Source organism: Pinus tabuliformis, chromosome 4_2 (assembly GCF_031772625.1).
Source record: "Pinus tabuliformis cultivar Carrire ecotype Pingquan chromosome 4_2, CPIR1, whole genome shotgun sequence".
NCBI classification, from domain to species: domain Eukaryota; kingdom Viridiplantae; phylum Streptophyta; class Pinopsida; order Pinales; family Pinaceae; genus Pinus; species Pinus tabuliformis.
In genome coordinates this window covers 917,020,783-917,164,961 of record NC_142304.1, presented here as the reverse complement: position 1 = coordinate 917,164,961, position 144,179 = coordinate 917,020,783, and positions in this window count along the sequence as shown.

The following is a 144,179-nucleotide window of genomic DNA, read 5'->3' as shown; positions in this document are numbered from 1 at the left end:
GTCAATCTTTTGTCTCTTATTCCATGGTTCTCCAATGTTCAGTATGTTAGTTGCCAATGAAATGGTTTCTGGTGTTAATGTGAAAGCAACACCAGAAAGAGTGGCTTGATCACCATGCAAATGCAACACAAATAAGTGGGCCAACTCACGATGAAACTGAATATGAGAGACCTTCTCGCAAAATTCATAGCATGACTGATGCTGGAAACAAAAGAGGGCAAGAGGGCAGGCCTGCAACTCGGTAAGGGTGGTAGGTTCTTCTCTGATATTTCTGCCACCTCTATGAGGCCTCCTGGGTGCATGTCCCTCCGTGGGTGAGTCACTTTGGGTCTCCTCTTCATAATCATATGAAGGATCTGATGCCATAACTACTGGTGGACAAACTGCCTTGAAGAAATAGGTGTTGATATCTCAAACTGTCTTGGACTACCTTTGAAGATTGTTTGACCTCTGCTACCAAGGGAAAACAATGAAACAAGGGACTGTTAGGAGAGGGAAAAATAGTGGGAATTTTTGCGACTGTTGGGATAAATTTAGATAAGGAAAATATGGGATGTTTGGGAGGTTTTGTATATGGTTAGGGTTTGGTATTTTATAATAGGAAATTTGGGAAAGGGAACTTTCGATAGGGGATTAGTGACTTTAGGGGGTAGGGGAACTTAGGGAACCATGAAAACAGGGAAAATGGGGTAAGGGAATGATGGAGGGGAAGATGAACTTGGTAGCAAAAAAGTTGATCAAACCCTAGGCAGCAATTTTTGTTTGAGGAATTTGTAATGGTAGGGTTTGATCATTTGTTAAAACATTCACCACATCAACCATCATAACATTAGCACCAAACTTGGATAAACAGCAGAGGTTAAGCTCAACCTACTTGGAACAAGGTGAACTCGTGCGATTTTGGCGAATGGAGGTCGTCCTAGTGTTTTTAGGGCTTCTTGGCTGTATGCGCCGCGCAACACGCCCAATGCGCCGTGCCTCACCAATTCTCCACGCCCGTGCTTTTTAACAAAGGGTTTTGAGGCCCAGTGCGCCGCGCCTGGCCAATCCACCACGCCTCTTGCCCAGTGCGCCACGCCTCCTGCCTAGTGCGCCGCGTCGGCCGATTTGGAGCAAATTTCACCAAACACTCCCACAATCACTTTGATTTTGTTTTCTCTTGGCTCTTGGAGTGCAAATGAGTCTCAAACACTTGGAGGAATGGTTTATATATGGAGCCTTTGAATTTATTTTTGCCAAAACCCACTTTCATAATGTTTTGCCAATCACTTTATTTACAAACTCTGTTTTTTGGACTTTTCACTTCTTTTTAACTTTGCAATGAACCATATGACTTGAGCTTTGCTTGCTTTGTAGGTGTTGGAGCTTTTTAGGCTAAGGAAAGAAACCAAGGTGCAGATGAATGGATTTACAATGAGAAAAGAAAAAATTTCATGATTTTGTACAATAAATACTAAATACTCTGTTTTTTCCTCAAAACATAGTTTTGAGGAAAAACACATTTTCAAATGCTTGGTGATAAAATTTATTGATGTTGCAACCTCCTCATGGCTTGCTAGCAATTATTGGACATTTTAACACATTTCTTGACGAAACCCTAATGAAACCCTAGACCTAATTGACCATGAAACCCTAAAGACAACTTTTGCAATTTTCAAGATAAAAAAGACTGTATATGTTTTTTAAATGAACAAACATGAGCCAGCAGGTAGATAACATGAGGGAAACTGGAGGAACGCCACTACCATCAGATGATCTATGCACCTAATGGAATGCAAATGACTGGGCGGGACACCTAACATGAAATGCAACAAGAGGAGTTGATCTCTGACGGAGGGATGACAATACCGACTCTAACATTGGCTCCAATGGGGATGGTAGCTCCTTGGAGGTGCCAAGAACTACAGATCTCTGGGAAAGCAGGCAGTGCCTTTGTCCATTGGGCTATGGAGTCAATAATTTCGACACAACAAATCAAAACTCTTGACTGAAAGCCCACGGGGCTTTGGATTGACGGTGAATGGGTGCACTGTTAAGACACTCCTTGCGATAGGTCACTGGTTCAATTCCCCGTGGGTACTTAGTTTAGTCTTAACGTAGGAAAAAAAACTCTTGACTGAAAGACTCAATTTCAGCACTGAACGTGACTCAAATTGACCGAAAGACTTAACTCAAACAAACCAAGCCAAAACTGAAATCAAACTTCAGCTTTATAGCCTTCACCTCGGGCCCCAAGCTGAAGAATGAAGACATCACATTCTTGCAATGGAATTTAAAAAAACCGGTATGTACAATGATTATAGGACAACAGAAAACAATTTACACAATATACCGTTTGAGAAGCCGACCATTGACCGGCCCACCAGGATAGTCTTCGCCATTCATCTCTTCCAAAAGGAACACATTTTGGCCCCGATGTGCAGCAATCTTGTACGGTCCTTTCCACAGATTTTCAAATTTGTCGTGCTTACCCTTCTCTTCATTCCTTGCATCCCATTTCAACACTATGTCTCCAATTTCAAACCTGTCCACCTTTGCTTTCCGGTCATATATCCTCTTAATTCTTTCCTGCAGCTTGGAAGTATGTTGAAATACCTCTTCTCTTGTTTGTTGCAAATGTATCATTTGGTTGATTCTCCGCTGCAAACCATCATCCTCACTTCCAGCTTCTTGCAACAATTTGACCACTGGGACTGCCAAAGATGTCGGGAAGACTGTGTCCACACCATACACAAGCTCAAAAGGAGACATGCCAATGGATTTCTTTTGACTTACCCTATCTGCCCAAAGTGCATTGACCAGATTTTTGTGCCAACTCTTTTTGTTAATTTCTAGCAGCTTTTTGATGATATTGACAAGAGATTTGTTGGAGGATTCCACCAAACCATTACCTTGTGGGTAATAGGCTGTTGAATGCCCCAAAGTGATTTGATACTTATGACAAAAGTCGATCATTCTTTTCGATTTAAAGGCTGCTGCATTGTCAGTGATCAACTTATTTGGACATCCAAAACGAGACAAAATGTTGTTTTCAAGAAATGAAATAATTACTGAATCGGTGGCCTGCCTTGTTGGAATTGCCTCAATCCATTTGGTGAAATAATCCATCGCCATGAGGATCCACTTATGCTGCACTAAAGAAGAAGGATGAATCTCACCAATAAAATCCAAACCCCATTGCTGAAATGGAGTGCTCACTTCAATGGGCTTGAGTGGTAAAAGCTGCAACTTCCGCTTACCTTGAAAAATTTGACATTCGTGACAGCTGGCCACTGTTTTGTACACATCATCGAATATACTTGGCCAATAATACCCCGCTCTCAAAATTTTATTGGTTGTTGTTTTCCAGAAAAGATGGCCTCCGCAATCTCCTTTGTGAAAGTCTTCCATAACTTGTTTTGCCTCCCCTTCTACCAAGCAATTTAGTATGACACCACCAGGATATTTCCAATAAAGTGCACCATTCATGATACAAAATTTTTCAGCCTTCAACTTCAATGTCCTACTTTTGTTCTTGGCCATTCCAGGAGCTGATGACAAATTTTGAAGCACAAAAACAATGTCTGAATACCAAGGATAAAGGAGGAAAATTTATGATACCTGAGTGGGCAGATTTTCTTCGTCTTCCTCGGACATAGTAGAAATTAGATTAATGTCCAAATCATACATATTTGACTCAGCCATAAGCTTTTCCAGCCCCTGTCCTTTAATGAGCTTTGTCGGTTTGATTTCTACATCATATTCCAGCAAGGCAGCAATCCATTTGCCTATCCTTCCCTCAGGATCTGTTTGCACTAGGACATCTTTGACAGCAGCATTAGGAACATAAGCAAGGATGTGAGAGTGAAAAATATAAACCCGAAAATCTTTTAATTCTTTGACCAATGCAAGGGCCTATTTTTCAATAATATTATACTTCAATGCAGCACCCCTTATAGTTCTACTAAAGAATGAAATTGGTTTTTTGAGCTGGTCTCTTTTCTGCATCAAGACCGCTGCCATAATATGATCCAAGGCAAAGGAAAACAAAATAAAATCCTGAGTATAATCCAGGCTGATCAAAACCGGAGCTGAAGAAAGAGAAAGTTTCACCAGATTAAAAGACTTAACCGCTTCGTCGGTCCACCTTACTGCACTATCCTTTTTCAGCATGTTTGTGATCTCTCTTAAGTGTTTTGCAAGATTGGGTACAAAGCGACGTAAGAAATTGATCTTACCATTGAAAGATTGGATTTCTTTCTTACTTCATGGGAAATAAATCTTTTGAATGGCCTCCACCCATGCTGGATCAATTCGGATGCCCTCCTTTGAGATTATATGCCCGAGAAGTTTGCCTTCATCCATGGCAAACAAACTTTTCTTTGGATTTAGCGAGATGCCATACTTCCTACACCGCTGAAAAACAAATTTTAAATGATAGAGGTGCTCTTCGTCTGTATTAGAGAAAACTGTTAATTCATCAAGATAAACACCTAGAAAAACATCCTTTTCATTAGCAAATTCTATATCCATCACCCGCTGAAAGGTTGCACCAGCATTTTTCAATCCAAACGGCATCTTTGCATAATGAAAAGTTCCCCACGGAGTGGTGAACGTTGTCTTGTCACGATCATCCTCATGGACCAAAATTTGGTTATAACCCGAATAACCATTTAGTAGTGACATACGTGATGCTCCAACTACTCGCTAAAGTATGTGATCCATCTTGGGCAATGGATAATTGTCTTTCAAGGAAACTTTGTTCAGATTTCTAAAATCAATGCATAACCGAATCTCACTTGTCTTCTTACGGAAGGGAACTAAGTTTGAAATCCAATCTGAAAATCTGATAGGGACTATGATACCAGCTTTATACAGCCTATTCAACTCCTTTTCAATTGAGGGAAACAGCTTTGGATTTATTCTTCTTAGCTTTTGGTGAAAAGGCTTTTGATTTGGCTTGATTGGGATCACATGCTGAATTATGCTTGTGTCATAAGCTTTCAAATCTGAATAATCCCAAGTGAATACATCAGTAAAAGAGGATAACAAACTGATATACTTCGCTCTCACCTGTGGGGACAATGCTTTTGATAATTTGACCATCTTCGGATTTTCAGCTGATCCGATGTTCACATCTTCAACTCCTTTTTCAGTTGGCAGCAAGGTTGGTTTTTTAGCCACATCATCCTGATCGAAAAGCTCCTCTAAAGGTATTAAACCTTTTGGAATGATGTTATCTTTGAGCTGCAATACTTCCATCTGATTGACTTCCAAATTCTCATCACCATCATCATACTCCATGTCAATAGAAATGTCCTTGAATTTACCTTTATTTTGCAGAAATTCATCGATCTCATCATCATCTTGGAACACTTGCCAATACCTTTGATTGTTGGGCACAGTCGGGCGATGCTTTACATGAATCTCAAACTTGTTGTTTGAGTTCATAGGAATCTTCAAATTGCTTGTTGTTGTTGCAAGTGAGTCTGCAATGACATTTTGAGCACGGGGCACACAAGTGATAGTATAATCAGAAAATACCTTCAAGATATCCAACACCGCATTGCGGTAGGCCCGCATTCGAGGATTCTTAGCTTGATATTCACCTTTCACTTGCTTGATGACTAACTCGGAGTCGCCATACACTGAAATCCTCTTAGAATTTAATTTTCTAAGCACTTTCAAACCAGCAATCAACGCTTCATATTCAGCCTCATTGTTTTAATAGTCAAAAGCTAATTTATAAGAGCAGACCCTTACATTTCTTGGCACTTTGTTTGGGGCGAAAACCGGGTTGCGTATCGATATACCAATGCCAGCACCTTCTCTTCCAATAGCATCGTCAAATTCCATACTCCATAGGCCTGTTTCATCCTCTTCTAAATGCTGAAACTCTTTTTCTTTACCTTGTTGTCCATCATTATGTTGCTGCTGTCGGACTGTTGATTTTTCAGCGGTGCCATCAAGTCTTTGCCGCTCTTGTCTCAAGACTTCTCTAAAATTTTCAGTAATCTCAGGTATGTCTTCTACTTCCACTAGTTGACTATTTACATCATTAAAACTATCTGAATACAAAACAAATGACTCTAGATCAGTATGTACATAGTTGATCGGATGACTTACCGGTTTCTCCTTGCTAGTGATCATCTACTTCATTTTCTGCTCCCGGTATAGTTTCCTCATCTGACTGAACATGGGAATCTTTGCATTGTCCCTTTAATCTTTGCTCCCCAAGATCTAGAAAGAATCATGCCAAATCTAGGAGGTATGTCCGCCACCACCACATCCATTAAAACATTTTTAGCCGGAATCTGATCCAAACTGACCACCAAATCCTTTATAAGCCCGATGCACCTTAATCTACCGGAATCAAAAGAGTAAAGGTCATGGTATTTTGTAGTGATTTCCAATCCAAATTTCTCCATAATATCTTTCGCCATAAGATTATGAGAGGCTCCGGAATCAAACATAGCATTATGTAAAATAAAATCATGCACCCTGAGACTGATATAGAAAGGAGCAACATCGCTATCTTGGGACTGACCTTCCAACGCTGGCCCAAAGATCAATTCGGGACTGTCATCCTCCACATTTACCATGTCTGACGATGGATCTAAGCTCAAAATTTTAGACACCTGACTTTTATAATTGTTGTTCTTCATCAACTCGGTCAAAGGAATGGATATTTTCAACTTAGCACTTTCATTTTCTAAGTTAAAAATTGAAACCTCTTCTACCTCTTTTGCTGGAACATCCTTATTTTCCGTTTTCTCCTTTGACACATTGGGCTGACTTGGTCTTTCACTTGCTGATGTCGTTTTGTTGTTGCTAGGATCAGTTATCTCTTTTCCCTTTTTCTACACATTGGGAGGATCATTCTTTGACATTGCTGCCTCCTTCCTTTTCTGAATTGGATTTATAGGCACATCTCTATTTCGAAGTGAATATTGTCGCTGATGAGCTGACAAAGCATTCATGTATCCTCTTTGGTAATCATCGGACTCTTCCTCAAGTACCATCTCATTTGCCAAAATAAAATTTCCATCCCCTTGATGAGCCCCAAATTTTGGTAACAATTTGGGCTCATTTGGCCTACTTACCTTGCTCAACCCTTCATATTTTTATCACTTATGCATCATTTCTTAGTATATTCGTGTTATTTGTAGGAAGAAGGGCAGTCATTATGCCTACGTAGCTAATACATGATGATTTCAGGTTTTTTGGCATTAAATGGAGCAAAGACCATGCAAATGGAGACAAGGAGACAGCCAAGGTGGCATTGCGGGTTTATAGGGAGGTTGTCCACAGCCTTGAATGACCTCCCTCGTGATCTCCACCCCAACTCTGAGCTCCAATAGCTATGACCACCGAGCTAGAAGGCAGCCAACGAATTCTACAGGAACAGTAGTTCACTTTCAGTTGGACAGCCAAGCTCCACTAATTGAGGAGGCCAGCTTGGCCCTCATCATGTATAAATATTAAGGTTGTTGCCTTCGCTGAGACTCTTGAACTTTTGTTATAGATTTTGGATTACGAGCTGTAGCTCTGTTTTTGCTCTTTGTAAGCCAATTTTTGGCATGATGTTAGACTCATGATTATGATCTTTTAATAAAGGCAGGCAGATTTGGATTCAATCCTGAGTTCTTAAGAGGAGCTATAGCTCTCAGGTTAGGGCCCAACCTGAGAGCAATAGACCTCCTTTTCTTTGTATTGTTACTTGTCTTTCCTTTCAGCACTTTGTTTCTTTGTTTTGACATGCATTTGGAAAACACAGTCTGTTGATTTAATTTCTTTAATGTGATTGAGTAGGATTAGTTTATGGTTAAAGTGTTGTCAGTAGTTTAGATTAGAGTAGGAGGATTAGAATTCATTAGAGCTCCAAGAAAAGGTTGATAGTGCACTCACTGCCATCTCTGTTTAGAGATTGGGGGTGTAGACCGTACCAACCACCCAAAAAAACGCAGTCTTATATGTTCATGCAAGCTGCAACACAATCATTTCCATCATAGAACTGTCCATGCATTCTGATCTTGAGCAATACTTCTTCGTTCCAACACCATGCACGATTTCTCTCCACAATTTCCATTGTTGTTCGTTGGTTAAATAACACAGTTAGAATAGGTTGATGGAATTCTCGGTTTTGTGCAAGACATAGAGGATTTGTTCCATTTACACTGCGCAGCATTGTTCTATTATCTTCTTCTTCTTCTCAACCGTGCCTAAAGTCACCTACTCATCCTCTGTTCAGCTCGTTTGCCTTCCAACCCTTCTACTTCTCACGTACCTCCATCTTTTTGACTTTTCATTGCTTCCACCCTTCTATCCACCAACCAACTTTACCCACTCTTTCTCCATCTTATCTCTCTGTCCCTGAGCCATCACAAGCTCCCTTTTCATCCTACCTATCCACCCATACAGCTCCTCGACTCCTCCATCATCCAAAACTCCAACTGAAGAACATCCTGTAGAAGTTAGCAGACTTCCTGTAGAAATCCCGAGCTTCCTGTAGGATCCCCTGCAGACATCCTGTAGAAGCCTGCAAACTCGGTTGCCAAGCACCTGAACATTGTGGACTTCTGTGGGATGATGTTAGGAATCCCCTGGAACCTCTCCTAGCCCTCCTGACCTTTTCCAAGCCTTCCTTCCCTTCGAACTACCCCTGCACAATCAAAACCCAATAAGAAACAAAATAATAATAACTCCAACCACCTAAGCAAAAATATAAAAACAATGTTCTCTTCAATAGAAGTAGTTTAAATTCATGCATCTCATATCACTAGAAGTAATGGCATCATTTTTAGGAGTTACATTCCCATCGTTGCATTGTAAGGATTAAGCTAGTCAGATTAGGGTTTACTAGGGTTTCCATGTTTGGTTGGCTTTCAGTTCATTCTTGCAAAGTAGGTTAATTTCCTTTGAGATAGTCCTCGTTCATCATTTAGAAAGCTTCTTCTGAGAACATATAGAAGTTGGCTTGAGCCCTAGCGGACTTGTGCCAGCTGACCAAGTGACAGCTGCGACAAGAGCTAGTACTTGTGCATACAGCACCGTCGCTTCCAAGTTTGTTACGAACTACCGGGTTGATAAAATTAGAGAAGGAAGCCCAGGAGTTGTAGCATTATTGCTACAATACTGGAGCCCACCAACCCTTGTTCAGCTGGATTCTCGGAGTACTCCTCATCTTTAGTGATGTAAATTGGCATGTCATCGGGCATAAAGAAATGATTTTCTTCTCCAATCACATTCTCCTCCTCTTCTAATTTCGGACCAAGTACAACATTCTGCTGTAGAGGTGTCTACACATGTTGCTGCGCTGTTTGATCCTGGGCTTGCTGCTCTCTTTGTTTGATTCTGTATTGGGGCTGCTGCTGGCCACGAAAATTAGGATTTCTGATCTATGGTTCAGGCTTGTCAAGTTTTAGTCTATCTAACATCTGTTCCACCTTTCAAAGCACTTGATCTAATTAGGAAGATTCTTCTTTTATTGTCACTTTTTTTTCATCTCTTGCTCTAGCTCTCTTGGCCAGTAGGTTTGCTTCAACGCTAACCGCAATCTTCTACATGTCTTCTAAAGTAGCTGGATCCCTTTCTCTTAATTGGTAAGCCATATTAGTGTCAAAACCATCTGGAAACTTTATCAAGGCTAGCCCCATGGGTGGCTTTAGGTGATCAGGGATTGCATTATAAACTGAATTGAATCTAATGCAGTAATCTTGAACAGACTCACCCGCATTTCGTTTGATGTGCTTGTACTCAGAAAGAATCTGAAGGGGATTTTTCTTCACTTCCCAGCGGTTTAAGAATTGTCTCTGTAGATCGGCCAATGTAGTGATGCTTGCAGCTGACAAGGCCCTGAACCATTTCCTTACTTCACCTCCAAATGTTTGTACAAACAGTCTCATGGTTACATTTTTTGCATCAATCTCATGAAGATCGAAGAAATCAGTCATTCTGTCGACATGTTGCTGAGTTGTGATACCATGAGGAGTGCCGTCAAACAAATGAATTTTGCTTTGGTATTCAGCGGGCATATCATCCAAATTTTGAGGCAGTACAAGAGGTGCAAAACGAGCAGCCATTGCTCTTGGTGGATTTGCAATCGATCTTGGTGATGTTGGGGGAGTAGGTGGAGCTGATGTATGGGGAGTATGAGGAGGCGTATGTGGCGGTGAAGTAATCTTGGCTATTTGAGGAGTAGACGAAGTGGACGGAGGGGATACGACTGCATATTTTTTATCAGAGATAGTAGGCTGTGGGGGAAGGGTGGAATGAAAGGCGGTTCGGTGGGAATTCTTGAACTAGACGCAATTGCGGATGACCCAAGGGTTGCAGAAGCAGTCTCTAAAAAATCAGAGATATTAGAAGCCACAATGGAAGTCTGGAGCCGATTCAGGATATAATCATCAATGGATTTATTGGCCCTTTTGGTTTCAAGATTTCGAACAAACTCGGGATTTAAGATAGTTGAAACGACAGCACTTTCAGATTTGGTTTCAAACAAAGACAACTCAAACTGCTCATCAAATTCTTGATCCTCAAGATACTCAAAATCAACAGGACATGACTGAGCTTTGAACACGGGAATGACAGAACTTCCTTGGTGAACAATTCTTGGAATAAGATTGGGATTTTTGTAGACAGGAGGGGGATTAGGATCTGAATTTGCTCTTGTATGTCTTCTGGGAGCCAGTGTGTTACTATTTCAAGAAATCAAATGGACAATAACAACTTGTTCAGCCTATCAAATCCTAAACTTATCATCCAAAAGCTTAGAATTCTCAGATGTACTGGGGTGATCTACAAGTTAGATACTCTGTTTATAAGACTAGACTGGAGATTGACTGAAGTAGTGTTTATCTACTTGCGCTAATGCAAAGCAAAAGCGTTGCGAAGGCTACCTGGCTAATCTTCAGGCTCCGTCTGTAGTTTATAAAACGAAGAATACCAACAAAAAATTTAGTTTCCCCGGTATGGTCACCACTATGTTAGAGCCTAGATTTACCTTAGGCTGAAAGGTAGGATCCAGGGCCAACATCAAACCACGCTCAGCCTTGTAGCTAGCCTTACGAGGACAGGAGAGGGCTCTCTCCGGGTCAATCTCAGCAAAAGATAATCGATGGGGTTGAGATGACTGAAATAAAAACTAATTTTAGGCTAGGTATGAAGTACAAGGCTTTGATTTGATTTTTTGGGGGTTTTGTTGGAATCAAGGGGAAAGCAAATTTTGGGGTGCGGGGATTGAGGCTCAGTTCTGCAGAGATCTCGATGAGGCAAGGTAGGCAACTGTTTTGGCACTTAAATTTTAATGATATGGATGGAAAAGATAGGTGAGGTGTTGAAGAGGGCAAGGGCAATCAAGAATCCTCCTCAGACAGCTGAAAGCATCAAACAACTACAGCAAACCTCAAGTAGAGCATTGCACTTTCAATGAATTCTACTTACACTCTTGTTTGCTTAGTTCAGAAGAAATAAGATATATGATGACATACATAAACAAAATTCACAATTACAAAGATAAGCACTGTACCAATACAAATTTCCACATGAATACCAAACAGTGCTGCAAATCCTGGTCTCAATTCCTTAGCCAAAACACTGAAAGTGAATGTACAATGAAGCTCAAGGCTTTCACAAGAGTCCAACCATGCTAATGACTGAAAAACAACATAATATAGACAAACATAGCTCATCCTTGCCTCTAGGGGTCGAGCTCATGATTTTAGGAGCTGATCCAATTGATTCTAAACTGAGAACTACAAACTAGGCAAGATAACAGCATGCTTCTAAAAACAAGGAAACTGATCCATTCAGTTTGAAACAACCTGTACACTGATGAATCTACCTCTACAAATGAAAATCCAACATATTTACATCATAATCCATCAAATTTCATCAAAATTACATCATAAGTTTTCAATTAGGAAAGTGAAAAAGTAAAACTAGCAAAACTGGGCGAAAAACAGAGCAAAACTTGGTCAAACTGGCAATTTTTCCTCTATGCGTAGTGCCTGATTCTCTATGCGTTGCGCCTGTTTAGACCCACTTTTGGAGGCCTTCCCAATGTCCAAATGAGCTCTAGGTGTGCTTTCTGGAAAGGTCTACCTATCTACTTTCCAACCTAAGTAGAATTTTTCCATTTGGCCTCCATTTGCCACTCCAAAAGCCCATCCTCCCAACACTGCTTCATGTGTGTCAAAATAGGGGCAGTGAGGTCATTTTTTGAGTGTTTTTTGACCTTTTGAGGGCTCAAAACCTGCCCAAATTTCTTGGAAGTAGGTAGGCAAGCATAAATTTCCATGAAAAATCTAGAAATGCAAATTTTTTGTGATTTGGAACCCTCTATCAAAAGCGAGCGCCACGTGGCGTGGCGCATAGGGAGGAAAACTCTTTTTTTGTGCCAAAAATTTACAAAAATGCAATAAATTGCTCCAAATTTCTTGAAATTTGGGTTGAGTCTTCTTTATTAAGTGCTTTGATGGGCCAAGGGAGCCTCAGCCAAGATTTGAAGTCCTTCATCCTCTTTTTTCCTTTTTCATGCTCTCTTTAGCTTTGCTTTCAAATTCCTGATTCTTGCTTTGCACACCAAGTTCCGGGACAAATAATGATATGACAAGTTTCTGAGCATATTCTTCTCATTGATGGCCTTCTCCAGTTTCCTCTCCAAGTGGATGTTGGCTCTTTCAAGCCATGACTCCCTATCTGCATTGATCTCTTGCTCCAATGAAGTGAACTCAATCCTCCTCCTTCGGGCACTTTGGCGATTTTGCCAAATGTTCTATAACTCCATCACCACCTCCTGATCTTCAAGTTGCTTGTTCCTTTGCTCCAAATACTGTATAGTCCACTAGGCTCTATCCAAGTTGGTGGACAAGGGATCAATGTCCGCTTGCTGCTCCTTGATGATCTGTCTAAGATTTGCACTTTGTGGGCCCATGTCAGTATCATCACCCTCAATGAGGATGAAATCAGTCTCTCGCTCACCTAATGGTCCTTCCTCCTATAGAGGCCTCTTGCCTCAGTCCTGAACCTGCTGTGTTGATGGAGGAAACAAGGCTCCTTCCACCCCGGGTGGAGATAACACTCGCTTCACTGCTGCAAACAAATGTCTAGTGCCCCTCTGATATGTGATGAATACCGGCACACTAGCAGTCTCATGGCCCTCATATTGATGAGAAGGTTCGCCTATCTCATGCTTAACCTTTGATGGTCCCTGTGAAGCTCTAAAAAACTCACGTGAGATGAAGTCATCCCAAGTGATGCCCTGTAATCCAAGTTGATGAGCAGCCACAATCTTGGTGAGAGCAAAATGATAAACACTGTTAAGCTGCTGCTGAGGGGTCTTGTGCTGCACAAGGGTGGTCATCATTTCTATGTTTCGGCATATGAAATAAGGAATGTTCATCATCCGTATCGGAGTGAAATGCATCAACAGCCTGATGTGATAAGCATACAAATGGGAGAACTGACCCTCACAGGTGAAATACTTCATGATGAGTTTCATTAAAGGAGCATACTCATCCTTGAGAAACCGAAAAGGAAACACTCTCTTAAGCTTCCTCAGAAAACGAGGTTTGATATATGGTTCATAGTGTTGCCAGACAATCTTCTGTCTCTTATTCCATGGTTCTCCAATGTTTGGTATGCCGGTTGCCAATGAAATGGTTTCTGGTGTTAATGTGAAAGCAACACCAGCAAGAGTGGCTTGATCACCATGCAAATGCAACACAAATAAGTGGGCCAACTCACGATGAAACTGAATATAAGCGACCTTCTCGCAAAATTCATAGCATGACTGATGTTGGAAACAAAAGAGGGCAAGAGGGCAGGCCCGTAACTCGGTAAGGGTGTTAGGTTCTTCTCTTATATGTCTGCCACCTCTATGAGGCCTCCTGGGTGCATGTCCCTCAGTGGGTGAGTCACTTTGGGTCTCCTCTTCATAATCATATGAAGGATTTGATGCCATAACTACTGGAGTGGGCAAACTGCCTTGAAGAAATAGGTGTTGATATGTCAAACTGTCTTGGACTGCCATTGAAGATTGTTTGACCTCTGCTACCAAGGGAAAACAATTAAACAAGGGACTGTTAGGAGAGGTAAAAATAGTGGGAAGTTTTGGGACTGTTGGGATAAATTTAGATAAGGAAAATATGGGATGTTTGGGAGGTTTTGTATAAGGTTAGGGTTTGGGATTTTATAATAGGAAATTTGGGAAAGGGAACTTAGGATAGGGGATTAGTGAGTTTAGTGGGTAGGGAAACTTAGGGAACCATGAAAACAGGGAAAATGGAGTAAGGGAATGATGGAGGGGAAGATGAACTTGGTAGCAAAAAAGTTGATCAAACCCAAGGCAGAAATTTTTGTTTGAGGAATTTGTAATGGTAGGGTTTGATCATTTGTTAAAACATTCACCACATCAACCATCATAACATCAACACCAAACTTGGATAAACAGCAGAGGTTAAGCTCAACCTACTTGGAGCAAGGTGAATTCATGCGATTTTGGCGATTGGAGATCATCCTGGTGTTTTTCGGGCTTCCTGGCTGTATGCACCGCGCAGCACGCCCAATGCACCGCGCCTCACCAATGTGCCACACTCGTGCTGTTAAGAATGTTTTAACAAATGATCAAACCCTACCATTAAAAATTCCTCAAACAAAAATTTCTGCCTAGGGTTTGATCAACTTTTTTGCTACCAAGTTCATCTTCCCCTCCATCATTCCCTTACCCCATTTTCCCTGTTTTCATGGTTCCCTAAGTTCCCCTACCCCCTAAACTCACTAATCCCCTATCCCAAGTTCCCTTTCCCAAATTTCCTATTATAAAATCCCAAACCCTAACCTTATACAAAACCTCCCAAACATCCCATATTTTCCTTATCTAAATTTATCCCAACAGTCCCAAATATTCCCACTATTTTTACCTCTCCTAACAGTCCCTTGTTTCATTGTTTTCCCTTGGTAGCAGAGGTCAAACAATCTTCAATGGCAGTCCAAGACAGTTTGACATATCAACACCTATTTCTTCAAGGCAGTTTGCCCACCAGCAATTATGGCATCAAATCCTTCATATGATTATGAAGAGGAGACCCAAAGTGACTCACCCACGGAGGGACATGCACCCAGGAGGCCTCATAGAGGTGGCAGACATATCAGAGAAGAACCTAACACCCTTACCGAGTTGCAGGCCTGCCCTCTTGCCCTCTTTTGTTTCCAGCATCAGTCATGCTATGAATTTTGCGAGAAGGTCGCTTATATTCCATTTCATCGTGAGTTGGCCCACTTATTTGTGTTGCATTTGCATGGTGGTCAAGCCACTCTTGCTGGTGTTGCTTTCACATTAACACCAGAAACCATTTCATTGGCAACCGGCATACCAAACATTGGAGAACCATGGAATAAGAGACAGAAGATTGTCTGGCAACACTATGAACCATATATCAAACCTCGTTTTCTGAGGAAGATTAAGAGAGTGTTTCCTTTTCGGTTTCTCAAGGATGAGTATGCTCCTTTAATGAAACTCATCATGAAGTATTTCATCTGTGAGGGTCGGTTCTCCCATTTGTATGCTTATCACATCAGGCTGTTGATGCATTTCACTCCGATACGGATGATGAAAATTCCTTATTTCATATGCCGAAACGTAGAAAGGATGACCACCCTTGTGCAGCACAAGACCCCTCAGCAGCAGCTTAACAGTGTTTATCATTTTGCTCTCACCAAGATTGTGGTTGTTCATCAACTTGGATTACAGGGCATCACTTGGGATGAATTCATCTCACGTGAGTTTTTTAGAGCTTCACAGGGACCATCAGAGGTTAAGCATGAGACAGGCGGACCTTCTCATCAATATGAGGGCCATGAGACTGCTAGTGTGCCGGTATTCATCACATATCAGAGGGGCACTAGACATTTGTTTGCAGCAGTGAAGCGAGTGTTATCTCCACCCGGGGTGGAAGGAGCCTCGTTTCCTCCATCAACACAGCAGGTTCAGGACTGAGGCAAAAGGCCTCTATAGGAGGAAGGACCATCAGGTGAGCGAGAGACTGATTTCATCCTCATTGAGGGTGATGATACTGACATGGGCCCACAAAGTGCAAATCTTAGACAGATCATCAAGGAGCAGAAAGCGGACATTGATGCCTTGTCCACCAACTTGGATAGAGCCTAGTGGACTATACATTATTTGGAGCAAAGGAACAAGCAGCTTGAAGATCAGCAGGTGGTGATGGATTTATAGAACATTTGGCAAAATCGCCAAAGTGCCCGAAGGAGGAGGATTGAGTTCACTTCATTGGAGCAAGAGATCAATGCAGATAGGGAGTCATGGCTTGAAAGAGCCAACATCCACTTGGAGAGGAAACTGGAGAAGGCCATCAATGAGAAGAATATGCTCAGAAACTTGTCATATCATTATTTGTCCCGGAACTTGGTGTGCAAAGCAAGAATCAGGAATTTGAAAGCAAAGCTAAAGAGAGCATGAAAAAGGAAAAAAGAGGATGAAGGACTTCAAATCTTGGCTGAGGCTCGGCCCATCAAAGCACTTAATAGAGAATACTCAGCCCAAATTTCAAGAAATTTGGAGCAATTTATTGCATTTTTGTAAATTTTTGGCACAAAAAAAGAGAGTTTTCCTCCCTATGCGCCGCGCCATGTGGCGCTCGCTCTTGCTAGAGGGCTCCAAATCACAAAAACTTTGCATTTCTAGATTTTTCATGGAAATTTATGCTTGCCTACCTATGTCCAAGAAATTTGGGCAGGTTTTGAGCCCTCAAAAGGTCAAAAAACACTCAAAAAATGACCTCACTGCCCCTATTTTGACACACAGGAAGCAGTGTTGGGAGAATGGGATTTTGGAGTGGCAAATTGAGGCTGAATTGATGAATTCTACTTAGGTTGGAAAGTAGATATGTAGAGCTTTCCAGCAAGCACACCTAGAGCTCATTTGGACACTGGGAAGGCCTCCAAAAGTGGGTCTAAACAGGAACTACGCATAGAGAATCAGGCACTACGCATAGAGGAAAAATTGCCAGTTTGACCAAGTTTTGCTCTGTTTTTCGCCAGTTTCGCCTAGTTTGACTTTTTCACTTTCCTAATTGAAAATTTATGATGTAATTTGATGAAATTTGATGGATTATGATGTAAATATGTTGGATTTTAATTTATAGAGGTAGATTCATCAAAACATTTTTCACTATGATGTTGATCTACCTGTTGTTTCATTTGATTTTGCACCGAAGTGGCACTATCCTTTAAAAGTTGGAGAACTTGTTGTTGATGCTCGATGTGATCTTTCATTGCTTGAACCTTTTTCTTCTTGATATGTCCTTCTATCTTTAGATTTTGGGGAGTGGTAATTTCTTCCAATCCTTTACAAGATATGGTCGAATTCATTTCTTGATGCTCGATGTGATCTTTCACTTCTTGAATATTTTTCTTCTTGATATATCCTTCTGTCTCGCTAGTTTGAGGAGTGGTAATTCTGACCAGTGAATTACAAGATATGGTTGGATTCATTTCTTCTTTCTTGATGTGATATTTCACTTCTTGCACCTTTTTCTTCTTGATATTTCCTTCTATCTTGAGTGTTTGAGGAGTGGTCATTCTTGCCAATAGTTTACAAGATATGTTATGATTCATTTCTTCTTTCTCTGGGGTTGGGTCCTGGCATATATCCTCTTCTTTTGATGTTTCTTGATCCTTTTCTTCCTCCTCTTCATACTCTATGTAAAATAATTTCTTCTCAGCACACTTATGACCTTTAGTGCATTTGCTATCACAATTGTAACAAAGCCCTTTTTCTCTCTTTTCTTCAAATTGTTGTGGTGTAACCCTTGTAGGTTGTGGAAGGCTAGGAGGAACAACACACCCATCTTTATAGTTGTGAGGGGTAGACTTCCTTGTTGCCATAATTTTACTTTCAAATATGTCACAAAGCCCTTTTACTCTTTCCAATTGTTGTGGTGTTGCTCTAAAGAAGGTGTTGCTCTTTGTATCCTCATAATGTGCTATCATTTCCTCCGTGAGAATTGACCACGTAACAAGTTTTTTACGAGAACAAAGCCCTTTATACCATAAAAATTGATCTGGTTCTAAATATGAAGATGAAATACATACCTTTTGTAACAGTGGTACACCATGTAGATCAAAATATTGCTCCATATGAAGTATCCAATTTACCGGATCCTTGCCATCAAACTTCCTTATCTTGCTTTTTCTTGATTTTAGGACCTCGGACTTGAAACGACTATAACTCTGTACTTCTGGATATTTAAGTTATGAAATTGCTACCTGTAGTAGCCCTCTGTGTCCTCTTTCCAATGACACCAGTTTGATCCAAATTGGATTCTCCAAGGAAGAGTTATGCACAATCTCTAAAGATGACCGGATTATAGACCTTTCTAGAAGAGCGAAGTTGTATGAAGTGCCACGTCTACAATTTTTTATATTTGGTTCTGAAAATGATATACAAGAAACTACAGTTTGTCCTCTTTCTGTACCTTCTTACAAAATTTCAATCCAATGCTCAGAGAGAAATTTATGACTATTTTCCCCAGGTCACTTGTTTTGAATGTAATTCAGGAGTCTGCAAAAATACCAACTTCCTCAGATCATATCTCCGCAAATATTGTGCCAAAAGCTCTGAAATTTGGACCCAAGGTTCAGCGCGATTTTTTCTCAAATGGGTTTTTTTTTGTGACTTCTGAAACGTCACAGAAAAAAAAGTTATAGTGAAAATGCCACGATGACCTGTTTGGAGCAGTGAAACCCTAGAATCCAAAGCTCTGATACCAAATGTTATGAAACCAGCTCAAGAAAAAAATAGAAAAGATAGAAAAGATAGATCAATGCCTTATAATTTAGCCTCTTCAAGGGGGCAACCTCCTTTACATTACATAAAAGAACAATTCTTGTATGATACAAATGAAAAGACCTCCTTTCTATATATAAGAGTCTAAGGGGTCATAACATAACTAGAGCCGACATAACAATAATAATGTAAGGGCACAATAATAACAATAGTGGGCTTCTATGGGGCACATTAGTAAAAATATGGGCACTACATGGGTACATCAATATAATAAGTGGGTTGTACTAATAACAATAAGGGGTTACACTAGTAGTATAGAGGCCTAACACGTGCTTTTTAACAAAGGGTTCTGAGGCCCAGTGCGCTGCACCTCCTGCCCAGTGCGCCGCACCAGCCAATTTGGAGCAAATTTCACCAAACACTCCCACAATCACTTTGCTTTGTTTTCTCTTGGCTCTTGGAGTGCACATGAGTCTCAAACACTTGGAGGAATGGTTTATATATGGATCCTTTGAATCTATTTTTGCCAAAACCCACTTTCATAATGTTTTTCCAATCACTTTATTTACAAACTCTGTTTTTTGGACTTTTCACTTCTTTTTAACTTTGCAATGAACCATATGACCTGAGCTTTGCTTGCTTTGCAAGTGTTGGAGATTTTTAGGCTAAGGAAAGAAACCAAGGTGCATATGAATGGATTTACATTGAGAAAAGAAAAATTTTCATGATTTTGTACAATAAATACTAAATACTCTATTTTTTCCTCAAAATAGAGTTTTGAGGAAAAACGCATTTTCAAATGCTTGGTGAAAAGCACATTTTCAAATGCTTGGTGATAAAATTTATTGATGTTGCAACCTCCTCATGGCCTGCTGGAAATTATTGGACAAATTAACACATTTCTTGATGAAACCCTAATGAAACCCTAGACCTAATTGACCATGAAACCCTAAAGACAACTTTTGCAATTTTCAAGATAAAAAAGGTTGTATATGTTTTTTAAATGAACAAACATGAGCCAACAGGTAGATAACATGAGGGAAACTAGAGGAACGCCACTACCGTCAGATGATCTATGCGCCTAATGGAATGCAAATGACTGGGTGGGACACCTAACATGAAATGCAACAAGAGGAGTTGATCTCTGAGGGAGAGATGACAATGCCGACTCTAACAAGACTATCTGTAGGAGTATGAGACTCTTCTATGATGAAATTCTAAAAGATTTGGGCTTTCTTGGGTAGTTCTAGCTTTGTGTAGAGTTCAAGTAAAGCTTCAATGGAAAGTGGGGTCTCCTTTGGACTTGGCTGGATCTACAGCATTTGATTTATTGACTCTGCAGTAATAGTGAATAAAACCTGTTGGTCAAGGGAGACTATGGCTCTTTGACTGGGAACATAGCAAGCTTGGCAGAAGTGGATGATTTCTGGGAATAGGTGTACCTGTGGTAACAAGTACTTGGGAAAATTTTATTCCCAGAGGTGATTGTCATCATTTTGGTTCAGGAACTTCTCTTTACTCCATTAGTGGAGTTTCTGTAGGTTTTAACCCCGTACAGAAATTACCTGCATACGAATTCTAAATCACAAAAAATAAACAATGTGAGAGCATAACACATAAAACACATATACACAGAGATTTTCCCCTGGATCCCAAAACCGGGACTACCAGCTTGATTTTTCATTATATTCCTTTCAATGTTACAATACATATTTATACAATCCGAAGCATCCAATACCATGGACCGAAAACCATAGGTAGGTTCGCCCAACCTAATATAGGGTCCAAAAAAAAATTTCCCGGGGCGCTGCCCTGAACCCCGTAGAGGGGGGCTACCCGCCCCCCTCAAACCCCCCGGACAGGGGGGGCTGCCGCCCCCCCTGTGACCCCCCCACTGCGCAATCGGTGCAACAAAGGGGGGGCTCTGCCCCCCCTCTAACCCCCCGGTTCACTACGTAGGATAGTCATGGAAAGAATATAACACAACCCAACAGTTTCAATAGGTGGCTAGGGGAAACAATGTCTTTAATTTGAAATTCTTTGTCGGCTAATGGGAGGTGGTCAATATCTAGGTGAGGGGTTTGCAGGGGTCTTACATCCAGAGTGCATTGGGAAGCCATAATTTGGTTTATTCAACTGAATTACTTTTTCTATGGCTTTAGGAGTAAGGTCAGAAGCTCTGGAACAGTGGGGAGGGTAATTACAGTCTGTAGAAAAGGGGTTTGGATGCACAGTAGGTTTTTCTTCAATTTAGCAAGGTTTTTTAATTAATTTAATTAATTAACCTTTTAATAATTATTGTGCATAGCTCAAATTTACAGGGTTGTTTTGGTTCATTCAAGAATACCTGGAAAATGATGATTTTGTGCACAAATAGGGTTCAGTGGTAGCAGTAGAGGTTTCTGAGGCTTCAATTTTCTATTTGTTGCTTCAATTTTGTGTCTGCAATGTGTTCTGGTTGCAAAACGTGGTTAAAATGGTTGCACAAAGGTTCAAACTTTCAGAATTGGTTGACAGAGGTTTGCAGCGAAAATGAGTGAAAAGAGCAAAAGGGGGCTTTTTTCGGCCTTTTAACCAACAACGGTTACATTTTGGCATGAGATTTGGTAAATGAACAGTGGGCAGTTTTGCTTTTACATGGGGAGGCGGTTTTATGCCATATCTCACCGCTTTTGGGTGGAGGGTAGTATTTTTTGCGAGCACACGATATAACCTGGCGTTGCCACGTAGCGAAACAGTGCTTGGCCAAAACCGTGAATCTCGCGTGCTTTTGGACCTTTAACTGTCGGATGATGAAACTGCGCGATATGGATATGTGCCGTTGGATCTGGAGGTGGGAAATCGGAGGGCTATTGCGCAGTGAAGTTGCATGGACGGAGTTGGAATGTGGTTGGCGAGGCACCGGGTTTAATTACAATTGAAATGTGATTAATTAAAAAGTAATCACTGGATTTTAATATAAGCAATGGGTTAATAAAAGGTGGGGACCATGGGTTATATGATGGAGGTTTTAGCTATACACCAAGGTTTGGTGAATTAAATGGTGTCGGGGAATTATAACGTGAGGGAATTTAAATACATAAAGCGGGAGTTTAGGAAATAACTTAGGATAAAGGGGTTTAGTGGCTTTTTAAGGGGAAAGGGAAATCAATAAGGGGGGAATGTATTATTTGTGATGGGAATGGGTTTCACACTAGGGAAAGGGATTTTGGGAAGGGGGAATGATTTTTGAAGGGTAATGTCTAGGGAAATGTGTGAAACAAAAGCATGAAAGGTCAAAATGAGGGGAAAGGGTTTTTACAAGTAATGAATGGATAATGAGGGGAAATTAATAAACTAAGTATGTGGGGGGTCTAGTGAGATTAGGGGAAATTAGTAAATAAGCTTTAGTGAATGTCCTTTCTCTTTGACAATTCCTCCTGCACATGAGAAATAGGATTAAGCATGATGAACGTGCTTTTTAACTTAGCAACCTTGTGCACTTGCAAAACTTCTTCTACCTACCGTTTATTTACCCTAGCATTTCCTCTTCATTCATTGGGTGAATTTGAGCTTGCTGACCCTTTACTTCTTTTTCTTTGATAAACAAACTATCTAATTCTAACCTTATAACTTCCAATGGCTCAGATTAAACTGATGAGATCATTATTATTCTCTACCTAACTACAGATCTGCCAAGATTAAACAGTTTGGCTAGATCTTTATTCTCTATCTATCAACATGAAATTTAAAGCATGAATGAATCAAGATTAAACTAGTTAACCATCATGAAGGGGCATTTTTGACAAGTTGCACATAATATTATTTTGCAAAGTAAAGTAAAAGGAGTGGCATTTGAATTTGCACACTTTCATGATCTATTCTTATCTCTTTTTGGGGTTCATATTTTTTACTTTTTTGACCTTTTTCTTTCTTTTAGTCCTTTGATTATTCTTTTAGGACCTACCCTCTTTACATTTTTTTATTTTTAATATGGGAAAAAATTTTGCAGAAAGAAAAAGTATGTACAATATTACAAGACTAACCATAGCCAATTCAAAATTATGAATCCTATTATTATAGGAACCTAACATACACCATCAAATTTTCAAAAATTTTCTTTTTCAAATTTGGATTTTGAAATATTTTAGAAATCCAAAGTATATCATCAAATTTTCAAAAATTCTTTTTTCTTTATCCAAATTCTGAAATATGTCGAAAATGTTTAGTACACCATATGAGCTAAACTTTCTCCAAATAGTTCTCTGAGCATCATGGTTGGCTAAGACTTGGTTGCCATAGGAGCTGCAATAATGCTACAATAACCTTCCCCATAGGAGATGTCCAAAGTGGACTTTGGCCCTAGCTGCCAATTTTAACAGGTATTTTGTCAAGCCAAGAGGTAACTCCTCAAATGAGATTATGTATATTCATTTAGGTTGTTCCTATTTATATGCATGAGGGAGTGACTGTTGAGTTTCATCTCGCGATGACTCTCAATTTTCTCTTATTATTTATTTACACTATTTACAATTGTTCACCCAACCCCTATTATTAGGTGTCAACATTCCCCCCTTAATCTGAAGGGATGTTGGTGAGTCCAAGCATTATTCTGAATCTTTCAAGCTTTTCTCTTCCAAGTGCTTTGGTGAAGATGTCTACAATCTGCTCATTAGTGGAACAATGGTGAAGATGGATTGTTTTGGCCTCAACATGATGTTGAATCAGATGATATTTTGTATTGATGTGCTTCGTTCGACTATGGAACTTTGGGTTCTTGGCCAACTTTATTGCCGAGGTATTGTTAATCATGAGTGGAGTCAAATGTACTTGTTTTACCTGCAAATCTTCCAGAATCTTCCTGAGCCACATAATTTCTTTTGTTGCCTCAGTTGCTTCCACATTTTCTGCCTCTCTTATGGAATCTGCTGGAACTGACTGTTTGCGTGATCTCTAGGAGATAGCTCCTGATCTAAGACTCATAGAATAACCAGAAGTAGATACCCTAGTTTCTTTGTCCCCATCAAAGTTTGAATCAAAGTATCTAATCAAGCTGAAGTCGCCCACCTGTGTATACTTGAGTCCAAAGTCTTGAGTTCCCTTCAAGTACTTTAGAACTCTTTTTGCAGCAAACCAATGTCCCTCACAAGGCTTTTGCATAAACCTAGAGAGGATTCCAATACCAAATGAAATGTCTGGTCTGGTAGTAGTCAGGTAGTTGAGACTTCCCACAAGCTGTTTATACTTTGTTGCATCCTCAATTTCTTTTCCTTCAATGGATGTGAGTTTTAAGTTTTGTTCCATTGGAGTAGTCAGAGGATTGCATTTAGCGATGCCAAACCTGTTCAACAAATCTCCAATGTACTTCTTCTGAGAAAGGAATATGGACTTCGGATATTGAGTTACTTCAATACCAAGAAAGTAATGAACATAGCCCAAATCAGTCATTTCAAAACCTTTCCTCAATTCCTTCTTTATGGATGCAATGTAGCTCTCATTGTTCCCTATCATCAAAATATCATTTACATATACCACAAGATATATAGCTGCTTTGTCAACTTTCTTGACAAACAAAGTCGCATCATCAAGATCATAATGTTTGAAATTGAGTTTCAGAAGATGCGCAGTTAGTTCCATACCAGGCTCGTGGTGATTTTTTTAAGCAATACAATGATTCCACAAGTTTGCATACTTTATGTTCATGTCATTTCATAGAAAATCCTTCAAGCTGGGACACAAAAACATTCTCTTTTAGATCTCCATTCAAGAAATCAGATTTTACATCCATTTGATGGACTTTCCAACCGTTTTGAGCTGCTAGGGCAAAGAGTATCCGGATGATAACCCATTTTACTGTGGGGGCAAAATCCTCCTCTTAATCGACCCCTTCCTTCTATGAAAAACCTTTTGCCACAAGCTTAGCTTTGTGCTTGTCAAGTGAGCCATCAACTTTATACTTGTTCTTGTAGACCCGCTTGCAACCAATTGGTTTGGTTCCCAATGGAGGATCAACTAGCTTCCAAGTGCCATTCTTTATCAAGGCATCATACTCCTTTTGCATCGCTTCTTTCCATTCATCATGAGAAGCAGCTTCTTTGAAGGAAGTTGGTTCAAAATATGTAGACAAATTCAATTCACAATCATAAGAAACATCCATATCAATAGGTGAATCGAATTCATCTACATCACCTCCATTTTGTTGCGTTTAATTTCTAGTTCCTGTCTTTCCAACCTCATCAGGATGAACACTTTCAAGTGTCTTTGTTAGCCACTTTGGGGGACCTTTCTGAGATGATCTAGGTTGCTCAGTTGATTGAGTTGGGACTGAATCAAGATTGAGTCTCCCAATTCTGTCAATCACATCACTCAAAGTATCATCTGTTGTTGGAGTTTCATGTGGGGGAGAGAGTTCTTTAGAAGAAGATTCCACGGGTTTATCTAGTATAGGAATCCCCCCCTTCAAGATGTGGAATCTGATTATCAAATTCTTGAAATGATTTTGCATTTTCAAATCTATCCAAGCGATCAAGTTGTCACTCAACAACATTGTCATCTTTGGATGACTCAAGAAAGATTACATCTCTAGATACAACAAACTTTTTATTGACTTCATCATAGAGACAGTATGCTTTGGAGGTGTTTGAATACCCCAGGAAGATACACTTACGACTCCTTGCACCAAGTTTTTTTCTATGTACCTTTGGTATCAGGGCATAACATGTGGAACCAAAGACCCTGAGATGCTTTACCGAAGGAATGTGCCCATACCACATTTCATAAGGAGTCTTGTTTCTAATAGCATTAGATGGACATCTATTCTTTACATATATAGCACATAGAATTGTATCAGCCCAAAACATCAATTTTACATTCTTCAAAAACATCATGGAGTGCACCATATTTAAGATTGTCCTATTCATTCTTTTAGCTACTCCATTCTGTTGGGGATTATAAGGCACTGTTGTTTGATGTTTGATTCCATGTTGGCGAAGATAGTTTTCAAACTCATTTAAAGTGTATTATTTTCCATTAACAGTGTGAATAGAGCCAATATGAGATTGTGCATCATTTTCAATCCATATATGAAAGTTCTTAAATGTTTGAAAAGAATCAAATTTGTTCTTCAATAAATAAACCCAACACATTCTGGTGTAGTCATCAATAAATGTCATCATATATTTATTTCCATTTGCAGAAGGAACAGGCATTGGACCACATAAATCTAAATGAATGAGTTCAAGGTTTCTATGTGCTCTGGAATGTGAATCATGAAAATATTGTTTTCTATGCTTTCCTAGAATGCAAGCAGCACATTGCTTAAGTTTCCTAGGAATTGTAGGCAAACCAGTAACACCATTTTTCTTCAATAAGCGGAGGTTGTGATAGTTAAAGTATCCAAAACTAGCATACCATAATAAACTTGATAGAAATGTACCTTCTTCATAATGGGAATTGTATGAGAAATTTTGTGCACGAGTAAAGGTACCTTGCAGCTTGAGAAGCCTTTCTTCTTCTATCCCCATCTTTACAAGTGAGTGATCTGATGCTTTTCTCACCTCAACCTTGCCATCAAACATATGAATGGAGTGTCCTTGCTAGCAAGTGTGGACCATGGACAACAAGTTTCTCCTCAACTGTGGGAGATATAAAACATGATGTAGAAGAAAGTCTAGAAGACCAAGCAATTTAAGCCTCATTGTGCCAAGCCCTGATGGCTTGAGTTTTGATTTGTCTACAAAGTATACTGCTCCATCAAAATTGTCAGTAAATTCTTCAAAAAAATCTCTTCTAAAGGTCATGTGGCAAGTTTCTCCTAAATCAAGCAAACAATCATTTTTCCAAGAAGCAAGTGAAGCATTAAATAAGTATTCATTTAGTCCAATATTACAGTGTGACACAATATAGTGGGTGGATTTAGGTGCTTTACCTTTCTCTTTGTCATTAGTTTTACCTTTGGGTTGGTTTCTTTCCTGCTCAATTTTTTCCCAAGGCAACTTGCATGTGGATGCATCATGTGATCCATCTCTTTTGCAACGTATGCAATGAAAATATGACTTTTCACCTTGAGAGTGTCTTCCCCCCCTGTCTGAAATTTCTTCTTCCTCTTCCTCTTTGACCACCTCTTCCTCTTGAAGAATATTGAGCAAGATTCTTATCTCTATGTGCAAGACATAGTCTCTTTATAAGACTAAGGAGTTGTCTTCTTCCCAAAAGCTTTCTCTCTTTCAACAAATTTTTTCACAAGGGAGTCAAAGGTAATTTCTTTGAGGTTTCCATTTGCTTGCAATGACTCAAGATAATTTGAGTAAGTGGGGTAAAGTGCCTTGACAAAAGATATCAAAGGAATTTTTAGTTCAACATTGGTGACTTTGATATCATGCATAATAGATTTTACTTCTGATGCAAGAGCAAGAGGATCATCATTTTGTAATTCAAGGTTGAACAATTTAATCATGAGTTGAACAACTTCAAGTGCAGAGTGTGAGTCATAGAGTTCCTTTAGTTTTTGTAAGGCTTCGAAATCATTTGAAAATGATGAAATATGGAAACTCACCTCTTGATTTACTAATGTTGCAATCAAGGCATAAGCCTTGCTGTTCTTATTTTTCCAAGTGGCGAATTCCTTGTCTGAGGTAGGCTGTTTTGGTTCTTTGTCTCTGTCTCCAACACACACTCCTTTCCACAGCTCATTAAAAATGAGAGCGCGTTTGATTTTCCGTGACCATTTTGGATAGTTCTCCTTTCCAGTGAGAACCACTCCCACAATAGATATCAATGAATGCATTTAAAAAAAAAACTATGCATTGTAAAAAAAAATATACTTTTGCTGCCAATATATAAAATATTTTCACTTCTGGTGTTAAAGAAAAAAAATTGCACTGTAATAGCAATATTCTGAAGAAAAAAAAGTGCAATTCTGGTCAAGAATGTAGTTCTGGTAAAAAATGCAGTATGGAGGGAGCAGCAACAGTGTGGGAGGAAGAGGAGCAAAAGCTACCTCTATCAAGTTTTGTATCGATATTTGATTAGGTTTTAATAACATCTGTGGAATATAATGGCGAGCATGCCAGTGATTACTACTGAGACAATTGCATTGACTGAGAAAAATATGGATATGACACTAGATGAAGCAGCAAAGATGTCCAAAAAAAACTAGTCAAAAGACAAGGAAGCCTGGAATGAGCAGCGTACATGGAGAAGCTGCTAGAATTCAGCATTAGAAATCTGTTGTCCAAGGCTAGAGATAGCAACGTATACAATGAGTCGCATTAGAAATTCTACAAGAATGCTTCTATGGGCCAGATAGCACACCGGGACTAGTGGCGGCCTCATAAAACAGTGTGCTTCGAAGTATGGGAGCTGCAAGGGGAGGTACACCAAGCGTTATATCTATTATCACACAGAGGGCAGAGAACTGAAGAATATGGCAAACTGCAAAAAAATTTATGAAAAATGGCAGAAGGGAGTTACAATGGCAGACTGTAATGCCAAAAATGGAGCTGCCTCTCATACCATGTCAGGCCAAGAGGTAACTCCTCAAATGAGATTATGTATATTCATTTAGGTTGTTCATAGTTATATACATGAGGGAGTGACTATTGAGTTTCATCTCCCGATGACTCTCCATTTTCTCTTATTATTTATTTACATTATTTACAATTGTTCACCCAATCCTTGTGATTAGGTGTCAACTATTTACATGGTTGAAACAAGTTCAATATGCATAGATGTTTGGCCTATCTAACTTAATAATGGACATTTTTAGAAAAGCATTTGAAATTTTGGTTACAAATCATGTTAAGATTATGAATTAAAATCAGTTTTACAATGTTTTTCCGAGTTCTGGTGCAGCAATAAATCAGCTCTCAGATCTATTTTAGTAATATGTTTTATTTCTGCTTTCAGTTCCATTTGAGGAATCCACCGATAGTACATTTTGAATCAAGGTGTTTCATCCAAATAGTAATATTTCTTCATGTTTTTTGGAGCTTTGAATTGAAATTTCATACCTTGCTTCCTTGCTCTTTGTTTTATAATAACCAATATGCTTGTGAAATTTTACTTACTTTTTCATTTATTTATGTGCAAAAACAGATGGAGTTGTTTTATAATTGCTACTGGTGAAGAGAATTCTATCATTGGCGTGGTCAAGTTTTGAGAAGGTTGTACATTCGCTGAAATTCATGATGAAATTGTGGATGATGAAATTGTGGATGATGAAATCATTGGATACCCTTTTGATTTGATCCAGGATGGAACAAATTTAAATCCAAAGCAAGAGAAAAAAATGGAAAGTTTATACAACACTTGTAGGCATCAAGAGGAAACTAGGCACATTTAATGTGGAAGAAACGTGTTCAAAAGTAGTGGAAACAATACCAATCTTTGAAAACATTGAAGTGAATGTGGAGGGACCTATGCATAAACAACCAAGAGTTGAAAATATGTCTTTGTTAGTGGAACAAGCCATAGTTGTTGATCCTAGTGTATTGGCATCTTGGGAAAAAAAGTTAAAAGTTTAATGGAAGAGTTTATCAATGAGAAAATTACTCTCAAAGTATATTTAAAAAAGGGAGAATCTAAAATAAAGATCCATTGTGAAATTTGTGTCATTGATTATGGAACAGATGATATACCCTTGGCAGTGTGAACAACACGCAACTTCAAAAACAATAATATGAAAACAGGGTCCCATCAACAACAACTATCAATGCCAAGTGGTAGTGAAATTCCTTCATGTAACGAAGTACAACAGACAATGATGGTTGGAGATCAATTTCATATTGATCAAGCAATCAAACTTCTAGATGATTTCAACAAGACACAAGAGCCTAATTTGTTCAAGGTGGTGGAAGCAACACTTGTAGACTATAAGGACATGAAAAAGGTGAGAGTGGAATGTACACGGTGCAATAAATGGTTTTTCTTAGTGCCGACAAGTGGTAATATTGTCAGTTCTCTAAATGAACACATGAAATCAAAGAAGCACATTGCTACTACTACAAATGAGGGTTCACATGAGGAGATTGGGCTAAGGAGTGGCACGGTTGGGAGACCCAAGAAGCCTACCAATGATAAGTCCCAACAAAGTTTTAATAGGTTCTTGGTCCCATTATCACCATAAGTATTACATAGGGGTTCTACAAGCGCAGATCCTTCTACTTCAGGTGTTTTAATTAACAACTTAGACTAAACTTGAATATGAATTTGTATATTATTTTATTTATCTTACTTCAAATTTATTTGTTTGTTGTCATCTTATTACAGCTCAATTATCTCCCTTGTTACTACAATGTTGGGGGTATTGGTATCCTTATATTGATAGAAATGGGGAGAGATTGGAAACAAAGGTCCTAATGGATGATCAAAGGGGTGGAAAATTATGGGCCATAGAGAAGCATACCAAGATCATGTTATGTTATGAGGGTATTGAATGTCGTATTGAGGGCTTCTGAAACAAGGATCCCATTTGATTCATTAACGTGCAACTTTTGTAAGTTGGTTCCAGAATGTGATGACTTCAAGATGTGATTATATCGTGAATCAATGTGCAGCAATAAAAGAAGTGAACGAGATACATGAAAAGGTAGAAGACTCGGCTATTTGACTCAAAATGAACTGAAGAATGTTGCAAGGGTTACAAATGCTAACCATAGATCAAAAATGCGGTCTTTTTGGTGGGAGAGGACAAAGGTTGCTACACTCTCTATTAGAATGAGATCCCTAAAGGAAAAGTTGTTTGAATCGACAAAAAGGAAGGATGTCTTTAGGTTTTGCAAGGATGGGTGTGAGGCACATAAGCAAGGAAAATTACAAGATAAAGATGCAGTTTGGGAATTTGTCAAGGATAATTTTCATAACTTGATGCATGCAAAAGAAGGGAGAAGGTATAGTACATCCACAAAATCCCTTTATGAGATGATCAAGTTATGGGGAGGTCCTAGATTACATAGCTTTATTAGCTTGAATCTGGAAGGTACTTCAATATCTACGACTTTAAGGCAAGTTAGAAAGTCATTAGCATATATCCGAGGGGAGCACGAGGATATTTTTGAGGCAGTAGGAAAATTTTATGCTTCTTATAAAGCCAAGCATGGTATAGATGGCACAATTCCTATATCTCTCACTGAATATTAAACAGCTGTGGAAAAATATGTTAGGTGGGTAGAAAAAATCAATACACTGGTGGGGTTTTGTGGTACGAAAGAAAAACATCAATGCCAATCACATTTCTTGGTGAGGAAGTTGTAGGCTATGAGATTATAATAGATTCTTTTAAGAACAATGTTATTGGCCATTATGTGTGTGTTATTATTGCAAACACTTTACATGAAAATCTTCCTCGTTTGGTTGTGGTTGTTCATCCAACATCCAAGCATGGTATAGATGGCCCAATTCCTGTATTGCTCACTGAATATGAAACAGCTATGAAAAAATATGTTATGTGGGTAGAAAAAAGAAATACACTGGTGGGGTTTTGTGGTATGAAAGAAGAACATCAATGCCAATCACATTTCTTGGTGAGAGTTGGTGAGGGAGCTGTAGGCTATGAGATTATAATAGATTCTTTTAAGAACAATGTTATTGGCCATTATGCACATGTTATTATTGCAAACCCTTTACATGAAAAGCTTCCTCGTTTGGTTGTGGTTGTTCATCCAACATCCAATAGGTTCAATGCAAATTTTTTTTATCAACAATGGGAAAAGGTAGAATCTATGTGGAAGAAACACGTGGAAAATAATTTGGGACCTATTGTTATTCATTCCTCGGATGGGGATAGAAAAAGAAGACAACTTATGTTGAAGGATTATTCTTCAACATCAGTTCTTTGATATGAAATTCCTTGGGAATGGTGGAGTCTAACCGGGTTGTACAATGGTTGCAATGTAACAGGATTGCATGACCAATATTACATCCACAACAGAAAAAAGCTAGTGAATCCTTTGTTTAGCGATCAATGAGTATTGGTTTTAGGAAATGATTACATAAGTTTTGGTCATGTCATAATGGTTTATCACACTTTTAAAGTGGATGATCACAAGCTTAAGGGTGAATATATAGAGAGGATGGATCGAAAAAATTGGGAATCTGCACAACACATTGCCTCAAGGCATGTTTAGAGGTGTTTGAAACAGTTGAGAAGTACACCAAGTGGAAAGTTAGAGAGGACACTAGCTACATAGATTTATCTAATGATTGTTGCTGACTACATTGACATCTTTATGTCTCATAGTTTTAGCCTTTGGGAAAGGGTGTGAAATGCTTCACGAGTTCATCATTTCTTCACATTATGGTTATGTTGGGTATAGAAACAATCTCATACTAATGTCAACATAAATTTCATCAGCAGAGAAGCATATCAAGATGTGAAAATTTCTTGCCATTTTAGAATTTTGTTGATGAGATTGCTTTGACATCATTACTGTAAATTTCCATGTGTTCTGCACCTGACGGGGTTAGATGTATGTGAGAAATTCTTTAATAAAGTTGGTGGGATGGTTGGAGTGGACAGGGCCTATGATTTCACTGACTTGCTTCATGTTGTTGGAACCCTTAATAGAGTTGTTGAAGAAGAATCAAATCCCCAAGGTCTTCATTTTAATAAATCTCATAAGAATCAAGAAAGCATTTGGAATATATTGCACCAAGAAACAATACAAAACATTGACATATTGTCGCAATATGATTCAATATCCACAGATGCTAAAATTGTAGAAGCCCTTAATATTGGATTGAAGGATGCACAAGACATTTTATCAACTCTTGGAATGCAACCAAAAAATAACACTCAATCTTCTTGGTGGGTTAAACCATGGACATAGGATCAAAATTATCCAACATTCCAAATTATGGATGAAGTAGTTGATGCTTCTCCACCGAGTTGTTCCAACTCTATATTCCAATCTTCATCATCATTGGTACACAATGAAAGTGAAATTCAAATAATGGAAAGTGAGTGGAGACACTATTTAGATGAAATTTTAGATTCCATTTATGAAAATGGAAGCAAAACGATAAAGCTAGTGGTGGATCTTGATGGTAAGGATATGTTTAAAGCATGTTTGGTTAGTCAATTGAATGGAAATCTGACATTATCCAAAGATAGGTTGAGAAAAGTGAGAAATGAGGTCTACTTTAGGCAAGATGGGAAGGCTCCACAAAAGGGTGTTTCAATTGGATTTGGAATTGGATCAGATTGTGGGGTATTGTTTGAAAGCAACTCAATTCCCCCCACTGAACGTATTGCAAGAAAAGGTGTTCCTCGAAGTACAAAACAAGGTGTTTCTTGTGGAAATTGGTACATTGGAAGGGTTCAAAGAATAAGTAAGAAGGATGGTAATGGGGTGTTTGATTACCATAGTGACATTGACCTTTTGGATATATTAGAAGGCATTGAGCTTCAATTATGTTGGTATAGTAGAATAAAGGGGCAACACATGTATAAGTATGATTTGACAGATCATGCTTTTGTCCAACTTGAATATGTTATAGCAATCACATAGCAATCACAAACTTATCATACAATGCTAGGAATGATACATACAAATTAGGAGAATGTGATTACAAAGATTTTTCAGATTTTGTGAAAAAATTGAACAAGGTAGATTTTCAAAACATTATACTTTCTCTTTCCTTATGTATTTCCATACGTTGGATCATTTATAAATAATTATTGGTTGTATTTTTGTTGATTTGTTTGTATGAATCTGATGTTAATTTTGTAATTTCTGGTTTTAGGTCTAGTGAATAGTTCAAATGGTGAATGTTCACGATAACTCAACCTTTTTTTGCTACCTATTTTTTTGGTGTAAGTTTCTTTCACTAGTCATTCATCCTCTTGTAGTTGTGTTTCATTCAAATGTTAATTTGGTATTTCCTCCATAAAAACAATAGAATTACATACCTATATAACTATATGTACCCCTTACCTCAACACATATATACAATTTGGAGATAAGGGTACCCCTTACCTCAACACTTGTGTTGGATGCCTTCCACTGTGGTTCCTCTTAAGTTGGTCCATTTAATCATGAAAAACAAGAAGAGGTGGTTCCTTTTTCATGAATATGTTTTGTGGATAAGTATGTGGTTCTTCTCACTATGTTAATATTTTCCATGAATTTTATATTAATGGTTTGCTTGCTAGAAATGATATCAAGGATTTGATGGCATGAGCTTCAATCAGGATGGTTTCTGCTCACTCAAGTCAACAAATTTACACTAGAGCAACGTCTAGCACATGAAGTGCACTATATTTTGAATGTTTATGTGGTAGTTGGCTTTCCTATTTTTTAAATTGGACATATAAATTAGAGTTTGTAGTTCAAATGTGCCATCAGAGTCTTTTTGGAAGTATTTATGTTTTGGCCATGCGCATGGGGTCTACAATAGTTAAATTGCACTTGGTTATTATTGAAAATTGAGTCCTCAATCATATTTTTGGAATTTCCTTTCAATGCTTTCACTAAACGACATTAACATTAATTACTATCTGTAAAGGCTTTTGGACATGTGATGGTAGTTTGTTTTTAAATTGTTTGCAAATTTATTGAGGTATGTGCTTCGGGTAAATTGGAAGTGTGATGGCACTTTGTTTTCCCAGAATCTCCAAGATGACTGGTAAGCTTTTAAAATTCTTGAATTCTTGAAATAAATGATAGGAACTACATAAGCACTTTGAAAGGGTGTAGGAATTTACAGGGTAAGTTCCACAGAAAGAATACCAAAAGGACACCGCTCACAACCAGATCTCAAATCAATACACCAGTATTTTTGACGTGGTTAAAACCCTCAGAGTGCAAGGAGGGAAACAGTCCACGGCCTGTCCCAACGTGGGTACTACAGGCAATTTATTAATCAAAGAATGAAAATTTACATAAGCTTCTCTCATGCACGGATTACCCGAACAATGACCCTCCATGCGCTTTAAATAGAACTCATGGACCAATCGGGTGTCAAGCCACGGATCAAGTGTCGGTAATACCGAGGTGAGAGTGAACCGTCGGATCACTACATATCGTGACCGTCGGATTGTAAGTTACAAAATGTACAACGGTAAAGAAACACACTTTACCTAACTCTAACCTAACTCTATGCTAGACCAAGTTGAACTTAACTATATCCTATGTGTCGGAATATCCTAACATCCCCCCTTAAGAACAACTTGGGATAGGATTGAAGGATTTACAAATATGACACAATAGGAGAAGGAAGGAGGCACTAGATCTTTGCATAGCTGAATGGCACTTTGATTATCACACCAAAGTGTGGTTGGATGCTGCTGCTCAAAGCCAAACTCTGATAGGATCTGACGAAGCCACAAGGCTTCCTTACTAGCTTCCACGGCACCACGATACTCTGCTTCTGCTGACGAAAGAGAAATGGCAGCCTGTTTCTTACAAGCCCATGTAATAGGTCCTGAACCAAGAGTGAAGACATAACCGGCAGTAGACTTCCGATCATCAAGGTCACCAGCCCAATCAGAATCAGTGAAACCAACTAACAGAGGAGCTGCTTTGGCACTGTAATGAATCCCAAACTGTACTGTACCTCGAACATAACGAAGTATTCTTTTAGCTGCTTTCCAATGACTTTCACGGGGGTTTTGCATAAAACGAGCAACAAGGCCAACAGCAAAGGAAAGATCAGGACGAGTATGGGTTAAATACAAGAGTTTTCCGACAAGTTGACGGTATAAGGTAGCATCAACTTCAGGAGAAGTACAAGAGACTGAAAGTTTGACTCCAGACTGAAAGGGAGAAGGGGCTGGCTTACAGTCTTCCATGTGAAAATGACGAATAATATCACAAGCATACTTGGACTGGGAAAGGAAAATACCCTCTTGGGATTGCAAGACTTGAAGACCGAGAAAATAGTGTAAGTGTCCTAAGTCTGTCATTTCAAATTTCTTTTTAAGGCTGGACTTCACATGGTTTATAAGGTTGGGATCACTACCAGTAAGAATAAGATCATCAACATAAAGAACAAGGATGATAAGAGAGTTGCCCACTTTCTTGGTGTAGACAGTATTGTCAGAATGACACCTAGAAAAGCCAGATTCTAAAAGAAAGCTATCCATTTTGGCATACCAAGCCCGAGGAGCTTGCTTGAGGCCATAAAGGGATTTCTTAAGTCGACAAACGAGGCTGGAGTCTGTTTGTATGAAGCCAATGGGTTGTTCCATATAGATTTCTTCCTGCAAGTCCCCATGCAAGAAGGCAGATTTAACATCCATTTGATGGACTTCCCATTTTAAAGAGGCAGCAAGGGAAAGAACAAGGCGGATAGAGTTCATTTTGGCAACTGGAGAGAAGGTTTCAGTGTAGTCAATGCCTTCAACCTGTGAAAAGCCCTTAGCAACTAGACGAGCTTTATGTTTATCAACTTTCCCATCTGGTCCATACTTGGTTCTGTAAACCCATTTGCATCTAACAAGTTTGCGTCCCTTTGGTAGAGGAACAAGATCCCATGTATCATTTGTCATCAATGAATGATATTCTTCATTCATAGCTGCTTCCCAATGTGGATGGCCTGAAGCTTCTGCAAAAGTGTCAGGATCATGATTTACTGGAGCTTGAGCCAGTAAAGAAGAGGCTCTTTCAAACTGAGAACGTGTACGTCGCTGATCTGTAGGATCACCGGCAAGATCACCTGCTGCATCCCGAGTAGCACGGACCCATCTTGGAAGTTGAGGATCCTGAGAAGGTGGGGGAGGATTATCATCCTCGCTTTCATCATCAGAAGAAGAAATGTTTTCAAAGATAGAAGAGATAGGAAGAGGTGGCACATCCGCCGGACTAGGCTCGCAGGCCGATTTATTTTCATCAAATTTTACATCTCTTCTAATGATAACATTTTTGGACTTAAATGGAATAAGTCTATAACCTTTTACATCTTCAGAATATCCAACAAAAGTACATTTCTCACTCTTAGGTTCTAAAGCTTTATGCTTTTCATCTGGAATATGGGCCCATGCTTCACTTCCAAACACACGAAAGTGACTTACATCTGGTTTAATGGAACTCCAAGCTTCTTCTGGAGTGATATTCTCTAGAACCTTTGTAGGAGTGCGATTGATTATATAATTTTCACAATTAATTGCTTCGGCCCAAAAACTAAGACTGAGTCCTTTAGATTGCAGCATACAATTAGCCATTTCCTTTAAGGTGCGATTTTTCCTTTCAGCTACACCATTTTGTTGTGGAGTGTATGGAACAGTATGTTGCATTTGAATTCCATTTTCGGTGCAAAAGTTGATGAATGCGTTTTTAACATATTCTCCACCATTATCAGTTCTTAGCTTAAGAATTTGATGTCCAGATTGTTTTTCAACAAATGCTTTGAAGGCCAAAAAAGTGGTAAATACTTCGCTCTTGAGTTTTAAGAAGTATACCCAAGTGCGTCTGGAGAAATCATCAATGAAAGTTAAGAAGTACTTGCAGCCAGAGAATGAAGCAACAGGAAGAGGACCACATAAATCACTGTGCACAAGCTGTAAAGGGGCTGAGGCGTGCCAAGAGGCACGTTTGTCAAAACTGTCCCGATGATGTTTTCCGAGTACACATCCGGAACAAACACCATCTTTGCAAGATACCATAGGAAGACCTGTCACCATATTTTCTTTACATAGATGCTGAAGGGAGCGATAGTTTAAGTGACCAAACCGCTCATGCCAAAGTTTGCTCACTTCATCATTATGAGCAACAAATACTGAGGGAAGATGGGATGACCCAAAGTTGTGAAACTTATACAACCTTTTGGAATCATCAGCAAGACCAGTAGCTAGAATCTGTTTAGGATCTTTTAGATCCTTGATTACAACATCATGAGGTGAAAATTCAACAATTTTACCTTCACCTGAATGAGTTATCTGATAGACAGATAGAAGGTTGCAGGATAAGTTTGGAACACATAATACATCATTGAACTGACCATTGTCTAGATGAACAGTTCCAGTCCCTACAACATTAAGAGATCTATCATCACCAATATATATATTTTTGGTGTTACAATCATTTAAAGAAGAAAACATGGCTTGGTTTTTGGCCATGTGACAAGAGGCTCCAGAATCAATGAGCCACTCATGAGAATGAGAAGAAGAAGAAGATACATTTAATGCATAACCAGACTGAGATGATTGACGATGACATGTAGAAAGTGCCGTTCCGGAAGTTGAAGTTGAAGTAGGCTCCAGATGGATGTTATGTTTCTTCATTGCGGCTTCCAAGGCTTCCATCTTCTTAAAGCATTTAGATTCTAAGTGGCCATCTCGATTACAAAAGTTACAATGTCTATCAGTCTTCTTCCATTTGTTTTTATTGGTCTTATCATTTTGCTGAAATGATCTTTCATTTTGAGGCTGAGATAGTTTAGGACCATTCTTTTGAGGATATGACTTCTTAGGATTCTTTGAATTTGGGTGCTGCTGGGCGGCTAACGCTTTCGTGGAAGAGTTTCCAAGATTAAGAAGACCAAGGTGTAAGAGTTTTTCTTGTTCTCTTATTAAGGAATCACAAAAGGAGTCAAAGGAAGGGGCCTTGTAGTCTTGTCCTTGACAAATGAAAGCTTCCCTTGTAGAATGGAAAGTGGAAACAAATACAGAGTAGGCTGGTCCTAACTTAGTAAGGATGGAATAAATAAGGTTACCATCATCTTTCTTAACTTTAACACCTTCCAAGAGATATCTAAGGGTCTTGAATTTGGACAAGAAATCTTCAATGCAAGAAAAATTATTAGGATCCAAAGTAAGCAGCTCATTTTCAAGTTGATGGGATCTAATTTCATTTTTAATCCCAAAAACTTTAGCAAGTTTTTCTAATGCTTCATGAGGAGTCTCAAGTCCTGCAATGTGGAATCTAAGATCAGGAGAAATAGACATCCCTATCAAACCACGTGCTTGATCTTGTCTATTTTCCCATTTTGCCGCCTTGTCTTCATCTGTTGGTTTCTTCTCTTGGTTTGTGGCTATTCTGAAGAGACCTTTACTTCTAAGTAAATCTTCCATGTATTCTACCCATTGGAAGTAGTTAGTGCTGTCAAGAATGACTTGGCATGGACTTTCCATTTTTTAAAAAAAACTGAAGCTGAAGATGCTGAAAGTAAGTGTACCAACGGATAGATCTCGAAAAAATAGGCGGTTTTAAAAAAAACGGCTCTGAAAAAGGCTTCCGGATGAAGAAGTTATGGCTTTTTGAAAAAAAACTTGTTGACGTTGCCGGCAAAGTGCGCGAATGTGCGGGAATGAAAAAGTCCGCCCCCACAAAATGGAGACTTGAACCCAAGACCTCTACTCTCTAAAAATAGCTTTGAGCCAATTGATCTATACAAAAAATTTGAGAGAGAGAGAGAGAGAGAGAGAGAGAGAGAGAGGGGGGGGGGCTCGGTTTCCGTGCTTGCCTTGAGAAAGCTCTTTTTCCCTACAAAACACAAAACACAAAACCCAACACGAATATGCAAAGAAAAATGAACCTTGCGGCTCGAAGTTAGCTTTAGCCAAAAAACAAGAAATTTTAAAAAAAATCTCAAGGTTAGCTTTAGCCGAAAAACTAAATATTTTTCTCAATGTTTCTGATTTTCCGAGATCACACTAAGGTGCAAGGAAAAGAGCATACGCATGAGAAAAATTCTTCCTTTCTGTTTCTGATTTGCCCAGATCGCACAGAGTCGCAGGGCAAAGAGCATACGCAGAAATGAAAGGTATAGATCCGGTTAAAAAAAAGGCTAAATAAACTGAGACCGAAATAAGCAGAGAGAAATTAACAGTAAACTGCAAAAAAAAACACTGTATACCTCCCGATCTGAAAAATGACGCAGCTAGGGCTACCGGAAACCTTTTCGCATGAAACGAAAGGGGTTCCTCACTGGAACAGATGCTCCGAACGCAACAGAGTAGTCCTCTCGGCCCGAAAGCAGTCAGAAACAACAGATCTAGGAAATGACAGCCGCATGCAGTTCTACCGGCTTCAGATTTGGATCACCAACGGACGCGGCCCTCAAATTGCTCTGATACCATGTAGGAATTTACAGGGTAAGTTCCACAGAAAGAATACCAAAAGGACACCGCTCACAACCAGATCTCAAATCAATACACCAGTATTTTTGACATGGTTAAAACCCTCAGAGTGCAAGGAGGGAAACAGTCCACGGCCTGTCCCAATGTGGGTACTACAGGCAATTTATTAATCAAAGAATGAAAATTTACATAAGCTTCTCTCATGCACGGATTACCCGAACAATGACCCTCCATGCGCTTTAAATAGAACTCATGGACCAATCGGGTGTCAAGCCACGGATCAAGTGTCGGTAATACCGAGGTGAGAGTGAACCGTCGGATCACTACATATCGTGACCGTCGGATTGTAAGTTACAAAATGTACAACGGTAAAGAAACACACTTTACCTAACTCTAACCTAACTCTATGCTAGACCAAGTTGAACTTAACTATATCCTATGTGTCGGAATATCCTAACAAAGGGCACTTCTAAATCAATTTGAATATCATGTAGTTCTGACCCTTGTTACTGGGCACTTCTAAATCAATTTGAAAGGATCTTGGGTCATTATGAAATTATTTATTTTATAATTCATATCTATCTTGCATTTCCTTTTGGCTCATTTAAGGCACAGACTATCCCTTTCCTAAGGCCCTTCTCGACCTTTTTGAGACCTGCCCCCCTGTCTGAGGCATTTTTGTATTAATTTCAGGCCTGTTTTGGGACCTATTTGGGCCCTCTTCTTGGCAAACCTCAGTAGTATTTGACTTAAGTATTTTCAATGGCATCTTTGTGGACAAAATTTGGGATTATTCTGAGTGAAGTTGGAGGACATTATTGTGTTATCTCTCTATGGTTTCTAGAATAATTTGATGCTCATTTAAGTCTCTAGTCTGGGCTCTTTTGAAAGCAATCTATATATATTCAAAATACCTCTGAGGCAGATTGTTTGTAGCCTTATCCTCACCTTTTGTAAGATTTATCATTTTTGCCAAATTTGAAGGGTTTGTTGAGCTATATCTAGACCTATCTGGAGTTGCATCTAGGACTGATCAAGGGAATATTCAAAGAAATGATAGAAGCCTGTAAGGAAATGATGGTTATAATCAAGTCAGGCCTTGTTTCTGAAACAATTACAAGAAGTCTATTATTGGACATCTCAAGGGCAGATCTCTCATCACTACTGGTATTGGTGTATTTTCTTAAATTTCAATTTGATTTTATGTTTTTCAATAATGATTATTATATTAGAAAGTGTATTATCTACATTTTTTATTACTTTCTATTGCCTTCCATGAATTGAAAGTTTTTTTATCCACAATGTTTGACTATTTCAAGGTTATGTTGTAGTCATATCCTAATATTTTACATATTGCTTAACTATTTTTACACATTAAATAATGGTGCAATAGAGAGCATAGGACTTCCATCCTAGAAACATGTTATGTATAGGTGGATGTGGTAGCATAAGGTAGATGTGTTGTAAATGGCCATCTTTTGGTTAGCTATTTGGAGCATTACTAAGAATAACTTGCTATTGAATACAATAACTATACCTATTTTCTTTTTCATTTGCAACACCTTGTTGACTGTTTATGCACTGTATCTATTCAAACTTCTTTGCTCTTGAAAATGGTAGGAAGAATCCATAATTGTCCTTTTACAAGTCTTGGTGGGGAGGTGAACAAATTACAAGTCTTTGTAGATAATTTTATCCCTTCGCTAAACAATTCCAAGGTATGCAAAAGCATTGTTGGCACATTGTAATTTTATTTAAGGTTTTAACTTTAAATTTATTATTGGTTTGAACTTTGTATTGATAGACATATGTTCTTGCCAGGATTCTTTAGATAAGTATCTTCTTGGAGGTGAGTTTATCATTGTTGACTCCACAAAGAATTATGCACATTTATCATTTCAAAACAAATGGAGGAAGTGGTGTATCAAATCTTTTTGGTGAAAAAGGAAATGCAAGCGGATGTTTTAGCATTAGTTGAAGAGTGCATTGGAGAAGATAGTGTAATTCACACCTTGAGTTAGATATCAGACCTCCTTTTTCAGTTGATTTTCAACAAGAGTTATTTTTGTGCTTACTGCAAGACATTTTCCCTGATATTTGCTACTTAGATCTGCTTAAAGGCTTCAGATTAATACTGCATACAAAAACAAGTGTGACACTTTATAAGGGGATGAAGCAAAAAAAATTCCAGATCTCGCATAAAAGAAGGGATTCCTTTGTCCTGAAGCTTATTGCATGCTCATTGAAGAGACTTGAGAAGAGAAGGATGTTGTTCTGTTTAAAGTTGTCACTAGTCTCACAATTATGCTGGGAAATTTCAGTGTTGAGCTCATCTACAAGGTTAATTTCGTAAGTCATTATCTGCTCAGCAGTGAGGGTTCTTTGTGGTCCATTATCTTTTGTGTATAGCATCTCTCATCTCCCCGCAATATACAAAGTTATAATGCAATGGCCATTGGCTTCGAATCGCATTCATTAATGCAATTACAATTTGCCCATATGTACCAAATTATAAGCTACATTGATATACAATGCTCATCTAATTCACCCAAAACCATTCACATCAAGTCCCCTTTCCATGGAGGATATAGTGGTATAACCATTAGATTTCAAGTCCAATTCGGCTGCCATTTTGAGAATTTATTATTCCCGTTTGAGCATTTTTTAACTTGATTCGTATAAAATTTTCATGCCCAGATAGAGCACTAGAAAAGGGATTATTTTTTCATATTGCATTTACTGAAGCATATGAATTCATTTTTTTGGCGTGGTTATTACTAGATTTTTGGAACATGAGCTATATTTACATTTATTGATGCTTTTTCCTGCAACTGACACTCCATATGAATTTGGTGTTTATTAAACTGATTCTAATTCCTAATTTTCAAAACTCTCCTCCCAGAGGTAATTGTTGATCCTTATAATGATGCTTCATCTAATTACATTCTCTTAAATGGATATTATGTTTGCTTTATATGTTTAGTTTCCTATAATACATTCTTTTTGTTTTTCTACTTACTTCTTATCTAAACTTGTAAAAACTGAGAAATAAACTCTAGCGTCTTTCAATAGTAATGATTGGCTTGGACTGCAGGGTATTTTTTCACAAAAATATTCCACCCTAATATTGCAAGCATTGGAGAGATATGTGTCAATACTTTAAAGAAGGAATGGAATCTAACCCTTGGATTGTGACACATTCTACTTGTATGTGTTCAATGACTTATCAATTTAACTTATTTATGGGTACGGTGTGATTATGTTACAAGAAGTACGATGTGCTTATGTTATAAACAAAATATATTGATATGGGTTTATTTTGCAGGCTCTATACAAGCATTCATGCTTTGAAGCTCAAATTGAAGAGTAAAGTGGAAATTTTAGAGTCTATTGCTTTAAATGAAGGCCCAAGAAATACCCTTGTGACCTCTCCTACCCCACTTCTACCATGCCAAACAAATATGAGAATATTATTCAAGATCTAAGCATAAATGTCACTTCAACAAAAACTATAGGAGTTGGTGCATTAACATTTCATAAGAAGAAGGATCTAACTTCTACCAGAGTGCACATTGATAAGAAAAGGCTTGATTCAACTTAGGAGGGCATGGTACACTGTGAATTGTATGATATGTACTTTTCAACTAACAGATGAATATTCTAACACCGGGCTTTTTAATGTGTCTTAACAGTGGTCATAGGTTTTTCACAGTAGTCATAGGTTTTCTATAGTGCTTTTACAAAGCTTTTTCTGGCCAGTGCTTAACAAGCTGACTTGGCTCTAGGTCTATGGAGTTGTTTCATAGATTCAATTTATTCTAGCATGAAGCACAATCCTAAACATGCAATATTTGAGTTTGTAGAAGTGGACATTTCTAGAGTTTGATGTACAAATCTATTGTTGGTTGTATCGTCATCCCATAAACAATTGTTTGATGGAGATGTTTTTTTAAAAGATATATCATAATATTTTTAGGCCTTGGCATATATTTAAACTGTGGAATGGTTGGAAATTTGGAATCTGGTTTTTGATGGTGCACAACCTAGATATTTTGACTTCATGCTATATAGTTGGGAACTTTCAAGTGCAATATGGTCAGATAAAGAAAAAAAATCTTCATTATCGGGTAGATATACAAATTTAGTCTTGTTTATAGTGGAGACTATGTTTTTTCACGTTATTTCATGTTATTGTGTGTTGTAACAATTTTGGTTTTGATAAGTTATCATATTAGAAAAATGAAAAAAACAAAATATGTTAAAACGTTAAGTTAGGATATGGACCAAAGAAAATACAAAATAAAATGTTAGGAATATTTTATATTCTGTCCATATCAAATAAAATGATAGGTTAGATTTCCCTCTATAAAGAAGGAAAAATAAATAAAATGTTAGGCAAGCAACAAAAGAAAAAGCATTGCTTTAGTTGAAATGAAATCAATTTGAGGAAGCTAGTTCAAATGCACCATTAAAAGATCGTTTACTTTGATAATAAGGGTTAAGCTTTTAAATTAAGTTTAATTTCTTTTTATAAAAAAGTTTGTAATAATAAAAAAGCGCTTAATTTGTCTAAGGTTGGAAAACGACAAAACATAAACTAGGTGCCGATAAGCGCAGGGCACCTTTTGACGGACATGATCAACGCTACCCAGATCAATGCTGGAGGTAGCATTTTGGCCCCCCTTAGCCATTTCCTGTTAATGCGGGGGGGGGTCCGAAAATTTGTTTCAATGGCTGCATGTTTTCGCTACGTGTCATTCCCGTAGCATTTCGAACCCCCAAAGCCCAAAATCATAAACCGCCTCGCACCACCCCCCCCTCGAAATCTCGCTGGTGGTTTTTAGCCTTCTAACGATCGATCACACCCGCGTGCCATATCATGCATCAGTTACCCCCTTCTCCACTCACAAGCTGCCACGTCATAAATCCATTGCGCCATACACTCTCGTCTCATTGAAAACCTCATTTAACCATTTTTCGCTCCCGTTGGACAATTAATCCCCGATCCTCTGTCATAAATTTCCTATGATTAAGATTTAAAACGGTAAATTAGCCAAATTCAGCTTATAAATAGCCTATGGCTCTACCGTTTATTACTTTTCTGCTTCAACCAATCCCTCAGAGAGCTTTGTTTTCTTTTGTTCATATTTTCCTTGTCATTCATCCTTCAATTAAATCGGTTTTCCTATTCCCCCTGCAGTAAAATGGCCCCGAAAACTAAAACACAGAAAACAGTTGAAGAGGAAAATCCATCTACAACCCCGATTGATCTAAATCACCTTCCCCTTGCGGACTCTTTGTTCAAAGTCACAGACTATGAATATGAATTCGACTTTCACGAATTGCATCTCTGGCTAAAGAAAAAAATACACATATAAAGAAGATCCCATTTGTTTATGGGAGACACTTTTTCCCCTCTTCTCCTTTCCAAAAACTTATCATTTCCCTAATTTGATCACCTGGTGTCAAGCCAGATATGATCTTGTGTAGAGAACAGTGATGACTCGGGATGGAAACATTATGATCACCCTTACAATTCAGAATATGAATCAAATGTTGTTGATACCTTCATCTGACTCCCTCAACTATTTATCACCAACAGCTCTCATAGACCTATATAATAAACTTACCTTCCCACAGAGAGCCCTTAGTTTTTAACTTTTTCTGCCAAAAGATGTTGAATTACCCAATAAAATCAACCTTGTTCATCTTCTATGTTCCCTGAAGCCACTAGACTTATCATCTCCCTCTTGTCATACCTTTTAGGCTATGAAAATGATCAACTTGTTGATGAATCCATCCTTGGGTTCTTTTCTATTTTCAATAAGGAATATCAACCTGCCTTCATATACAATTATAGCCAATTCTTGGCTGATAGTATACATGAGAAAATTATGAATTTTACCACACAAGGAGTTTTCAGGTATAGCTCAGTCATAATTCATTTTATTTTGTTTCAGCAAGGATATTCATTGCACATTCAGCTCAACAAGAAAGATGAACAAGGAGTGAATCAATCAGTGATTCACTGAATAGAATTAGTTAGAGCATCATCATAAAAGTTTACATTTTCTCAATTTATTGATTCTTTTGTTCATCTATTCCTTCACTTACTTAACAGCCAAGCAGAGCCCAGAATTGGAGAAGAAATCAAGAAAACATTACACCTATCTGAACAGACCAAGACTAGTGACTGGTATCTGTACCAGAACTACACCGAAATTAGGATATATGGCAGTGAGTTAGCTCCATACAAACTTCCTAAATATGTGCCAATGAGGATATTCTCACTGGAATATATTAGGCAAATGATAAATATGGATGAAGTCCATTTTGTCTCTGGTAAGAAGAAGTCACAGTTTAAGCTCAAAGCCAAGGTGGGGTCATCCATCTATAATACTAGGTCTGCAGGCACAGAGGCGGAAAAGTTCAATTGAAGGCAACACCTTACAATCACACTCTCGGGCTAGAATTAGAGAAGTTTATGAATTAGGAGCAGTGGTCTAAAGGGACTCTCTTGGAAGTAGATGAACAGGTTATAATTACTCCACAAGTGAATACTCCAGTCACTCAAAATACTCAACACAAAAGAGCTAGAGAAGAAACTCAATTAGCTATAGAATCAGTTAAGGAGTATTCTATACTGCAGAAGAAATTGAAGACTGGATTATCAATGTCATCAGGGAGTAGGCCACCAGAATTAATTGATCTTGGAGATCTAGAGGATATTTCATCAGCAAGGACCACTGATCCCAAACCTCCTTCTACTTCTTCAACTCCTTTTTCAACACAACCTATGGAGATTATTCAGTCAACTGAGATCAGCTCAGCAGAAGATAGTAATATCTTCTCAAGATTTCTGGAAATTAAACAAAATAATGAAAATATTAAGTCATAGGTGTACAACCAGTTTTGGAAACACACATCCACCTCTCAGCACAAACTTCTCTCTACCTTTGACAGTGAAAGAGGAAGGATGCAAATGGATTTTTTGCAAGCTCAAACTCCATTTCCCAAGTCCACAGTAGATTACAAGAAGACTATATTTTCATTTGATATAAACCAGATACATCCTATTGATCAAATGGATTTGCACAAGCAATCAAGTGAAATGTTATTTTCAACAATGAATACAACTTCCATGTCTCTCTCTAAGCTTAGAACTGCCTTGTCATATATGCAGTCATGGATTAAGATCGAAAAACTGTCATCCTTAGCTAAAGATAACAAATTAAAATCTTTAGAAGATCTTATTGTTAAAATTTGATATGATCCCCAAGACTGTAAAGAAATTATAGAGATACTCAAGAAAAAGAATAGAGAGATAACAACCTTGAAGAAACAGTTGAAACTACCTTCAACTGAGGATCCACAAACCAGGGAGATGGCAGAAAATGAACAGCACTGGGAGGAGATGTTGAAGATCATTATTGAACAAAACATACAGATCAAGTACATGGAAGAACAAATAGAACAACTGCTTAAGGAAAAAGAGGTAGCACAGCTTGCTGTAACCCCAATAACAGCAGTTCCCATAACAAGTATAGAGCCAAGCTTATTTTCCACTGATATTGCCTCAACATCAACAACAATTGAAACAACAAGGCTATCACAGGAATTACAAGCACAAAAACAATAGAATGAAAAGTTACTCCAGAAGTTCCAAACTCTGGAGTCACATAAAGTAAAAAATGATACATTGTATGTAGAGGAAATGCAAAAGTCACATAGGTTAGAACTCAAGGTTAAACAATTAGAGAGTAAGTCTCTAATGGCAGACACTTTGGCCCAAGCCAAAGAGGACATCTAGTTAGACATCATCCACTCCATAACAGAGGTATGGCCATCCATACAAATCATTTTCAAACAACAAGAGTTGATTTCTAGATGCAGGACAGAGATTGATAATCAGAGGGCGGCATTGAAGACAAAACCCAAAGAAGTAGCAGGAATTATCAAAGTATTAAACTCCAAGACTAAGAAAGAGTTACAGGAAATAAATATTCCAGATAGGATAGCTACTATTTTGGAAATTAAGAAAGTCCTACAGAAGAAGAATTTACTGACAAAGTTGAAAACAAAATGTGAAGCTTTGAACATTGTTGCTTGAAGATTTCATTCTAAATTCATTTTGTTGAACAAGAAAGGTTTACCCGGGTTAGTGCAATCAAATGATCAATTAGTCAATTTGGAGGATTACTGTGAAAAGTTATATACTATTGCAGCAGATAGCAGTCAATTTACAGGGATAAAAAGGCTGATTACAGGAAAAGAGTTTCTTGAAGCTTTGAGCTCTGGCCTCACAATCAAACATGAAGTTGGACACCTTTTTCTCACTAAACCCAATTTTGAAAGATATACTGAAGTTGGTGAGATATTTAGAAGGATGGTAAATCTGGAAATACCAAGTGAAGAGAGGTGGGATCAATTATGTGAAACAATTGATTAACTTTTCATCCCAACAAGAAGACAACACAACAGATTTTGAAGGAACAGCCATCAACAACTCCCTGCCTAATAGGGACACATCATTCAACAGTTCTCTTTTCCTATTTTCTTTCAGGCTGTTAACACCCAGGTTGTTCCCTTTGACTCTAAGGGAATACGGCCGGGGTAACCACTAACCAATCTTTGGACCACAGTTTCTAGCCAAACTGTAATCAGAGAGGGCTCTCTCTTTATGATTTGTCTCTGTTTTGATAGTGTTTTTAGGCTAGCTATAAATTCAGGTTTGTTTAAGGTTTTGGTTGGATGGTAATTTCAGTCAAGGTGCTTATGCATTCTCCAAAGTGTTCTAGTCCATTGGGCTATGGAGTCAATGGTCCTTTAGTTATTTTGAGGTGCTGAGTGATTTGCTGTAGTGATGCTGCAGAGCAAGGTTAGTGTCTGAGAAATAACTTTCATAAAGTGATTTCGTGGGTTGTGTCCAGTTTATGCAAGGCAATTAAGAATCTTACAATAAACTTTTGGAGTAAGACAGTGAGAATATTGACCCAGGAGCATTTAAGAATTTCTAGGTGATATTCATACATAAAGAATTAACAGCTACATGAGAAATTAAGAATTCATGTGCATAATAATCCTGAAGACAAACATTTACACTAGTAAAAATTGAGTACAAGGTGTAGTGAAACAAGTCCTGCACTATTCTTTCTTTTTACTGCTAGCTTAGTATAAGATGAGTATGATTTGATAAACATAAGAAAGACAAGAATAGAGATTAAGGAGAAAACTTGTTATTTAATCGGACAGCACAGGGATTCTGCAACAGCACATGGAGCATCATCCAGACATCAAGTATTTCAGGAAATCACTGAGCTCCTCCAGCCCTTTGTATTAGATAATTCAGAAAGTGTATAATACATTTGCCTCATAGAGAAAAATACCAACCCCTTATGAGTTACTCAGGGGAGTATATATACAAAATTTACATCAAAAATATCAGCGAATGAGTTAATATCTCATTTATGATATGCTAATCTCTGGAATGCAGTAGCTGAAGGAGTGAATGTTGCAGTAATTCCTTAATGCCTCAGCTGTCAAAATAGTCAGAAGATATTCAGACTTTATGGCTGTTAGAGTCGGCTAGAGATGTGCTGTCTGAAACTTGGATAGTTGTCGTTGTCTGTGTGATGAGTCACTTTTTAGCTGCTTTAACTGCTGACACTTGTCATGTTGCTTGTCTTGTAGTGACCTGGAGCTGGCAGTGGCCGAATGACTGAAGCTATCGTGGCAAAATCTGAAGCATGAATTGCCACCAATCCTCCTTAGGCATTTGATGTCTACGCATCTTTATCAATGTTTCCTCGGCCTCTGTATGTCTATAAAGATTGGGACGGGTTTCAAACAGGTGATTTACTTCATTCTCAATGAAGAACAGGCCTGCAAGTTTGTCATATAAGCTCTGTCCTGTGGGAGGCCCTGCTTGTTCAGATGAACTGCCTGATGCAATAATCTGATTTTCAATAGTGGATGCCATCCTGTTGGCCATTTGATCTGTAGAGATCAGTTTTCCTGCACCACTAAGTAAGCTGGGCAGGCCTTTTTCTTGCAGCACTCCCATTTTAACTTTGTATTCCTCCACATCTGCTTGCATCTCATAGTACTTCCTCTCCACTGTTTGTATATAGTTCCTGAGAGTTAGTGCCTTCTTTGCAGAGAGGACAGCCTCTGTTCTGTTGGGAATGTCTATGGCTGCCAATTACTCCTTCTCGTGCCTGTTCAGGAAATCTATCATTCTGTTTGCCTGTTCTACTCTATTCCCTAGCACTGTCTTGGCCTTCTGAATTTCTGTTTGAGCTTGGCCCATTAAATCCATCTGCTCATGCATTATTTTTATTGACCTCCATTGCTGTCTGATGGATTGGCCAATTTTGGCCCATAGGATTCTCTTTATGTCGGCCATAGCAGTCTCCAAATTAAACTCTTTCTCTAAGGCCTTTATTTTTTCCTTTTGGGCCTTTATTTCTCTGCCCTGTTCTACCACAGTCATTTTGGACTTGTCATACTTGGCATCCAGTTCTGCCAACTTCTCCTTGGCCTTCTTTATTTCATCTGCCTGGATCTCCATTGCTTTGACGGCCTTGGTCAATTCCTCTACACTTGGGCTGGCATCTGGAGCTGCTGTTGTTCCTGCTGCTTCTGTTGTGGGGGCCAGTGCTGCCCCTGAAGTTGCTGCTGTTGTTGAAGTAGTTGGAGGAGCTTGGGAAGTGGACTCTGCCTGTTTGTCTTGTAGTGCTCCTTCCAGCTCTTTCTCCAATTCCCTGATCCTCTGGTCTTGCTGCATTAGGAGGTCTAGTTGGTCCTCAGCCTGTTTTTTCTTTTGAAGTTCTGCTGTTTGAGGGTGCTCTGTGGGCTGCAGCTTCAACCTCTTCTTCAATGCATTCAGGTCATCATCTTTCTTCTTCATGAGGGCCTTCACACCCTTTGGATCACTAGGATCGTGTCCAAGATCAATGATGATGTCCTCCAAAGATTTTATTCTGTTATCTTTGGCCAGAGAGGACATTCTCTCAAAATCCAACTGTGTGTTGGTATTCTTTAGGGATTCTTTCAGCTCATGGGCCATAGTTGCCCTCTCCACCAAGGTTGCATAAACCATTTCTCCAGCTTGCTTGTGGAGTTCTATTTGGTCCATGGGATGGATGTCTTTGGCCAAGACCTCCACCCTCGTTTTCACAAAATCTGCAGCTGATGTAGGCTGAGGTTTTGTAGGCTTGAAATGACTAAATATCATTTTTTCTTCTTTAATGTCATATACAGACATTAATCTCTCTTGCTGGGCTGGTGTAGCATCTATAAATTGCTTGTAGACCTCAGCCCTCAGCAGCTCATTCTGAGCCTTTATTTCTTTGAAAGAAGCCTTGGTGCTCTTGGGCTTCTTGGTCTGCTGGGAAGAGGAGGACACTTCCAAACCGAGCTGTAAAGTTTGCTCCTGCTGAAAGGAGCTTGTACCTGTATGCTGACTGCCCTCCCTGTCTTTTCTTGCACTGTCCAAGACATCTTCAGTAATGTCTTCTACCTCTGGGGAGTCTGCTCTTTGCCTTTTGGCTTCTGGCTGGTGGGAGGATCCACTAAGGGGAGTGGACTCTTCTCTATCTCTTTTTGTACCCCTTTCCTCATGTGCTGGGGTCTGCAAAATTGGGGCAGTTATTGGCTCAGTTTGTGGGGGTGGAATTTGCAGTGCTGGAGCTGCTGGCAGCCCAGTTTGTGGTAGGACAGTTTGCCCTTGCTGCTGTTCTGGCTGCTGCTCTGTTACAGGGGCAGACTTTTCCTTTACTGCTTCCTCCTCTGCACCCATTATGCCTTTGCCTTTATCTGTCACCGGTGCTGATGTAGATGGTGCCTGTGGTGCAGTCCTTGTGGCTGAGGTCCCTTCTCCCACTGAATAAGGCGGTCTGAAAGGTACTTGCTGCACATAGTCTAGGTCAATAGTTTTTTCAAGCTCCCTCCTATTTTTTAGCATTGTCTCCTCCTCAGTTAGATTTTCAACTAAAGTGTCCATCTGCCATTCTTGCAGGTTGGCATATTTTTCAATGTGTGGGTACTGGCAATGCTTAATGCCTATAAGCCTATACTTGTTTCTCCTAGTAGTGATGAAACCTTCAGGGTCATAATGGACCCACCGAAAACTATAGGACAGCTTGTATTTATCCTTAAGGATTAGGTCTGCATCTTCCCACCCTTCTTTCTTGTTCATGATGAAGGGGCCCAACTGGTGTTTAAACTTGAGGTGGGCCTTCTTTTTGGCGCTGTGGAAATGGGTGAGGTCGGACTGAATCAACTGCCTGTAATACTCCAAGGCAAATAACCTCATAGGCACATATTTTGGGAGCCTGTATGGACAGAGCTCACAGCCATAGACCCTGATGACAGTATGGTTCTCATATAGGTACCAGTCACCTATTTTATATTTTTTGGAAAGCTGCAGAGCTTTCTTAATTTCATTTGATATTCTGGGAGGAGGGGACCTCATCAACAGGCAAGAGACTGGGTATACAAATTGGTCAACAAATTCACAGTAGGTATAGGGTGAATTTGTGACTTTGTGATAGACAGAGGTCCAGAAGATGACAGATCTTCTTTCCCCTCTGTGATCCAGCCTTCTGATGTAGCATGGGAAGGCTTCAGAATGATAGTACATGAACAGGTGGTAAATATAGGCCGAGTACTTGAAGACCCCCTGTCTGTCCACTCTGCTCAACTGATCATGAATCTTGTTAGCTATGAACTTAGCAAAGTTATATTTGCGGGCAGGGGGTTGGCGTGGGCTGTAAGCAGATAGCAATACCAGCATTGTTTTATCCACATACTCACTGCTTTTGTATCCCAACACATAGGCAATCATGTCCAGTAAAAGCCTGCCTACATCATTGAAATGGACATCCAGGTAGGGAGGTGGCCCTGTAGGCTGGCACTCAGGTCTCATGAATGTCCTGGTGACCTTTTGAATCTCCTCACTGGTCATCTTTTCACCAGTCTCCAGCAAATAATTCATGGAAAACGGGATCAGCAACTCTGTCTGATCAAAATGTAACATTTTGTTGATGGACTCAGCATTAATGTAGAAAAGGATCCTCCCAGATGGGGTGCCAATAGCTCTGTGCTGCACATCATAGTTTTCAGCACATAGGTGAATGATTTCAGGGAAGACATTTATAGCTGGGAGATAGTAATATGGTAGGTTTGACTCCCATATCCCATGTGTACCATGACCATCCTTATAATCCTCTCTTAGTTGAGTGAAGGTCTGCAAGAAGTCTCTGCTACCCTCAAAGTCTTCAATAAGATAGTCCTTGTCAGCAAATGCCAGGGCCTCCAGCTCTTTATTTGGTGGATTTAATGGAGCCACACTAAGGGATGAGGATGCAGAAGCAGCCATTGTGACAATTGATTTTGAAATAATGTGGTGGTAATGGTTTGCAAAGTTCTTTGATAACTCAAGTACCAGGCCAAATGTAGACCAAGTCTCTTGTGTTTTTCTCAGAGGGAAATGCAAGTTGGTTTCTGTATTTTGTTGCAAATTCACTGGGATGTGAGTTGCAAAGGGTAAGTTGCAGAGTGTATGAGGTTTCCTTTGGTAGAAATTGCAGCTGGCCTGTACTCGGCAAAAGGGAACAATGCCGAGCACCTCGAGGAGAATTTTACAGTTTCTGGCCCGCGAATTGACTGCTTTGATGCTGAATTTGTGGTTCTGGGGGTCAACAGGTCAGCTTAGCTTGTTTTAGGTGGTAGGTGCAGATTTTATGTGGACTTCTACAGGTGTTTTAATGGCAATTTTACAGAGAAAAGGAATGCATGGGTGAAAAGTAAGCCGGCGGGCTGGACCGTGAAGGCTTAAGGCAGCTGAATTCTTGACTTGTAGCGGTCTGGAACTTGAATTTGATGGCTGGAAACGAATTTTCGCGGCAGCTGGTTGACAACGGCTACGTCGTTTGTGCGTGAAAATGACTGCAAACGGCTAATTTGGTCGTTTATAACGACAAATTTGGACAAAACGTGCAATTGGCGCTTTTCCGCCGATGACGTCAGCATGACGTCATGGTGGGACCCGGGTACGGAGGTGACGTGGCTGCTGAGGTGTGGGCCAGGGTGGCAGGACACGGTGGCGGGTGGATAAGGTGGCAGGGTTACGTGGAGGGCCACACGGTGCGGGGGCGGGGAAAGGCGCTACGTCAGGATGACGCAAGCATGACGCAAGGGGGGCGGTAACGGGATGGTGGTAAGCGGGTTCCCCGCACCGCCTTTGCTGATAAGTGGTATTGGGGAGGGGGGCTCCGAACAACCCCAGCGTTTGACACGCGTCCAGGGTACGGCGCCCAAAACCACTTTCCCCGGACGCTAAAGGTCAGCAGGTCGGGAAGCGCAAATGACCGCCCACCATTAGATCTTGGGCGGCGGGGATCGGACGATTGGCAGGTCCTCCGACGGATCGTGCAGGTTGGGGGGGCCCGCTGGCCTATTAAATATTCACTTTAATATTTTGGGCGGAAAACTTTAGGATTGAGGGTTTTCGTGAGTTTTTTGGGGTTTTTTGGGTTAATTTATGAAGAAGGGGTTTATGGAGGGTTTTAGCAGCGGTGAGATTAGGGTTTATGGAGAGGTTATTACTCCTAACCAGGGGTTAGAGTAATCCCTTGACAGGGTTTGAGCATAGTCCCAGGTGGACTAAAGTCTCCCTTAGACAGACATATATAGCTATAATGCTAAAAGGAGGATATTTATAGAATGCTTGGGGTTTATACACCATGGTGTTAATAATACTAGGGAAAGGGTGACATAGGGGATTTACATAATAGAGTTAGAGTCAATATGGGGGAAAATGTGAATGAGGGGGAAAGTCACTAAGTTTACTTGAAACTTACTTAGTTTAGGGAGTAGATCAAAATGAAAAGAATTTTTAGACAAGAAATGTGGCTTTTCAATGAATAAAAACCACCATCAAACCTCAAGTTTTTTCTAAGCAATTCAACTGATGAGGGGATGTTAGTAATGAGTGGGAAAAGGGATAATTGGGAAATTAGACATGCTTCTTTGTTTTTCTTTTCTCATCTTGACCATCAAGGTTAGATCTGAAATAAATACCACTTCTGCAACCCCATCTACTTACCCGGCTACTTTGCCTAGCATTTTTTGTTTCTTCTTGGAGGGTGCACTTAGGCTTGCAGACCCTTACTTGCCTTTTCTTTTCTTTGGCTTTTTCTTTTGTTTTTCTATCTACTTCTACCCTTATTTCTTCCAAGGTCCCAGATTAAACTGTTGGGAGCCTTTTCTTCTCTACCTGAACTACTTGTCTCCCAAGATTAAACAGTTTGGACAGACTTCTTTCTCTATTCTACAACTGAAAATTTAAAACATGACATGATCCATATTAGACTGTTGGACCATCCATCAAAATTTGAGTCCATACCAAGCTATAAGCACAGATTGTATTCTTATGGAAATATGTGATCTTTGCATCATCAAAGCAGAGCATATTTGGACCTTTTTAGTGCCAATCATGAAATATGAAACCTATTGGTATAGGTAGCTAACAGTGGCTCCACATGGGGATGGTGTTTCATTTGAAAGACCAAGAACAGCAGGTCAGATTGCCTTGCTCCTTGACTGCTCTTGCCATTCTTGAAGTTTGCTGCTTTGAAATGCCAAAATTGTGTGCTTCTCTTCTTGGTAGACCTCTGATTCTATTCACCTTGTGCTGGCAGTTTAAGAAAACTTTGAGAAATTGCATTTTTACATGTTGACAGAAAATAATATATACATCTGGATATGTACAAGGGGAAACTCAGGCTGCACTTATGGGTGATATTCAAAATAGTGCTTAAGCATCCTGCCATTCACAGGACCTTCATCCAAATCAGTTTCATTAAGACTCTTAAGGAAATAAGTGTTGTTTCCTTGCACTGCTTGGACAGCAAATGGTCCTCTCCAAAGGGAATCAAATTTTCCATGTTTTCCCTTATCCTCTCTTCTTGAATCCCACTTGAGGACTTTGTCACCAATGTTGAAATCTTCTGCCTTAGTTCTTCTATCAAAAGCCTTCTTTAATTTTTCTTGTAGAACTTGAACTCTGCTGAAAACTTGGTCTCTAGTTTGCTGTAAACATATGATTTGATTTATTCTTCTTTGCATATCATTTGGTTCAGCTTGGCTTTCTTGAAGAAGTTTCATAACAGGCACTCCTAGTGATGAAGGAAATTTGGCCTCTAATCCATAAACTAACTCATATGGGCTGGTCCCAATTGATCTTTTGGTTGTTAGTCTATCTGCCCATAGGGCATTCACAAGCTTCTTATGCCAGTTCTTTTTGTTCTCTTCTAGCACTTTCTTTATGATGTTTACCAGACTTTTATTTGATGACTCAGCAAGGCCATTTCCTTGGGGATAGTATGCAGTAGAATGGCCCAAGGTGATGTGAAATTTATGGCAGAAGTTCACCATTTTCTTGGATCTAAAAGCAGCAGCATTGTCTGTTATTATTTTGTCAGGACAGCCAAATCTAGCCAATATGTTGTTCTCCAAGAACTGAATGATAGTGGAATCATTTGCTTGTCTGCATGGAACAGCTTCAATCCACTTGGTGAAGTAGTATGTGGCTGTTAAGATCCATCTATGTTGGCTTGAAGATGAGGGATGAATTTCCCCAATGAAATCCAAGCCCCATTGTTGAAAAGGTCTCTCTGTTGCAATAGGCCTCAAGGGAAGTGGCAGCAATTGTCTCTTTCCCTCAAACACTTGACATTTATGACATGAGGTTGTGAATTTCTTGACATCAGAGAACATGGTGGGCCAGTAGTACCCAGCCCTTAGTATTTTATCCACAGTGGACTTCCAGTACAAGTATCCACCACAGTCACCTGCATGAAATTCCTTTATGATATTGTCAGTTTCATTCTCAATTAGGCAGTTTAACAATATTCCTTCATGGTTTTTCCACAATAAATTTCCATCCATAACACAGAATTTAGAAGCTTTCATTTTTAGGAACCTACATTTAGTTCTGGACAATCCTGGGGGAGCACACAGGTTTTGCAATACATAACATACATCAGAGTACCAAGGGGCTAGTTCAAAGGCTACATTGATCTTTGGAGTCGCCAGCTCCGGTTCACTGTCCAGCTGGTTGATGTCTAAGGCTTGGAAATTTGCTTCTGTCATTAATTTGGCCAAGCCTTGCCCTTTTATTAGTTTTGTAGGTTTTATCTCAATATCAAATTCCAAGATGTTGGCAATCCACTTTCCTCTTCTGCCCTCTAAATTTTCTTGGGTGAGAATGTCTTTGACAATAGGACTTGGCACATATGCTATAACATGGGAATAAAGGATATAAATCCTAAAGTCTTTAATGGCTTTGACCAAAGCATAAGCTTGCTTTTCCATGATTTGATACTTTAAAGGTGCATCTCTAAGAGCTCTGCTAAAGAAAGCAATTGGCTTCTCATTCCCTTGGTCATCTTTTTGCAACAAAACAGCAGCAATAGTATGTTGGGAGGCAAAAGAGAAAATGATAAAGTCTGTGTCAAATTGAGGATTGGTCAAGACTGGGGTTTGGGTAAGGGCCAGTTTTATACCTTCAAAGGCCTGATTGGCTTCAACAGTCCATTTGACTTTTGAATCTTTCTTTAGCATGTTATTAATAATCTGATTAGTTCTGCTAAGTTTGGGATAAACCTTCTCAAGAAATTGATTTTTCCCAAGAATCCTTGCAGCTCTTTGACATTTCTTGGGTGGGGCATTTGTAGGATAGCCTGTATCCTATCTGGGTCAATTCTAATGCCATCTTTAGAAATGATGTGGCCCAATAGCTTACCTTCCTCTAAACCAAACAGGGATTTCTTGGGATTCAAGGAAATTCCATATTTTCTGCATTTTAGGAAGATCTGTCTCAAATGTTTTATATGTTCTTGGTCTGATTTTGAGAAAGGTGTAAGGTCATCTAGGTAAATGACTAAAAAGTCATGAATCTCCTTGGAAAAAGCAATATCCATGGCTCTTTGAAAAGTTGCCCCTGCATTTTTTAATCCAAAAGGCATCTTTACATATTTGAAAGTTCCCCATGGGGTAGTGAATGTCGTTTTGTCTTGATCATCAGGGTGTACCAGGATTTGATTGAAGCCTGAGAATCCATCCAGTAATGAGATCCTTGAGGCCCCTACCACTCTTTGGAGAATGTGATCCATCTTGGGTAAGGGATAGTTGTCTGTGAGGGATACTTGGTTCAGATTCCTTAAGTCCACACACAGCCTAATTTCACCAGTCTTCTTTCTTGTAGGGACTAAGTTGGAGATCCATTCAGAGAATCTGATTGGTGCTATGATGCCAGCCTTGAACATTTTTTTTACCTCTTGTTCCATTGCTGGGAGAAGCATAGGATTGATTCTCCTCAATTTTTGTTTAAAGGGCTTTTGATCAGGTTTGAGAGGGATTGTATGCTGGATAACAGAGGTGTCATAGGACTTAAGGTCCTCATAACTCCATGCAAAGACATCCTGGAACTCTTTAAAGAGGTCAATGTATTTAGGCTTTTGGTCAGGAGGTAAAGAAGCAGATAATTTAATTATTTTGGGTTTGTCAATTGTACCTATGTTGCATTCTTCAATGGCTGCATTTAAGGGCTGCATTTTTGGTTTTCTGGGGATATCATTTGAATCAAAGATGTCCTCTAGTGGAGTTAGGCCTGTTGGTAGAAAATTGTCTTTCAGCTCTATGATTTCAGTTTCAGCATTGGCCACTTCCTCACAATTGATTGATTGAATTTGCTGAATGTTTTCCTTGTTGAAAATAGTTGGATTCAGCATTTGTTTTGCTGCTCTAGGTGATATCGGGTGGGTCATCTGTTGAAACTGTATTTGTGATGGACTTGCTCTTTCAAGTATTTGTGATTGACTTGCTGTATCAAGTATTTGTGATTGACTTGTTGTATCAGTGTCAATATTTAATCCTGCAAATTCTTGCTGCAGAGTTAAAAAATGGTTTATTTGCTTGTCATCCTCAAATACTTGCCAATCATTAACATTGTTTGGAATGGAGGGTCTGTGTTTTACCTCAGCTGTAAAACAATGATGGGGCTCAAAAGGCAGCTTGCATGTACTTGCAAATGTGGCTAAACTATGAGCATGCAGATTGTGGGTTCTAGGAATTTTAGTGATTTGGAATTCAGAGAAAAAGTTTAGTACCTCAGCAACAGCAGACCTATAAGTCCTTAGTCTTTTGTCATTGGTGACAAAGTTTCCCTTCACTTGTTGAATAACTAAATCTGAATCACCCATGATTGAAAACCTGGCAGCTTGTAAGAACTTTACTAACTTGAGGCCTAGTAAAAGAGCTTCATATTCTGCCATGTTATTAGTACATCTGAAGTTCAATCTATAGGCTCTGCCCTCTGCATGACTATTTTCTTTATTGTGTACCCAAACTCCAGCTCCTGCCCCTAACTTGTTGACTGAGCCATCAAATTCAAGGAACCATAGAATATCCTGTTGGGAAGGAGATTTAATGATCTATTCATGGGCTGGCAATGTGAGTAGAAGTTGTGGTTTTTCATCTAGCTTGTCTTCTAGGACAGTTTCATCATTTGATTGGGTATGCTTGATATTTAGAACAGTAGTAGTATCTAGTGTTTGATTGATTGTTGTTTCATGGGTGGTAATTCTTTCATTTGAGTCTTACTCCTGTATGAGTATCTTAGTTTCAACCTCACCTTTTGAGGGAGTTGTGCTGTCATTGAAGAGAATGTATGAGTCTATGTCTGAATGGACAGCATATATGGGAAAGTTTTGAGGCTTTTCTTCACTACTGACCATATATTTCATGAGTGTTTCTCTGTACAGTCTTTTTGGTTGCCCAAAAACAGAGATGGTGGCGTATGACATGTCTAATTGTAGAGAACCTTGGAGTTTAGCTCCCCATGATCTTGATAACAGCATCCCATACTTAGGTGGGATATCAGCAACTACCACATCCATTAGGATTGTTTTGTTTGGGTACTGAACCAGAGACACACATAAATCTTTTATGAGACCTAGACACTTGACTTGGCTGGAGTCAAAGGAAAACAGGTCCTTGTATGGTCTTGTTATGTCTAGATTCAATCTCTCCATGACTGCTTTTGGCATGAGATTGTGAGAGGCACCTGAGTCAAACATTGCATTATGTAATATTTTATCATGAATATGTAAACTGACATAGAAAGGTAATACCCCTGTGACTACCGTTTTTCCATCCACTTCTGGGCCAAACAGGAGTTCTGGGGTGTCATCCAGCACATTGACATCATCTTTGTTGCTAGTGAGTTGAAGGGACTTCTTGATCTGTAGTTTATAGATGTCATACTTGGCTAGTTCTGAGAGAGGGATTGCTACTTTTAGTTTTCCAATTTCAGTTTCTAGGTCAAAGGGTTTTTCAGATTGGGTCTTGGGGTTATGGATAACAGTCCTTTCCTTGTTCATTAAATCTTCTTCTTGATTTTTATCTTGACTTTGGGACTTGCCTCTTTTACTCATCTCTTGGGGAGTAACATTCAAATTAGGCTGAGAAGGTGAAGTGGCCACAGGCTGTTGTTTTACGGACAGTGGTTTAGTGATCTCTTCAATAATCACTTCTTCTGCAGGTGAATTTATTTTTTCATTAGGCTCTGTGACTATGACTCTTTCAGGCTGCTGATTATCCTTTATCTTTTCAGGCTGATTTACATTCACAGTTCTGCTCCTCAGCTTGTATTGTTTATGGACTTCATAAACAGCAGTGTCATAGCCTTGTTTAAAGTCAAAGGATTCACCTGATTTAGTTTGGAACAGTTTGATTTCATCATCCTCATGATCTTCTTGTGTTAAGAAAACTTTACTTTCACCATCTAGACCCATTAAATTAATCTCAGGATCTTCATTGGGCTCTGTTGATGTGGAAGTTTCTGCATAATTTTCTTGGAAAGGGGGTCTTATGTCTTGGTCAGTACTGGGCTTGCCAATGCCTGGGTTTTGAGTTCTCCTAAAATTTGGATTCCTAGGAGGGTTGTTTTGTGGTGCTTCCCATGATGATTTTCTCTCAACCGATTCCACTCTATCACCCAATCTTTTCATTCCATTGAGTATTGCATCCAGTTTTTGATCAAAGGCAGAGGGTTCCTCTTTGAAAACAGTCCTTTTTTCCAACCTTGCTCTGTTTCTTTTGGCAATCAGGTTGGCTTCCACTGTGACAGCAACCCTTTGGGCTTCTGCAAGGGATTGAGGATCTCTTTCCTTCAACTGATAGGCCATGTCAGGGTCAAAACCATCAGGGAATTTGTACAAAGCTAAATCAGGAGGGGGTCTTAAATTTTGTGGGATTGCGTTATATACATTGTTGAATCTTGCACAATACTCCAAAACAGTCTCTTGGGGACCTCTTTTGATAGTGTCATATTCCCCAAGTATGTGCAGAGGATCCTTTTTCTTCTCCCATCTGCTAGTAAAGGCTTGATAAAGCTCATCAGGAGTTGTGATGGAATTTGCATTCAGGGATCTAAACCAAGTTCTTACATCCCCCGTTAGGCTTTGCACAAACATCCTCATTCTCACACTGTCATCATCTATTTCATAGGTCTCAAAATGGTCTTGCATCCTTTTGGCATGTTGGACAGCTGTCAGAGGGCCATTGGAGTCAAAATATGAGATTTTGGTTTGGTAATCTTGGGGTAGAGCTGCAGCATTAGCTGGTATCTGCAAGGGTGCATATCTGTTAGCCATATTTACAGGGTTTAGAGGATTAACAGGGGCAGCTAGGATAATAGGAACAGTGGGTACCACAGGGGTAATAGGTAAGGGTGAACCTAGAGTGTTGGTCAAAGGGGATATGTGCAGTGGATGAAGATGTGAGAGGAGGACTTTGAGATGTGGATGGTGAACTAGGGGAACTAGGGGTAGACCGGAAAAGGACCTTGCATGGAGTAGAGATAAGGCTGGGATGATCTGAATATGAGGTTAAATCAGCAGGCTGCTCCTGCCTTTGCTGCCTCTTAATGTTTCTAGGGATGGTATTTGGATTATCAACAATGATGGGTGGATTAGGGTCAGGATTTGCCTTAGTATGCCGTGGATTTTTCTTGGGAGCCAGCTTCTAACTGTTTTTTAGGATTTTATAGGAAGTTTTTATATCTTCAAGGACTGGATAAAGATTCTGGAATGGCTATATATATTCCAAAGCTGAGATGAGGACTCACTGAAAAAGCTCTTCCCTAAAGTTGTCAATGTGATACAGAAACAGTTTAGAAGGCTTCCTGATTAATTTTCAGGCTCGATTTGCAGCTTTGAGAGATGTATAGAAATTGGAAAATCCTAAGAAGTGCCCAGTGGAGTCGCCATTTATGTTAACACCCAGGTTGTTCCCTTTGACTCTAAGGGAATACGGCCGGGGTAACCACTAACCAATCTTTGGACCACAGTTTCTAGCCAAACTGTAATCAGAGAGGGCTCTCTCTTTATGATTTGTCTCTGTTTTGATAGTGTTTTTAGGCTAGCTATAAATTCAGGTTTGTTTAAGGTTTTGGTTGGATGGTAATTTCAGTCAAGGTGCTTATGCATTCTCCAAAGTGTTCTAGTCCATTGGGCTATGGAGTCAATGGTCCTTTAGTTATTTTGAGGTGCTGAGTGATTTTTTGTAGTGATGCTGCAGAGCAAGGTTAGTGTCTGAGAAATAACTTTCATAAAGTGATTGGGTGGGCTGTGTCCAGTTTTTGCAAGGCAATTAAGAATCTTACAGTAAACTTTTGGAGTAAGACAGTGAGAATATTGACCTAGGAGCATTTAAGAATTTCTAGGTGATATTCATACATATAGAATTAACAGCTACATGAGCAATTAAGAATTCATGTGCATAATAATCCTGAAGACAAACATTTACACTAGTAAAAATTGAGTACAAGGTGTAGTGAAACAAGTCCTGCACTATTCTTTCTTTTTACTGCTAGCTTAGTATAAGATGAGTATGATTTGATAAACATAAGAAAGACAAGAACGGAGATTAAGGAGAAAACTTGTTATTTAATCGGACAGCACAGGGATTCTGCAACAGCACATGGAGCATCATCCAGACATCAAGTATTTCAGGAAATCACTGAGCTCCTCCAGCCCTTTGTATTAGATAATTCAGAAAGTGTATAATACATTTGCCTCATAGAGAAAAATACCAACCCCTTATGAGTTACTCAGGGGAGTATATATACAAAATTTACATCAAAAATATCAGCGAATGAGTTAATATCTCATTTATGATATGCTAATCTCTGGAATGCAGTAGCTGAAGGAGTGAATGCTGCAGTAATTCCTTAATGCCTCAGCTGTCAAAATAGTCAGAAGATATTCGGACTTTATGGCTGTTAGAGTCGGCTAGAGATGTGCTGTCTGAAACTTGGATAGCTGTCGTTGTCTGTGTGATGAGTCACTTTTTAGCTGCTTTAACTGCTGACACTTGTCATGTTGCTTGTCTTGTAGTGACATGGAGCTGGAAGTGGCCGAATGACTGAAGCTATCGTGGCAAAATCTGAAGCATGAATTGCCACCAATCCTCCTTAGGAATTTGATGTCTAATCATCTTTATCAATGTTTCCTCGGCCTCTGTATGTCTATAAATATTGGGAGGGGTTTCAAACAGGTGATTTACTTCGTTCTCAATGAAGAACAGGCCTGCAAGTTTGTCATATAAGCTCTGTCCTGTGGGAGGCCCTGCTTGTTCAGATGAACTGCCTGATGCAATAATCTGATTTTCAATAGTGGATGCATCCTGTTGGCCATTTGATCTGGAGAGATCAGTTTTCCTGCACCACTAAGTAAGCTGGGCAGGCCTTTTGCTTGTAGCACTCCCATTTTAACTTTGTATTCCTCCACATCTGCTTGCATCTCATAGTACTTCCTCTCCACTGTTTGTATATAGTTCCTGAGAGTTAGTGCCTTCTTGGCAGAGAGGACAGCCTCTGTTCTGTTGGGAATTCCTATGGCTACCAATTCCTCCTTCTCGTGCCTGTTCAGGAAATCTATCATTCTGTTTGCCTGTTCTGCTCTGTTCCCTAGCACTGTCTTGGCCTTCTGAATTTTTGTTTGAGCTTGGCCCATTAAATCCATCTGCTCATGCATTATTTTTATTGACCTCCATTGTTGTCTGATGGATTGGCCAATTTTGGCCCATAGGATTCTCTTTATGTCGGCCATAGCAGTCTCCAAATTCAACTCTTTCTCTAAGGCCTTTATTTTTTCCTTTTGGGCCTTTATTTCTCTGCCCTGTTCTGCCACAGTCATTTTGGACTTGTCATACTTGGCATCCAGTTCTGCCAACTTCTCCTTGGCCTTCTTTATTTCATCTGCCTGGATCTCCATTGCTTTGACGGCCTTGGTCAATTCCTCTACACTTGGGCTGGCATCTGGAGCTGTTGTTGTTCCTGCTGCTTCTGTTGTGGGGGCCAGTGTTGCCCCTGAAGTTGTTGCTGTTGTTGAAGTAGTTGGAGGAGCTTGGGAAGTCGACTCTGCCTGTTTGTCTTGTAGTGCTCCTTCCAGCTCTTTCTCCAATTCCCTGATCCTCTGGTCTTGCTGCATTAGGAGGTCTAGTTGGTCCTCAGCCTGTTTTTTCTTTTGAAGTTCTATTGTTTGAGGGTGCTCTGTGGGCTGCAGCTTCAACCTCTTCTTCAATGCGTTCAGGTCATCATCTTTCTTCTTCATGAGGGCCTTCACACCCTTTGGATCACTAGGATCGTGTCCAAGATCAATGATGATGTCCTCCAAAGATTTTATTCTGTTATCTTTGGCCAGAGAGGACATTCTCTCAAAATCCAACTGTGTGTTGGTATTCTTTAGGGATTCTTTCAGCTCATGGGCCATAGTTGCCCTCTCCACCAAGGTTGCATAAACCATTTCTCCAGCTTGCTTGTGGAGTTCTATTTGGTCCATGGGATGGATGTCTTTGGCCAAGACCTCCACCCTCGTTTTCACAAAATCTGCAGCTGATGTAGGCTGAGGTTTTGTAGGTTTGAAATGACTAAATATCATTTTTTCTTCTTTAATGTCATATACAGACATTAATCTCTCTTGTTGGGCTGGTGTAGCATCTATAAATTACTTGTAGACCTCAGCCCTCAGCAGCTCATTCTGAGCCTTTATTTCTTTGAAAGAAGCCTTGGTGCTCTTGGGCTTCTTGGTCTGCTGGGAAGAGGAGGACACTTCCAAACCGAGCTGTAAAGTTTGCTCCTGCTGAAAGGAGCTTGTACCTGTATGCTGACTGCCCTCCCTGTCTTTTCTTGCACTGTCCAAGACATCTTCAGTAATGTCTTCTACCTCTGGGGAGTCTGCTCTTTGCCTTTTGGCTTCTGGCTGGTGGGAGGATCCACTAAGGGGAGTGGACTCTTCTCTATCTCTTTTTGTACCCCTTTCCTCATGTGCTGGGGTCTGCAAAATTGGGGCAGTTATTGGCTCAGTTTGTGGGGGTGGAATTTGCAGTGTTGGAGCTGCTGGCAGCCCAGTTTGTGGTAGGACAGTTTGCCCTTGTTGCTGTTCTGGCTGCTACTCTGTTACAGGGGCAAACTTTTCCTTTACTGCTTCCTCCTCTGCACCCATTATGCCTTTGCCTTTATCTGTCACCGGTGCTGATGTAGATGGTGCCTTTGGTGCAGTCCTTGTGGCCGAGGTCCCTTCTCCCACTAAATAAGGCGGTCTGAAAGGTACCTGCTGCACATAGTCTAGGTCAATAGTTTTTTCAAGCTCCCTCCTATTTTTTAGCATTGTCTCCTCCTCAGTTAGATTTTCAACTAAAGTGTCCATCTGCCATTCTTGCAGGTTGGCATATTTTTCAATGTGTGGGTACTGGCAATGCTTAATGCCTATAAGCCTATACTTGTTTCTCCTAGTAGTGATGAAACCTTAAGGGTCATAATGGACCCACCGAAAACTATAGGACAGCTTGTATTTATCCTTAAGGATTAGGTCTGCATCTTCCCACCCTTCTTTCTTGTTCATGATGAAGGGGCCCAACTGGTGTTTAAACTTGAGGTGGGCCTTCTTTTTGGCGCTGTGGAAATGGGTGAGATCGGACTAAATCAACTGCATGTAATACTCCAAGGCAAATAACCTCATAGGCACATATTTTGGGAGCCTGTATGGACAGAGCTCACAGCCATAGACCCTGATGACAGTATGGTTCTCATATAGGTACCAGTCACCTATTTTATATTTTTTGGAAAGCTGCAGAGCTTTCTTGATTTCATTTGATATTCTGGGAGGAGGGGACCTCATCAACAGGCAAGAGACTGGGTATACAAATTGGTCAACAAATTCACAGTAGGTATAGGGTGAATTTGTGACTTTGTGATAGACAGAGGTCTAGAAGATGACAGATCTTCTTTCCCCTCTGTGATCCAGCCTTCTAATGTAGCATGGGAAGGCTTCAGAATGATAGTACAAGAACAGGTGGTAAATATAGGCCGAGTACTTGAAGACCCCCTGTCTGTCCACTCTGCTCAACTGATCATGAATCTTGTTAGCTATGAACATAGCAAAGTTATATTTGCGGGCAGGGGGTTGGCGTGGGTTGTAAGCAGATAGCAATACCAGCATTGTTTTATCCACATACTCACTGCTTTTGTATCCCAACACATAGGCAATCATGTCCAGTAAAATCCTGCCTACATCATTGAAATGGACATCCAGGTAGGGAGGTGGCCCTGTAGGCTGGCACTCAGATCTCATGAATGTCCTGGTGACCTTTTGAACCTCCTCACTGGTCATCTTTTCACCAGTCTCCAGCAAATAATTCATGGAAAACGGGATCAGCAACTCTGTCTGATCAAAATGTAACATTTTGTTGATGGACTCAGCATTAATGTAGAAAAGGATCCTCCCAGATGGGGTGCTAATAGCTCTGTGCTGCACATCATAGTTTTCAGCACATAGGTGAATGATTTCAGGGAAGACATTTACAGCTGGGAGACAGTAATATGGTAGGTTTGACTCCCATATCCCATGTGTACCATGACCATCCTTATAATCCTCTCTTAGTTGAGTGAAGGTCTGCAAGAAGTCTCTGCTACCCTCAAAGTCTTCAATAAGATAGTCCTTGTCAGCAAATGCCAGGGCCTCCAGCTCTTTATTTGGTGGATTTAATGGAGCCACACTAAGGGATGAGGATGCAGAAGCAGCCATTGTGACACTTGATTTTGAAATAAGGTGATGGTAATGGTTTGCAAAGTTCTTTGAGAACTCAAGTAACAGGCCAAATGTAGACCAAGTCTCTTGTGTTTTTCTCAGAGGGAAATGCAAGTTGGTTTCTGTATTTTGTTGCAAATTCACTGGGATGTGAGTTGCAAAGGGTAAGTTGCAGAGTGTATGAGGTTTCCTTTGGTAGAAATTGCAGCTGGCCTGTACTCGGCAAAAGGGAACAATGCCGAGCACCTCGAGGAGAATTTTACAGTTTCTGGCCCGCGAATTGACTGCTTTGATGCTGAATTTGTGGTTCTGGGGGTCAACAGGTCAGCTTAGCTTGTTTTAGGTAGTAGGTGCAGAGTTTATGTGGACTTCTACAGGTGTTTTAATGGCAATTTTACAGAGAAAAGGAATGCATGGGTGAAAAGTAAGCTTTACGGTGAATACCTGGACAAACTAGCTTGAAAGCCTGCGGGCTGGACCGTGAAGGCTTAAGGCAGCTGAATTCTTGACTTGTAGCGGTCTGGAACTTGAATTTGATGGCTGGAAACAAATTTTCATGGCAGCTGGTTGACAACGGCTACGTCGTTTGTGCGTGAAAATGACTGCAAACGGCTAATTTGGTCGTTTATAACGACAAATTTGGACAAAACGTGCAATTGGCGCTTTTCCGCCGATGACGTCAGCATGACGTCATGGTGGGGCCCGGGTACGGAGGTGATGTGGCTGCTGAGGTGTGGGCCAGGGTGGCAGGACACGGTGGCGGGTGGATAAGGTGGCAGGGTTACGTGGAGGGCCACACGGCGCGGGGGCGGGGAAAGGCGCTACGTCAGGATGACGCAAGCATGACGCAAGGGGGGCGGTAACGGGATGGTGGTAAGCGGGTTCCCCGCACCGCCTTTGCTGATAAGTGGTATTGGGGAGGGGGGCTCCGAACAACCCCAGCGTTTGACAGGCGTCCAGGGTACGGCGCCCAAAACCACTTTCCCCGGACGCTAAAGGTCGGCAGGTCGGGGAGCGCAAATGACCGCCCACCGTTAGATCTTGGGCGGCGGGGATCGGACGGTTGGCGGGTCCTCCAACGGATCGTGCAGATTGGGGTGGCCCGCTGGCCTATTAAATATTCACTTTAATATTTTGGGCGGAAAACTTTAGGATTGAGGGTTTTCGTGAGTTTTTTGGGGTTTTTTGGGTTAATTTGTGAAGAAGGGGTTTATGGAGGGTTTTAGCAGCGGTGAGATTAGGGTTTATGGAGAGGTTATTACTCCTAACCAGGGGTTAGAGTAATCCCTTGACAGGGTTTGAGCATAGTCCCAGGTGGACTAAAGTCTCCCTTAGACAGACATATTTAGCTATAATGCTAAAAGGAGGATATTTATAGAATGCTTGGGGTTTATACACCATGGTGTTAATAATACTAGGGAAAGGGTGACATAGGGGATTTACATAATAGAGTTAGAGTCAATATGGGGGAAAATGTGAATGAGGGGGAAAGTCACTAAGTTTACTTGAAACTTACTTAGTTTAGGGAGTAGATCAAAATGAAAAGAATTTTTAGACAAGAAATGTGGCTTTTCAATGAATAAAAACCACCATCAAACCTCAAGTTTTTTCTAAGCAATTCAACTGATGAGGGGATGTTAGTAATGAGTGGGAAAAGGGATAATTGGGAAATTAGACATGCTTCTTTGTTTTTCTTTTCTCATCTTGACCATCAAGGTTAGATCTGAAATAAATACCACTTCTGCAACCCCATCTACTTACCCGGCTACTTTGCCTAGCATTTTTTGTTTCTTCTTGGAGGGTGCACTTAGGCTTGCAGACCCTTACTTGCCTTTTCTTTTCTTTGGCTTTTTCTTTTTTTTTTCTATCTACTTCTACCCTTATTTCTTCCAAGGTCCCAGATTAAACTGTTGGGAGCCTTTTCTTCTCTACCTGAACTACTTGTCTGCCAAGATTAAACAGTTTGGACAGACTTCTTTCTCTATTCTACAACTGAAAATTTAAAACATGACATGATCCAGATTAGACTGTTGGACCATCCATCAAAATTTGAGTCCATACCAAGCTATAAGCACAGATTGTATTCTTATGGAAATATGTGATCTTTGCATCATCAAAGCAGAGCATATTTGGACCTTTTCAGTGCCAATCATGAAATATGAAACCTATTGGTATAGGTAGCTAACACAGGCTATTTTTGTAATCAATTTAGGATATTTTGTTCAGTATCTAAACTAGTATAAATTACTCTCTTCTATGAGTTATTAAGGGTTTCACCCTTGCATAAGCATTTTGTGAGCATTCAATGTGTACAGCTTTTCTGGATCACTAATGATAAAGCAGAGGATTCTGAATTTTGTTCCACACAATATTGTTTCTCTTGTAAGTTTTTCCAGTGCATCTTTCATTCTACATTCTACATATCTTTGATTTTTATGAAGGTAACTAGGTAAGTGTAATTGTGTTTCAGTTATTCTTAATTTCCTTCTGAAGTTATAATCATTAAAGAGAATGGGTTACTGAACTATTTGTTTAAGTATCTCCCTCTAAATGATTCAATTGTCAGTATCTTTATAACCTTAAGTATATTTTGTTAAATCTTCAAACATTGGTTGAAGGTTTTCTAGCTTATGATTATTTAATCTTCTTTCTAAAATATAAAGTAATCATATCTTCTTATGACTTCTACTTAACATCAACAAAAACTTAAATCACTATGGTGAATTAAATAGCATCCCTTTGTTTACCTGTTAGTATTATTCAAAAAGTTGAGCATTACTGTTATAATCTGTTTCATACATTGGTCCTCCAATTAAACCAAAACCAACAAAACATTATAGATGCTTTGGCATAACCAATTGACCTTAGGTTATCTCAAAGGACAACATTATGTATTTAGTTTGTGTTTTGAGTCTTGACAATATGATTTTTTTTTACACCATAATGTTTAAAGTAATTTTGCTTGGCTTGTCCAAGAGTTTGATTCTTCTCAGGGCTCTTACACTAGAGTGGACATTGTAGGTGGCACAATTTTTATGAAAAATCCTTGTAAGACTATTTGTTGTGTTGGTATAATAGTGCTTGAATTCCACTGGAAGGCCACCCACTTGCATTTTTTGTTAACTGTAAGAATATCATAGTTTTAGACTTTAATATATTGTTTTATGTATATTTATATTTGTCTAGGTACACCTTACCAGTGCAAAAAAAAACAATCCAAATCTTTCTGAAAGTTTTTTCCCGTGAAGGCTTCCAAGACATGATTTTCTTCATACTCTACATGCAACTTTGTATTGCTGAGGTCATTCTGCAATATGTAATGAGAAATATCAGATATGGTTGTATTGCACATATGTTAACTTGTTAATCATTTTTTGTTATATTACACATAGAAACCCCCTGCTTCTATCCTGCTAGGGATAAAATTCCCTCCAGTTGCAACTTTTATATATCATTATTGCTAGAAATTTTTGCAGTGTTGCTGCAAAGCCACTTCTGAACATTATCATTTGATGTAGATTCATCTAGAGTTGCAAGCTCAAGACTTGTGCCCTACAAATAAAGGCATCTTGCTTTAACAACAGAAACCAAATTCGAGCGAAGGATATCAACCTTCATAGAAACACGTTCGAAATCTATAGGGGACCAACCCTTTGTTGCTATCTGGGCTATAACAAGTTTCAAATCCCTCAAGAAGGCATGACCACTCTCATAACTATGTTCCAGATATTCCTCTACAACCAAAGCTATATCGCAAGATGAAACATCAACCATTGACTCCCTGATGCGAACAAGTACATTGCAATAACAAAAATATTGTTAGATCTAAGACTTTGTGATCCATAATGTAGAAAGCAGTCTTTCGGATTAATCACATAGTAAGTATTAGGTCGATGTTTCGAACCAACCAATGTGGTTCATCCTCGGGACAAGGTGAGAAATCACACAATCTGAGAGAATAAATAGCAGGGATGCATCAAGGTTCAGGGTAAGCCGTTCAAAACTAGCCGTTGGTGAAATAAAATTATTAAGTTAGAAAATAATTGTTATGTGTTAATTAAATATTTAATATTGAATTTGTAAATTATTTATCCAATTAAATAATAATATAATCTATGATTAATTAATATAATATCATAAGTTAGGGTTGATTTATTCAAGGTAAGTTAGGTAGAAGACTAGCCGTTATCTATTATAGATTAGTTAATAATAATTTTAAAATAATAATTAATATATTTATCAATTTAGAATAATAATATTTTCTAAGCATAATTTATAATATTAATAGTTAGGTTTGACCTACTTAATGAGAATAAAACTAGCCGTTATAATCAATTAGTTAATAATATTATTAAAAATAATTTATATAATAATCTTAGGTTGAGATTAGTTATTAGGTAGGGAATTAGTTTATAAAAGTATTAAAACTAATTTGTTTAACAATTCAAAGAATAATGTAACATTATTAGTTAGGGTTGATCTGCTAAAAAAAAACAACAATAACAACAACAGCAATTAGTCGTCATCAAGATATAGTAAATACTATCAAAAGTGAATAATTTATATAATTATTATGTAATTAATTAATTAACAAATTTTATAATATTATGACATAAAATAATTATTTATGTAATATTATTAGTTAGGGCAAAGGTGATCAAAAAACTAGCCATTATACTATCAAAAATGAATAATTTATATAATATATAAATAAATTAATTAACAAATTTTATAATACTATGACCTAAAATAATTGCACAAGATACTATTAGCTGGGAGTGACCTAATAAAAGAATATTAGGATCAGATTACCATGCTTCAAGATAAGATTCCTTAAAAAGGAAGAAAGAAAAGATCGAGTAAAGGTGAAAAGATGGGGAAAAGGAAATCCCATCAGGGTGAAAAAGATAAGGGTGAAGAAAGGGCGGCGAAGTTATGAAGTCAGAGCTAGAATCTATCTCCTACTTAATTTTGAGCCATCATCCATGTTGAGGTTTTTGGCATGCCTCTCAATCTCAATCGCTTCCCTTAGCTTCCTGTGGTGGAAGTGATCAATCTTAGCAATGACCTTGGATTCCTCAATGCAGACATGGTGTTTTGATTTCTCAACATGTTCTGCAAGAGCCGAGGTGTAGGAGCGATTGTGTCTGATGTCAGCGGAATGTTCATTGATCCTATGCTTAATAGATCTTCCTGTTTCTCCAATGTAGGGGATACCACAGGAGCAGGGAACGAGGTAGACCCATTTTGAGTCTTTAGGGTCTATAGGGTCCTTGACCGATCTAAGAGAATTTTTAATGGTATAACAGTCCCCTGAGCCTTAAGGCCTTTCACAAGGCCAGCAAAGAACCCAGGGTTAAACCCGATGTTGCTAATCATATTCCTAAGGTTTATCTCCCGTACATCCAAGTAACCACGGATAGGATAGCCCATATTCTTAAGAAGACTAATGTTTCTTCCTCTTTCAAGGCTCTCAATACCATTAAAAATTCTCTTAGATCGGTCAAGGACCCTATAGAGCCTAAATACTCAAAAGGGGTCTACCTCGTTCCCTGCTCCTGTGGTATCCCCTACATTAGAGAAACAAGAAGATCTATTAAGTAGAGGATCAGTGAACATGCCACTAACATCATACACAATTGCTCCTGCACCTCGACTCTTGCAGAACATGCCGAGAAATCAAAACACCATGTCTGCACTAAGGAATCCAAGGTCATTGCTAATATTTATCACTTCCACCACAGGAAGCTAAGGGAAGCGATTGAGATTGAGAGGCATGCCAAAAACCTCCATAGGGATGATGGCTGGAAATTAAGTAGGAGTTGGATTCCAGCTCTCACTTCATAACTCCATCGCCCTTTCTTCACCGTGATGGGATTTCCTTTTCCCCATCTTTTCACCTTTACCCGATCTTTTCTTTCTTCCTTTTTAAGGAATCTTATCTTGAAGCATGGTAATCTGATCCTAATATTCATTTATTAGGTCACTCCCAGCTAATAGTATCTTTTGTAATTATTTTAGGTCATAGTATTATAAAATTTGTTAATTAATTTATTACATAATAATTATATAAATTATTCATTTTTGATAGTATAATGGCTAGTTTTTTTATCACCTCAACCCTAACTAATAATATTACATAAATAATTATTTTATGTCATAATATTATAAAATTTGTTAATTAATTAATTTATTACATAATAATTATATAAATTATTCACTTTTGATAGTATTTACTACATCTTGATAACGACTAGTTTTTTTTTTTTTTTTAGCACATCAACCCTAACTAATAATGTTACATTATTATTTGACTTGTTAAATAAATTAGTTTTAATACTATTATAAACTAATTCCCTACCTAATAACTAATCTCAACCTAAGATTATTATATAAGTTATTTTTAATAATATTATTAAATAATTGATTATAACGGCTAGTTTTATTCTCATTAAATAGGTCAAACCTAACTATTAATATTATAAATTATGCTTAGAAAAAATTATTATTCTAAATTGATAAATATATTAATTATTATTTTAAAATTGTTATTAACTAATCTATAATAGATAACGGCTAGTCTTCTACCTAACTTACCTTGAATAAATCAACCCTAACTTATGATATTATATTAATTAATCATAGATTATATTATTATTTGATTGGATAAATAATTTACAAATTCAATATTAAATATTTAATTAACACTTAACAGTTTTTCTAACTTAATAACTTTATTTCACCAACAGCTAGTTTTGAACGACTTACCCTGAACCTTGATGCATCCCTGCTATTTATTCTCTCAGATCGTGTCATTTCTCACCTTGTCCTGAGGATGAACCACATTGGTTGGTTCGAAATGTTGACCCAATCTTTACTATGTGATTAATCTGAAACACTACTCTCAGCAAAAATCTTATTTCTCACAAAAATTTTGATTCTTCATCCTTTATCCGCTTCAATGCCTCCACCTCCATCTTGCTCTTGTCAAAATATAATCGGTAACCTCTTTTGCTATTGTGATCCTTCGTTGGATTTATGATATAAAAATAAAAGGGTATAAAAAATGTGAATTAAAAAATTGATAGATACAATATTTAGTGAAAATAGGGGTTTTATAAATTGGGAAGGTGTATTGGATTTATATTGGTAGGGGATTAAATAAGGTGATTTTTAGAGCTATTTTCCAATATGTACTCAAATTAAGGGTATTGTTTAGTATGCGACGAACGCACATTCTATGTTAGAGGTTCAGTGAGTGATGCCCCCATGGCGGCACCTGAGGCAGATGTTGCATCACGTTCATTAGTACTTATGGATGGTACCCTTGCGAAGCTCGAGTACTTGCACCGGCAAAGGCTTTTGTCTGGGGGTCAGCGTAACTATTTATGTTATCTTCGTTGGTAGGCTTGGGCCATAATTATCCCAAACTATCTTCGGAAGATCCCTTACTTCATTTTCTTATATTTTGGTGTCCGATCTTCATCACTCGGAGCGGAAATACTTGGCAGTTGCTTGATTGGTTGCATATTTAGGGACTTTATAGTTGTGTGCTCTTTGCTCTTTATATTTAGTTGGCTTTAGGTGGATTTGTCTTGTCACTTTTGGACCTTAGATTCTGAGTGACTGACCAACCACTCCATTGGTCTTAAAAGGCTTTTGATCTTTCTCTTGAAATTTGTGGAGTTGCCTCCCTAAGGGTAAAGGTTTGGTTGTGCATATTTATTCCTTGGAAATTCATTTGTACATTCCTGTAAGGGAAGGTTCTGCATGTAAATTGGGTATGGCCAATATTCCTGTGGAGGCCAACCAAGATACCCTTCCAAAAGGGGATCCTTGTGCTTTTCCTTTCTTTGGAAATGTTGGTACCCCCTTGATGGCCACTTTGAATATTCCTGGATTGAATGTTGGACTAGCAGTTTGGTTGTGGTCCACTCTGAATATTCCAAATTTTCTTGAAGCTTCTTAGATGAATGCTTTATTTCAAGGGCATCAAATGGGTGTTAATTGTGTTGGAAATAATACTGAGAGGGGGGGTGAATCAGTATTATCTAATTCTTTTAATAAATCTTCCTTATTTGTTCTTTGAATTAGTTTTGCATGTCAGTACCATAAAATAATGAGCATGAACAAAGAAAACAGATAGTCACACCAAAGAACACAAGATGTAAGGTGGAAACCCAATGTGGGTGAAAACCACCTGCTGCAATATGTCTCTATCTTCTTTCAAATTAGAAACTCATTTTACAATGGTTTTGTACTGGTGCAGTCCTTTACCAGTACGCAGGCTGCAACCTGCAGAGAGCTACAACTCTCTCTCGTTTTCCAGTCTCTCCTAGAAGGGAGCTACAACCCCCTACTTCTTTTCTTACAAGGACCACTTTTCATAAATTTTCAAACTAGATCCATAAGCATCAAATGATCATCAAGTATAAGAGAATCACCCAATCAACTGTAGTAACCAGATCAACAATAATAGGACCAAACCCAGAACACAGCAATGATAAACAAAGATTTTAAGAGAAGTAAGCACCCTGTTCAACTGCTCGCCTGCTTACGTAAGCACCCTGCTCAACTGCTTGCCTGCTTACAGTAAGCACCCTGCTCAACTGCTTGCCTGCTTACAGTACGCACCCTGCTCAACTGTTCGCCTGCGTACCTCGCTCTGAGTCCATTGACCTGCCTGCGGACCTCCGCACCTGCAACCCTTCTGTGCTTGCGTACCGGCGCACCTGAAACCCTTCTGTGCCTGCGTACCGGCGCACCTGAAACCCTTCTGTGCCTGCGTACCAGCGCACCTGAAACCCTTCTGTGCCTGCGTATGCACGCACTTTTCTTTCACGGTATCTGCGTACCTTCGGGCATAGATGATTTCAAGACTTCAAAAGTAACCCAGACAGTCAGATCTACAGATCTGAGCATGCGCCGAAGAGATCTCAGTCCATCAATAGATTCGCCTTATTTAGATCTAGACCAGATCTAGCCCTCATAAGATATTCAACCCAAAACATGCTCAAGCCAAATGATCTCCTTTGCTTTATATAGGAAAGCTCTTCCTTAAAACATGGATCAATACCACGAGCCGACACCATAATAACCCACTACCGTCCGCTAAATACCAAGAGTAAAGCATAAGAAAACCCCATATTTGAATTTCTTTGCCTTGAAATGTGTGCACTGGGGGTACGCACCTCCTGAACGGGATCACTGCGGGTATGTACGCACTTTATGTAACACTGACCTGAGTGTACGCACCTTATGTAAGGTGTACCTGCGTACCCCTTATTTTCTTCAATATTTGATAGCTGATCATCAATCTCTGCTGCTGACTTGAAGTACTGTGATCTATCACCTGAATGGGTTGCCATCAAGGACAACACTTTAGCCATAATGCCAACAATCTCCCCCTTTGGACTTGATGGCAACCTCAAAACTTCAGCTTCATTCTCCCCCTTTGACATCAAGGGCAAAGGGTTATGCTCCCCCTAAGAACATGCTCCCCCTGAATATGAACCAGATCTGCAATGAAGAACCATAATCCACCATGAAAGAGATAGAGACATATTGCAGCTACTTCCAAGATCTCCTTTTGCACATCCTCCATAATGCCAACAATGCATTATATGCTCCCCCTGAACCTGTACCATCAATCAGAAGAGGTTCAGCAATAAGATGATGCATCAACAACCCCCAGCTTTTGCCTGAGGTATTCAAAAGTGTCCCTGGGCAATGGTTTGGTGAGAATATCAGCAACTTGTTCCTTAGAAGGAACATACTCCAACTTGACCTTCTGTTCAAGCACTTGTTCCCGGAGAAAATGATACTTGATTGGTAGGTGCTTGGTTTTTGAATGCATAACAGGATTCTTTGAGATGCTGATTGCACTTGTGTTATCACATAAGATGGGGATTGGTGGTGTACAAGTGATTTGAAAATCCTGCAAAGTCTGCATCATCCAAATGAGTTGGGTGCAACAAGATGCAGCAGCAACATATTCCGCTTCAGCTGTAGACAAGGCAATCGAACTTTGTTTCTTGCTGAACCAAGATACCATTCTGGAACCCATAAAGAACGCACCACCACTTGTGCTTTTCCTGTCATCCACGCTTCCGGCCCAATCTGCATCTGTATAAGCATGAAGTGTAAGATCTGTATCTCTAGGATACCATAAGCCATAATTTTGAGTCCCTTGAAGATATTTGAAAATTCTCTTCACTGCCTGAAGATGAGTCTCCTTCGGATTTGCCTGAAATCTTCCAACTATTCCAACTGCATGCATGATGTCGGGTCGGGTACCTGTCAAATAAAGTAAACTTCCAATCATAGATCTGTAGGTTGGTTGATGTACTGCTGCAGATTCATCATTTTCACTGAGGCTACATCCTGTGACCATGGGTGTACATACTGGTTTTGCATCTTCCATACCATATTTCTTCAAAATCTGTTTGAGATACTTGGTTTGAGATAAAAAGATTCCTCCTTCTTTTTGTTGGATTTGCAAACCAAGGAAATATGTCAGTTCTCCTAGCAAGGACATTTCAAATTCTTTCTGCATGACCAAGGCAAAGCTTTGACTCATAGCTTCTTCATTGCTCCTAAAAATAATGTCATCTACATACACAACAAGTATTAGCAATTTGTCATTTTCAACTTTTATATAAAGATTTCTATCTGCTGATCCTTTTGAAAAGCCTTGTTGATGAAGATATTTGTCCAAACGGTAGTACCAAGCCCTTGGAGCTTGTTTGAGACCATAGAGAGCCTTCTTCAATCTACATACAAGATTTGGATCATTTCCAAGAATGAACCCATCTGGCTGTTCAATGTACACTTCTTCTTCCAAGTCTCCATTCAGAAAGGCTGATTTCACGTCCATTTGAAATACTTTGAAGTTTTGAAAACTTGAGAGAGCAAGGAACATTCGGATGGCCTCAAGTCTTGCAACAGGAGCAAAGGTTTCTTCAAAGTCTATTCCTTCTTGCTGTGCATACCCTTTACAGACAAGTCTGGCTTTGTTTCTAATTATTTCTCCATTTTCATTCAATTTATTTTTGAAGACCCATTTTGTTCCGATAACATTCTTATCTTTTGGTCTAGGAACCAGCTCCCAAGTGTTGTTCTTTTCGATCTGTTCAAGTTCTTCATCCATTGCTTTCACCCAACATTCATCTTCGCATGCCTCTTTCACATTTTGTGGTTCAGTAGAGGAGAGTAATGCCAAATAGCTTGAAGCTTCTGCAACTGTTCTTCTTGTTTGTACACCTGCTTCTTTCTGCCCCATAATCTGAGATTCTGGATGATTCTTCTGAACATATCTGGATGGAGTCTTTTCTTCTATTCTTGTTTGCTCCTGGTTCTTCTTGGTTCTTCTTGAGGTTCTTCTTGAGGTTCTTCTTCTTCTTCATCATTCTGTCGTTGGGGGTAGCCTTCATCTTCTTCGATGTCTTCATGATGTACTTGCCTAGGAATGTATCCCTTCTCATCAACCACTACATCAATGCTGTCAACAATTCTGCCAAGTCTTTTATTGTAGCATTTGTATGCTTTGCTATGTGGAGAGTAACCAAGAAGAATGCCTTCATCTGCTCTAGGTTCAAGTTTGCCAAGCTGCTCATCAGTATTCTTGATATAGCATTTGCTCCCAAAGATTTTGAAGTGCTTTACTGAAGGAGTCCTACCACTCCAGAGCTCATGAGGAGTTTGAGTGTTGTTCACCCGGACATTTGTTTTGTTAAGAATAACAACCGCAGCGTGTGCAGCTTCACCCCAGAAAGTTGCGGGAGTTCCTGACTCATCAAGCATAGCACGAGCCATTTGTTGGACTGTTCTGTTCATTCTTTCCACAACTCCATTTTGCTGAGGGGTTCTTGTTGTAGAGAATTCTCTTCTTATCCCATATTCTTCACAGAAATCGAAGAATTCATTTGAAGTAAATTCCCCACCTCTGTCGGATCTGAGGCACTTAATTTTGTGACCTGATTCATTTTCAACCAAGGCTTTGAAGGATTTGAATTTTTCGAATGCTTCATCTTTGTGCTTCATAAGTCCTAACCAGACAAACCTGGAGAAATCGTCAATGAATAATATCAAGTATTCTTCTCCTCGAGCTGTTCTTTTCCTGAAAGGACCGCATGTATCTGTATGTACTAGCTCAAGAGGCATGCTAGCTTAACCTTCTTTCTCTGGAAAGTTAGTTCTGGTTTGTTTTCCAAACTGACATGATTTGCATATGGTGTTGTCAGGAATTTTGATATCTGGAAGATCGCGAACTGCCTGATATTTGCATGCTTTCCTTATTTGTGAAAAGCTTAGATGTCCCAACCTCCGATGCCATAACCAGTGCTCATCATCCTTGCTCAGATAGCATTGTTGTTGTCCTTCTTCAAATATGTACAGATTATTTGGAGTTCTTTTGCCTTTGATCACTGTTTTACCTATATCAAGATCACGAACAAGACATCCATTTGATCTGAATATAACCTCGGTTCTTTGATCACACATCTGGCTGACACTTAGAAGATTATGCTTCAATCCATCAACATACAAAACATTTCCAGTCTTGACCTTTTCTTTTAACTGAGCAATGCCTTTTCCTTTTATAGTTGCAGGAGTATCATTTCCAAAAGAGACTTTCTTTCCTTTTTCTAGAGCAGAAAATGACTCAAGTTTTTCTTTATCACCTGTCATATGCTTCAAACATCCACTGTCAATGTACCATAGATTTTCCTGTCCCTCTGCATAAAATGCTATCCCACATCTTTCTGTTTGTGGTTCCTTTATTCTCCATGTTTTGGTGCTTGAGGCTTGTTCCTTTTTCTGCTGAAACCTGCTCCTGCATTCAGAGTCTTCATGACCAAAGTTATTGCAAATAGAACATTCAACTTCATTTTCAAGAACCGAAAAGTTGTTATAGGTCCTTTTTGTAATCCCGGTCATACTTCTTTGTTTTTGAGCTTCCCTAGTCATGATTGTTTTATATGCAACACATTGAGCTGCTTTGTGACCAAAGTTATGGCAAGAAAAGCATTGTCCATTGAAGAAACTTCTGCGGTTATCGAATCTACCAGCCAATTGATTGTAATTTCTATTGTCATCTATTCTTGAACCAAATTGAGAAAATTTTACCTGTGGCTGGTTGTATCTATTGTTCACCCTTAAGATGGATTGCCCCTGATAGTTTCTGTTTGTAATTCGTCCCTGCTTTACCTGATGATCTTCATTGTGCTTTTGCTCATTTCTTCTTGCTGCATCAAGATAAAATTTTGAGGTGGATGCTTGAGAAGTTTCTCCATTATAGCCCAGACCTGTCTTGTTTAGTGGAGACCGCTGCACATTGATAATCTCATCCAAAGTTTCAGATCCTTTGACAAACTTGAGATTAATAGCTTTTGTTTTCTCAATCTCTTTTCTAAGACCAACAATTTCACCTTCTAATTTTTCAAGATGTTTTTCCTTTTCATCAATTTGAAATTGTAGAGTATCAATGATCATGTTCTTTTCTTCTATACATCTCTTGAGTCTAGTAATTTCATCATAAAGGTTATCCACATCTATAGCATCCATATAATCATCATCTTCAAATGCCATTAACAACTTATATTCATTACCTTGTTCATCTTCATCACTATTTGATAGACCATCACTATCTTCAAGAGTGTAGTAGCTTTTCTTATTTGCATTCTGTTTCTTGTTCCATCTAGCAGGTTCCTTTCCTTTATCCTTATAAGGACATTTTGCAGCATAATGACCTACTCTTCCACAAGCAAAGCATTTAAAAGGTAACTTACCTCTGAACCTTCCAGAACCCCTTTGAAGATTTCTGACAAAATTTGATTCTTCTTCCTCTTCTTCTGGGACGTGGCTTGCTTCATAATAATCTCCTTTGCCTGATGCCTTGAAAGTAGCTTCTCTTCTGTCTGATGGACCTCCCTTTCTCATTTCATAAGCAGTTAGAATTCCATGTAGCTGAGACATAGTAAGAATTCGTAGATTTTCCTTTTCTTCTATTGCAGATACTTTAGATTCAAACTTGGGGGACAATGATCTTAGAACCTTTTCAACCACAATAGCCTCTTTTATTTCTTCACCCAAATTTTTCATACAAATAACAACCTCATCTACCCGAAGAAAATAGTTAGCCACACTTTCATCATTATACATTTTGAGAGTCTCATACTGAATTCTGAGAGTTTGAAGTTTAGCACACTTTACCTGTTCATCTCCTTCATAGCTCGTGACAATTTTGTCCCATATCTCTTTTGCGGATTTATAGTGCATTACCTTCATGAATTCTGATTGAGATATACATCCTAATAGAGTACTGACTGCTTTCGCATTTGTTTCATACTTATTTTTCTCGGTTGCATCTGTAGGAGTAGCTGAAGGAAAAGCGTAGCCTGTCTCTACGATGTCCCAAACTTCTGTACCAAGAGATTGAAGATAGGCAGTAACTCTTACCTTCCAATAATTGAAGTTTGTCCCATCAAAAACTGGTGGCCTGATTGATGTTTCTCTCTCGTAGTTGCTCATGATGAACGATCTACCTTCAAGCGATCAAGCTTCTCTGAAGGACCTGCTCTGATACCAATTGTTGGAAATAATACTGAGAGGGGGGGTGAATCAGTATTATCTAATTCTTTTAATAAATCTTCCTTATTTGTTCTTTGAATTAGTTTTGCATGTCAGTACCATAAAATAATGAGCATGAACAAAGAAAACAGATAGTCACACCAAAGAACACAAGATGTAAGGTGGAAACCCAATGTGGGTGAAAACCACCTGCTGCAATATGTCTCTATCTTCTTTCAAATTAGAAACTCATTTTACAATGGTTTTGTACTGGTGCAGTCCTTTACCAGTACGCAGGCTGCAACCTGCAGAGAGCTACAACTCTCTCTCATTTTCCAGTCTCTCCTGGAAGGGAGCTACAACCCCCTACTTCTTTTCTTACAAGGACCACTTTTCATAAATTTTCAAACTGGATCCATAAGCATCAAATGATCATCAAGTATAAGAGAATCACCCAATCAACTGTAGTAACCAGATCAACAATAATAGGACCAAACCCAGAACACAGCAATGATAAACAAATATTTTAAGAGAAGTAAGCACCCTGTTCAACTGCTCGCCTGCTTACGTAAGCACCCTGCTCAATTGCTTGCCTGCTTATAGTAAGCACCCTGCTCAACTTCTTGCCTGCTTACAGTACGCACCCTGCTCAACTGTTCGCCTGCGTACCTCGCTTTGAGTCCATTGACCTGCCTGCGGACCTCCGCACCTGCAACCCTTCTGTGCCTGCGTACCGGCGCACCTGAAACCCTTCTGTGCCTGCGTACCGGCGCACCTGAAACCCTTCTGTGCCTGCGTACCGGCACACCTGAAACCCTTATGTGCCTGCGTACCGGCGCACCTGAAACCCTTCTGTGCCTGCGTACCGGCACACCTGAAACCCTTATGTGCCTGCGTATGCACGCACTTTTCTTTCACGGTACTTGCATACCTTCGGGCATAGATGATTTCAAGACTTCAGAAGTAACCCAGACAGTCAGATCTACAGATCTGAGCATGCGTCGAAGAGATCTCAGTCCATCAATAGATTCGCCTTATTTAGATCTAGCCCTCATAAGATATTCAACCCAAAACATGCTCAAGCCAAATGATCTCCTTTGCTTTATATAGGAAAGCTCTTCCTTAAAACATGGATCAATACCACGAGCCGACACCATAATAACCCACTACCGTCGGCTAAATACCAAGAGTAAAGCATAAGAAAACCCCATATGTGAATTTATTTGCCTTGAAATGTGTGCACTGGGGGTACGCACCTCCTGAACGGGATAACTGCGAGTATGTACGCACTTTATGTAACACTGACCTGCGTGTACGCACCTTATGTAAGGTGTACCTGCGTACCCCTTATTTTCTTCAATATTTGATAGCTGATCATCAATCTCTGCTGCTGACTTGAAGTACTGTGATCTATCACCTGAATGGGTTGCCATCAAGGACAACACTTTAGCCATAATGCCAACAAATTGTTCATCTTCTTCAAAAGAGAAATCTAGGATTCCTCTTTCTCCTCCCTCTTGTAATAAGATATCTAACAAGAATAGAAAGTGGAAGAGGAAGAAGAAGAATAGTTCTATCCATGAATCATCACCAACCCTTGCAAGTCATGTTGGATATGAGCTTTCAGCCACTGCAAGTCACACTGGGGGCATAAGTCTAGTCACTGCAAGTCATACTAGCAAAGAATCACTAACCTCTACAAGTCATGTTGGAGATGAGCTTTCAGTCACTGCAAGTCACACTAGGGGTGTAATTCTAGTCACTGCAAGTCATACTAGCAATGGGTCTCCTACCTCTATGAGTCATATTTCTGTTGACTCACTTGTTTCTATGAGTAGGGCTAGGGGCACAAGTCCTATCTCTCTTAGCAAAGAGTCACTAACCTCTGTGAGTCATGTCGGGGACTCTCCACCAACCACTGTTGGTCATGTTGGCGGAATGGATGTTGATCGGGAATCTAGGTGTAGAAGTTTTAAACCTAAGTTCCCTTGTAATATATGTAATGGAGACCATCTTACTCATTTGTGCCCTGGTATTCCAGTGGTATAAAGGATATGGTTTGATTCTGAAGGTTCTTCTACTCCTGAATCTGTTATGGCTTCTCAACAGTCTTATCAACCATTAGTTGATGAAGTGGTTGATCCAGTGCAATCTTTGGCTGATTCCTCTCCTCTTTTAGGGGGTGAAGTGCCTAACAATAGAGTCTTCTTAATTTCTAGTATAGAGTATTCTGGTCTAGGGGTCATTCCGGTCTCTTCGAATGTACCCCCTCCAAGTTCTAGGAGTGTCTCCTTTAATTGGGATAATCTTTTCGAGCCTCGTCTTCCTTCTGCTGCACCTTTCCAAATAAGGGTTAAAGTTAATTCCACAAACGTCTATCAATGTATAGTGGATGAAGGATCCTCTGCAAGTATTATATCCTCCTTGACTTGGAAAGCTTTGGGTTCTCCAAAGTTGTTGGCAACTAATAATCAGTTGTTAGCCTATGATACAAGACTTGGTGAATCTATGGGTGTTCTTCTACAATTTCCTATTACTTTAGGTGGGAAGATTGTCTTAATCAATATGATGGTGGTTGATCGCCCTTTAGACTTTAATATGCTACTTGGGTGTGATTTTTTCTATGTTATGAAATATGTGGTGTCTTCACTCTTTCGAGTGATGTATTTTCCTTATATGGAAATATTGTCACTATTGATCAGCTTGCATCTAATAATAACCCCCTTAATTCAAATTTACTACAGAATATCCCTTGGTATGTTCCAAGTGTTCAAGTAGACTCTACCCGGCCATGGGTGAACCATGTGGCATTGTATCCTCAATATTCAATTGCTTCTGAGAAGGATCCTTAGAACTATTATTTTCCTTCTCGGTGTTGAGAATGCAACAAGATGATGGAGCTTAGTGGAAAGGATTCGCCTTCACTAAGTGGGCCCGCAGGCAAATTATGGCGCAAAGTCTATTTTTAGACTATGTCTATTTTTAGACACATGGATCATGGTCTATGAGTTGCAGGATGTTGTTTATGGATGATTGGTCATGTTGGGAAAAATAGATGGACTTCTATTTTTGGATCACAGCAGGAGTGATCAGAGTCTATTTTTAGGCTGCTAGTCAAAAATAGAAAAGTCAAATATTATTGTCTCATAATAATATTTAGACTATAAACTTTATGTTATCCTCTTGGAGCACTTCATTTTGAGCTACAGATGTGGCACATGCAGCTGTCAGAAGGAAATACGCTTTCTTTGTGGGTCAGTTGAGCTATTACATGCAGGACTTCAGTTAGAACTCAAGCAGTTGAGTTTGGTGGAGTTGGATGTGGAGTTGATGGAGTTGTGTTCAGTTTGACTTGGTTGAACTAGTTGTAATTAGTCTAACTGCAAATAGACTAGTGATGAGTTTTGTGAACTAATTATTAACTCATAAAGCAACTAAAGAATACATCAGTTAACTCAGTTGCATGTCAGTGCATGTACAGTTCAGTGGAGACAGGTGTTAGAGGTTGAGATTGCTATCAGTTGTGACTATAGTTGTGCATGAGATCTTGCACAATCAATGGATTGAGTATGCCCATGAGAATTGCGCAGTATATGCCCAGTGATATAGCCTGTGCTCACGTGATTTTCAGGGTGAGTGATTTTCACTTGGTATTGTGCAATAGAGGCAAGTAAAGCAGCGGAGGAGATTTGAACCTGTGACTTGTTCGGATCTGAGCTAGTTTTGTGTGTAACAGGTGGAGATAGTGTTGGATACTTGTGAGGAGTATTGTACTATGTAATGTTACATGTTTTCAATCATTAATATACAGATAGTGTGGGGTTTTCAGCTGTAAGCTTTCGCCGGGTTACATACTGTGTTAAGGTGTGCATGCAATTGATGTTTCATTGTTTTTAATGCTGCTAAATTGATGATCAACGTAGAGGAGGTTATGTATTATGCATGTATTCCGCAATAGTGTATAATCGGGATAATCTCTATGAATAAGTGTTTATTATTCAAAATTTCTACACTCGGGACTTGGTCCCAACATTTGACCGAGTGATTTCGTCTATGGGGATATGGGACCCCTTAATTCCCTCTTTTGATCCTTTTAGTTCTCATGATTTCTTGGAAGTTGAGTTGCCTTCACAAGAGGAACTTTTTGAAGCCATGAGTTGTAACTACCAAATGAGTCCTTGGCCTGAGCCCTGCAAGGGGCTTGTCCTGAAGAACTATTATGTGTAAGTTGCAAGGCTGCATGGTTCCCTATACCATATTGTACATATAAGGTACGCATTTTCAAGCTTTTTATTCTATAACACAAGCTTTTATTTGAAGTTTATATATGGGATGTATTAACTTCTTGTCTAGTGTTCCCAATTATGTCTACAGAACTTGGAAGACCTCTCCTTTGTACATTTTTATGGTTGATCTACTCTGATAGGTATTGGTTCTCGAAACTGGCATATAGGTTAGGTTTTTCACCTGCATTGTGCATTTTTCAGTTTCCTTTCCCATTTTGGCCTTAGGATCAACCCCACCAAGATATGACGCAAAACCGTCTCATTACTGAGAAGCGTCATAACTTGTGTGATAGAGTCTACCTTATCATGGACACCCTAGATAGTACCTTGTTGTCACTTGGCACCCATGTTGAACTTTTGTTCTTAGGCTCGGGAGTCCTCTTTAGTCTCGCCTTGACTTGTGTGTTGAGGCTTCATTCTCCTTCTTCTTCGCTATCTTTCTGGCTTTATACCCTAGAGGTTCACACATGTTGAGTTGTATTTTTGCGTTGCATGTTGACTATTTGTACCTTTCGTCCTTAACCTGGCTTCACTTGGACTCGTGTACAAGCCACTTTTTGACCATGTATTTCTGTAAAATCAACCTTGCAATCACTTAGCCTCTGCAACTTGACACCTTTTTCCCATGGAATTAACATTACTTTGAGTGTCATTGACCAGTTTCATCACCTTTCATTGAGCATAGGAATGTTTCCCTCCTAGGAACTAGTGCATCTGTATTTGGACACTCGTTCTTTCCACTGTACCATAGGAATTATTTTATTCTTTTTCGGGCTTTCCAAATATGAAAAAAGACAAAAAAAAAGGAGCGGGAACGGGACATTACTTCCATGATTGATGGCAGCCAAAGTTAGTTGAGTCACCCTTAAACAAAGCACTCAAAATTAAGTAATTCCTCCGTTGGGATGGGCTTTAGTTTGACTTAGGAGAGCCTTAACCTTGTTATTGAGTTAGTACTCCTCTAGTTGGTTATCTCTTCCAATCATATGGAGAGTTTGTTTGTGCCTCTTGCATGAAAAACTTATACAAAGTTATCATATGCTTCCATATTGTCACATTTGAGTCGTACTTTTGTTCAAGGGAAGTAAACCTAAGTCAGCCTTTCTGCGGTGTCTCTTGACTTATTTTCAGTCGGCCATCCCTGGTTGTCAGAGTCATGTTCACTATCACATCAAATATTTGGTCCTTTGCTCGTGCTGGTTTGAGAAGGTCTCTATTGACTTTTTGCTGGTGGGTCTTGCTTTTATCGACGACAACAAATTGTTCTAAGAGTAAACCTAGAGCCACACCCTGACCCTATTTCCATTATTGATAGGTGACCTTGTGCTCAACATCGATCAGTATCATGGGTCTTTGACTGAGTGGTTTCCCTTGTGTTCGATGTCAACTTTCATTATCACACATTGGGATTCATGCAATACCTTGGTTTCCATTTGACCCTATTGGTGGATTCCTTGCCTCTGTGTCAACTTTCATTATTGGTTGGTTCAGAGGGTTTCTGTCATGTTCTAGCCACATCTTGTGTATGCCAAAAACGTGCTTTGGTTTGGTTACTACATATTTCTTCATCTGATTCCTTCCACATTATTGGCCTACGGGTTACACTCGCATTGGATTGATAAAGGATGCCTTAATTCCTTCCTTTCAGTAGATCTTTTCTCATCGACTTCAACTCATTTCTTTGGGAACAAGGTCTAGAGTCCATTTGGAAGTACCTTAGGGTTTGCAGTCATTAGTGGCAGACTCCTTCGCTATCAACAACGGGAATACATCATTTTCTCCTGATTGATAGATTCTTCCAAGGGTTCAACTTCAGATCATTTATTCGCACTTGTTAGATTGTTCTGGGTACCTTGGCTCTCATCATCATTATCGGTGAGTAGTCTCGTGTTTGTTAACATTATATATCAATGATCGGTAATAAAACGATTTCTCACATGGTCCACTTCAAATCATTTATTCCCATTGTGTAGAAATGTACCATGATAGTCGGTGAAGACCTCGGGTTTGCATTAGCATTTGTTGGATCACTTTCCAGTTCCTCTTGTTTCTGATAGTGACACCATCTACCTTATATGTTTCAGTTCATCATAATGACATCCTAGATGTTGGCACACGAATTTCATGCAGTGCCATTTGTTCCACTATTTGACTTGGCACTTTTTGGATCAACTTTATGACTTTAGTGATCAGCTTTCTACTTCGGCATCATTGATCAGATCTTTAAATGTGATGTTGTGACATGTACTTCTAAGGATATGATCAAATGATCCTCTATGTACTTTCAGTCATTTTATACTTGTATACATATTGGATCCGCTTTTGTATTTGATATGTGGCCATGCTTTATTATCTTTGAGCATGGGTATGCCTGCCTCATAAAACAACTTTCTTTCTGATCTCTTCCACTAGTTTGGCAGGTTGAAATCTGGTGAACTCCTCCCAGGTCTCGGCATGATTCTTTCAATACACTTAATACATTTTGGCCATCACGTACCCCTTCTGACCTCATATATTAGGGGGCATTTGTTATAGCACCATTTACCACCCTTTGTAGATTTGATTCTCTGTGATATGGCCTAGGGCAACCCTTCCCTACCAGACTTGGTCCAAATTCTAAAAAACAAGGTTTTAAATCCCATACGTGATTTTGCCATGTATAAAGCGTGTGTACACGTAGGTCAGTCTATAACCAACCCACGCATATGTGTTAAAACATTAAAAAATATATAATCTCCCTTAATTTGGGCGAAGTTTACAGGTTTGACTTGATACTGACCTACTCAATTGTTTCCCATCTGAAAATAAATAAATAAAAATTATAAATTATAAATTATAAATTAAATAAATAAAAAATAAAAAATAAAAATAAATAAAATAAAAAAGTAAAATAATAATAAATAAATAAATAAAAATAAAATAAAATAATAATAATAATAATAATTGGAGAAGTATAAATAAACCTTCATGGGAAGGCCTAAGGGAGGAGAAAATATTAGATATTGATATTATAGTTGATTACATACATGATCAAGTATAAAGATATCTTGTGCCTTTAGTACTCCCAAGTCATAGGAAACCCATGTTTCCTTCTTGAGATGCCCATCATCCCTTCATGACATCTTTGTGTATACTTATGGAGGAGGATTGTTGAGGCCTGGGCAAGATAGATCTAAAGGACGGTTTCACTTGGAGCCGATGGAGGACTCAGGTTGTAGTTCTTCCATATTTTTCTTTAGCTTGCATCAATAAAGAGGCGTTTTTTTGTTCCTGATGATTATGGTCTTTATGCATTAATTTATGTTATGATTTTCTTATAAAATCTTATGTTAATGCTCATTTTCTTACATGCTTATATGATCTAACCCTTATATCATGAATATGCCTTCTATTACTGTGGTTGTATATGCTCAGTTTGAATGAGTTGCAGGTTTTAATGCATTGGAAGAAGTAGAGGGTTTGGACCCTATGTGAACGACCTCAAACGTAAGATCTATGGGTAATACCCCTTCTTCCTACTTCAGTAGTTTAAGTATTAGGACGGCTTGTTTGCATGTCTCTTTATGTTGTATGCCCTCCACTTTGTTGGGTTTCTCAACTCAAGACCCTAGGGTGATTCCACCTATAACACCATGATTGATGGGTTCTCTAAATACAACCAAATTGTTGTGCACCCTAAGGATAAGAAAAAGAGAGCCTTCACCACACCTTGGGGAACATTCATGTATGCCAGAATGCCTTTTGGCATCATGAATTTTGGTGCAATGTTTCAAAGGGAAATGGATATATATTTTGTTGGGGAGAAACATCTATTTGTGGTCATTTACCTGGATGACATAACAATCTTCCCAAAGTCTAATGAGGAACACTTGCAACATTTAAAACAAACATTTGAAAAATGCAAGAAATTTGGGTTGTCATTGAATCCAAAGAAGTCTCAATTTGCCCTCAGAGGAGGAAAATTGTTTGGGGCATATAGTCTGAAGAGAAGGAGTGAAAATTGACCCCAAAAGGGTAGAAGAAATTAGCACCATCCCTTTTCCAAGAAATAAAAGGAGATACAGGTATTCTTAGGTAGGATAAACTTCTTGAGGATATTTATTCCTGACTATGTTGAGATTGTGATGGAAATTACAAACATGCTAAAAATGGTAGAGAAAACAAATGGACTTCGGAGGAAAGAGAATCATTTTCCAAAATTAAAATTTCCTTTAGAGAGGCTCCAATCTTGGCTAGTCCCAATTATCAAAAACCATTTTTGGTCTTTTCTTTTGCATCCCCTAACACTATTGCAACTGTCTTATTGCATAAAAATGAAGAAGAGAAATAACAATCAGTGGCCTTTTTCAGCCAAGTACCGAGGGATGTAGAAATGAAATATGACATCTTAGAAAAACAAGACTATGTTTTTGTCAAGACCTTAAAGGCTCTCCATACTTATGTTTTGCGGTCTAGAATAATTGCCTACGTCCCTTCAACAACTGTTAAGGACATTCTGATACAAGGAGACAATGAGGGTAAGAGAGGAAAGTGGATAGCCAAAATTCAAGAATATGACATGGACATCAAGCCCATAAAGTTGGTAAAAGGTCAGGATCAACTAATATTTTTTCAGAGGCAAATTTCCAGGCATTAGGTATAAACCTACTAGCTGAAAATTCAGAACCAGAGACGATGAACAAGAAATATGGTGCAAGGAGAGAAGTACATAAAATTGCAATGAAATATTTGATTTCTGATTGGTACAAGTCTATTGTCCATTATTTTTTGTTTCTAGAATGCCCACTTAATTTTGACAATACTAAGTACAGAACTTTGAGGCTGCAAGCACAAAAGTTTGTCATTTGTAATGGTCAGTTGTATTGGAAGGACCCTGTGGGAGCCTTGCTCCTTTGCTTGGTTGAAGAAGAAGTCCTTAAGGTAATATATGAATGTCATGGTTATGCTTGTGGAGGACTCTACAATTGGAAATTAACAACACATAATATTTTGAAGGTTGGCATATATTGGCTGAAATTGTTTGGTGATGTGCATAATTAGGTGAGGGCTTTCAGAGAATTCTAGATCTTTATTGAAAAATAGAAGTTGACACCCCTCCCTCTAATCCTTGTTTTTGTGGGGGAACCATTCAGACAATGAGGGCTAGATTTCATTGAGGAAATCCATCCACCATCCTATGGACAACATAAGCGGATTCTTACAGCAACATACCACTTCACCAAATGGGTAGTGGTTTTCCCAACCAACAACACAATTGATACAGTGGTCATCAAGTTCATGGAGGAAAATACCTTAGACAGGTTTGGTTTTCCAAGGAATATAGTTACTGATAATGCTTAGGTGTTTAAGTCTAACAAGTTTATTAACTTTTGTCAGAACTATAATATCATTTTAGGGCATTCCACTACTGATTACCCATAGGAACGTGGATTGGTAGAATCATCCAACAAGACTTTGGTCAGAATTCTTAAGAAGATCATAACACAAAATTAGAGGAATTGGGACTCTCAACTTAAGTTTGCATTGTGGGCTAATAGAGTAACCACTAAGTGGCCAAACGGAAAGTCTCCATTTGAGTTGGTGTATGGAGATTTAGCATTTTTTCCTTCCCAATTGGCTATGATTATGGCAAAACTCATCCAATATGAATAATAGGAGCCTAATCCATTGACCAGCAGGATAAACCAGTTAGTTGAATTGCATAAGAGCAGAGAGAAGGTGACTCAGAATCTGATAAAGTACCAAGAGAGGATGAAGGCCTTGTTTAACAAAAATTTCAAGGATGGGGTTTTCTAGCCAGGTGACCTTGTGCTTAGATGGTATGTCAGAAGAGAACATAACGGAAAACATGGAAAATTTGATCCTTTGTGGTCTGGACCCTTCAAAAATTTTGAAGTCAAAGGTAATAACACATTCTTGCTGGAAAAAAAGGATTTTAAGTGTTTGAGTTGCCTATAATGGGTAGTACCTCAAGCACTACTTTCAACAGTAAATAAATCTGCTCACCTCCATTGTAAATACCACTGAGCCATTTTAAATACTAGTTTGTTTTGTTTCATTTTCAATTTCTGTGTATATGTACATACATAGTTTTGAATCCATGCCCAAGTACAAGGCTACTATTATGAAGGTTCTTAGCACCTTTCCAGCGAGACATTGTCCCCAATTGGAGCGTATGTTGTATCCTTGTAACACCCTCCTCCCACATCTACCCAAGCAATCGACCAGCCAGGGTAAACATGCGACGAGAGGCTACTATGATATGATTGTTATAGACATATTTGGGCACTGCGACCCCAATCACATATGTCAATAAACCAAGGGCTCTCAAACCCCTGAAAGTGTTGTTTCATAACCTAAAGGATCAATGTCAACTGATTACATCATTTCCCATAAGTTCTCCCTGAAAAACTGCTCAGAACTGGTCAAAACTGGACCATACAGACTGCTCCATGCTGAGGGTGCGATGCATCTCACCTGCTACACAAAAAGGTGTGATGCATACTAGAAATCCCTTTTGTAGGGTGCGATGAGCGAGAGCAAACAAATGGCAGAGGCAGTTTTCTAGGTGGAAACTCATTGAATCTTCTAGAAACTGCTCATGACAATTGCCTCTCTGAATTCGCCCAGGGATGAGTAAGAGATCATGAAATCTCCAAGTGGAACCAAGAACTATCAGTGAAATGACACTAATCAAAATCCCAGAAGCTGACTCACACCCCTGCAGATATCTATATATGGATCCCTCATCCTAAAGATCCAGAGGCTAGAATTTTGTAATTTGTAAGGAAGTGTTGTTGGTTTCTCTTTGAGACATTGTATTGTTGGGTGATCTAGCTTTTCATGAGGTGAAGAGGGCTTTCATGCTGGGAGGATGATGCTGGACTAGAGAGTTGGGTTGTAATCCTCTCTCCTACTACTTCTATCAATAAAGCTATTTGAGTTTTCCCCAATATACTTGTATATTTCTGAATCTTGTATTTGTGTATGCATTTGTATGGTTAATGTACATCTGATTCTACATTGTTTATGGTTATAGATCTTTATGCTTTGATGGTATTTTTCTGCTTTGACTCTACAGGTGTTCTTTGAAGCAGGACAAGTGAGAAAGGAGTGGCGAAGCTCTATCAAAAGAGAGAGGAAACAAGCAAGGAGCCAAGCGATAGACTAAGGTTGGTACTCTCTGCTTCTCTCTCATCTATCTCTCATAAAGGAAAACACAAGTTACTTTGAATTGTTTGCTTCTAAGATAGCTATCCGTCTTAGTGGGACTAGTAGCTTTGAATGGACACTAGTTTTCCTGGAAACAAAATGGCGACTCTGTTGGGGAGCGAATAGTTTGTTTGTTTGTTACTGTTGTTTGCTTTATAAACTACAGACGAAGCCTGAAGTTAAGCCAGCTAGCCTTCGAACTGCTTTTGCTATGCAACTGCAAAGTAGATCAACGCTGATTCAATCAATCTCTGGGTTGGTTTATGAACTAAACATCTGACTTGCAAACATCTTAAGTGCCCTGGTGGTAGCTCAATAACCTCATTAGATCAACCCCTATACTTTGTGTTTACTATCTATCATAAGCTCAGCCTAAATCCCTCAACTTAGCTGCAAATTGTGGGTGAAAACCAAGCTCAGTCTCATCCCTGGACCATCGCACTGTCTCTCATTGGCAGTCTGGATGCATCGCACCTCCTGTGTGCTGCAGCTAAGATGCATCCATGTTTTCCTTAAGGACAGGTGCGATGATTGAATGAGATTGTTTCTGCCTCCATATTTTGGTTTTTTCTTCATTGTTTTCAACTCTATTCAGTAGTTTTGCTATCTATGATCAGTATATCACTATTGAAACCTTCTTCCTTCACATTATTCATCCTCCATTGATAAGGAATTATGAATGTTTTTAATGTATTTTTCATCATTTACAGTTCTCCTTTGCAAATAGTAGTGTTATAGACATTTTTGTGCCTCACAGCATGGAGCATGAAATGTCAATAATCTGAGGGATCCAAAGTCCCCAAACATGTTGTTCTTACCCTTAGAGGAACAAGGTCAGCAAACCACAGCTCTGCAAATCAGTCTTCCACTGAAAAAAACACTCAAAACAGGTCAATTTTGGATCAAAGCAGCTGCTCCAAAGGGTACCTGCGTTGCATAGCAGGTGAAACAAAGGCTACCTGCGTTGCAAAGCAGGTAGGACAAAGGCTACCTGCGTTGGGCGTAACTGGACATGTGGAGGAATCTTTTTCTCAAAGTGCCAGTGCCCAGGAAGCTTCCAGAAAGGCATGTGATCAAAAGATTCGCCTAATAATGAGTTAAGAGCTTCTAGAACTCCAAGTGGAAGGTAGAAACTCCAAGTGAAGGACTGAAGAACAACTGGAGTTGAAGAGCACAGCAAGTCACACATCAACAGGACTTGCCTTCACTCCAAAACTCTATATAAGGATCTCATCCCATGGGATCTGGAGGGCGGAATTCAGTGCAAAGAATCGTTGTTGGTTTGCAGTTGAGAAGTATTGGGTGATTGCTTGAGGGAGGTGAAGAAGAGATTTCTCTCCGTCGGGAAGGTGATGCTGGATTGGACCTCGCATGGTTGTGTCACCGCCTGAACCTTACTTCCATATATTAATAAAGCATTTGAGGTTCTTCTATTCGCATGTGTTTCAATGATGAATTGTTTTACTTGCGTCTTTGATTTATGCTAATCCTTGAATCATTTATGCATGCATGCCTCTTGTAGTTTCCTTTTCTTTGCCTTATTTGTAGGATCTCGTGTAGATGGGCCCGTGAAAAGACTTGGAGCTGGGAGCAAGCGGCAAACAAAGGAGATAGGATCGACCATTTGCGCAAGACATCGGTAAGTGGATCTATCCCTTTCATCTCTTGCATGTCATAAAGAAGAAACTTTAGATAGCTTTGCTTTCAGCTGTTGCTAAGGAACTATCACCCTTAGAGTGGATTAGGGTCATTCCAAGTTGGATACTTTCCCCCACAACAGACTGGCGACTCCACTGGGGAGCGTGTCTTGTTGGTAGCTTGTGTATTCTTGCTATTCATCTCTTGAACAAAGGGAGTACCGAATCGAACTGCATGCGAGTCCTTCGAATGCAAAGTAGAGGGCAGCTACTCTAGCCCAGTGCTGGGCATGTTCATGATTTGAAGAGCTGATCCACAAGGACTCTTTTTTGCTCTTTGTGATAGTGTTCATCTTCCTTAATCATCCTCTAGAGTATACTTGACTGATAGCCTCTGATTTGGCCAAAAACCGTTGATTTTTGAGCAAACTGTGACCCGGAATCTGGGAAGGACGAGAGTTGTCTCGTTCAGTGCAGCTGCAACAAAGGCTACCTGCACTGCAACGCAGGTCCCGAAGGGGCTACCTGCGCTGCATCCCTGTTTGACAGTGCAGTACCTGCGCTGATCCAGTTTTGCCTTGTGCAACTGGGGTTCCCCACTGTCTGTTGCCCAGTTTTCACTATTGTTTTTGCAGCCTGCTGTCAACCTGTATACCCAGCTGAGATCACTTTTCTTTGCCCTCATTCCGCCTCAGTTGTATGTTGAAACCGTGATTGTTCTTATTGTATTTCTTGCTTTCATTCACAGTTTCTCGTAGCGAAAGTGAGCCAGTCTTGCTGTGACCTCTTAGATCTAGACCTTTGAGAAAGTGTCGTTGTGATCCTAAGAGCTAGTTTATTGTTGTTCATAGCTGCTTGAGCATTTACTTTCATTTTCTGGTTCGAATTTCAGTATTTCTTGTGTAGAAACGAGTAAACCTTAAGGTGTTCTTTTGATTGTTGGACAATACTCGTGTGCTTTCGCTTGAAATTGAATTCGAAATCGTACAACAGCTTTCTTTTTGTCATACACAACATTAAGAAAGAAGAAAAGAAATACTTGCATTGTGCATGTGCATTTTGACAATTTGCATGTCGATTTAGGGAAAGTGCATTAGTGTGTGCTCCATGATCTGTTTGAAAAGATGATGTCTTTCTTTTCCTTCAGTAGTTAAGGTTTTCATAAGTTGAAAGAATTGAAAAAGCTTGCTTATCATTCTTAGACTGCATTTAGGAGTTGTATATACATCACGTGGTGATCCATAAAGGCAAACTGCTAAGCAAGATCAACCTAAAAAGAACTGAATTTATCTAACAACGCTTTGAAACATAACGAAACACAGTAGAGGTCTAGGTAGAGACGTGAACCGGCGTCGTTAAACATAGTGATTGTCGATCTCTACGAAGGTGGGTGATTCCTCCTGAGGGACGATAACACTAATACGGACTTGTGCCCCCACGTACCGTCGCGTATATTGGGGGACCCCTATAGGAACAAATACTTTATCCATAGGAAGTCGTGTCGGCCGCCCTACTGATCGCGATGCAGTGAACACAGCATTCACGAAGATCGACCACTCGTACCGTAAAATGTATTCTGTGGTTTCGCGAAAGGTTTGGCACACCCTTGCCTAGAACTCCAGAGTAGTTTCTTTTGGCCTTTTTCAAACTCTATAACTGAAAAAGTCCATCCGAGCATTTGTCACTTCGGGCTCGTTAATACATCGAAGGAGACTAGAGTCATGTTTAGCTTTTTCTCGACTCTTAAAACATGAAAAAGCAAGTTGTGTCTTAAAAGCGTCTAAAATTAATTCAATTCGAAAACACATTTTACCCTGTGCATTGTTGGTTGATCAAGTAATCCGCAAGCGTGGAAGAAAATCAATCGATGAACCGCCGTTCGCAGAGGCGTACGAGTAAACCATCTTTGTCTCCGGATTCGAAAACAACCCGGGCAAAGCGATCTCGTTCAACTGGTTCCAAATCTCCTGTCAAAGTTAGAACAAGTGTTCCGACGACATCTGAGGTTCCGGTTACGCCAAACATTTCTGGAAACCCTGCCCCTATTGAAGAAGTTCAACAGCCCCAGAAGGACAGTAATATTGATCCTAGTCTGAGAGCAAATACTTGTACTATTGAATCAATTCCATCAGTGATCGGTTCAGAGAGTCTTGCTCCTCAAACAACTGTCGTTGTCGAAACAACCCCTTCTTCGGCACCAGAAATATTCTACGGACCTGACAGTCTTCCTCTTCCACCCGGTCTGATCGCAATAGAAGAAATTGTAGAAGATCCGCAAGCAACTTCTCCAACACATTTTGGAGCAGGGATCACTCTACTTCCTACTGCATCAGAAGCTAGCCTATCACCCAGAGAAGTTCCTGAAGAATCACTAGGCAATCTACTGGATAGACTAAAAATGTCTGAACAACCGTCGACATCTAGGACTGTGCCAAACGACACAGCGACAGCAGAACTCCCTGCAGTCATTCCGACAATGTTCGCCGGCATACCATCTGTCCCTAACTCTCAACAGATGGGGAGGGTCCCTTCAGGGGCCGTGACGACAGAATGGTCTGTTCCTGTTTGTTCTCCCGGGATAATACCCGGTAACTCCTATGTTGGAACTCAACAGATTGATCCTTTCGGAAATCCGCTTGGGCAATCCGGTCCTCGAGGTGTAATAAATCCTCTCGGCTCCGGACCACCGCCGTATGGGGGGCAATATGCCTTCTCACTACCCCCTCCGGGAGGTTACCCATACGGGAGTTCACAACCATACCCAAGTTATACTGGAATAACTACCAGTGGTTGGATACCTATGCTACCCCAGCAACCAAGAGTTGTGTATTCTATGCAACAACAGATGCCTGTGACGAACATCCCGACGACACCAGCAATTGTGACTGTGTCGCAAGTTCAAACGATACCTGTTACATGTCAACCTCAGTTTTCTCAGGTTGTAATGCAACAACCCGTTGACCCTGCAACCCAACCGCAATCGCCGGCTAGCGAGGCGTCACAAACGCAAACGGGTACCCTTACCCCTCATCTTGGCCCAGTCGTAAGCATCGCACAACAACCAATGGTGTCACAACCATGGTTGGTGCAGTATCAACAACCGCAGTTCCAGCAAGTGTACCAAGGTACCGAGCAGCAGATTTTTGCGAACAATGGACAACCGTACCTACAATACGGTCAAAACCAACCACTCTACGGTGGAGTAGTCCATCAACCGTATCAATCATATCAGCATCAATTACATTATGCTGGTATGCAAAGGCCAACTGCTCAGGCAATTCCGTCGTACCCTGGGTACGCCTCACCTAACTTGAGTCAGCAGCTGCCATTCGTGGCAACTCTAGAGTTACCCGATCTACATCGGTTGACAAACGATCCTATCGCCTACGCCCCTTGGTGGCCCGCGATTCCTCACAAACTTCCCTCGGACATTCCTAAATTCAATGGAAATCCGGGCGAAGACCCGTCGAATCACGTCATGACCTTTCATCTGTGGTGTTCATCGAACACTCTGAACGATGATTCGATAAGACTTCGCCTCTTCCAGAGGACATTGACAGGTCCGGCGGCTAAATGGTATATAGAATTGCCAAGAGCCTCCTTCGACAATTTCAGCTCCTTAGCCACGACTTTCTTAACACATTTTCAATTACCTATCAGGTATGAAACAGGAACCGAAATACTGACCAACTTCAAACAGACGACAGCTACTCACATATCGGATCATATACATGAGTGGCGTCGTCGACGTAGGATGGTGAAGACATACGTTCCTGATCAGCTATTAGCTGAGTGGTTTATAAAGTCATTACTTCCGGCTATAACGGAAGATGTGGCCAAGGGGGGGGTCGTAACAGAGGAGCAAGTCATCGCTCGTGCTCAATTTTTAGACTTGGTATATACTCAGTCTGGCACGCTCTATGACAAAATACCTGATGCCCCCAGACCTCCTAAATTGAATATTGACTCTCATGCCGGAGATGGCGTGATTGGCACTGCAAGCGCGAAGTCGAAAAAGGCTTCACCTCAGAAAGCCCGTAAGACTTCAGATCGAAATGCCCATGAAGAGATTCTTGCTTCGGAAGTAAATGCCATATCAGCAGATAAAGGCAAAGAAACCAATCAACCAGGAAGCAAGAAGAAGCAAAACAAAGGGAAGAAGAAGCAACAGGATGGTCCGTCACCTGAAAAGACTTCTTCGAACTCTCCTGAGAAAGGGAAAAAGAAATGGTCCTGTACGATATGTGACGAAGATCACAAGACATCAGAATGTCCGTACAAAGCTGAACTCAAGAGATTCTTTAAAAGTCCAAAGAACCCAGCTGTGCTGACTGATCCATTTCCCAATCCAGGTCAAAATATGGTTGATAGTGGAAATGCTTCCCCGTCGCAAGTGCTGATGTTGTCGATCTCTAAGCAGCAAAATGATGCTTTGATTTCGACAAGGAACAAAGATTATGGGAATCCGCAACTGTCAAACGAAAAAGGTAAAGATCAACCTAGTAGTTCGACAACAACTTCGACAGAAGTTGTCCCACCCATAATGCCAGAATTAACGATAAAACCACCTAAGGGTGTGGTACACAAGTCGACATTTAATCCTCGTGCCAGAGTGGCGCAGCATTATAACATAGTGGAAGATTTGGCTCAATCGCCATCCGCTATGTCGACTCTAGAAGTACTACAAAATTGTCCATCCCAAAGGCAGGCATTGTTATCGGCAATAGGGGGGGTTGATCCTAAGGATTCCAATCTTGTGTCCTTTGATCACAAAGGGTATGACCCTCAGTTACCAGCTCAACTAGCTTTCCTTATTCAAGTAAAGGCCCTCAACAAAACTGTTCACATAACAATTATTGACGAGGGGGCATCGACATGTATTATGTCGATGAGCTGCTGGAAAACGCTAGGGTCACCAACCTTGTCGAGATCTTCGACAACACTAAAGGCTTTCGACGGTAGGACATATACCCCTTACGGTATCCTAAGTAACTTAAAAGTTGAACTAGGTGGAAAAACAGTAGAGATTGATGTTGAAGTCATAGATGGAAATCTGGATTACAACATCCTACTGGGAAGACCCTGGATTTATGCCATGGCAGCTGTAGTGTCGACTTATTTTAGGAAGATCGCATTCCCGTTTGAAGAAGGGATTACGGTCGTCGACCAACAGAACTTCCTCCTTAATGGTTCACAAGTTACGGGAAGCATTCCCATGATCCATGAAAGTGACCATTCAATTCAAGATATAGGAGTAGGCCTGTTGAAAGACCCCACGATGATGGGGACTTTCTCTCTACCAAATCATATGTACATAGGAAATGTACCATTGGTGGCTACCTGCAACATGATATCTTCCACGAAGGTCGCAAAAGACAAAGTCATCATGGATCGGGCAATGGTCTTGCACCCGAGCCCAATCGAAATATTGTAGCAATCAATGTTTCAGGCATGGGAGGCGAGCCCAAATCAATGCTCGTCAAGCATTTGGGTAGATAGGTCAGGAGAATGTGGAACCCCTTTGGATCCTTGGTCACGAGTGCATGCAAGTGACGAAGGAATCCTGCAATCCATGATGATTGGGGGGGCACCATGGGATGATAACCACCATCGTTCCCTTCCTCAGGAAGATACTCAAGGCGACCTGTATCACCCTTCAGTATTTGAATTCCTAACAAATACTGTAAATACGGTGGACTCCGAGAGAAACCTATCCAATATAGAAGAGACTATAGCCATAGATATCTCGACAAAAACAGACGCTGTAGAGAATATTTATGTCGGCAAAGGTTGTTCCCCTTCAGAACAAGAAATATATAAAGCTCTTTTCCACGAATTTAGGGACGTCTTTGCCTGGTCATATGATGAAATGCCAGGCATTGACTCGAGCATCGTTGAACATGAAATTAAGATGTATCCTGATGTCAAACCAGTAAGACAACGGCTTCGACAGGTACACCCCAAGAAAGTCGTTGCTATCAAGGCGGAAGTTGAAAAGCTCCTCCATGCTGGTTTCATCTACCCGGTTCCTCTAACCGATTGGGTATCGAATATTGTCCCTGTTATGAAAAAACAAGGAACAATACGAGTGTGCGTCGATTATAGGGATGTAAATCAAGCTTGTCCAAAGGACAACTACCCTACACCCTTCATCGACCAGATAATTGATGAATGCGCCGGATGTGAAATCTTTTCGTTTATGGACGGATTCTCCGGGTATAATCAAATTAATATCCGCCCGCAGGACCAGTCAAAGACTGCATTTATTTGTCCGTGGGGCACATTCGCTTATCGAAAATTACCCTTTGGTTTAAAGAACGCAGGGGCGACGTTTCAGAGAGCAATGAATTATGCTTTCCATGACATCAAGAACATCGTTCAACCTTATCTCGACGATCTTCCGGCTCATTCGCGAAAGCGGACTGATCATCCGCAGCATTTAAGAGCGATATTTCTACGTTGCCGACACTACAAGATAAGACTCAATCCACACAAATGTGTGTTTTGCGTCGGTTCTGGTCGTTTACTTGGCTTTATAGTCTCCAAGGATGGGATTCGTCTCGACCCTTGTAAGGTACAGGCAATCATTAATTTGCCTCCACCTTCGAACTTGCTTCAGATTCAGAAACTCCAAGGGAAAGCAAACTTTCTGAGGAGGTTCATTCCAAATTACGCAGAACTTGCTAAAGGTTATACCCGTCTCCTAAAAAAGGATGTACCGTTTGTCTGGGACCAGGTTGCGCAAGCTTCCTTTGATGCTTTGAAAGAAGCGCTAATCAAAGCATCATTAATGTACGCCCCAGACTACCTAAGGGATTTTAACCTGTATCTGGCTGCAGCAGATACGACCATTGCGATGGTTTTAGTTCAAGAAGTCGATGGAAATGAACACCCTATCTATTATTTAAGTAAAAACTTAAATGATACAGAAAGTAGATATTCTCATGTTGAAAAGCTGGCATTGGCAGCTGTTCAAGCGATTCAAAGATTTCAGCACTATGTCCTCTTTAGGAAGACCACTGTATTGTCAGATTGCAACCCCATGACATATATACTGTTGCGACAGTTGCTTGGGGGCAAATATTCAAAGTGGATAGCTATCCTTCAAGAGTTTGATCTGGAATTTGTTAAATCCAAATCAAAGAAAGCTTTAGTTTTCGCAGAATTATTATGCGATCTCCCATCATCGTACAACGATGAAACGTCCAAAGAATCAATCGTGGACGAGAGATTGTTTCTGATATCAGCAAGTGACGAGTGGTATGGAGATATAATAGTTTATCTCCAAACCCAAAAATTTCGGCCAGACACCTCACGCTCAGAACAAAAACGCATTCGATACCAAGCAAAAGACTACATGATCGTCGGTGATACACTTTACCGTCGTGGTGTCGATACGGTCCTGAGAAGGTGTCTAACCCATGAGGAAGCCGAAAAAGCCCTGAATGAATGTCATTCAGGCACCTGTGGGGGGCATCAATCTGGATATGCTACAGCACAAAGGATCTTACGGGCAGGATACTTCTGGCCAACCATGTTCAAAGATTGCATAACCGCAGTCAGAAGTTGCCATGCATGTCAGATTTTTGATAGCAAAACCAGAAGACCCCCCGCTCCTTTACAGCCAATAATAGCTGTGGGGTCGTTCGCCAAGTGGGGCATCGATTTCATGCAATGTAACCCCACCTCGACCGGGGGGCATGGGTATATTATAGTCGCAGTTGACTATTTTACCAAATGGGCCGAGGCGATGCCTACATTGGATAACACTGGTGAAACAGCAGCCCTATTCTTTTTTAATCATGTAGTCGCCAGATTCGGCGTACCACAGGCCATAGTAACAGATCATGGGTCGCATTTTCGCAATCACATGATGGTTGAATTAACTGCCAAACTAGGATTGTCTCACGACAGCTCTACCCCGTACTATCCGCAAGCTAACGGACAAGTTGAAGCAATCAACAAGGTCCTGAAGTGCATGCTGCAAAGGATGGTCGGGGTTCACAAAAGAAGATGGCATTTGATCCTGTACTCGGCTTTGTGGGCCTACCGAACGTCGGTAAGGAATGCCACTGGGTTCACACCGTTTCAACTGGTGTATGGCCTAGAAGCAATCCTACCAATCCAGTGTGAAATTTCGTCCCTTAAACTCGCAATTGATCTCCTCCTCGGAACCTCAGAAGAAGAAGCTCGTTTCTTGGAGTTAATCCAGTTGGATGAAACTCGTCGTGATGCCGCCTTGGCCAACGAAGCACATAAGAAACGAGTTAAAGCGCAGTTCGACAAGAATGTCAAACCCCGTGTCTTCTCGGAAGGTGATTTGGTTTTGCTTTACGACCAAGAATCCGATAAATTGGGAGCTGGAAAATTCAAGTCCTTATGGATGGGCCCTTATATTGTTAAAAATGTGTTAGCAAAAGGTGCCTACGAGTTGGTAGATTATGACGGAATCCCACTGGCGCAACCCCGCAACGGGTTGTACCTTAAGCATTACTATGCCTAATAGTAACCTGTATGCTTTTGTTACATTTTTGTTTTCGCTAAAGCGTTTTCCGGTTTAAGTAATCCGCTTTTTACACTTATTGCAGATGTCGAATCCATTGGAACCGTGGGTTGGATATGCTGACGGAGTGAGTCGTAGTTCGAGGAACCTATCCTCTGCAGCATGGGCCATTTTTAACCCAGGCGGCGAGTTAGTGAGTTTCAGGGGGGTATGTATTGGTCAATCAACAAATAATATCGCTGAGTATAGCGCGTTGATAGAACTCCTCTCTGATGCCGTCACTCATGGCATACGCCGGCTAGTCGTCAGGCTAGACTCACAGCTCGTTGTACTACAGCTCAAAGGTACCTACTCTGTCCGAAATCCAGCTATTTATCGCAAGTTCCTAAGAGTTAAAATCTTGGAAAGACAGTTTGATTTTATCCAATATCAACACATTTCCAGAAACTTAAACACATTAACCGACTCATTAGCAAACTATGTGTTAGATAGACATTTGCAAAATTGATAAAAAGAGAAGCATAATCAATGTTTCATACATGGATCACATAAAAACTGGAATGAACCCCGAAAATCAAAAATATATATAACTGTTTACGGTTTACATGCAATGTTCTGTAACCAAGACAAAATCGGTCAAATGACCCCAAAACTCAAAAATGGCTGGGGGGCACCCTAGCCTAGTGATGCTCATGATAACATGCCACGGCCTGTGCAATCATGCGCAGAAGACGAGACCATCGTCTAGGAACACCAGCAGTATGTCGCTGCAATCGCAGAGGCAGCTCATCGATCCGTACATCCGGAATCCCGAAGGTAAGACCCTCGACCTATTCCTGCACAGCTGTAAGAGTCTCGGCCAAGTCAAGGTCACGGAGAATAGCTCTCCCAGTAGCCTCCCCTGTAGGGACAGCGGCCGGAACTCTCGGACGAACTGCTGGACGGATGGGACCAACATCTGCATGCACACATGAGTTTGATTAGCGTCTTGATAGAGTAAAGCACAAGAACATTACAAATAAAAACAGTAAAACAGTGATAAGGTCAAGATTTTACCAAGATCACCCCACTGCTCGCCATCCGGTAATACCAAATCCGGATCACCTCGGAAATCCATGCCAATATATGGATACTCGGAAAAAGCCATATCCTGCCGCTCGAACCACCTAAAGAAGGCATCAGTAAAAGTAATCTGAGATTGACCTGCATGTCTAGCCATGTGGTCAACCCACCTCTGCATGCGTGGCTCAGTAGGGGATGGCAAGTCGAGAATGATATACTGAGGTTGCATCAAGGGTATCTTCTCCAAAGCAAAGGCAGTCAAAACTGAACCAAAGCCAAAATTCTTCAGTTTCCCGTCCTTTACTTTGGTCAACTGGCTTTTCATCTGAACCAGTACTGCATCACACCAGTTAAAAATTTTCGGCTGGAGACACTCAAGAGCGTGCTGCACATAAGACCTATTGGCAACATGAGGGGATGCGCTACCGGCCATCCTACAAATCGTGTACAGAATGGACCTGAGGGACCTGTCAGTGACATCACGGATAGAAACCTTGCCGTCTCTGCTCGGCTGGGATCCCTCTGCAATACTGACGGACATAATCTTTCACGGAATCACTCCCTCGGGCCGAACCAGATAAGGAAATGGGGGCACCCCGCCTTGACAACCCAGTCAAGAAGTAAATGTCCACTATGGTCAAAGGGATGGACTTGCCCCTAATCTGGAACACTTGGTTAACAGGATCCCAAGCATCAAGCAGGTACTGCAGTAAACGTATCTGTGCCCTCATGCTAGATATACGAAAGAATTTTAGCAAGCCACAGTTCCGCAACGCACTCATGGTAACAGGATCATGGAGGGAAATCATGTCCTCCTCTTCATGCTCTCGTTCTCGCCATGTAAGAGTCATTCTGCTCCAATAAACTCTGCAAAACAAACAAGAGGAGGAGTAATATCCCTGACTCAGTGAAGAAAATGGCAAAAATCTCATGAAAAACAATGCAACCAACAAGTTTTCTGCGCCCAACGCAAGTGGAGAAGGGTCTACTAGCGTTGGGGCATAAAATGCCCTTGAAAATGCAGCCCCCAACGCAGGTTTCGATATGGGGCACCTGCGTTGATGGCAGAGCGCCCTAGAGAAACCCCAGGGGCTCATGGGGGCAGGAAAACAAGCATGAAACTGAGGAATAAGACCATGAAATGATAGAGCTAGGGTTTAGCTCCTACCTGGTGGAAACGGCGCTGAAAATCGTCCGCAGAATCTCCCGGAATCAGCGGGTGAAAATCAAGGGTAAAAGGCACCTCCAAAGCTCCAACAAACCAAATGCACATGAAATGGTAAAATGAGAGGTAAAAACATCTTTTAAATTTCTTTTTACGTAGTTCAAAGTAAAATATTAGTATTTTTACTCCATGGTATCCATTTCTAACAAGTTTGTTGCAGCAATTGATGAAAACAGTACTATCTCTGAAAAGGAAAAGCTAGTCATGGTAAAATATGAATTAGACCTTATCAATCGAGCAGTTTTAGCATAAAGTTCATGCTCGTTAAAAAATAAACGCAAGATCCGAGCAGTTTTAGCACATAGTTCATGCTCGTTAAAAAATAAACATAAGATTGAGCAGTGTTTTGGCGCATTCAAGCTCGTTAAAAAATGAACCCATCTCGGTAAATAACCATTAAGTATGTAACCTGATCAACCATAAAAGCCTTGGTCGTGTTTTGCACCTGCCACCTCCACTTTCATTTGGCCGATCGTTCACCTCCATATGATTGTTTACCCATTTTGAGGAACAGCTGTGAAGAGTGATTTCACCTAGCCATCCTTGTGACACTACCGTGATTGGAAAATTCCAACCTGTACCTGGAATCAGCTGCTATCCCTGTTCATCACTCGTTCCTCAAAAGACGAGTCTTCTTTAAGCTCTTTTCAACTGACTCGTAAAATATGAAGAGATTGCCGAGTTTTGGCCTTCCAGCTCGTTAAACGACCGGAAGAGCTATCCCTCCTCTAGATTTTAATCTTTTTTGGACCTGAGGGATTATTGCACAAAAAGATCGAGCGCTTGTCTAGTTCGGCTCGATAAAGATATCGAACATTCATCCCTTCTGTATTGTTTTATACTTTTTCGGACTTAAGGGATTAGATGACGAAAAAGGACCTTTGGAGTCCACTTTATGTACCCTTTTCAGACTCTCTAAAAATGAAAAGGACCGAGCTGTCTTTGTCGCTGGGCTCGTTAAAAGGGGTGAAAAGCGACAAACTTGTCTGTAGACGAGAACGAGTTTCCCTATCGCTAGGCTCATTAAAAACATAGCGATGGGCTTGCCCGAAGGGCAGGTTATAGATCAAGCATATGTTATCCTCCTCAAGCTTGACAAAAATAAAGAGGTACTGGTCAGAAATGACTGGGGAAAAATTAGGAAGAACCTCGAAGCTTAAAGGTAGCAAGTCGCTCTTGAACATGACACTTTTGCCTCCGTAAATATCGGGTTGGGTTATTATCATTCACCGGTCCCTTCACCATGGTCTCACCATACCATCCATACATGGGGTAATGCTACTGATCCATCACATCAGTGTCGTTATATGTTCAAGAGATGTCATTCAGAAAGTGTCAACCGGGTCCCATCCACTACCATACATCATCCTTCATCCTTCCATGACCGCCACCCTGAATCATATTTCACAGATCGTTTTCACCATCATCACTAGCTCCGTTCCGTGTCACTGATGTGGGATTCATTAAGGCCCTCCTTTGACGGATCGTTTCTTGTCGACATCAGCTCACTATCCAAGAAGTTGATCTAGGAACACCCCCTCAGTACTTTGAAGCTTGCATGCCTCAATGGCAAGTTTCTCACTTCCGGCGATAGGTATACATTAATGACCTTCGACCGGGGGACTTTGCGTGGTGTTCGACGTCAGATCCTATATTCACGCCACGTGAATTGTGCTGCAGTACCTTGAGGGTCATCATCATTATCGGTGATTCCTCTCGCGCTTGTTAACAGTTTACATTATTGACTGGTAATCAAGCGATGTCTTTCCATGTTCGACTTCAAGAAATTCTCACATGGATCGACTTGTACTTAGTGTGAAGATCGGAAGTTTGAAGACCCCGGATCTAGTTTCATCCATCCGGGCTGCGATATATATTCAGGAGATAAAAACATAGACATGTGCAGCAGATGATCATCCTACTAAAAGGATGATAATTAAAAAAAAGCATAGAATTATCAGTCTACTATCAGACGATCGTCTGTTTATGTACAGCAAATGTATTTATAAAGCTGAGCATGGGAAATGCCCGCCTCAGCTAGATCATGAAAAGAAAGTATGAAAAATGATGTATTGTATTGTATTTTATTACAGGTCACCTCCCGACGATTGAATGAACTTCGGATCCTCCTAATAAAGCATTTCACCCGATAAACGACCTCATACTTTAGGGGGCAACTGTTATAGACATTTTTGTGCCTCACAGCATGGAGCATGAAATGTCAATAATCTGAGGGATCCAAAGTCCCCAAACATGTTGTTCTTACCCTTAGAGGAACAAGGTCAGCAAACCACAGCTCTGCAAATCAGTCTTCCACTGAAAAAAACACTCAAAACAGGTCAATTTTGGATCAAAGCAGCTGCTCCAAAGGGTACCTGCATTGCATAGCAGGTGCAACAAAGGCTACCTGCGTTGCAAAGCAGGTAGGACAAAGGCTACCTGCGTTGGGCGTAACTGGACATGTGGAGGAATCTTTTTCTCAAAGTGCCAGTGCCCAGGAAGCTTCCAGAAAGGCATGTGATCAAAAGATTCGCCTAATAATGAGTTAAGAGCTTCTAGAACTCCAAGTGGAAGGTAGAAACTCCAAGTGAAGGACTGAAGAACAACTGGAGTTGAAGAGCACAGCAAGTCACACATCAACAGGACTTGCCTTCACTCCAAAACTCTATATAAGGATCTCATCCCATGGGATCTGGAGGGCGGAATTCAGTGCAAAGAATCGCTGTTGGTTTGCAGTTGAGAAGTATTGGGTGATTGCTTGAGGGAGGTGAAGAAGAGATTTCTCTCCGTCGGGAAGGTGATGCTGGATTGGACCTCGCATGGTTGTGTCACTGCCTGAACCTTACTTCCATATATTAATAAAGCATTTGAGGTTCTTCTATTCGCATGTGTTTCAATGATGAATTGTTTTACTTGCGTCTTTGATTTATGCTAATCCTTGAATCATTTATGCATGCATGCCTCTTGTAGTTTCCTTTTCTTTGCCTTATTTGCAGGATCTCGTGTAGCTGGGCCCGTGAAAAGACTTGGAGCTGGGAGCAAGCGGAAAACAAAGGAGATAGGATCGACCATTTGCGCAAGACATCGGTAAGTGGATCTATCCCTTTCATCTCTTGCATGTCATAAAGAAGAAACTTTAGATAGCTTTGCTTTCAGCTGTTGCTAAGGAACTGTCACCCTTAGAGTGGGTTAGGGTCATTCCGAGTTGGATACTTTCCCCCACAACAAGTAGCTTAATCGAATTGTCGTCTTTTGATTCTAAAGTGTCGCAACTGTCATTTTCAGTCAAGAGAAAGAGTGTCGTAAAGTCTTCCTCTTTAAGATAGTCGATTACACTTTTGCCATTGTATTTGATTTGAATTATCAATTCTTTGAAGTGTCGAAAACAGTTTTCCATTTGATAGAGAAAGTGTCGTCTTAGTCTTCCTTTCGTTTTTTGAAAAGAAATTGTTAAAGTGTCGCTTCGAGGAAAAATATTTCAGATTTGTACTTAGTTTTCTTTTTTTCATTCTCACATTAAGGGAACTGGAAAAAAAATACATGCATGTGCATTTGCATTTAGACTACGTGCAGAAATTGATTTAGGAAAAGTGCATTTAGTGTGTGCTCTCTGCTCTATGTTGAAAGAACCATATTTTTCTTTCCTTAGTAGCTAGGATTTTCATTGCTAAAAGAAAGTAAATGACTGTTTATCATTTTAGATTGCATATTTAGGAGTTGTACATCTACATCACACAGTGAACCTTCAAAGGCAAACTTCTTAAGAAAGATCAAATATAAAATAAACCTCAATGAACATAAAAACGCTTTGGAACCTAATGCACAACATTTAGAAGTCTAGGCTAGAGACGTATTCCAGCGTCGTAAAGCCTGGTAACTATCATTTTCATCGTAGGTTGGGTGATTCCTCCTCTTTGATACGACAAGTGCCAGTACGGACTTGTACTCCCACGTACCGTCGAGTATATATTGGGAGACCACAATAGGCTAATATCCTTTATGCTTAGGAAGCCGTGTCTGCCGCCCTATCGATCGCAATGCACTGAACATAGCATTCGGGAAGATTGACTGCATACGTAAAGTCCTTAGTAATTTCTCTATAATTTACCACCGAGGTGTATATTGCAGTTTTACGATTGGTTTGGTAATCCCTCTGTCTAGATTTCCAGAGTAGTCACTTTCGTTCCTTTTCAGACTCCTTAAAAGAAAAGGTCCATCTAAGAACTTGTCACTTCAGGCTCATTAAAAATCGAAGGTGACTAGATTCATCTTTAGCTTTTTCTTGACTCTTAAAAATTGAAAAAGCAAGTTGTGTCAAAGCATCATAAAATTCATTTAATTCGGAATAACATTTTCCCCTTTTTATTTTGAGTTGATTGAGTAATCCGTAATCGTGGAATAAATTCAATCAAAACCTCGTCGTTCACAGAGACTAACGAGTCAACCATCTTTGACTCTGGAAACGAAACCATTCCGGGCCAAACGATCTCATTTAACTGGGTCGAAGTCTCCTATTTTATTCGAAACTTGTGTTTCAACATCCTCAGGGACTCCAGTTACTCCAATTATTTCTGGTACTCCTGCCTCTACAGGAGAAGTTCCGCAGTTACAAGAGGACATTAGAACTGATCCTAGTGTAATGGTAAACATTTCTATTCCTGAACCAGCTCCATCTAGGGCTAATTCGGAAGGTGTCACCCCTCCAACATCTGTCGCTGCAGAGTCTATACCTTCTTCGACACCAGAAATATTTTATGGACCTGACGGTCTACCTCTTCCACCCACACTGATTATTATAGAAGAAATTGTGGAGGATCTTCCATCTAGTACCCCATTGCATTTTGGAACTAGGATCCACCTATATCCTTCTACCATAGAAGTTAGTTCTTTTGATCACCCTTCATCGCAAGTTCCTGTCGAATCGCTAGGAAATCTTTTGGATAGACTCAATATGTCTGAAAAACCATCGACATCTAGGATTGTGTCCTCTGATATAGCAGCAGCAGAACTTCATGCCGCTACTCTGACAATGTTCGCTGGTATACCATCTGTCCCAACTATTTCTCAACCACTAGATGGAGTCCACCCAGGGACTGTTTCGACAGCATGGTCTGTTCCTATTTGTTCATTTGGAATCTTATTTGGGGTTTCTTATGTTGAGACTCAACAAATTGATCCTTCACATTAGTATCAATTTGGGCAGTCCAGTCTCTAAAGACCAATTTAACCTTTGAACACTGGATTGCTGCCATATGGGGGGCAGTATGCCTTTTCATTGCTCCCTCCAGGGGAGCAACCATATGAGAGTTTACAAAAAAGTTCGGGTCAAGCTGGAATTACATCTAGTGGTTGGGTGCCAATACTGCCTCAACAGCCAAGACTTGTATATTCAATATAAAAAAATCAACCTATGTCTAACATTCCCACTACATCGGCTATTGTGACGGTGTCGCAAGTACAAGCGCTACTTATTGTATGTCAACCTCAAATCTCTCAGGTCATAATACAACAGCCTCTTGTCCCTACGACTCAATCACAACCGTTGATTAGTGGCTCCTTAACTGAAGCAAATCGGGCTCAAATGGGTACTATCACCCCTCATCTTGGTCAAACATCCAGTATTGGACAATAGCAAATGGTATCACAACCATGGCTGGTGCAATATCAACAACAGTAATTCCAGCAAGCTTACTGAGGACCTGAGCAACAAAGCTTTGCAGGTAATGGGTAGCCGTATATTCAAAACGGTTACCAACAATCATATTATAATCGTTATTCCCATCAACCTTATCAAAGTTATCAGCATCAAATACATTATACTGGTATGCAAAGACCCACTGCTCAGGCGATCCCATCTTATCCTGGGTATGCTTCACCAAACCTGAATCAACAGTTTCCCTTCGTAGTAACTTTAGAATTACCAGATTTGATCGGCTAAAAAATGATCCAATTGCTTACGCCCCTTGGTGGCCAGCGATTCTTCATAAACTTCCATCAGATATTCTTAAATTCAATGGAAATCCGGGTGAAGATCCATCGAATCATGTGATGACATTTCATCTGTGGTGTTCGTCAACACCCTTAATGATGATTTGATTAGGCTTCACCTTTTTCAGCGAACGCTAACTGGTCTGGAAAAGAAATGGTACATCGAATTGACTAGAGCTTCATTCGATAACTTCACCACCCTTGCCACCAACTTTTTAACCCATTTTCAGTTACACATAAGGTACGAAACAGGAACGGAACTCCTTACCAATTTTAAATAGACAATAGCCACTCACATATCTGATCATATTCATGAGTGGCGACGTCGTCATCGAATGGTAAAGACACATGTTCCTAATCAGCTTCTAGTTGAATGGTTTATTAAGTCATTGTTACCTTCTATTACAAAAGATGTGGCTAAGGGAGGAGTTGTTGCTGAAGAGAAAGTCATTGCTCGTGCACAATATCTAGACTTGATCTATACTCAATCTGGCACGCTCTATGACAAAATTCCTGATGCTCCTAGACTAGAATTTTCTGTTCCTCCTCCTCCTAAATCGAACAAGGACTCTCATGCCGATGACGACGTGATTGGCACCTCAAGTATGCAAATAGAAAAGGCCCCATCTAGTAAAGCCCTTGTAGATTCCAGTAAAAAGGTAAATAACAAACTTCCTGCCTCAGAGGTTAATTTCGTGTCGACTGACAAAGGCAGAGAACCGAAGCAACCAGGGGGTAAGAAGAAAGGGAAAAACAAAAAGAAGAAACGGGAAGATTCAACTCCTGAAAAATATTCTGGAAACCCTTCTGGGCAAAATAAACCTAATCGGCCATGTCTCATATGCGATGAGGAACATTGGACGAGAGATTGTCCGCATAAAGCTGAGATTAAGAAGTTCTTTAAGAGTTCAAATACCTCAGCGGTGTTGACTGATCTGTTTCCAATCTAAGAAACCAATCTGGTTGCTAGTGATAATGCTTCCCCATCCCAAGTGCTTATGTTGTCCATTTTGAAACAACAAAATGATGCTTTGATACCAACAAGGAATAAATATTATGGGAATCCACGGATGTTGAACAACAAGGCTACAGATCAACCTAGTAGTTCAACAACAACTTCAACAGATGTTGTGCCACCCATCATTCCTGAGCTAACAATAAAGCCGCCAAAGGGAGTAGTACACAAATCGACATTTAATCCTCGTTCTCAAGCCGCACAAAATTATAATATAGTAGAGGATCTACCAATCGCCATCTGCTATGTCAACGCTTGAAGTACTACAAAATTTCCCCTCCCAAAAGTAGGCTCTATTATCAACAATAGGTGGGATTGACCCAAGGGATTCCAATCTTGTGGCCTTTAATCATAAAGGATACAAACCTCAGTTACCAACTCAACTCTCTTTCCTCATACAAGTGAAAGCCCTCAGCAAAACTATTCATCGAACAATTATTGATGAGGGGGCATCTACCTGCATTATGTCGATGAGTTGCTGGAAAATTTTAGGTTCGCCACCCTTGTCAAGATCATCAATGACATTAAAAGCATTCAATGGATGAACATACACCCCGTACGGGATTTTAAGTAACTGGCAAGTTGAAATGGGGGGCAAAACAGTAGAAGTTGACGTCGAAGTTATCGATGGAAACCTCGATTACAATATCCTACTGGGAAGGCCCTGGATTTATGCTATGGCTGCTATTGTGTCAACATACTTCAAAAACATTGCATTTCCCTTTCAAGGAGGAATTACAATCGTTGATCAACAAACCTTCTTCCCCAACAGTTCACAAGTTACAGGAAGCATTCCAATGATCCATGGAAGCTCTCATTCGCTTCAAAATGTCGAAGTAGGCCTCCTAAAAGACCCTGCCTTAATGGGTACTTTTGCCCTACCACCTCTAAGTAATCTGGCAGGAGTGGCCACGGTGGAAACCTGCAATATGATATCTTCCATATCTATAGAGATTCAGAAGATTTCTAAACATCTTGTTACCATAGATCATCAACAGGTATTGCCTCCAAGCCCAATAGAAATTTTGTAGCAATCAATTTTCTTGGCCTGGGCGGCAAACCCAAATCAACGCTCATCGAGTGTTTGGATAGATAGGTCTAAGGAATATGGCACCTCTTCAGATCCTTGGTCACATGTACATTCTACCGACGAAGGAATCATTCAGTCGATGATGGTAGGAGAGGAACCATGGGAAGACTACCACCATCGTTCCCATCTTTCGATTACAATGAAGATTATTCCAGCGGCCTTAATCATCCTTTAGTTTTTGATTTTCTATCAAATACTATAAATACGGTGGATTCCAAGCAAAATCTGTCCAATATTGAAGAAACTATCGCCATAAATATCTCAACCAAACCTAATGTTGTAAAGAATATTCATGTCGGAAAATCTTGTTCTTCTGCAGAACTTGAAATATATTGAGCTCTCTTTCGTGAATTCGAAGATGTCTTTGCATGGTCATATGAAGAAATTCCAGGCAAAGACTCGAGTATAGTTGAAAACGAAATCAAGATGTATCCATATATCAAACCGGTATGACAACAGCTTCGGCAGTTCCACCTGAAGAAAGCCGCTGCCATCAAGGCAGAAGTTGAAAAACTTTTACATGCTGGTTTCATTTACCCGGTTCCTCTAACTGATTGGGTATCGAATATTGTTCCTGTAATGAAAAAGCAAGGAACGATTAGAGTTTGTGTCGATTACAGGGATGTAAATCAAGCTTTTCCAAAGGACAACTACCCTACACACTTCATCGACCAGATAATTGATGAATGCGCCGGATGCGAAATATTTTCATTCATGGATGGATTTTTCAGGTACAAACAAATAAATATACACCCACAGGACCAGTCGAAGACTGCATTTATATGTCTGTGGGGCACATTCACGTACCACAAACTACCTTTCGGTTTAAAGAACGCAGGGGAAACTTTTCAGAGGGCTATGAACTACACCTTCCATGACATCAAGAACATCGTTCAACCATATCTCGACGATCTATTGGCTCATTTGCGAAAGCGGACTGACCATCCGCAACATTTGAGAGCTATATTTCTACGTTGCCGACACTACAAGATACGACTCAATCCGCACAAGTGTGTGTTTTGTGTCGGTTCTAGTTGTTTACTTGGTTTCGTGGTTTCTAAGGACGGGATTCGACTCAACCCATGTAAGGTTCAGGCAATTATCGACATGCCTCCACCTTCAAATTTTCTTCAGATTCAAAAACTCCAAGGGAAAGCAAACTTTCTGAGGAGGTTCATTCCAAATTACGCCGAACTTGCTAAAGGTTATACGTGTCTTTTGAAAAAAGAAGTGCCCTTTAACTGGGATTAGGTTGCGCAAGCTTCCTTTGATGCTCTAAAGGAATCCCTAATAAAAGCATCATTAATGTACGCTCCTAACTATAAAAAAAACATTAACATGTATCTAGCTGCAGCTGGTACAACCATCGCAATGGTTTTAGTTCAAGAAGACAATGGAATCGAACATCCTGTCTATTATTTAAGTCGAAACTTAAATGATACAGAAAGCAAGTACTCCTATGTTGAAAAGCTGGCTCTTGTAGCTGTTCAAGCAGTACAGAGATTTCGACACTATATCCTCTTTCACAAAACTACCATTTTGTCAGATTGCAACCCTATGACTTACATTCTGTCGTGTCAGTTACTTGGGGGCAAATATTCGAAATGGATAGCCATTTTGCAAGAGTTTTATCTAGAATTTGTAAAATCCAAATCAAAGAAATCTCTAGTATTCGTGGAGTTACTATGCGACTTACCATCGTCGTCCAATGATTCAACATCCAAAGCATCAATCGTGGATGAATCTTTGTTTCTGATATCGTCAAGCGATCTGTGGTATGGAGATATATTGATCTATTTCCAAACCCAAACATTTAGACCTAATACCTCTCGCTCTGAACAACAACGTACTCAATACCAAGCAAAAGACTATATGATCGTCAGTGATACACTTTACCATTGTGGTATTGATACAGTTCTGCGAAGGTGCCTCACCCATGAGGAGGCCGAAAAAGTCCTGAATGATTGCCATTGGGGCACATGTGGGGGGCATCAATCTGGTTACTCTACGGCCCAAAAGATCTTACGAGCAGGTTACTTCTGGCCTACTATGTTCAAATATTGCATAATTGCAGTCAGAATTTGCCATGCTTGTCAAATCTTCTACCGTAAAATCAGAATATCACTCGCACCTCTACATCCAATAGTTTTTGTTGGGCCATTCGTCAAATGGGGCATAGATTTCATGACATGTAACCCCACCTCGGCCGGGGGCCATGGGTATATCATAGTCGCAGTTGACTATTTTACAAGATGGGCCGAGGCAATGCCTACATTAAACAACAGTGGCGAAACGGCTGCACTTTTCTTTTTCAATCATATAGTCTCTAGGTTCATTGTTCCACAAGCTATAGTCACAGATCATGGATCACATTTTCGCAATCACATGATGGTTGAATTGACTGCCAAATTAGGACTGTCCCACGATAGTTCTACTCCATATTATCCGCAGGCTAATGGACAAGTTGAAGCGATCAACAAAGTCCTCAAGCACATGTTGCAGAGAATGATTGGAGCCCACAAATGGGATTGGCATTTAATCCTGTACTCAGCTCTATGGGCATACAGAACCTCGGTAAGAAATGCAACCAGGTTTACACCCTTTCAATTGGTGTACAGCCTGGAAGCTGTCTTACCGATTAAGTGTGAGATTTCATCTCTAAAGCTCGCAGTAAACCTTCTCCCCGAAACTTCAGAGGAAGAGGCTCGTTTCTTAGAACTAATCCAACTGGATGAAACTCGTCGTGACGCCGCCTTGGCTAACGAAGCTCATAAGAAATGAGTCAAGGCACAATTTGACAAAATGTCAAACCCCGTGTCTTCTCAGAAGGTGACTTGGTCTTACTTTACGATCAGGAATCCTATAAATTGGGAGTAGGTAAGTTCCAATCGTTGTGGATGGTGCCCTACATTGTTAAGCGAGTATTAGCAAAAGGAGCCTACGAGCTAGTAGATTACGATGGGATTCCACTGTCGCAACCCCAAAATGGGTTGTACCTTAAGCGTTATTATGCTTGACTAAGTGTAGCAATCTCTTTATATGCTTTTGTTACGTTTTTGTTTTCGTCAAGAGTGATCATTTTGGTTAGGTAATCCACTTTTGCATTTGTTGCAGATGTCGAACCTATTGGAATCATTTGTTGGATATGCTGACAGAGCTATTCATAGTACACGGAACCTATCTTCTGCAGCCTAGGCCATTTTTTATCAAAGCGGCGAGTTAGTGAGTTCAGAGGGGTATGTATTGGTCGGTCAACGAACAACATTGTTGAATACAGTGCGGTGATAGAGCTTCTCTCTGATACCATCGCACATGACATACGCCGACTTGTTGTCAAGCTAGACTCACAACTCGTCATCCTACAGCTTACTAGCATCTATTCCGTTCAGAATCCAGCTATCTATCGTATGTTCCTAAGGGTCAGGATTTTGGAAAGGAAGTTTGATTCTATTCAATATCAACACATTTCCAGAAACTTAAACACATTAACTGATTCATTAGCAAATTATGTGTTAGATAGACATTTGCAGCATTTATAAAAGAAAAAACATGTCAATCAACATTTGCATCAGGATCATATAACTTAACCAAAATAAAGCTCCGAAAATCAAAAATATATATAACTGTTTATAGTATTTTACAAAATGTTCTGTGTCCAAGACAAGATCGGTCATACAACCCAAAAACTCAAAAATGCAAGGAAGCACCCTAGACTAATGGTGTTGGTGATAACAAGTCACCGCCTGTGCGATTATACGTAAGAGCCTAGTCCATCGACTCGGCACGCCAGTGGTATGGCGATGTGATCTCAAAGGTAACTCGTCGGTCCTCAAATCCTGAATACCAAGGGTGAGACCCTCGATCTGATCCTGCAATACTACAAGGGTCTCGGCTACATCCAGATCACGAAGGACAACCCTCCCTACAGCCTCTCCTGCTGGAACGGCAGCTGCTACCCTCGGGCGCGCTGCTAGTCGCACTGGTCCAATATCTGCACAAACATATGAGTTTGATTAGTCTTGATAACATTTAAAAAACACAAGAACATTATAAAAGCAATAAATAGAGATATGGTCAGATCTTTTTACCTATAACACCCCACTGCTCGCCAGCCGGCAGCACCAAATCTGGGTCACCCCGGAAATCCATCCCAACATATGGGTACTCGGAAAAGACCATCTCCTGACGGTCGAACCACTCAAAGAAGGCATCAGAGAATGAAATTTGCGACTGACTAGCGTGTCTGGCCATGAGATCAACCCATCTCTGCATCCATGGTTCCGTCGGTGCTGGCAGTCCGAGTGAAATGTATTGTGGTTGCATCAATGGGATCCTCTCCAAGGTGAAAGCGGTCAGAATAGAACCATAACCAAAGTTCTTGGATCTTTTGTTCTTCACCTTGGTAAGTTGTTCTTTTATAACTGGAAGTACTGCATCGCACCAGTTGAATACCTTTGGTTCAAGGCATTCTAAGGCATACTGCATATAGGACTTGTTGGCCAAGTGAAGAGTTGCGCTACCAGCCAATCTAACAAAGGTGAATAAGATAGTCCTCAAGGACTGGTCAGTGACATCTTGAATACTGATCTTGCGTCCCTGCTCGGCTGAGATCCATCTCTACAGAACCGGCGAATATAATCCCTCACAAATTCACCCCCATGGGCGGATCCTAATAGTGAGATAGGGGCACCACGCCTCGATAAACCAATTAAGAAGTAGATATCCTTGACTATCAAAGGGATGGATTTACCTCGAATCTAGAACACTTGGTTGGTAGGATCCCATGCATCGAGAAAATATTGCAGCAAATTGATTTGTTGCCTCATGCTGGATATGCGGAAGAATTTGAGCAAGCCACAATTCCGCAATGCAGTCACCGTACCCGGATCATGTAAGGCAATCATATCCTCTTCTTCATGCTCGTGTTCATGCCATGTAACAACCATCTTGATCCGATGAATCTCTAAAAAAAAAACAAGAGAAAAATTAGGATCCTAATTTAGGAAAAAACAGGAAAAATTTCATGAAAAAACAGTGCATAAACTTTCCTCCTTGCACCCATTGCACCCTAGCTATGTACTGGGTGGGATGCATACTAACTGGCCAATGGCCAACTCAGTATGCATCACACCTTTCGATGTATACTAGGTGCGATGGAGAGAGAATGAATTTTTCAAACCCCTGAGGCCCAGAAAAACATGAAAAGATGCTCAGAATTAGAAAAGGAAAGAATGCAATTGAAGAGCTCAGGGTTAGCTCCTACCTAGTCCAGACGGCGTCGAAAATAGTCCACTGAATCTCCTGGAATCAGCTAATGAAAATCGAGGGGGAAAACACCTCCAGAGCTCCAACAATCCCAAATTTGAATGAAATGGTAAAAAGGAGAGGTAAAAACTACTTTATGTTACTATTCACGTAATTCAAGTAATATGTTGGTGTTTAACTCATTTTTCAAGCATGTATTTACATTTCTAGTAAATTTGATGGAGCAATTGAATAGGCACTACGACCGTCAAGAGAACATAGTGTTAATGGTGAATTGAACATCTCTAAGTATTATCACGAGCACGTTTCCACGAAGTTCAAGCTCTTTAAAAAGCAAACCTAGCAATGAGCATATGTTCCACTAGAGTTCAAGCTCATTAAGAAAAAAAATGAACCCACCTTTCGGTAAATAACCTTTTTGATCGCATTGTTATCAACTTTTTGAGCCTTGGTCATGTTCTTACCATCACCTCCACTTTTTAGCCGATCATACGCCTCCACTTGATTGTTTACCCTTTTGAGGAACAGTTGCGACCAGTGATTCTATTAGCCACCTTCTTTACACTGTTCTGATTGAAAAGTTCCAAACCTTACCTGGAACCAGTTGCTATCCGAAAACATCACTCATTCCTAAAAAACGAGTCTCCTTTAAGCTCTTTTTAGACTCGTAAAATATGAAAATATTACCGAGCAATTGGCCTCTCCATATAGTTAAAGTGATTGAAAGTGCCATCCCTCCGCTATATTTTAATCTTTTTGGACTTGAGGGATCATTACACAAAAAGATCAAGCGCTTGTCTTTTTCAGCCCGCTAAAGTGATCGGAAAAGTCATCCCTTTCGTATTATTTTATACTTTTTTGGACTTAAGGGATTATACTACGAAAAATGACTACTGGATTTTCCTTTCCGTCTCTTTTCAGACTCTCTAAAACTGAAAAGGATTGATTTATCTTTGTCGTTGAACTCGTTAAAAACAATAGCGACAAACTTGTCCATACGGACAAGAGCGAGTTTCATTGTCGCTGGCTCACTAAAACATAGCGACAAGTTTTCCCGAAGGGAAAATTATAGAACAAGCATATATTATCCTCCTCAAGCTTGACAAAAATAAAGAGGTACTGGTCAGCAATGACTGGGGAAAAAGGGAAGAAAACTTGAATAACTTCATTGGTAGCAAGTCGCTCTTGAACATGACACTTTCACTCCATCACCACGATTGAGTCGGGTTGGGTTATTCCATTCACCGGTCATACCACCATTGGTCCTCGGTACCATCCATTTTGGGGTTAATGCTACCAATCCATTCCAGTGTCGCCGATATGTTCAAGAGAAGTCACTCAGAGAATTCACCAACCTAGCTAACGCCTCATCTGCTGCAATACCTTTTTTCATGACCGCCACCCTGAACCTTGTATCATCAGATCGTTTTCACCTCCACAAAATCATTTGCTCCATTCCGTGTTGTAGATGTGGGATTCATTAAGGCCCTCCTACGACGGGTCACTTCTTGTCGACATCAGCTCATTATCCAAGAAGTCGACTTAGGAACAACCCTTTCAGTACTTTGAAGCTTACATGCCTCAATGGCAAGTTTCTCCGACGACAGGTTTACCTCAATGGCCTTCGACCGAAAGATTTTACGTGGTGTTCGACATCGACTCATATATTCACACCACGTGAATTGTACTACAGTATCTTGAGGGTCATTATCATTATTGGTGATTCCTCTTGTGCCTGTTAACAGCTTACATCATTGGCTGGTAATCAGGCGATGTCTTTCCATGTTCGACACCAAAACATCTTTTCACATGGATCAACTTGTACATCGGGCGAAGATTGAACGAGTTTGAAGACCCAAGATCTAGTTTCATCCATCCGGGTTGTGATATATTCAGGAAAATAAAAACATCAAATGCACTTCATAGCTGCACAAATAATCATCCAAGCTAAGGGATGATGGCTCTACCAAAATCATCAGTCTACCACACAGAAGGTTGTCTGTCCTATGTACATGAAAATGAATTTATAAAGTTGAGGATGGGAATTCCCACCTCAGCTAGATCATGAAAATATTATGAAGATAATGTATTGTATTGTATCTTATTATAGGTCACCTTCCAGTTCGAAAAACCTCGGATCCTCATGATAAAGCATTTCACCCAACATCAGAAGATTTACGACCTCATGCTTTAGGGGGCAACTGTTATAGACATATTTGGGCACTGCAACCCCAATCACATATGTCGATAAAACAAGGGTTCTAAAACCCCTAAAAGTGTTGTTTCATACCCTAAAGGATCAAGGTCAACTGATTACATCATTTCCCAGAAGTTCTCCCAGAAAAACTGCTCAGAACTGGTCAAAACAAGACCATACAGACTGCTCCATGCTGAGGGTGCAATGCATCTCACCTACTACACACAAAGGGTGCCATGCATATTGGAAATCCCTTCTATAGGGTGCGACGAGCAAGAGCAGACAAATGGCAGAGGCAGTTTCTTAGGTGGAAACTTAGAGAATCTTCTAGAAACTACTCATATGACACTTGCCTCTTTGAATTATCCTAGGGATGAGTAAGATATCATGAAATATCCAAGTGGAACCAAGAACTATCAGTGAAATGACACTAATCAAAATCTCAGAAGCTGACTCACTCCCCTGCAGATATCTATATATGGATCCCTCATCCTAGAGATCTAGAGGCTGGAATTTTGTAATTTGTAAGGAAGTGTTGTTGGTTTCTCTTTGAGACATTGTATTGTTGGGTGATCTATCTTTTCATGAGGTGAAGAGGGCTTTCATGCTGGGAGGATGATGCTGGATCAAACAGCTGAGTTGTAATCCTCTCTTCTACTACTTCTATCAATAAAGTTGTTTGAGCTTTCCTTGATATACTTGTATATTTTTCAATCTTGTATTTGTGTATGCATTTGTATGGTTAATGTACATCTGATTCAACATTGTTTATGGTTATAGATCTCTATGCTTTGATGGTATTTTGTTGCTTTGACTCTACAGGTGTTCTTTGAAGCGGGACAAGTGAGAAAGGAGTGGCAAAGCTCTATCAAAGGAGAGAGGAAATAAGCAAGGAGCCAAGTGATAGACTGAGGTTGGTACTCTCTGCTTCTCTCTCATCTATCTCTCATAAAGGAAAACACAAGTTACTTTGAATTGTTTGTTTCTAAGATAGCTACCCATCTTAGTGGGACTAGCAACTCTGAAAGGACAATAGTTTTCCCGAAAACAATGATTCAACCTCCTAGGTAACCTTAATGAAATGGAATCGACGGAAGCACAACACACAGACCTCCCTTAGGTGCTTCAAAACCCCCAAGAGCTAATCCACCACTCCAGGTGCCCAACCCCTGAGTTAACCTAGCATTTACATGAATTAAACCCAGAGTCACTCCCATGACAAGGCATGCATGCAACTGTAAACCTATAGTCGCTCCCACAGTGCCTACAAGGGAGAGACTGCAGTCTCTATCAGCCATTTTTGTGCCAAAGACTGTGAGATTTAAGCCACATTTTCAGGGCTAGTCTTTAAACCAATGCCTGGAACTTGATGAGAATTTCCAAGACAATAAATAACACCAATGCAAATCCTCTAACACAAAACTTGATCAAGGGCTTGACCTAACCAATCCTAACCATGACAAACATTTTGTCAAACACTTAGTAAATATGCAACCTACAGGTGTAAATAACAAATCTGAGCATAGGGGTCTCATACTTATCTGAGATTCGCTATGAAGCATTTTCTCCTTATCACATTAGCTTCCATTTCATCCATTAGGTCATAGATACATTGATCATTCAATAACAAGTAAGAACTTGATGAGATCCATACATAACTGTTGTCATAAAATACATACATAACTAGCATAGTAGGGATAGAAATACCAATGAAATCATAGCCATATAAACCACATATAATCCATCATAATGCTCATAGAGATACAAGGAGAAATAACCTTTCATTACTAATGCAAAATCCAAACCCAGGATGGGACTTCCACATTCCACACGACCGTAGAATGGCTAAGCCAAATATCTCTTCAGCCATTCACCCTCGTGCCATATTCCAAGCATGAATGTGGGATCTCATAGAACAAATCAATCAAAAATCATCTAGGTCTTCCAAAGGCCATCCACCTCAACCCATCAAACAGTGATTCCACCTGATGGATGGACATCACAAAACCAACATGAGATCAGTCTCTATCCCTGCCTTCCAGGGCTCAAGGGTGTTTGTTCCAACCCAACTCCGAAGACTAGTAACCCAACCCACAGCTTTTACTAGGCTCCAAAGCATTTGTCCTTCTGAAAATGCAACAAGATGATGGAGCTTAGTGAAAAGAAGTCGCCTTCACTAAGTGGGCCAGCAGGCTATTTTTGGCGCAAAGTCTATTTTTAGACTATGTCTATTTTTAGATATATGGATCATGGTCTATGAGTTGTAGGATGCTATTTGTGAATGATTGGTCATGTTGGTAAAAATAGATGGACTTCTATTTTTAGACATATGGGTGGAGTCTATTTTTAGACTGCTAGTCTAAAAATAAAACAGTCGAATATTATTAGCTCTTAATAGTATTTGGACTATAAACATTATCTTATCCTCTTGCAGCACTTAAATTCGAGCTACGGATGTGGCACATGCAACTTCCGGAAGGAAATATGCTTTTCTTATGGGTTAGTTGAGCTATTGCATGATGGACTTCAGTTAGAACTCAAGTGATTGAGTTTGGTGGAGTTGATTGAGGAGTTGATGAAGTTGTGTTCAGTTTGACTTAGTTGAACTAGTTGTATTTAGTCTAACTGCCAAATACACTAGTGATGAGTGATGTGAATTAATTATTATTAATTCACTAATTATTAACTCATAAATCAACTAAAGAATACATCAGTTATCTCAGTGCATGGACAGTTCAGTGGAGATAGGTGTTAGAGGTGGAGACTACTATCAGTTGTGACTATATTTGTGCATGAGATTTGCACAATCATTGCTTGAGATTGCCAGTGAGGATTGCGTAGTACAAACCAAGGGAAAACGAGCTTGGAAAGTAATCATTCTCACATTGGATTGCGCAGTAGAGGCCGGCAGACAGCGGAGGAGATTTGAACCTGTGACTTGATTCAGATCTAAGCTAGTTTGTGTGTAGCAGGTGGAGATAGTACTGAGTACTTGTGAGGAGTATTGTACTATGTATTGTTACATGTTCTCTATCATTATAATATACAGATAGTTGGGGGTTTTCAGTTGTATGCCTTCCCCATTACATATTGTGTTAATGTGTGCATGCGATTGATGTTTCATTGTTTTTAATTCCGCAAAATTGATGATCAACGTAGAGGAGGTTATGTATTATGCATGCATTCCACAAATTGTGTATAATCAGGATAATCTCTGTGAATAAGTGTTATATTATTCAAAATTTCTACATGGTATTAGAGCAGAGTTGATCATCAGATCTATTATTCAGAAAGTGATTACATTTTATTTCTTCAGGCAGAGTCTGTAATCGGGCCAGGTAGCCTCTGGATTCATCCTTCTTTTGGAAGGTGAGATATCCGGTGAATGCCCATACAGTCAATCTTTGTACGAGAAATACTTTGTTCTCACAAATTTTAGATCAGAAGCGGTTGAGTTTTGAGCTGGTGGAATTCGAATTTGCAGCAGTGTTTTCTTGGTGTCAAAGTTGAAATGTCTTTCAACGAATTGCTATTGGAGTATGCTCTTGAAGGCAGCTCGAATTATATTGCATGGAAGGACAGAGTGGAGGCAGTGTTAGATGACAATGGGCTAAAGGAGTTCATAGAGGCTGAGGTCCCAAAGCCCACTGATGCTACTCACGTTGAGGCTTGGCAAAAGAAGACAGCAAAGTGTCGAAGGATTCTATTGGAGGGCGTGAAGGATCACATTGTATCTAGCCTGCATGGAAAGGCTTCTCCATACTTGATGTGGAAAGCATTGACAGATTTATTCCAAAGTAAGAGCGACCAGAGGAAGTTGGCGCTCAAGGATAAACTCAGAAACATTAAGTGTGAGAATGGAGACAGTATGCCCAAGTATCTCACAAAGTTCACCCAATGCCGGGATGAGCTGGGAAGTGTGGGGGTGACTGTCGATGATGAGGACTTGGTGAGCTTGGCTCTCCTTGGCCTTCTGAAGAGTTGCCATTCTTATCAGGACTCTATTAATGGTCGGGAGAAATTGACAAGATTGGAGAGAATTTGGTCGGATCTTGTGCAAGAGGAGATTAGGCGGAATACCAGGGACGGATCTTCATCAAAGGCATCTGATGAATATAAATTGCGCTTTGGCTACCAAAGCAAAGAAGGGAAAGGATAAGGTTTCTCTTTCTGAATCCAGTTCTTCCAATGATGGGAAGAAGGTTGACAAATCGAAAGTGCGATGCTTTCGTTGTCATGAGGTGGGCCATTATGCTGCAAATTGTCCACAGAGGAAATCCAAGAAGGGATCCGGGGAAGGATCTGAAGGTGAGGCACTTGCTTCACAGTTTGAGTTGGATTTCACACTCTTCGCATGCATGGTAACATCCATGGTGGGAAGTGGTTGATTTCTTGACAGTGGAGCTTCTTTCCACATGACCGATGACAAGAGTTTGTTCAGTACATTGGAGGAGAAAGATCTCCAGATACTCATAGCGATGGGTAATGATGAGAAGTATAGTGTCTCAGGTGTAGGCATGGTTATTTTTCAGAGGGAGCATGGAGCTCGCCTTACCTTGACCGATGTCAAGTATATAGCAGGACTGAAGAGAAACTTTTTGTCAATCGCGATGCTAGAAGACAGAGGCTATGATGTAGTCTTCAGTAAGGGAAAGGTTTTCCTTGGACACATCATCACTAAACAGGTGAAGCAGATTGGTTCACGGGTCAAGAACCTGTATGCTCTTGAGGTTCAAGATGCATGCAAACCCTTGAGCAACGAGGCAACTGATGGAGACTTGGTGGTTGAAAGGGAGCGTATATTAACTCTCAACATGCAGAGCCAAAAGAAGTCTCAGACGATTGTGGAGGAGCCACGATTGGTGCAGCAGCTTCAGGAGGTTGTGGAGCAGCCACAACAAGGGAAGCTGAGATGAGATTGAGTAGAGACATCTACTCATGCAGAGACCTCCAGTAGGAGGAAACTTCGAGCTAGGTGGGCTGAGGGATCACATGCAGCCATACCTCCAAGTAGGAGGTGGGGCGATATAGAGTGATCGTCCCAAGGAGGAGGGGCAGGATCCTTGAGGTACCCAACCTCTTGGATGAGACCTTGCTATGGGAGCCCCGATGTGGAGTAGTAGGAACTGACTGATTGCGTAGAGACAGATGCGGATGGAGCAGTAGAGAGAGCGATAGTGTAGGGAATTCCAGGACATCGCATAGCTAGCAGGCTACAGAAATGCGAGAGGCACAAGTGTTTTGCACAGTGCTAGGTGGCACAGAGAGGTGTGCAATGGTGTGAGATGCATGGAGATGTTGCAGTAGCACAGATGTCAGAGAGGGAGAACTTGTCAGCAGCAGGTAGAGCTTCAGCATCAGAGTATGTTCCTAGCCCAACAGAGTGGTCAGTTGGGAGTGTTTTTTTTGTTCCAAGTGTTGTTGGAGCAAGTGGACCAGGAAAATGTGTTGCATGCAGAACATTCCAGAGTTGCAGGATAGGGGTTGCAGATAATCCATATCTTGTTGAGAGGGAGTGTTGAAAATGCAACAAGATGATGGAGCTTAGTGAAAAGAAGTCGCCTTCACTAAGTGGGCCCGCAAGCTATTTTTGGCACAAAGTCTATTTTTAGACTGTCTATTTTTAGACATATGGATCATGGTCTATGAGTTGCAGGATGCTATTTGTGGATGGTTGGTCATGTTGGTAAAAATAGATGGACTTCTATTTTTAGACATATGGGCGGAGTCTATTTTTAGACTGCCAGTCTAAAAATAGAACAATCGAATATTATTAGCTCTTAATAATATTTGGACTATAAACATTTTCTTATCCTCTTGCAGCACTTCAGTTCGAGCTACGGATGTGGCACATGCAACTTCCAGAAGGAAATACGCTTTTCTTATGGGTTAGTTGAGTTATTGCGTGATGGACTTTAGTTAGAACTCAAGTGATTGAGTTTGGTGGAGTTGATTGAGGAGTTGATGGAGTTGTGTCCGGTTTGACTTAGTTGAACTAGTTGTATTTAGTCTAACTGCCAAATACACTAGTGATGAGTGATGTGAATTAATTATTAATTAATTCACTAATTATTAACTCATAAATCAACTAAAGAATACATCAGTTATCTCAGTGCATGGACAGTTCAGTGGAGACAGGTGTTAGAGGTGGAGACTACTATCAGTTGTGACTATAGTTGTGCATGAGATTTGCACAATCATTGTTTGAGATTGCCAATGAGGATTGTGTAGTACAAGCCAAGGTAAAACGATCTTGGAAAGTAATCATTCTCACATTGGATTGCGCAGAAGAGGCAGGCAGACAGCGAAGGAGATTTGAACCTGTGACTTGATTCAGATCTAAGCTAGTGTGTGTGTAGCAGGTGGAGATAGTACTGAGTACTTGTGAGTAGTATTGTACTATGTATTGTTACATGTTCTCTATCATTATAATATACAGATAGTTGGGGGTTTTCAGTTGTATGCTTTCCCCAGTACATAATGTGTTAATGTGCACATGCGATTGATGTTTCATTGTTTTTGATTCTGCAAAATTGATGATCAACGTAGAGGAGGTTATGTATTATGCATGCATTCCGCAAATAGTGTATAATCAGGATAATCTCTATGAATAAGTGTTATATTGTTCAAAATTTCTACATGTCCAACCAAGGCTATGGGACTAGTAACTCAACCCAAGTTGTTCCAAGGCTCCAGAGCATTTGTCCAACCAAGGCTACAGGACTAGTAACTCAACCCACGCTATTACAGAGCTCTAAAGCATTTGTCCAACCAAGGATTCCAAGAACTAATAGCTCAACCCAAGCTAAGGAAACATGAGAATGAACCAGAAACAAAGCAAATAAACCCACAACACCATGGCTATCCAGAAAATGGAAAAGCTAGGCAAATCCACTATTAATCCAGGAAATCCTCCATGCCAGTGACAGATCATGACCAAGAAACCACATTCATGTGCCATGCATATCAAAACTAGTGAAGAAATCATACATGCAACTCGGTACCTACAAGAAACTATGATGTAGTTATTGATCCCAATGCCCTCTTGTGCTTTCATGCTCTTCCTTTTCCTTCTTCCTTCAAGAATCCAAGTATGCCACACACTCCAAGAGTGCTCCAAGAAAACTCTAAGTCTCCAAGAGTATGAGAGAGAGAGAGAATAATGAAAGAGCTCCAAAACTGAACTAACCAACTCTTGCCCACGGATCCTGAGAAGCCTTTTTTTAACGAGACCTCTATTTTCTTCATTTTCCATTATTTTCCTTTAATTTCCTCCTCACATTCAACCTATGACCTTTCACCTTCCTTTTCTCCTAATTTCCATTATTTTCATAAATAAATGTGCCAAAAATGCCATTTTGCCTTTCCAAAGCCTTATCCATTGCCTTTTCCAATTTCCTTAGCCATAACAACCAAATGAACACCCCATAGGATGTCTTGCCCAACATTCAGCTTGGAATACGTGTCCCATCATCGTGGCCTTATATATATATTTACATGGAATTTTCACCAGAGCTATTACAGAACCCTCCCCCTTGGGGAAACACCATCCTCTGTGTCCAATGACACCTATAACCACAAGACTACTGAAAATAAAACATACTACCCATGGAGCTTTATAACACAGCTCGTTGCAATATTTATAATGACCATTGCTGAAACATGACAAACATATCATTTACTGGAGCTTTATAACACAACTCATTACGGTATTTACAATAACCACATATGCCCATACACATTTGCTTCAACCAGCAAATAACCATATTGTCTATGGAGCTTTATAAACTAGCTTGAGACAGTATTTACAATAATATACACATATATACATATGCACATTTTCTCATCTAGCAAATAGAAAGATATGATGCATGCATCTGTAATAAGGAAATCCAAAGGCTCACACCTCCAGCCTCAAGTAATACCAGGATTCACCTCCTTCCCAGGAAGTCCAGAATCCACTGCCACAGTCAACTGCATCCAATGTCCAACCTTATAATCTTGCACCACTTGTCCTTTCAGTGAACAGTTATCATCTCATTATTTCAGGGCGCATGCCCAATGTGCATCTGATGCCATCTAGCAATGTTAATGACCAAAACAAATCCATCCTCGGTCTTCCCTTCTCTGATAGAAATTCCCTTGGGAAATTTGGTCAACCCCTTCCGTGCAGTCACTCACCTTCCAAGTTCCGCTAGCACCCCCATCTCGAGCAGTCCATCCCTTGGCAAGGCTTCCTCACATCGGAAGATACAAAAACGAAGGCATATCCTTGCCTCAAAACCATCATACCGGTCATAGCATGCTCATGGAAATCAATGGACACTATCGGGTACCATTGCCCCATAATGGCCCTGTTCCTGAATGCTTTACTAGTAAACTGATGCATTTTCCAATTCCTTTTGTTGTTGCAAATTCTTGCAGTCGATTTCAATCACCCAACCATGCATTTCATGCATTCTTGTACCAAGCACATAACTTCCATTAGATTTAAAATAAATTGACATCATACCTCATTAGTAGCTCGTCAACAAGGTACATTTGCAATCCTGTTTACTTCCTGTCACGACAAGTCAAACTAGCATCATGTATAAAAAAATTACATCAGGTTAGCTCAAAACATAACCATCATAGATCAAAATCATAAATCACATGTAACCATCATAAACTAGAATCATAGATCAAATGTAATCATCATAGACCAGAATCATAAATCATATGCACAGTAAAACTGAAATACAATGTCGATACTTATCCTTCATCAATCCTTACTTCTACCTTTGTTATTTCTGTACACACATTGGATCAGTTGCCACACCCAGTGCCTTCTCCTCCACCAAGTGCACATACGCATAGTGTGCATCGCACACATACAACCACACACACCATACAACACCATGCAACGAATGCACCTATACCTGACATACAACACATACACCTACACCAAGTGTACGTACGTATATGTGCACAATGTACATCAGAATACATACATCTGCACACAACATGTGACACCACAAAATGCATACACATACACCTAGTATACGACACAACTCATACACCTATACCCGATGTGCAACACAACTCATACATCTACACCCAGTGTATATAATACAATACTTACTCCTACATCTAGTGCATAAAACAATACATGCACCTACACAATGCACATACATAGTACCACATGCCCTCAACATAGCATGTATGACATGCACACGATACCACATGCACACTAGTACCATATGTACAACATGTACACAGTACCACATGTACACCACACCACCTACACAACGTGTGCACAACATCACATGTACACAACGCCACCTGCACAACATGTACACAAAACCACATGTACACTACACCACTTGTACAATGTGTACACAATACCACATGTACATAGTACCACATGCATGACATGTATGCGACACCTCATGTACACAGCGCTACATGCACATGTACACAGCACCACCTACACACAGCGCCACTTGTACAACATGTACACAAAACCACATGCACACAACACCACTTGTAAAATCATGCACACCACACTGTATGTACATAGCACCACATGTATGACATGCATGCAACACAACATGTACATAACACTACATATCCAACATTTACATAGCATCATCTGTACACGGCACCGCATATCCAACACGTGCAGAGCAACATATGCATACAACACCGCATATCCATCATGCACATGGTACAATATGTACACAACACTATATATCCAACATGTATATAGTGCCATCTATACCCAGCACTGAATATGCAACATTCATAAAAACTATTTGTACTAACACCCTATACATAATATTGCATAAACAACATGAACACACACTACATATGCACAATATTGCATGCACATAATCATCACAGATGCAACATGTACAACATTTCCAACATATGCACCACAATAATACCACACATTTGAAACCACACTACGCATATCAAGAAACCTTGCTTCCAGTATCTTATCCATGCTTGTCCCAACATGTCGTAGACCACACTACTTTCATTTCGTTGATACGTCCGTCGGTATAGTCTGTCCATAACATAGACATAATATATTCACATAATATCAACTCATAACCACATGATACTGACCTCGTATATTTTTCATGACTATTCTTCCCACTTGATTCCTCATGAACCAGGAACCTCTTCATGCCATTCGCTTACGTAACCAATCATTCCTCCACAAGAACGATTCCTAATGACCCTGTCAGACAGTGACATAGATACATGGACACATACACACATATAAATAAACATTAGCATAAAACAATCGTGATCCTGTCAAACAATGACATACCTATACATATATATACATGACATACATAAATCTACATGTATACATATATAAACATCAACATAATCATGGTCATAACATAATTACCAGATCTCAAGGTCAAGGTTAAGAGAACTCTCTTTATTCATGCACAACATGCACGATATTGGGAACACCAGTTCCCAACATAGCCAAGGCATAGGACACCTCCAATCCATTCAACTTACCCTTCTTTATTACCTTTCCCATGACTGTTATGTCATCATCCATTTACCACAATGGACCCAACTAGTCTAACCGACTGTCATAGTCTTACCTTCCACTACGCTTACTCATGCACTGAGCTTCATCTGAAACCTTACATTACCTTTTGGGTACCATACAACTCTCCCTGAACTCCATTAACTTTCCTCTTTCCCAACCAGTTCCGAAGACTTAAAACATAAAATGAAATGCCAACAAACAAACAAGAAGCAAGACCATGAAAACCAAATAACAACATGCCTCTGCAAACAAAGTAGCATAGCTATGCACTAGATATAATCAAAATCGCAAGTCAAGTGCAACAATCGCAAAAGACCAAAGTACAAGACTAACAACAGACAACATGACTCAATCCCCATGGTTCCCAGGGAAAGCTCAACCTGAGCCTTCTTCAAGATTTCATGGCAGTTTCCATGCCATGCAATCCCCTACATCATACTTCCATAAACACATAACTGTCATTACATAAATAAATATAACAATACACTAGTTTCCTTACCTTGTTGTACTAAGCACGTCGCTTGCAACTAAACACATCCACGCCATCTCTCAAGGGACTCCAATTCCCTTGACAAATCCACCTGCAACTACAAGCTCACTAATATACCTATCAAGTACATATTCATGACTATATCTCATATCCACATAATGTCAAACCAAATCAAGGTTAAGAAGACTTCTTGTATGTGAGGCACTCATTCGTTTGGAATTAGGGTTTCCAAACATAGTGAAAGGAATTCTTGTCCAATTCCTTTCTTTAACCATTTTTTAATCGTTGCAATCGAGGCTTACTATGTACCATCACATCACCCAATTGTTAGTTATATAAACACATAGACTATTACCTTGTCATGTTAATACCAAATATGTTTCCTGCAACTGCTCACACACGTCAACCACATGTTCCAAATATCAAGACAATCATATCTATCAATTTGAAATAAACATTTAGTACTACCAGTCATGTCATAATCGATAGTCAACTCATAGTCATTAGACATAATGCTACAACTATCACCTACTTACCCACAAGTACATATCAACTGTCTCGACACATATGTGTCTGTACAATCATCTTAAAACAAGATCATTGGAACACATACTGATATTATGCAATTCATCAAACGTTCAAACAACTTAAAAGCATACCATGTTAAATAAATTAACTATATGACATAATAGAGACCAAATACTCAGCATCAAATAGACAACATAATCAAGAATTAAGCACCAAGTAGACTACATAAGCAAACTCATACCTTAGTGTACCTCAAAGGAGGCTATCTTGTCTGCACAATAAATATAGTTAGCAAGGTATAACTTTACAACATGTCAACTTAAACATAAATAAGATCATGATATCCATAACACTAAATAACTAACATGTTCACATCATAAACTCATAATCATTTATCATTTATGCATAGGAAGCACACATGTACGACCAGTCTAGATTAGTAACACACAATGCATCACAATAAGTCAACTCATACCTAAATGTCGTAACCCTAAACATCTGCATATGCCAATCCATTTTAGCATGATACGTATAACATCAATATATTAATGTTATAACCCTAATCGTCAAGTTAACTAACATATAACAACAACAAGTTAACCTATATCATACTCATCAACAAAATATAACATGATCATCACGTTATCTAACATAAACAAAATAGCAATGCATACAACCACAGGTTACTATCATTCATGACTATCTAACACACGTGCATATGAATATACTAATCAACAATCATCTATCATGTATGTAACCATAGCATCAAAAACATGTACCTAAACCTCATGTATATAAGCCTAACGCATATGGCAATCCTTAACGTACATACCTGCATTCCAAACATACAATACATGTATGACAATCTACTCTTGCCTCGAGGTCCAATGTTATAACTTCATTTTAATGATCTGCATCTCCTATTCTATCTCAACCAACACATTAGCATCACAACAACCAATACTATCATGATGACCTAAATTGCATACAATGACTTCACAAGGAATATTTGGCCTACTATTCATGCATAACTATAACCAAGACCATACATGCATAACAACTGCATATACACATATAACACATGAGGACAAAACCATATAGACTCCATTATAGCTAGAGCCTAGTCATCAAAGAATGACCATATCAACTACACAAACCTTGACCTCATGCATGAAAAACACAACCACCTCACATGCACTTGATAAAATGTGAACACTGGCATGCATAACAATGCATAATCAACCACACACATGAAGACATACTCCATGAAAAAAAAATCAACGTTCACATGGTGACATCACTACAACCAAGATCAACACCATGCAAATGCAATAAGCACATGGACTACATGTACAAGGGACATATGCAACCAACATGAATGCATGACTAGCACATAGCCCAAGGAGAGCGCAACCATGCTCTAATACCACTTCTTAACACCCTCCTCCCACATCTACCCAAGAAACCAACCAGCTGGGGTGAACATGTGATGAGAGGCTACTATGATATGATTCAACCTCCTAGGTAACCTTAAGGAAATGGAATCGATGGAAACACAACACATAGACCTCCCTCAGGTGCTTCAGGACCCCCAGGAGCTAATCTACCACTCCAAGTTCCCAACCCCTGAGTTAACCTAGCATTTACATTAATTAAACCTAGAGCCACTCCCATGACAAGGCATGCATGTGAATGTAAACCTATAGTCTCTCCCACAGTGCCTGCAAGGGAGATACTACAATCTCTATCAGCCAGTTATGTGCCAAAGACTGCGAGATTTAAGCCACTTTTGAGGGCTAGTCTCCATACCAATGCTCGAAAATTGATGAGACTTTCCAAGACAATAAATGACACCAAGGAAAAGCCTCTAACACAAAACTTGATCAAGGTCTTGACCTAACCAATCCTAACCGTGACAAACATTTTGTCAAACACTTAGTAAATATGCAAGCTACAGGTGTAAATAACATATATGAGCATAGGGGTCTCATACTTATCTGATATTTTCTATGAAGCATTGTCTCCTTATCACATTAGCTTCCATTTCATCCATTAGGTCATAGATACATTGATCATTCAATAACAAGTAAGAACATGATGAGAGCCATACATAACTATTGTCATAAAATACATACATAACCAGCATAGTAGGGACATAAATACCAATGAAATCATAGCCATATAAACCACATATAATCCACCATAATGCTCATAAAGATACAAAGAGAAATAAACTTTCATTATTGATGCAAAATCCAAACCCGAGATGGGACTTCCACATTCCACCCAACCGTAGAATGGTTGATCCAAATCTCTCCTCATTCATTTACCCCCATGCCATATTCCAAGCATGAATGTGGGATCTCATAGAACACATCAATAAAAACTCATCCAAGGCTTCTAGACGCCATCCACCTCAACCCATGAAACAATGATTCCACCACGTGTTTGGAAATCACAAAACCAACATCAGATCAGTCTTTATCCCAGCCTTTTAGATCTCCAGAGTGTTTTCTCCAAACCAGCTCCTAAGACTAGTAACTCAACCCACAACTTTTACCAGGCTCTAGAGAATTTGTCCAACCAAGGATACGGGACTAGTAACTCAACCCACAGCTTTTACTGGGCTCTAGAGCGTTTTTCCAACCAAGGCTACATGACTAGTAACTCAACCCACAAAGGGCTCCAAAGCATTTGTCAAACCAAGGCTACAGGAATAGTAACTCAACCCAAGTTGTTCTAGGGCTCCAAAGCATTTGTCCAACCAAGGCTACAGGACTAGTAACTCAACCCAAGTTGTTCCAGGTCTCCAGAGTGTTTTTCCAACCAAGGATTCCAGGAACTAATAGCTCAACCCAAGCTAAGGAAACTTGAGAACCAACTAGAAACAAAGAAAATAAACCCACAACACCATGGCTATCCAAAAAATGACAAGGCTATGCAAATCCACTATCAATCCAGGCAATCCTCCATGTCAGTGATAGATCATGACCAAGAAACCACATGCATGTTCCATGCATGTCAAAACTAGTGAAGAAATCATACATGCAACTCAGTACCTGCAAGCAAATCTAATGTAGTTTTTGATCTCGATGCCCTCTTGCACTTTCCTGCTCTTCCTTTTCTTTCTTTCTCCAAGAATCCAAGTATGCCACACCCTCCAAGAGTGTTCCAAGAAAACTCTAAGTCTCCAAGAGTATGAGAGAGAGAGAATAATGAAATAGCTCCAAAACTGAACTGACCAAGTCTTGCTCGCTGATCCCTAGAAGCCTTTTTATTAATGAGACCTCTATTTTCTTCATTTTCCATTATTTTCCTTCAATTTCCTCCTCACATGCAACTTGTGACCTTTCACCTTCCTTTTCTCCTAATTTTCATTATTTTCATAAATAAATGTGCCAAAAATGCCATTTTGCCTTTCTAAATCCTTAGCCATTGCTTTTGCCAATTTCCTTAGACATAACAACCAAATGCAACCCCTAGGATGTCTTGCCCAACATTTAGCTTGGAATACGTGTCCCATCACTATGGCCTTATATATATTTTTACATGGAATTTTCACCAAGGTTGTTATAGGGATTATGAAGTGTTTGAGCTGCCTGTAATGGGCAGTACCTCAAGCACTACTTTCAATAGTAAATAAATCTGCTCACCTCCATTGTAAATACGGTGAGCCATTTTAAATACCAATTTGTTTTGTTTGATTTTCAGTTTTGAGTATATGTACATACATATTTTTTACTCCATGCCCAAGTACAAGGCTATTTTTCTACAGGTTCTTAGTGCCTTTCCAGCAAGACATTGTCCCCAATTGGATCCTATGTTGTATCCTCCTCATCCTTCCTTTGATTTTTTATATATGGTAGAAGGATAAAGGTGCAAAGAATAGCAGAGTTGAAAGCCATTTTTAAGGTATAAAATGAGCTCAAATACCATATTGGACCAACTCAACTGAAAAGTGCTCTGGAGGAGCTTTCTGATGGTATAAATAAGTTTGTAAATGGCCTCTTGGATCAAAAGATAGAGGCAGTCAAAGTTTGGCCTATAAAAGTCAAAATCCCAGAACCTCGGAATCCTGTAACAATTTATAATTAAATATTAAGAAGAGTTAGTGTCCGAGGGGGGTCTCAAGACGATTGTCAAATGATGATGACGGAAGGAACTTTATGTTCCCTGAATCTGCTAATGGGTGGAATCATGTGACAGAAGTCGAAGGCAGAGAGGCCTGGAATCCTGTAACAATTTCCAACTACATTTCAAAAGAGTCGTGTTTTTGGGGACTATGGCACCAGGGAATTTGGGTTCCAACTCAACAGAGTGGAATTCTTAGGCGAGCCATACCCGAAACATGAAGAGCCCAGAGTGGAAGGAATCACATGGAGTGGGCCAGCAAGGTAACACTATTGTCAATGCACAGAAGTGGCCAAGTGGAAGTGGGCCTCCCCCCACTTTCCAAATGTAAGTGGTTAAATATCATCCACCTATGGGGCGGATTATTGCCCATCGCAGAGCGACCTCACCCAGGAGAAGCTCCAGCAGGGTAAAAAGCGTGGTAGTTAAGCTGACACTTGCCCCTAAAAATTCAAGGTCAAAAAAACACATTGTGCAAATCAACGTTTGTGATGAATTCCATGGGGATCAAACCTTGCCTCCAAGTTTTCCCACCACCTCGCTGGAGGAAGTAAAATTGGCCTGTCACCTATTAGGAAAATGTCAAGACCATGTCAGAAGTCGGGACCACTATCAAGTGAGTGTGGCATTTGAGTGAGAAACTATTTAATACATCACCCTCCTCCCTTGCTCTCCACCCGATCCAACTCCGCCACGTGTCTCCTCCACGTCACCTCTTCCTTTTCCCACCTATAAACCCTCATGAATCCACCACTACGATTCAAATTTGTTTATTTCAAATTGTATTTTGTCTTTCGGCTCCACCTATTCGCAGTTACATCCACCTGACTGTCAACCAACTTAAGGACCTTCGTGCACCCTCAACATCCAATTCCCTATGCTTACCAGGTCATCCACAGTAAAAACCCTTCATGGACATAGAGGAGGGGAATCGCAATTCATTTTTCCCTCTGAACCTATCATACCTTCATTTTGACCTCTATGACCACCACCTTGACAAGGAAGACCCATTTTGAGTCATTGAGTTGGGATTGTACCACCTACTTACCCCAATGATATGCCCTTTCCCTGGTCTCATATCCTCGCTTATGGCCACCTATGTTAGAGAGAAAAATTATTGTATTCCGTCCACTGGGGAGAAAATTCTGGAGGTCACCCCAGAATTGATACACAACACCTTCATTTATCCAAAATCTCCAAATTTGGAGAATTTTACAAAGACCACACTCTTCTATGATTACATTGGGCTCTCATCTAGAGAGAAACAAGTCTTTCTCCAACTAATTCTGGCCCCAAATACACAATTTCCTGCCAACTCAGAAACCCTTCCCATTTCCTTTCTTTAGATTTTTTGCATCCCATTTTAGATGTTATCCTATTTCTATTTGGTGAGGATGAGACATCAAATCTATCCAAGGCAACCTTATGGCTCTTAAATAAAATTATGAAGCCAAATAATTTCCTTGACATTCCCTCTTTTTTGGATGAAGCTATCAAATTCTAGAGTAACCAATTCTACCTAGCCTCCTACTTCAGGTACTACTCCATCATGGTTTATTTGTTCCTTTACACTCATGTGGAGAAATTCGTTTACCTAGTCATTAGCATTGTATACTCCCATGAACAAAGGAAATTTGTGGTTGAATGGGACAATTCTCTGAAGAAGAAGCCCATTAATGAGGGGTTCTCACACTTTATCTCTACTTTCATGGCCACTACTTACAAAATTATCCAAAGTTCCCCCTCCTAGAGTCTTACCCCAACAGAGACGAATTCTTAAGCTCAGAAAGGATGCAAGTGTGAGTGTATTTGTTTGAAGATTACATCGAAATCAAGGTATATGGGTTTAAATTTCCTCCTTGTCAGCTGCCTATATTTATGCCCATGAGAATTTTTGCCTTGGAGTTCATCAGGTATAGCCTAAACACAGACCAAATCCATTTTGTCCCTACCAAAAAGGGGTATATGTTCAAGCTTTCCTTGACTGTAGGTCCCTCTATTGTGAACTAGACAAGCTTTTCAATGGATTGAAATTATGTTAAAGGAATTGAACTTTGAAATAGGAGAGGTGTGGCATTATGATCCTCATGGTATTATTTCTAATAGAATGAAATAGATTAATGCCTCTGCCTATGAACATGAATATAAACCAAAATTATAATGGAAGGCTAATATTGATTCATGGCCCATCAATACAGATATGGAAGTTGAGAAACCAAGCACCAAGGAAAAATCTCAGAAGAGGAGTATTGATGAGGAAGGAGATACCGAGATGGAGGATGCATCCTTGACCAAGAAATCAAAGCTCCAGGAGCAGACAAAGGAGGAGATTAAGGTCAAATTGACCTAGAATAACCTAGACCAACCATGATTCTAGTTGCAATTAGAGGATCCCCTACAAGTTTCCACCTCCAATTCGACTGAGGTAACAATCCTAGATTCAATTGGAAGCACATTAGCAGCAAGCCCTAAATGGGAGGAAGGGAAGCTAACAGAGGAGAGGAACAAGAAATTCAGGGATGATATGTTGTCACAGTTGGCCTCCCATTCAGTGCCATATCAGACTAGACTCTTGGCTTCCATGGACCTGGAAAGAAATTAGATGAAATTTTCCTTGTATCACCCTTCAGTTCAGTCCCTCCCCTCTGGGCCATAATTCAGAACAGTGGACTTGTCTCTGGACATGAGTAGTTTCCCCTTGCAGGATAAATCAATTTACATAGGAAGGTAGGGGAGATGATCTATAGTGAGTTAAGAAAAGGAGCCTTGACCATCAGCAAGGTTGAGAAGTTGTTGGAGAAGGAAGCTACCAAGATAAAGTAGGAGAAGGCCAACTCAAGAGCCCTCCATCTCCAAAATGAAGGCTACAAGGAGCTACTTATCAAGATGAGGGTGATTCCAAGCGGTAAGGCTACTATAGATGTTATCATCAAAGCCTCACAATCAGACATACAATCATTAAGGAAACAACTTAAAATGCATGTTGTTGAACATTTACAAACCAAATATTTGGATCAGGTTGAAAATGAGAAGGAAATCCTAGCCAAGAAATTGATAGAAATGAATAATGAGGTAGTAGCCATCAAATTGAAGGTAACAAAGCTACAAAAAAATATTGATTCTCATATTTTTGTTGTGGTTGTGCCAGAAAACCCACAAAACCCCACTTAGCGATTAACCAAAGCTCTCACATATCTGTAACCATCAGAGAGTGAGCTTAAGAATATCCAAATCGACTTGGACAACACCGATAACAAGTTGGAAACTAAGGAGAAACAACTCAAGTCCACCCAAGCAAGCGTGGATCAAATTAATAATAAGTATTATGTGTCGCAAGATGAGATCAAAGAACCGAATAATATGTTGAAGGGAAACATGTCCCTCGTTGAATCTAGGCATCTAATTAGGGATGATATCATCTCTGAAATGAAGAAGATATGGGAAAACCTAAAATTAGTTGCAGAGAGAAAATTGCAGTAAATACCACTAAATTCCCTATCCTATCAGCAAACGAGTAGGTTGCTAAGAATGCCAACATGGATGCAAAGTTTATCAAGCACCTAAATGAGAAGTCAATTGATGAGTAGGGAAATAGACATCATTGACAGGATGGGTATGATCATTGAAATTGCCAAAGCGATCCAGAAGAAGGAAGCAAGGGATAGGACCAAAGAATGTGCGAATGAGCTGGAAAACTTGGTTGCAACATTCAACTCTAATATTGACCAAATAAATAGATTTGTATTGCCTATCTCTTAGGATTTACAGGGACATCTGCTACCATGGGAGCAATATTAACAATTACTAGTTGAGGCCAAGAGAAAGGTAGACTCATCACATGAAAATACTGCCACTCTCAAGGGTAGAACTATAGTGAATTTTCTACAGAGAAACTTCCAGCTATTGTGGCTTGTGAAGACCCTATTCGTGTCTCAGTCAAATTACACTTAGCTAACAAGCTTAAGGATTTCCTACAGTGCCCTTATCCACACTCCCACACTAGATCCAGTCCTATGGAAAAGGTGTGATCAACTGGTTAACCCACCATGAATCTGAATAGCGGAGCATGGGTCCACTTCGAGAGATCTAGCGAGCCAGCACTTAATATTTTTATGATTTGGAAATCATGACATACCACTATCATTTTACAATTTTGTAAATATTTTGTTTTCAAAAAGGAATCAACTTTGTTATGTAATAATTAGGATAGTTGGGCCTTTGGCATGCTCTCATAACTGAGTATTTTAGACAATTGTAGCCCTTCAGATATTTTTCTAATTGTTTTTGTTTTGACTCTCTCTATAAAAGGGATGAAGAACTCATTAGTAGGGGCTCAATTTTCCATTCCAGAGGTTGTACTTTTTTTCATGTTATGCAAGTTTTGAATCTTTTTGAGATGTATGTTGTTCCTGAATATTAATGAAGATGTTTTTGGTCATTCCAAACACTAATATGTGGAGTATGTGATTTTGTCTTTGTTTATCATTTTCATTTGTGTTTCTTTCTTCTCATAAATCATGTAATTGTAGTTGTTGGAACTCAGTCTTTTATGTTTGATTTACCTATGTTATTCTATGAAAAATGCTACCGTAATATATAAGATTAAAGACCTTAAAACACGCTCCATGGTTTCTGAACTCATTCCCTTTGTCCATTCATAATTTGACTAGAATTTAGTGTACAAGATTCTATCACTAGCCCCTACACTAAATTTATCTCTTGTGTTATTTCGTTCACCTATACTGCAACAATTAAATAAACTTCACTCTCTACGTGTATGCCACCGTAATTGAAAATTAATTCTTACAAATGACATATCGTTTAAGTGTATATTGAATCTGCCTCTGAGTAGGGTGATTGAACTAGATTTCATAATTTTGTATCTAAATCTTGAGCAGAACAAATAAATCCTTAAGACACACTAAGATGTCCTAGGCACTGACCCTTCTCCTTAACCCAAGGTTTGTCTCTAGGATCCACAACATTCTTTTGGCGTTGTTTCCAAAGAACAAATTAGAATATATTTCCCTGAGTATGATTTGTGTACATTCTTTTTTCTGGAGAGAAAAGTGTGGGTTGAGACTGTTATGGTCCTATAAATATAGGTAAATATAAATTATTTCTAGCTATTTATTTTTGGAATCTGCGTGTGAAACTTAGCCTATGAGTCACTAGGTGTCATAGCCTAAAGATTTACTTGTCTAAGAAACCATTCAGTCCTTCAAGTCCTGTGGTCAAAATCAGTCTAAGGTTGGGAAGGATTTTTTCTTGTAAAGATTTTGTAAAATCATCTTACAGGTGCTTCCATGATGAAGTGCTTAGAAGCATCTTTCTAATGGTATATTCAGTTCTTTAAACTAACTTTTGGAGAAAAATTTAGAATAGGCTGAAGTTTACTCTTAAAAAGTAGAAAACAAGTGAAAATTCCCAAGTGCTGAAAATCTTGCATCCCACAGTTTGGAGGTGCATGGCTATATCGGCAACTGGAGGTTCCAAATCCCACATCTTGGAGATTTATGGTTAGTCGGCAATTAGTGGGGTCAGCAATCAGTGATTCACAATGGAGGTAGGGTGATTACATTTCAAAATCGCCAGTATTGCAGGGAAAAACCCTTCAGTGTTAAAATTCCAAGGAAGGCCAAAACAAATTTACAAAGGAATTGTTTACCGAAACAGGGAAGGTCAAGCATTTTCTCTCTCCTCCCAAAGGGATGTGTGTCACACGCTCATTGATTCTGATATTCCACGTGGAAAATGACTTCAGCAATGATGTGGCCATATAGTGGAAATGTGGCAAGCATATTCAACATTTTTAAGGGTCAGAGGAGGTTGAAAAAATGTGACATGTGTCACCACTCACAGGCTAACATGTGGCAATGACATGGAAATGATGATGTCACCAATCTCATATCGGCGATCGAAGGTTGAGGATTTTTTTGCATCAGAGTGGAACCTCCAATTGAAAACCTCAAGGAGAAGCGATTCGATAAGAGGGTTGGAACATGGTCACGTGAAGAGCACAAGACTGAGCGTTAAGTACAAAATATGATCGACGTTCAGCGATCGGCGGAGGCATATTGTACATCACATTGAAAACCATTGATTGGAAATTGCCGGGAGAGGAGCTCTGATATGGGGGTTGGCCCATGGTTGTAAGGAACACAAGGAACCAAAGGTCAGGGCTAACCACCGGGGGTTATCGCATATCGGTGTTCACAATTTTTAGAGTGTGCAACCAAATGCAACACTATAAAATTGCTGATTATGATGTTCTGGTACCCTAAAGGGCCCAGACGCATGTGTTATGGTTTTATGAGTGTTTTAAAGTATAATGGAACACTTCAAAGAATCGGCCCCCTTAAGAATTTTAACACGTAAAGAAGGTTTGGCCCTGAGTTTTCACTTGAGCCCTCGGGGCTAGGCACGTCGAAGATTTCACACCCCACATAATATAAAGTGTCACACAAAGAAAACCTCTGATTTAAATTTCCTATATTAAAAAGGGCCCATGCACATATATGTTGTGGTCCCATATATTACACATGGGAACCATTATAATGCGGCAATGTTACAAAGAATCGGCCCCTTGTCCCAAGTTAAAGGGCTTAGCCCCAGAAGAGCAAGCTAATGGTATAGATATTTGTTTTTATGACTTAACACCCTTTCCACGATCATGATTTCACACTCTGCCATGTTTTATGGTTTTGACTGATTCGATAGGACCTGATAAGGCATCAAGAGGATTTTACCAGGATTTTTGGCATCACAACAGGAAGTTCAGGATTTTCCAGAGGATTACGGGAAGATGAGGATGAAGGTGTTTTTCTGAGTTAATGCTCTCCTATAATTAACCCAAATCTTGTTGTTTATGTTAGAAGCAATCAAACGCACCTTTTGATACACTTAGCTAGACGAAATGAATTGTATTTAGCCCTTGGTCGAAGCAGTATAAAAGGCTAAGAATAATATGTAATAGAAGTTGGAATTTGAGGGGTTAGGTTGGAACTTGTATGAAGAAAGGTTGTGCATTGATGTAAGTTGTGCATTGTACTGAAAGGGATCAATTTATAGTAATACAAAGAGCTTTGTTCCAGGATTCCCGTGTCAAGCAATTGGTGATGTACTTTCTCTTGTGAAATTGTTTATTCTCTCAGTTTTCCATATGTTTTCTATCTTTATTGTTTCAAGAAGATTAAGGGTCGAATTTTCTTAATTGTACTCTGCTCTGGCTTGTAAACAATATTAATGTTTTATGTCTGATGTTAGATATAGAATTCATCTCAGTATGCTCTATATTTAATTGAATATGAATCATATTCATCCTCTTCACTCCATAGACACTCTATAAGATCCAAAAGCTTGCCTATCCTGCCCTTTTACAGCTGCTCTGTTATTTGTGATTGATTACATATAGTTTTATGACTCCATGCCCAATGGGATTTCCCCGCACTTTTCAACCAAATATTTGAAAAATCCCACCT